Below are 139,711 nucleotides of genomic sequence, written 5' to 3'. Positions count from 1 at the left end.
ATTCAGCGCTCTCCCCGGAGATCCCGTGATCTGATGGCGGGATGTGCGGTTCGGGAGTGTGGATGAGGACGACTGGCTTGAGACCCATGCTGCCCCTGAGTCTCTTCTAGCTTTGAAACCCAGTGAGCCCCTGGTCCTGAGCAGCCGGGAAGCACCACAGCAGGCCAATGCCCCCTTTATAACCAACATGGTGGATTACCCTCCATGGGCAGCTGTAGCTCACCCCTAAAGTCCTGCAGACTGGACAGGATCCTGGCAGCGGAGAGCCCCACCTGTGGTTGGCTTTGCCTCCGATCTCTCATGTGACTTCAGGCCCGTTGATTCTACCCTGCCTTAGTCTGCTCACCTGTAACAGAAAGGGGCTGGCCCATGACACTCCAGAGGTCCCTTCCACTCCAAGTATGCGTCTTTTGTAAGGACGGAGAATTGATGCTGCAGTTGATGCCCATCAGAGATGATTTTTGTTCTTTTTCAGGGTGAGCCAGGCCCGTGGCGTTACAACCCGGAAGAGGTCCGCAAGGTCCTGGAAAAGCTAAGGCGATAAAACTCAGGAAAGTCTGGATGGCCAATGGCAGAGACGCGAAGGCTTCTTGCTTCCCCAAGACACAGATCATTCCCACCCGGCTGGAAGCCACTAGGACCGTTGGCTCCAAATATTCTCATCTGCCTCGGTTCCGCTTCTTGTTCAGTTACACCTAAGTTCATTTCAGAAAATCGGCTTTTCAGATATCTTTGAAAGTCTCCTAATGACCACATGCAGTGGATGCCGACCAGCCACAACAGGATCCATTAAGCAGGTTCCTGTGTGAATCAATCCTGCTTCTGCAAATATTTATTTGTGACAGTCACAGCCTAAAGCTCAGGCCAGCTGGGACTTGATGTGAGAAAACGTTTGTGAGAGGCAGGGAATACACATGGAAGTGATTAAAAAGTAGCTAATGATCCCCCAGTCTTTTCTTTTCTTTTTCACAGATGGTGAATGAGAGAATGAGTGAACAAATGATTGACTGATTGGGAAAAAAAGCATTTATTAAGCGCTTAATATATTCCAGACATTGTACTAAGTATTGAGGATATAAGTAAAAGAGCGAAGATAGTCTCTGCCCTCCGAGAGCTTACATTCTAACAGAGGCACTTAATCTGTGCAGGGGAAGAGTGGATAGAGAAAGGTGCTTTGGAACGGGAAGTCAGTCACAAGAATAGTGGGTAGAACAATTATGGAGATTATTGGCACAGATATACAGAAATAATGGTGGTGATGGCGCCAGTAATAAAGGGGCTGGTTGGAGATACTGGGTTCTCAGACTCTGGGCCAGCCAGGAAAAGAATTCTAGAGGCGAGTGACTTTGTTTCCCCAAGGTGTGCGCTCAGTCTCCCAACCTGGTCCCTACGCTCTCCTCTCTCACCAGTCCTGCCTTCACTCAAGTCTCAAAAGCTTCTTAATGCATGGGTCGCACCCCATTACTGCACTGCTCAAACACCTCAGGTGGCTCCCTGTGGCCCACAAGATAATAAAAGAACTACTGCAGTTCCAACCTTATTTAACTCTGTTTTCCTTCTTGTATGTCCCAGCCAAACCAGACAGCTAGTCAGCACATAGCTCGCCTCATGAGGAACCCTCTTGGCCATTGGTCACTTCTCTGCTCACTGAAATGCTCCTCTTCCTTCAAAGTCCTGTCCAGGTGCCATCTTCCTTCTGACACTTTCCTCCCCACCCCAATAATAGTGAGCTCTCTGCCTAGAAAGCATTTTTCCCTGACAATCCATCTTTTATCAAGTTGATTTGCGTGTCTCTTATAAGATTATGAGCTCGTTGAGGTCAGAAATTGTAGGTTTTTATGGTTCCCAGGACCACTTATAGGGTCTTGCAAAGGGGAGACACTTAAAAGTTTGAGAAATTTAAACTGAATGAAGATAAAGCATCAGGACCTTGGGACATCCTCCCTAGATCTGGAGAGCCCACCAGGGTGAGGATGTGGAACTCCAGCCAGAAGTCCTTCAGCCCTCCAGGGCATATGGCTAGAACGTGGTTATTTATTATCAATACATATTGCTGTATGACTCATGTAGGGAGAAAAATCAGATCAAAAGGGAAAAACTGTGGGAGAGAAAATAAAAACAGACATATGACGTGAACATAGCAGCTGTTGCTTTACATTTGGTCTTCTCAGTTCTTTCTCTGGATGCAGCTGTGTAGAGGGCCGGAGCTCTGGAGAGGTCTCCTTGAAACAAGGATACTTACAACAAGGTGTTAACTCGGTGGGATTGATGAGATGATGGTTCTCTAGTTCCAATATACTTAGTGCTTAGCATGATGATGTCATGGTTCTCTAGTGTGCACATGCTCAGTTTGCTGTAATGATGTCATTGTACTAAGGTATATAAGGCCTGAGAAGGACTGGAAATGAGACACTCCCTCTTTGACCATCCTCCTGATGGCTCTCCTGCCTCCTGCTTCCTGCACTAAGATCAAGACTGGGCCAGACTATGACAGACAGACTGTGAAGGAGACTTTAAAGACTCTAGACTCTGTTCCTGACCATCCTCGTGGTGTTTTTCCTGCTGAAACCACGGCCCATCCCAAGGACCTCCAGAAAGCTCCCCCGGACATTATACAGATGGCGTTTTCTGTCCACAGTCTCTTGGGAGCACTGAACGCTGAGAAGAACCAAGCCTTTCATAGCTGACCGTCACACACAGGATGTGTTAATACCAGTGCGCTGATGTGAATATTAGTAGGCAAATGATTGTGTTCTGGAGTGGATTCTGGAAGCTCTAGGCTAGAAAAGCATCTTTTCACACTGGGCGTGGTCCCTGAACACTAGGGAGCAATCTTCAGGGGCTGAGCCATGCAAAGGTTTAGTGATGGAGCCGGATTGGGGATTTCTTTGGTACAGAGAACTCAATGAGGATACATGTGCTAGCCATGCTGGACAGCTCCTTCTCTTCACCTTACAGTCTTAGGGAGTGAACCCTGGAAGGTAAGGGACTTGGCCAGGATGATACAACCAGGGTATGTCAAACGCCAGAGGCCTCCTGGGGCCTGCGACGGCTGCCCAGCAGCTGTGGCCAACTTCTAACCAGTGCACATCTTGAGTAACGCCCTCCAACCCCCACCTCGCCCCTTTCTTTTCCCCAGTATCTACTCAAATGGACTTGCCTCATCCCCAGATGGCAGGTGACTCCTCCTCCTCTCAGATTTCTAGGGGAAATCATCGTCCCCAATCCTGGACCAGCGTGCTCCCTGTTGCTTACTAACCAGATTCAATTAGCTGTTAGAAAGGCATTTATTAAATTAATGTAGGCAGGACAATTGTTATAGATACATCCCTCACCCCAAGCTGAAGGTTCAATCTCCCCTTAAATCACAAGGTCCCTGGGAAAGGGGACTCAAACTTTGTATTATCAATGTAGGGAAGGATGAGAGACGGAGATTAGAGGAGGAGAGAGAGACAGAGACAGAGATAGAGAGAGACAGATTCAGAGGCAGAGAGAGACAGAGACAGAGATAGGGAGAGGCAGAGAGACAGAGACAGAGAGAGAGAGAGATTCTTTCCTCTCCCCACCCTCCAACCCCAGGTAAATCCTCTGGAATCCTCTACTGCTAGTTCCCAGCCCCACTCCAAAGTGGCTCAAAAGTTGCTTGCTTTTGTTATACATGGGACAAAGGCCTGTCTAATGGTTATGCAGTTGAGCTGCTTGGGCTTTCTGTGACTAATTAGGGATGAAGGGAGAGATTATGCTTTTAAAACTTTGTTCCAAAGAGCATTTCCGACTCCTTGGGTTGTAACAGCTGAATAGAGTGCTGGGTCTGGAGTTAAGAAAACCTGAGTTCAAATCCAGCCTCTGACACTTACTAGCTCCGTGACTCCACACAACTCACTTCTCTTCTGTCTGCCTACAGAAGTTGTCAATAAACATTCTATCTCAAGGGGCCCGGAGCATGAGAGGCGGCCCAGGGAGGGCACAGGTAGCAACAGCAGGTATGGCGGCTCCTCTTACATCATAACCGTCCGTCCCGTGCCGGTCACCGACCACCTTTGGGTGGGCTGGTCACTTCCATGGTTCTCTGACTCAGTTTCCTCATCAATAAAATGACCAAGTTGGAGAAGAAGGCTACACTTACAGCTTACAGTTGAAACTCGGTCCTATTGCTTCCGTCCTAGATCTCTGGACCACCCAGGCCTTGGACACGGCGCAGACACAAACAAGTAGCTGCTAAAGGTGAATCTGGCGGGTGATGGGGATAAAATGCAGAGACCCCCATGTGAATCCAAACACTTTTAATAAACTTATCGAGATTACCGAGTATTTACACAAATGGTACAAAACCCCCCACAAGCCGGTTTCAGGAATCCTTAGGTGAGGGACGAGACGCTGATTCCTTCTATGTTAACTTTGTGCACAGACACAAAGTGGTCGAAGCCGGATTTGATGATGAACCGCAAGTGGGTCGCGTAGCCGTCCCGGAACTGTGGGAGAGAAGCAAGCTCTGGGAATCCCTGGCGCGGGGTGTCCCTTTAATTTAAAGGCCCTGCTGGGGAGGCAGGGGCCAGGGGTGCCCTCTCAGCGCCAGCCTGGTGACAGGGGCAGCCCCTCCCACAGACCCAATGCTATGGCACAGTGCCACGCCAGGACTCCATTACAAGGAGAGCCCCTGGAGTCTCTGGGAGAAAAGCCCCACAGAAGTAGGAATGATCTCCACCAGGAAACCACGATGTCCCGGGACACACCAGCACCTTTTCTGATCATGGTCCTGACATGGGCAGTGATGCCCCAAACACGCTACCCTCCCCTCTCCCGGCTCTAGGTGGGCTTCCCAGGGCTGGGATGGGCGACTTCCAAAGGGCCCGGGCCCCGCTCACACTTACCATAAACTCTTCCATCTGCAGCTGGCCCTCTGTGAGCACCAGGTCTACAAGAGAAATGCAACAGCAGACTTAACGAGCTGGCCCCTTGGTGATGGAGGTCATCCTAGGTCACAAGGAGTCCGCCGCCTGGAGCCCAGAACTGAAGCCCGCCTCCCTCTGTCTCCTTCATTTCTGTAACGTTTCCGTGAGCTAAGGACCCAGGGGCCTGTCACCACAAAGTGACTTCTATGGCCAAATGATGAACCCAGATGAAAAGTCTCCCCCCAGCGAGGGGGGCCCCGAGGGTCCAGAGCTGCTCCCACAGGTCCCTTGTCCTGCTGACCACGCCTGCTTTGGGCATCCCGCTGCCTGCAACCTTTTCTGATCTCTCTTCCTTAGGACTTATTAAAACTTCACTTGGATAATTTTAAAAGCATAATTTGGAGGTGATAATTCAACATAGCAAATAGACGGATTCCTGCATAAAAACCAGCCCCTTAAACATGCTACTCAAGGAACTTCTGGGCATTTCTAGAACAGGGGAGGTCAGGACTGGGGCAGCCTCAGAACAGGTGATGTCAGAGCTGGGAGTGAGTGTTGGAGTGGGGAATCGTCTCAGAACAGAATGTCAGAACCGGGGCAGAGGTGAGGGGGAGCTTAGAACCTAAATGCCAGAACTGCCCAGAAGGACAGAAGGACAGAGAGCATCCTTGGAGTCCAATGGGCCGTTATCGGCTCCCTCATTGTCCAGCTGAGGAAGAAACTAGCAGCAGGCCCGCTAATTCTGGCTCCTGCTTCCCTTGCCTCATCCTCGGTGGAGGTCCGAACCCCCCCAGCCTGGGGGTGCAGGGGCATTTCGCTCTTACCTCTTTCCACCCATCGCTCAAAGTCCACGGGCTCTTTGGCGTTGCTCTTCTCGATCCGAATGCCCCGCACTGTATAAAGAGAGAGGGAGGCGCTATCAGCGCTCTGGGGCTTCACGCCCAATTGGGACAACCCCCAGGTTCGAAGGTCCAGCCCTGAGCCCCAGCAGACCCCACGCTGGCCCTCTGCGCTCTGACTGACAGCCTGGGCGGCCTCCCTCCTGCGGGCCACTCTGAGGGGGGATGCGGCCAGGGCATAGCCCTCCCCACGCGCTTCTCTAAGTCTCGGCAACAGAGAGATCAGGGAAGCAGGCCCGGGGTGCAGAGGTTCACTGGTTAGTGCTACTCCCTGGGCCACCTTTGGTGGAAGGTAAAGCTGGCCAGTGGAGGGGCAGACCCTGCTTCCGGTCCTCCGAGGGGGCGGCTAGCACCCTGTGGGGGCCCAGCCCGGGGCAGAGGCGTGTGCCAGCTTTGGGGCCAAAGGAGGTTCTGAGCCCCTCGAATTAGGAGTTCCGGGCTCTGGGAAATAAATACTAGGGAAGCATTTCTTGCCATCGAGGGGAGGGGGAAGGGAGGGGAAAATCTGGAACATGAGGTTTGGCAGGGTGAATGTGGAACATTATCTGTGCAGATGTTTTGAAAATAAAAAGCTTTAATGAAAAAAACCCATTTCTGAAAAACCCAAACTCAACTTGGGAGGAAGTGAAGACAACAGAAATCCTGCCTTGGAGGGGCAGGGTGGTGCTGGAGCAGGATCCCCATAACCCTGGAGGTGTCCCGCAAAGCTAGGCCGGGGATGGAGATGGAAGAGGCCCCTCAAGGGAGTTCTCACCTCACAGGACCCCTCGATAATCTCCCTGACTCCACATAGGGGGACAGCTCTCTAGACACCCACTTTCTGATGTCTCTGGGCTCTGCCCCTGGAAGCCGACTTCACGGCTTCCAAACTGAGCTTAGGGACGTTCCCCCACGTCCAGCCGTCCTCCAGAAGGCACCTTCCTGCCCCCTAGGGGACTTCTGTGAGGCGCCCTTTGGCCCAGAGGGACTCCTTGCCTCCACCCCCAGGGCAGAGACAGCTGGAACAAGGGACGACATGGGATCCCAGCCTTTCCCTTCCACCCAATGGCAACAGCCCAAGGGAACCCTATTGACCCTGTTCCTTTTGGGCTCGAAGGGGCCCCCAGGAGAACAAAGGGTGGCCGTAGAGGCCGGAACAATCCAGAGTAAATGAGGGGGCCTCTCGACTTTAACCCGGAATTTGGTGCTGACGGCAGGTGAATCCACAGTAAAAAGCTCTGAAATTCAGCGCTCGGGTGGATGGGCTCCCAGGTTCTAGTCATGTTCTTTGCCATCCCTGCGCCTCCACAGAGTGAGGGTGCTCGGCGTTCCCGGACAGAGGCCCCATTCAGCCTGGGTCCCCTCCATGGAGCTCCCCCTGCCCCACGGCAGACAGGGCCCTGGTCCCTCACCAAAATAGCACTGGAGGAAGAGCCTTTCAATCTTCACATGTTTGTGAAAACAAATGATGAACTCCTGAGGGAACATCCCCGTGGTGGTCCAGAACGTGGTAGCGTTCCTGTGGAGAGAGAGCTGGCTGGGTTTGAGGCCGAACAAGGCCTGAAAGAGCCACTTACCCATCTATGGTTCAGTTCCAAGTAACAAAAGATGAACACTTGTGAGTGAGTAAGTGCCGGCCTGGGGCCACGGGCCTCCCCAACTGTGGTGAGGCCCCTAGTGGGGGCTTCTAGGGAGGAAGCCCCCTCCACCCACAGAGATCACCGCCTCCACCTTCTCTGCCACTTCTGGGGCAGCTGCGTGCCTGACCTCAAGGGGGCCTGGGAGAGCCCGGACCCCCAGAGCTCTCCGTGGGCAGACGCCTCAGAGTGATTTGGGGGGTGTCTCCCCCAAGCCCGAGAAGACATCCCCGTGGAATGGGTGGGGGGAGCAATTTCAGTGGCCACAAAGGTGCTGAAGCAGGCGCTGCACCAGAGCTGGGTCGGGCACCCAGGCGATGCCAAAGTTACCCGGTGCACCCTGACTGCAACGACTGCAAGAAAGAGGGAGGTGCGCTTTGTGTAGTTCCACAGCCCCTGATGATACCATGAGCACCTTAGGAGAGCAAGGGGTAGCTTTGGGTCAGGCAGCTGCTAAGAGTCACAGGTGGCTTCTGATCCGGGGTCCCGCTGACCTCTCGTTGCCTCTGGAAATGTTGCTTTATGTTGTTGTTCAGCCATTTCTGAGTTGCCTCCAACTCTCCCTGCCCCCATTGGGGGTCTGCTTGGCAGAGACACGGGAGGGCTTTGCCCTTTCCTTCTCTAGCTCATTTTACAGATGAGGAAACTGAGGCAGACTGAGTGAAGTTTGTGACCTACCCAGAGTCACCCAGCGGGGGTGTCTGAGGCTGGATTTGAACTCAGGGAGACGGATGCTTCTGATTCCAGGCCTGGCATTCTGGGCACTGTGGTGTCCCCGGCTGCTTCTTCCTTCCTTCTTTAACAAATGGCAAGGCTGTATGAACCAGAAGCTGCAGTACTTTTAAGCTCCTCCAATAAGCTGTTTTCAGGGAGAATATCCTCATTATGGCCTATGTGCTCTCTTTTTTTTCTTTTACTTTGTCCAATAGAAATTTACCAAGTAAAAAAAGAGGGACTCGCTCGTGATGCATTCAATTCACCAGACCCAGAAGCACAGGGATGGATTTGTGGACGGGAGGGTGAGCCCCCATCAGTGGTCTCAGAAGGGGTGACGGGAGGAGGCAAGAGGCCGCAGGAGCACCAATGTCGCAGTCCTCCCAAGGAAGGGGAAGAGAACGGAGTCCATCAACCAGTCCAAGGAGCTGGCTGTGGCTCAGAGGAGATTAGCAAGCTGCTTTGTGACTCTGGAAAAGGGAGCCCTTGCTTTGTAGACTGCAGCTACTCCTTTGGAAGTCGCTATTTCCTCCCAGAGGACTGCAAGCTCCCTGAGGACAGGAGCTATTTCCCTTTTGTCTTTGCGTTCCCAACACCCAGCATAGTGCCTGGCATACAGCAGGAATTTAATAAATGTTTGCTGAATGAATAAGTGAATAAATGAGCAGTGATTTCAAAAGAGCCATCTGGCTTCAACAGGAACAGGGTCCTCCCTTCCCCCCTTCCGTGTGCTGGCCCAGGCTCCCCACAAGGGCTTCTGGAAGTGTGGGGAGCAGAGGGCTGGTCCCGGGCGAGGTTCCCTTGCTAAAATTGGCTGCCATGGTCCTAGCCCAGCGGGTCGGGGGGAGGGAGCCCTCAGAGTATCCCTTCTCTTCCGCAGAATACTCCCATTCCCTTTTTTAACTAAACTGCTGGGTTAGAAGAATATTAAGGATTATACAGGTCTCAGATTTTGGCAGAGTCTGACAAAGTCTCTTCCAATATTCTTGAGGATGAAGAGAAAAGATGTGAGCTAACAGAGAAACTCTGAGTACGGATTAAGCAGTCCTTTTCTAACTTAAATTTTTTTTTTGTTTCCATGTTTTCTTTTGCATCCCAGCTAATACAGAAATGTGTTGCACGAGTTCACATGTATAACTGATGTCAGATTGCTTTCCGAATCAAGGAATGGAAGAGGGGCTGGAAGGAGGGAAAGAATTTGGAACTTAAAAGTCTAAAAATGAATGTGAAATTCAAAAAAATAATTGGGAAATACTAAACAAAATAAAAATTTATTTTCCAAAAGAATGAGAGGAACATATGAAGTAACTGAGATGATGAGCAAGTGGCCAGCAGTCCCAAGAATCGATGCTTTCCACAGGCTGGGACATCATTTTTGGGCCTGGGCCCGAGGACGAGGTCCTTTCCATCTGCCTCTTTTTCTTGGTGCTCTCAGCTGCCGTAGCTCAGCGTACAGCCCCATTCCCTTCATTGCTTCCTCTGTCTTTCAGCGAGGCAAACCAAGACAGTATCGGTTGCTCTTCTTTTGGCCAAATTAAAAGCTCTGGGGCCCAGAACGGAAACCCTCCATCCTTACCATCTCAAGCGTCTGCTGGGCTTGTGCTCTATTATCGCTTCACAACTGGGCGGTTATGTCCTTGAGGTCGGGGGCTGCAGTAATTCTCCTCTCCACCAGCCAGGTTTCGTTCTCTAGGGGGACAAGCGTCGGTGGGCCATCTGGGTCTCAGTTTCATTATCTGTGAAATGGGAAGGTGAATCCCAGCCTGGCTCCTTTGTGCCCTGGGGCTCAAGCCCTCCCATCTGTCTCACACACAAGAGCTGACACTCCTGCAGGGCTTTGTTGATGACAGGGCTCCCCCAAGAAGGCACAAAGCCCTCTCAGGCTTAAAACGCCGTATTCAGCTCCCTTATTACCCTTAATTGCACAAGAGGCATCTGCTGGCCTCGGTTTCTCTTTCTGTAAAATGGCCTCATCAAGAATGGAATGGAGCCCAGCATAGAGAGAGACAGAGACAAAGAGTGAGAGATAGAGAGACAGAGAGAGACAGAGAGACAGAGGAGAGACAGAGAGGGGGGAGAGAGAGAGAGAGAGAGAGACAGAGAGACAGAGAGAGACAGACAGACAGAGACACAGAGAGAGAGAGACAGAGAGGGGAGACAGAGAGACAGAGAGAGAGAGAGAGAGAGAGAGAGAGAGAGAGAGAGAGAGAGAGAGAGTCAGAGAGAGACTGAGAGACAGAGGAGAGACAGAGAGGGGGGAGAGAGAGAGAGAGACAGAGAGACAGAGAGACAGAGAGAGACAGACAGACAGAGACACAGAGAGAGAGAGACAGAGAGGGGAGACAGAGAGAGAGAGAGAGAGAGAGAGAGAGAGAGAGAGAGAGAGAGACAGAGAGAGAGAGACAGAGACAGAGACACAGAGAGAGACAGAGACACAGAGAGAGACAGAGACAGAAAGAGACAGAGAGGGGAGAGAGACAGAGAGGGGAGAGAGAGAGACAGAGACAGAGAGAGACAGAGAGAGAGACAGAGACAGAGAGAGACAGAGACAAGAGACAGAGAGGGGAGAGAGACAGAGAGACAGAGAGAGAGACAGAGACAGAGAGAGAGAGAGAGACAGAGAGAGACAGACAGACAGAGACACAGAGAGAGACAGAGAGACAGAGAGGGGAGAGAGAGAGACAGAGACAGAGAGAGAGACAGAGAGACAGAGAGAGAGACAGAGACAAGAGACAGAGAGGGGAGAGAGACAGAGAGACAGAGAGAGAGAGACAGAGACAAGAGACAGAGAGGGGAGAGAGACAGAGAGACAGAGACAGAGAGAGAGACAGAGAGGGGAGAGAGAGACAGAGAGAGACAGAGGCAGAGACACAGAGAGAGAGACAGAGACACAGAGAGAGACAGAGACAAGAGAGAGACAGAGAGACAGAGAGGGGAGAGAGAGAGAGAGAGACAGAGACAGAGAGACAGAGACTGAGAGAGGGAAAGAGAGACAGAGAGAGGGAGAGAGAGAGAGAGAGAGAGAGAGACAGAGAGAGAGAGAGGCAGAGAGAGAGAGAGACAGAGAGAGACAGAGAGAGACAGAGAGACAGAGACAGAGACAGAGAGAGGGAGAGAGAGACTGAGAGAGGGAGAGAGAGACAGAGAGAGGGAGAGAGAGAGAGAGAGAGCTCCCAGACTGATGGGGGAGGGAAGGGCCTCAAAGGGCGGGGAGCAAGAGAGCGATCCGGGCTGCTCCCCCAGGAAGGACCCTGGCTCCCCAGGGGATGGAGGCGCGAGGCAGGGGGTCTGAGCGCCAGATATACAAGGGGCGGCGGGCTCCGGATTCGAGTCCTGCTTCTGGCCTCGCCTGGGGGACCCGGGTCAGAATCCTCACCTCCGGGACCTCAGCTTCCCGCCTGGCCCAGGAAGCCCGACCTCCCCCCCCTCCCCCCCGCCCCCAGGCCTCGTTCAGCCCTCCCGGCCGTCCCCGGGGCCTCACCCATCAATCATGTTCTCGGGAGGGTACTTTTCATCGCTGCTCGTGGCCAAAATGACCTCAGTGCCTTCGGAGGCCAGGCACAGATCTACAACACGCATGGCGGCTGCGGGGCTCGGCGAGCTGAAGATGAGGGAGGGGGAGAGTCGCTTGGCAACCAGGGGGCGGCGCCAGAGAGTAGCCAGCGTCAGAGAGAGGCCAGCGGGAAAGGAGGGCGGTGCCGGAGGTCTGAAGGCGAGGCCGGGAGTGTTGCCCAGCAACCGGAGGAGGCGTTACCCAGCGACAGCGGTAAAGTTTCCGGGGCTGTAGTCTCAGCGAAGGGATTCCGTCGGTGCCCGACCAGTCCGCGGCAGCGTTCCGCTTCCTACCTGGGCCAAGGGACGGAACAGGGATCTGGGCCTGAGCCGGTGCTGCTCTCGAAGCTCCACGTGACCAGATTGTCCCTGTAGATTGTTGTTCCCCCTCGCCAGCGCTTCACTCGCGGATCTCCTCGGATCCCCGGCATTGAAGCTCCATCCGCGCCAATAATCATCCTATCTACCTGCTTTCCCGCCCTCTCTGCTGCCTCCGATCTCCCATCTTCAACCGCCTTTCACACCCAAAGAACCGGATGTCCAGCGCACATCTTCAACTAAGCTGAGCTCCTTGTTTCCCCTCCCAAATCCCCCATTACTCACAGTCCCTCGGGCTCCCACCGGGGAGTCCTCCAGGACGCTTCACTCTTCCCTCCCTTCCGCCCCGCCCCCTCTCTCCCTTAGGTATTGGTAAGGCTGGTCGATTTCCCCTGGGCAGCATCTCTGGTCGATTTCACCTCGTCCGCATCTCTGGTCGATTTCCCCTGGGCAGCATCTCCGAATGTCAGAGATGGAAGCGAGAGCAGTTTATGTTGGAAGTTTGTTCACAATGGAGCAGGAATTGCAGAGGGCACGGCGGAAGCAGCGGGCGGATCTGGAATGGGCCTTTGAGGTTCAGAATCGTTGTAATGGAAAGAGTATGGGGGCGGGGTGCCTACTGAGGAATGAGTATGGAGGGAAGGGTTGGGGAAAGTTATATGGGGGGAAGCAGGTTGTGAGAAACGAAGTATCTTACCAGGCCCTCCACCGACTCGCTGCTGAAAGCAGGAAAGATTCATTTCACATTCTCGCAAGAATGGGGCCTAGGTGAGTAGACCCAGCTTTGAAACTCCAAGAGCAGCGTTTTATTTCCTTCCCAGAAGCCCAAGTCCCTCCCCTGATTCCTCATTAACTAGATGTTACAGAAGTTACATGAATCTCCACTCCTCATCAATCCCTGCTCCAAAGGAGTTTCCATTCTAGAAGGGGAAAGGTAGCCGAGGAGGGCTAAGGGCAAAGAATAAAAGATTGTTTTCAAATCAAAAGGCACCAAAAGGTGCCACTCCAGAACAGTCCCTGCGCCCAAGGAGCGTACATTCTTTTGGAGGGAGATAACTAATCTCCACCCCCTTGATTATTCCTTGATGTCCTCATGGGTCTCAGCCTTCCAATTTAAGCTTCATTTCACCAACTTTCATAACTGTGGATGCGTGTCCATCCATTTCTCACAAGGTGATTAGACTGTTCCAAGTCAGCCTCTGGCAGGTGGCGGTGTTGCATCCTTGGAGCCCTTCCAGGACCTACCTCATGGCTGGACTGCCCCAGAGTTTGGGCAGGAGGCAGAGGTGGTTGGAGGATGAGAGGTGGAAAGAGTCTCATTACTGGCCTGACCACCTGGATCTGGCTGGAGATGGCCCTGAAGCATTTTCTTTTGTGTGCAGGAATAAATGACCAGTTCCCTGCCAGATTCATGGAATACAACCTTTTTTCTTTTTAAACAGCTTCCTTTTGGGGAAACCCTAGAAGTGAACCACAACCTAATTTTTCTCTGGGGTGCAAGGGTGGAAAGTTTGATGAGTCACTGAGGATGAGAAAAGAAGCCTTTTCATTAGGGGCCAAGTTTCCCCAGGATTGACTTGGCCCAGACAGGAAGAAGGGCCCCTTAGTCATAAGGATGTAGTGCAGCATCACCTTAGAATCCTTGGGACCATCACTAGTTCCACAAGGCTAGACATATATGTGAATGGGTTGCTTCCCCTGATAGAATGATATGAGCTACATAAGTTGCTATATCCATCTTAGCTATTATTACTAATATTATCTAGCTCATATCTCTTCATCTTTTCCACAAAAAAATGGTATGAGACACTTTGTCAATTGTTTTGCTAAAATCTAAGTAAATGTACTTGAGGCAACTAGCTGCCTCAGGGGATTGAGCACAGGATCTGGAGTCAGGATAACTTGAGTTCAAAGGCTACCTAACCTGTGTGACCTTGGGCAAGTCAATTAACTCTGCTTGCCTCAGTTGCCTCATCTGTGAAAGGAAGAAAATGGCAAACTACTCCTTTGCCAAGAAAACCCCAAATTGGGTCAGAAAAATTAGGGCACAATTGAACAAGTAATCTACAGAATTCCCTATTACAGCAGTTAATTTTTTAAGATATTTTTATTATTTACAAGCATTTCAATATACAAAGAACAAAAAAAAAAAGGATTATATAGAAAACTTTGAATTTCTGTTAAGAATTTTTAAAAGTGGGGCAGCTAGGTGGCACAGTGGATAGTGCACCAGCCTTGAATTCAGGAGGACCCCAGTTCAAATCTGGTCTCAGACACTTAACACTTCCTACCTGTGTGACCCTGAGCAAGTCACTTAATAACCCCAGCCTCAGGAAAAAAAAAAATTTAAAAAGTGTACATAAAGTAGTTAAGTTTATCACCTTGTCCAGAAATAAAATGAGGTTAATAAGGTATAATCTGTTCTTGATGAAGTCTAACTTTGTAACCACCATTTTCTCTTTAGATAATTATTAATATTTTAAACTTTTCTCCCTTCCTTTGACCTCCTAATACATCATTAGTGGGATTCAATGGCCTATCTCTTCAGCATGAGGCTGACTGGTGCTTTGGTGAAATTGATCCCATTCAAGGCCCTCCTTCCTCTGGCCCCAGCTTTGCCAATTTCCCTTAATTCTCCTTCATGCACTCTGTAGGGTTTCAGGTGAATGAGTTGACTTCAGTGTGTCAAATAATCAATCGCCAAGCACGTAAGCATCTAGATGTAGAGGCAGTTAGAGTGCTGGGCCCAAAGTCAGACCTGAGTTCAAATTCAGCCTGGATGTAAGTTGTGAGATTTAAGGGATGTCGCTGTGCTGAGCACTCTGGGTACGATGAAAAAGACAGACAATTCCTGCCTTCTAGGAGCTTACAATCGAATAAGGGAAGACAGCACATAAAAGGAGTCAGAAAGAGGGAAGAGTGAAAAGGTGGGGTCATCCCTAGGCAGACCATAGCCAACTCTTCTCTTTCTCTTGAGTTCCAGCATCATGTCACCAACTGTCTAATTATAAATTCCAAACCGGGTGAGCCATCTCAAAAGTCGAGATACAAAACAGAGATCATCATTGCTTGCTTCCTCCCCCTGCCCAGTCCCCTGAGTTGTCAGTAGCAGTCACCAAGCCTTAATTAGCACACCTCCCCAGTGCATTATTCTCAGACTTTATTCTCACCCCTTGGGCTCTGCTCTGGGTGGTCTCCCATCTCCAATCAGTTGCCAAATCTTGATTCTGCATCTTTCATATATGGCTCCTTTTTACTCACAACTCCCTTGGGCCAGGCCCTCATCACCTCTTGTTGAACTATTGCAAGATCCTTCACTTTAGATCTCCCTTCTCCTATCCTATTTTAAAGATAGAACCAGGTCATTGCTCCCCTCAGGGAGCACCGCTAGTGCCTCTAAAATAAGACAACCTTCTCTGGGAAGCACTACAAGCCTTTCACAATCTGATCCAGCTTTTTTTTCTGGGTCCATTACACAGTTCTCCCCTTCACGTACTCTACAAGCCAATCAAACACACACACACACATACACACGCATGTGTGCGCACACACAATCTGACTTTTGAATAAAGCTTAGGGATTCTAAGAGGTGGATGTGACGACGGAGTTCATTCTAGGCATGGACACTGCCTGTACAAAGACACAGAGATGGGAAAGGGAAAGTTGTGTGCATCAGTGTACACAAACTAGGCCGAGTGTTTTGTCGCACTGTTGGGTGTTACCACTGGCTCCTCATGGGAAAGATGGGTGGAAATGCTGCTGGTCCCCAGGTGTGCCAGTTTGTCCATCCCATTCCATGCAATCATCACCACAAACTCCCATCTCCGTGCCTTTATACAATCTGTGCCCCTTCCTGGAATGAACTCCTTCCTCAGCTCTACCCCTTAGAAATCCTAGCTTTATTTAAAGTTTTGTGCATATGCCTTCTCTTATGGAAGCTTTTTCTTGTTACTCATTCCCCAGTTAATAGCAGCTCTCCCCCCACCAAATTACCCTCTATGTGTTTTGTTCCTATTTCAATGCCTACGTATTGTTCTCTAGGATCAAACATAATCTCCTGGAGGATACAGATCAGCTCACTTTTTATTAATAACTGCTGGTTTTATTAATAAACTGATTACATCACCCAGAAAACTATGTCTCTTGAACCTTTTTGTCACAGGTGGTTGGTGACATTGCTGGTCAATGTCACCATCAGTGACTGGTGGTGGCCAACAGTGCTTTGCACTTAAATAATGAATGCAAATAGCATTTACAGAGCAGTACACTATGCTGGGACTCTTGAATACTTGGTTAAGGATAAGGAAGCTCATCCTAAGACAATGGAGAGCCATAAGAGGCTTCCAGACCTGAGGGGTAAAGTGTGCAAACCTAATCTGGCTGTGTTGGGTGTAGGTTCAGTCAGAGGCAGAGCCCAGAAGTTGGAAGAACCTTAGGTCGGATCCACTGCAATAAACCAGGTCAGAATGATGAGGACCTGGATCTGATGGGAGAAGGATATCAGAAATGAGAAGGAAAGGGAGAAGACACCGTGAATGTGTTCATCGTGGAATGCTTCATACTGCTGTGGTAAGGGTTCCCACTAGACTTTGACCTCTGTAGGAGGTCACCCTCCCCTCCGTGCTTAGCACAGTGCCCCCCCCCCCACAGTAGTTGATGTAGACACCTGATGATGGCAGGCACCAAAAATTGGGGTTTGTTCACGTGAAGGATTCACAAAGGCCATTCTTTTTGGCAAAAGATAGATTTATTCAGGGAAGAGGTCACAGACAAAATGGATACTATAGACGCTGGGAGAATATATGAAGACAAGTTCCTCAGTGGAACTCAGGATTACCTAGGAGAAAGGGAGCCCCACGTGAGAATGGAGCATGTCCTTGGCTGGCAGGCTCAGTCCTGAAAGGGACTTAGCACCCCTAAGAGAGTGAGCTGTAAGGAGAAGTAGAGTTGGGAAGCGGAGTGGAGTCAGGGGAGATACCATGTGGCCTGAGGGAAGGGCAAGGGGAAAGACACCATGAGGTAGAGGGCCTGATGCGGCAGATAGATGGAAAGGAAGGCAGCAGCTATGGGATGGCTCACAAGTAGGTTTTTATAGGGAAAATTTAACCTCAGGGACAGGACTAGAATTTGACTGGGGACTCCTACAGAGGGTGGACCTCAGGGGTTTGAGAAGGTGGGACCAGGAAGCTAAACTGATGCCGCTCAGCGCCTTTTTTCTCTCTGCCACTCTCAGGGATATTTTTTTTAAATCACTTCTTCAATTTTTTCTCTGCTACCCACACCCAACCCTGAAGACCTCATCAGTAGGATGTTTGTAAAATAAAGGAGTGGATAATGTTAAATGAAGGTAAGTCTGATATAATGGGTCCACTCTTGCCTCAGCTTTGAATTTTAAATTTTTTCCTACGTTAATTATCTCTGTGCCCTTGTATTTCTTTGTTTTTACACCTTCTTGCCCACCCAAAACTCAGTATTTTGGAGAGTATTTTGAATTCATGAACTTGAAAATTAAATCAAATTAAATTCAAGGTGACTCAGGCAAGTCACTCCTGATTCTCTGGTTCCAGTGCAGGTCCATGAGGATTGCCTTGAGGGAGACAGGGTGGAGTTTCTCTCCTCTCCCTTCCCACTGACTAACTGATGTTCTCCAGAACCTCAAAAGATCTGGGTTCTCATCAGAGATGATTGTAGTGGGCCTAAAGCAGGGGTTCTCAAATGGGCTGAGGGGCGGAGCCAGAGTGGGAGCTTTTGTTTTTACTATAGTCCGGCCTCCCACAGTCTGAGGGACGGGGAACTGGCCCCTGTTTAAAAAGTTCCAGGACCACAGGATAGAGCAACCACCTCGGGAGCTAAGATGTGTCACCTGGCTGACTTCTCAATGACGACTTCTCTGTGATCCCATTCATTGGGACGGGAGAGTGACAAGGGTCAGTGTAGAGCCCGTAAAGATTTTCCCACCCGCCCCCTCGTAGTTTTACGGACGAGGCACTGAGGTCCAGGCAGGCTGGAAGCAGCAGAGTCAGCATTTCTATGTCCGGTCCTTAAAATCAGACTCTTTTTTGTATATTTCCAATATATATAACATGACTTTCTAATAAAGATGCGTTCCAATGTGCCAGGGTACCTCTGGGTAATAAGAAGATGTTTATTAAGTGCGGGCTGTGTGCCAGACCTGGCGCTGAGGGTGGGGGACACCAAGAACTGTTAAGGCAGCGGGGCTCTCGAGGTCCCCTTTGTAAGGGCAGCAGCCGGAAGTCTGGCTGCAGAGGCCGGGAGATCTCCCCTTACTCTCCGCGTCCGCCAGGGCCAGTTATTTAAACCTCCGGGCCTCAGTTTCCCAAGAGAGACTTTGAGTCACTGTGGAAGTCAACAGCGCCCGGGGCTGCAGCTAAGTCTCCTTAGAGAATGGAGTCTGTCCTCGGACGCTCCCCAGCTGGGGATCCTCGGTTTCCCCACCTGTAAAAAGAGCCCGAGAAGGGAGCGGCAGCGCCCCCCTGAGTCTTAGCCAAGAAACCCCAATGAGGAGTCGGGGGAGAGGGGCGGGGCTACGGAATTTGCATCAACGGCAGCCTGGGCCCAGTTTAGGACCGCGTGCCAGGACCCCCAGCCCCGCTCCGGACAGGAGTGCCCAGGACCCCCATCAAGGTCCCATAGGTGACCCCTTCAGGTGGCCAGACTTGCAGCTTCGCCCCTCACCCGGAGGAACCGGGGTCCCCTCAGACCGAGAACTCATCCGTTCTCCCCACTCCCAGCCCTGTGGCCTTCCTCCTCTCCACGCTCCGGCCCTCCCCTTCCGCCCTGCCCCTCCCACTACGCGCACCTCTCTTCCCTTCGCCACGCCCCCTTCGCCTTCACCAATCCCTGCCCTCCGTTTGGCCCCGCCCCCTGGCCCCTTCCGGCCCTTTCCGGCCCAGGGCTTCTGCCTCGGTCTCCGGCCCTCCCGGCCTCCGGGCCCTCCTCCCATGCCCGGGCACCCACTGTTCCCGCCCAGATCTTCCCTCCCCGTCCTCGGTGGGTCCAACCTGCCCCCCCTGACGCTCGCTCCCAGCCAAGCCCCGGTCTTCCTCTCGTCCCGACCCCGGCCGCGGATCCTAAACGCGGCCCGCCCGGCGCCCTGCCCGTCCCCGCCCCCTCCCAGCCTCGCCCCTTCCCCCGCCCTCAGCCCCGCTCCCCCTCCCGCGCCCAGTCTCGCTAAGCCCCGAGGAAAGCTCGCCCTCAAGCCCGGCCCCCCGGGCGCGCGCCCGCCGGAGAAGAGAGGGGGCAGGAGGGAGCGCTTCTGGTCTCGCTCACGCGCCCCCCGCTGGGGCCCGTCCCCGCTGCCGCGCCCGTACCTACCCCTGCCCTCAATCCTCGGCTCCTCGCCCCGGACCCTGCCGCGCCTGCGCGGCTGCCGCGCCCTGCCGTGCGCGCGCCCGTGTTCCTGGACCCGCGCCTGCGCGCCCGCGCTCCCGGGCTCGCGCCCCCCCTGCTTCCCGCTGCCTTCCCCCCATTCCTTCACCCTCGGCCGGGTCCCGGGGCCCGACGGACGGACGGGCCGGGCGAGTACCAGGAGGGAGGCCGGGGCCCGGATCTGGCTGGGCCCGCGCGGCGGGGCGAAGGCGGCCGGAGCCGGGGAGCCGGAGGAGCGGCGGGGCGCAGCCGCCGGGGGCCCAGCAGCCGCCGCCGAGGCGGCCGGGCGCAGGTAAGGGGGGTCCGGGCTGAGAGCCCCGCCTCCAGCGGGAGCCAACCGCCTCGGGGACGGACGGGAGACCGGGGCCGGCGGGTTCAATGACTGGGCCACGGCCACTCCGAGGGAGGCTGGGGCGGGAGCTGAGCCCGGGCCGGCGGCTCCGGCGGCGGCGGCGCTTCTGGCTGAGCCCGGAGCCGGGGGGAAGGAGGGTCCCGGAGTGTTCGTTGGGAGAGGCCTTGGGGGAGGGGACGGGTGCGGCGATTTGGAAAGGGGCCCCTTGGGCGGAGGTTGGGGTCCGCTCCTTGCGCCCCTTCACTAAGCGCCGCCTGGGGGATAGGCCCAGACCCGGGCGGGCCCTGCCTCAGCCCTGAGGGGGACAGCGGCCTGGGCCAGGCCGGGCCGGGGAGGACAGGCGGGAGCCGCCTGCAAGGGCAGGGAGCCGGGCCGAGTTACCCAGGAGGGGGCGCTGACCCCGAAGGGCAGGAGGAGACCCGCCCCGCCCAGCGACGGGCGCCCCCCCCCTGGGCCGGCCCCGGGACAAGAACCCAGGACCCCCGGTGGGGCCGACCCCGGACATTCTCCCTGGAACTCCCTGCCCGCAGCTCCGGCCTGCCGCGGCCGCCGTGCCCACCCATGGGGCAGGGGGTGCCAACGTGGACCACTTTTGGCCTGGGGGAGGGAGCTGAAGCAGAGGCCCAGCAGGCGGGGGCCGAGGGTCCCCGGCCGCCTGCCCCCCCAGCCCCCCACTCCTGATTTTGGCCGCGGGGGAGTCGTGGGGCCGGCAGGGCCGGAGGTGCCCCTTGGCCACCTTCTCTTCAGGGGGAGCGGTGGAGGAGGGTAGGGAGCACCGCTGGCCCTTGGAGGCTCTATCCTGGGGCTGGGGGACGGAGAGAGCGCCGCCATGTCGGAGGGGGCCCGGGCTCCAGACCTGGGTGTGTGTCCGGCAGCTGGTCCTGGGCACCGCGGCCCCCTCCTCTGGCCTGCTGGGCACGGCCTGCGAAGGCTGGGAGCCAGGCTCACCAGAGAGCTCCGGGGGGGGGCAGAGAGGAATAGAGGACGCGGTCAGCAACATTTGGACAGAGGAGGCGGCCGGCGCAGGCTCCATCGGGCCCCGGGGGGGGGGGGGGGGGGCTCGGTCAGCCCCTGGAAGACAAGCGGCCGAGCGGCACGCCGAGACCACGACGACCGGCAGCCTCTCTGGCGCTGTGCCCGGATCTCCTTGGAGGCCCAGCTTGGGAGAGAGGCGCTGCGGGGGACAGGCTGAGGCGGCTGCCCTTGGAGAGCTCGGCCCTTGTGGAGCCGTTGGAGGAGGCGGAGAGAGTGCCAGCAGCCGGAGACCGAGGGAGGCTGCGGCCTCCGCCCCTGCGCAACCCTCAGCTTCTCTCCTCGCCTGGACGTGCCCGGGTGCCAGCGTGTCTGCGCGTGCCCCCCCAGCCCGGCAGCTCCCCGAGAGCCCCCTCGCGTCCCCAGGGATCGGGACCGCGCCTGGCCGTGGGTCAGTGCTTGTGGATGGGTCGGAAGGCAGGCCCGGGCTAGAGTGAGAGCGGGGCGCCTGCGTGGGGGTGCCGGCTGCGCGGCGGCCTCCCCGGCACGGGCCTCTCGGCCTTCTGCCTTCTGGAGCCCTTGGCGGGCGGGCCGGCCGGAGGCCGCCAATAACAAGCGGCATCACAAAGGAAACCAACTGAAACGCAGCTCGGAAAAGTCGGCCTGATGATTCTTTTTGAGAAAGGCCCCGTGCCTGGGGACAGGCCGAAGCTGCGCCCCGGAGGGTGGGCGGCCCCGGACTTCAGAAAGTGGCGGACTTCAGAAAGTGACGAACCTGGAGCAGATGGGGGGAGACTGGGGAGGAGGCGGATTCAGGACAGCCAGCCGGAGGAAAGAGCAGCCAGAGAGGCAGCTGCTGGCCTTGTAGATAGAGCAGTGGGGCCAGGGACAGCTGGAAGGCCCTGGGCGGAGCCCCTGCCTCTGCCTGCCTCAGTTTCTATCTTGCAAATCAAATGTCTGAGAAAAAACCAAGTCACCAGAGTGGCAGGTACAGAGAAGCGTGTGCTCGTTTCTTTACATATTTCCCCATGAATCATGTTGTGAGAGAAAAATCAGGACAAAAGGGAAAAACTGCAAAAGAACAAAACACAAAAGGACAAGTGAACGTAGTGTATGTTGCTTTACGTTCAGTCTCCTTAGTTCTTTTTCTGTCCAAAGTCTATTGGGATCGCTTTGGCTCACTGGACTGTGGAGAGGAACCAGTCCTGCCTTAGATGTGTACAGTGCTCACTTCCCTCAGCATCAGTTCCTGTCAGTCTCCAGGCCTCTCTGTATTCCTCCTGCTGGTCTTTTCTTACAGAATGATAATATTCCAACATTCATTTACCACAATTCATTCAGCCATTCTCCACCTGATGGGCAGGTTTCTAGTTTCTGGCCACCACAAAGAGGGCTGCCAGAAACATTCTCGCACACACAGGTCCCTTTCCCTCCTTTATGATCTCTTTGGGATACAAGCCCAGTAGTAAAGCTGCTGGATCAAAGGGTAACCCAGTTTGATGGCCCTTTGGGCATAGTAAAAGTTGTTCTTCAGAATGGTTGGATCCGTTCACAGCTCCACCAACAATGTATCAGTGTCCCAGGTTTCCCACATCCTCTCCTACATTTATCGTTATCTTTTCCAGTCTGAGATGTATAAATTGGCACCTTAGAGTTGTTTTAATTTGCATTTTTATAATCAATAGTGATTTAGAGGACTTTTTCATGTGACTGTTTATTGCTTTAATTTCTTAATCCAATTGTCTGCTCGTATCCTTTGACCCTTTATCAATTGGGGAATGGCTTATAATCTTATAAATCACACTCCATCCCTTATATATTTTAGAAATAAGCCCTTTATCAGAAGCATTGGCTGTAAAAATTGTTTTCCAGTTTTCTGCTTCCCCTCTCATCTTTGCTACATTCATTTTATTTGTTAGTTTTTAATTTAGTGAAATCAAAGGTGTCCATTTTGCCTTTCATGACATTCTCTAATTCTTTGGCCATAAAGTCCTCTCTTGAAAGACCTGATAGGTCAATCATTTACTTATAACATCACCCTTTATGCCTAAACCATGTCCCCTATTTTGGAGTGCCAGGTATATAGTAGGCACTACATAAATGCTTATTACTTTGAGGAGGCAGGAAAAGGTGTCATCTGATGTCTCCAGCTTTGTAACCAATGCCAAGTGGCCCCTCCCCCCAGGCAGCAGCGGAGAGGACTCAAGGCTGTGGGGTGAGGGCTTGGCAGGATCCACGGAGGTTTTTTTAAATGCTGGCAATGGGCAGAGGGGGTTTGAGTGCCCAGCAATCAGGGTGTGACCTTTCGGGTCACTTTGTGGGGAGGAAGGCGGGTCTGATTTTTACAGTTGGCCACTGCTGGTGAAGTGCCACGGATGGGGATGTGGCCTGGCCCCCTGTGGAGCTTTGGAGCTCATGGCACGGGCGGGTAGTGCCTGCCTCTGGTTGGCAAGGAGACCATGGGCCTGAGAGTGCAAGGGGACGTCCCGGAGTCCAGCTCCCGGTCTTAGAGCGAGGGCTGTCTGTGCCGTGCTGAAGGGCCTTGTGTGGAAATGCGGGTGGAGCATGCTAAAACATACCCAGAAAAGAACAGGAGGAGGCTCAGCCAGACCCAAGGATTGAATTGTGTCCTTGGGTGAAAGCACAAGCCATAGGTCATAGGTCAGCAGTATGAGCTCGGTAACGTGTTCCTTTGTTGTCCGGCTGCTTCAGACCCTTAACTGGCCAGTGGCCCTGTTCACCCCACGTCATCAGGGGTTAATCCCAGAGCCCCCTTGGGCTGTTGCGGGTCAGGCTCTGGGCACCCCGCCAGCTTGGCGGTCTCTGGGCCACCAGGACCCCAGCATTCCTTGCAGGCCCGAGACGCATTCCTGTACCTTCCCATGGTGGCTTCCCCCCTCCAGCCATGGGGGAGGGAAGGGAAGTGGTGGGACCCTGAAGGCCCAGGCCCAGAGGGAGCCACGTCATGACAGGGCGTCCCCAAAACCAAGGACCCTGTTACCCCTCCAGAGTCTCTGCTCCCTAAGTCTGGAGTCTGCTTGTCCCTGCCACGCCCCCCGGTGCCCTTGTGGGCACTCCGGGTCAGTCAGCAAGTGCTGATTAGGTGCTGGTTTTGTACCAAGTGCTGGGGATGCCAGAAGGCAGTTGGGAGTAGGAGGAGCAGGGAAACAGCAGGCAGCAACTGTGTGCCCACAGGATTTATGCAGAGTGGGGGAAATCTCAGGGCAGGAGGGAGACTCCTGTGGGAAAAAGAGGAGACAGGAGAGTCAGAGCAACAGGGACAATCGATCAATCAGCAGGCATTTGTTAAGCGCCTGCTGTATGCCAGACCCTGGGCTAAGTGCTACAAAGCCCTCAAGTTGGGGGGAGGCAGGCTGTCGAGAAGGCAGATCACGGATGTGTTTTGAGTGACACGGCATTCTCCTGGAACACCGGGCTGGCCCATCTTCACCCTTGTGTTCCTAGAACTACCCATAGTTCCTTGTCCCTCATTTGACAGGCAGAGAACCTCCTGCTGTGAAGAAGCCCTCCTCTCTCTGTCCCCCTTAAGGATCAAGCCCCCAGACGCAGAGGGTGGAGGCGGCCGGGAGAGGGGGTGCTGCTGCTGGGAGCCGGGGCTGTCCTGGGCAGCACCCCCACTCTCGGTGCTTCCCTTCTGGCCCTGCATGATCCCGTGGGCAGCAAGCACAAGCAGCAGGCACAGGGAAGGAAGAGGCGAGCCCTCTGGAGCAAAAATGAGTCTTATCTGTTACTAAAAGTTCCTGGGCTAAGGCTTCCCAATGGTTCTGAGCTGCCTGCCTCCCCCACAAACTGGAAGGGCGCTGTTCTGGCCCAAGGTCAGAGTCCTGTTCTTTGAGGCCTTGGGGGCCAGGCGGTGGCGAGGTGCTCCCTCTTCCCACACTCAGACTGCCTCAGATAGGTACTGACTGCGAGACTCCGGGCAAGCCCCTCCTCCCTCTCTGCCTCAGTTTCCTCATCTGTAAAATGAGCTGGAGAGGGAAATGGCCGACTGCCCTGGGATCTCTGCCCAGAACACACCAAGTGGGGTTGCCAAGAGTCAGGCACAGTCGGACCATGTGTGGTCTCCATCTCCCCATAGGAGGGACTGAGCTCGTTTTTGTCTTTGGATCAGCATTGCCCAGCACGCTTTAGGGACACGGAAAATACTCTTTTCCCCCAGGTACCTAGCACAGGGCCTGGCACGCCAGTGGCGCTTAATGAGTGTCTGCTCCTGAGGGTCAGGGGTGCCTCTTCAAGCGCCCGGCAGGTGTCTGGCGCTTAGTGAACACTAGTGGGAGTTCTTGGACCAGTTCCTGATTGGAGCTGACTGCTACTGTGAGAGCGCGGCAGAAATGCTTCAGACACTGGGCCATGCTCCCAGCAGCGGGAGCAGTTTTTCAGAGGCTCTAGGGAGAGGCAGGCCCCAGGACTCCAAGCTTCGGTTCACCTTGGCTACACAGGACATACTTCCTGGACCCTGCTGCCAGAGGGCCAGCCTCCTCGGGTCAGCCTTGGCTCTTGGGTCCAGCCTCCTCCCTTGGGTCTAGCCTTGGCTCTCGGGTCCAGCCTCCTCCCTTGGGGCTAGCCTTGGCTCTCAGGTCCAGCCTCCTCCCTTGGGTCTATCCTTGGCTCTCGGGTCCAGCCTCCCTTGGGGCCAGCCTTGGCTCTCGGGTCCAGCCTCCTCCCTTGGGGCCAGCCTTGGCTCTCAGGTCCAGCCTCCTCCCTTGGGTCTATCCTTAGCTCTCGGGTCCAGTCTCCCTTGGGGCCAGCCTTGGCTCTCGGATCCAGCCTCCTCCCTTGGGTCTATCCTTAGCTCTCGGGTCCAGCCTCCTCCCTTGGGGCCAGCCTTGGCTCTCAGGTCCAACCTCCTCCCTTGGGGTTAGCCTTGGCTCTCAGGTCCAACCTCTTCCCTTGGGGCCAGCCTTGGCTCTCAGGTCCAGCCTCCTCCCTTGGGTCTATCCTTAGCTCTCGGGTCCAGTCTCCCTTGGGGCCAGCCTTGGCTCTCAGGTCCAGCCTCCTCCCTTGGGTCTATCCTTAGCTCTCGGGTCCAGCCTCCTCCCTTGGGGCCAGCCTTGGCTCTCAGGTCCAACCTCTTCCCTTGGGGCTAGCCTTGGCTCTCAGGTCCAGCCTCTTCCCTTGGGGCCAGCCTTGTATCTCGGGTCTAACATCCTCTCTTGGGTCTATCCTTGGCTCTCGGGTCCAGCCTCCTCCCTTGGGTCTAGCCTTGGCTCTCGGGTCCAGCCTCTTCCCTTGGGGCCAGCCTTGTATCTCGGGTCTAACCTCCTCTCTTGGGTCCAACCTCTTCCCTTTGGTTCTTGCTTTTTTGTAGGTGCAGCCAGGGGAATGTCTTGCTACCTCAAATCACAAAGTTGCCCGGATCCGGGTCCTATCTATGTCAGGGAAAATGGGCGCCTCCACATGGTAAGCCTGGCCCTGGATGGTGTCACGAGCAGCTTACGAGAGCCAAGGCCTTTGAGGCTGTTTCCCAAAGGTTTCTCGGTGGAGCTATGCATGAACCGGGAAGATGATGCGGCCAGGAAGGAGAAGACGGACCACTTCATCTTCACCTACACCCGGGAGGGCAACCTCCGCTACTCCGCCAAGTCCCTCTTCAGCCTCGTGCTGGGCTTCATCTCCGACAACGTGGACCACATCGACTCGCTCATCGGCTTCCCCGAGCAGATCGCCGAGAAGCTCTTCTCGGCCGCGGAGGCGCGCCACAAGTTTGCGGAGCCTGGCGCAGGGCTGCGCGCCCTGCAGAAGTTCACGGAGGCCTACGGGCGCCTGGTGCTCTGCTCACTCTGCCTTCGGAACAGGTGAGGGGGGGTCCGCAAGCTTAGAGAATCCATTAGGAATGGATTCTAAAGACCAGGAGGCAGTGAGCCCCCCATCGGGGCAGGGGCAGCCTTGCTCAGGTGCAGGCCAGACTCACCCCCCAGGACCCTGAGCTTCTCGGATAGTGTGCCGCCTTAGTCCAGCCCCCCTTTTGCAGATGAGAGACTGAGGCCTAGAAAGATAAAGTGACCGGGGAACTCGGGTTTCCTGAGATGGAGCTGAGAGGGACTCGGTGGCTGTGTCCGGAAGGAGGGGCCCGAGGGGTCTGGTTTTATTTTCAAACGTCATGTTTGGGTATCTGCTCTGAGATGACAACAGGAAAGGGCCAGACTGAAGGGAGGAGGGTTTTTGTTCTTGTTTTTTCCCAGATTGGGAAGGGAATGGGAAGGCCGGGGGCTTTGTGGTGCGGGGATCAGCTGCCCAGCAGGAGGAGCCTGAACTCTCCGGCCTGTCCAGTGTCCCCTTCCCTGGGCCTGCAGGCGGTCAGCCGGCACGCAGAGCGCCCCCTGGGGCTGGGCCAGCACTTCTGCTTCCTGGCCTTGCCTTTGCTGTACCCTCAATCACGGGAGCCCGCTCTCACGCCCTCCACTGACGCCCTGGTCCCGGAGCCCCCAAAACCTGCGGGTGAATTTCTCGGAGGCTGCACATTTCTTCCTCTGATTGCTCTGGGATCCTCCAAATCCCCGCGAATTCTGATTGGGAGGTAGAGAACGACGGCTTTATGTGCCGTCCAATTAAAAATGACAAAGTTTCTTTGTGTACCCAGCTGAGCCGGATAGCAGGCATCAGAGCCAGCAGTTTGAAAAGGGCATCGGACCCTGAGGCGGCGGCCTGGCTCCCACCCCCTCCCCCGTCCCATCCTGTGGGCAGCTGCTCAGAGGGGCCTAGACCCTTCCCCTCTGTCCTGCTGGTCTTAGCCCGTCAGGGAGGCTGTCTCGCGGCCGTCCTCGCACACACTGGAAGCCCCCTTGCTTTCTCTCCGACTTCCCATGTAACCACGTCACTGGGGAGGGGCTGCCCCTTTTAACAATTGTGGCAGAGACCTCTCAGTGGCTTTCTCTGTGGGAGAGCTGCTGCTGTTGCCGCCCAGTCATGTCAGGATACAGAGGCAGCCAGGAGGGGCTTCAAATCTGGCCTCTGACACTTAACACTTCTTGGCTGGGTGACCCCACAAGTCACTTAACCCCGATTGCCTCAGGGGGGAAAAAAAGGGCCGCTGAGCATCCTTGGCTCACCTGGGCCCCTAACGTCTCCTTTGCCACCTGGCTCTACGAGCAGACCACGTGCAGGGTTGTGAGGGTGAAGGGCCAAGGGCAGGCCCATTGCAGCCGTGGCCAGAGGGCAGGTGGTGGGGCCTGGTGATCCTTCACTCCTCAGGCCTGGCGTCGGGGCCCGGAGGAATCCTTGCCACAGGAGCTCGGGAGGTATGCCCGCTCTTCTCCGTGCTCGGCAGGTACCTGGTGATTTCGGAAAAGCTCGAAGAGATCAAGTCTTTCCGGGAGCTGACCTGCCTGGACCTTTCTTGCTGTAAGCTCGGAGATGAGCATGAGCTCCTGGAGCACCTCACCAACGAGGCCCTGTCCAGGTAGGGCCGGCCGTGCCGCCCGGAGGTCGTGGGGCCCCTTTACAGTGGAGACCTCAGGCACACGGGGAGAGGAGGGAGCAGGGCCCTCGCCATTGTCCCATGCCATTTATGGAGGACCGCCTGCTCGCTAACAGCTCTGGCCGGGCCCATTTTTCTCATGCCCCTGCTGGCACCTTGGGTGGGTGCTGTCATGGGCCCTGTTTGCTGACCATTTCACAGCTACAGCTGGTCTTCCAGCACGGGCACGGGCTCCCACTCAGCCCCTTGGGAGGAGCCCTGCAGCCAGCACGTGCTGCTTGGGGCAGCGTCCCTTGGCACTGGCTTGGGCCTCTCTGGTCTGCATTGACTGGCCATGGCCGGCAGAGCTTTCGAAAGCTAGTGTGGTGGCGGCCCGCGGGGGCAGGGCTCAAGGAATGGGGTGCTGAGCTCTTGGCGATAACCAAAGAAATCACTTTTGAGAATCCTAATGAGACGATTCTCCTGGATCTCCATGCCTGCTGAGTGCCAGACGGGACGGGCGGGTGGGCGGGTATAAAGACCAGTGCACGGGGCGGCCGGGAGGGCAACACCGTGGGAACCCCCAGGGAGTCTGACCTGGGAGGTCTCGCCCCGCAGTGTGACGCAGCTCCGTCTGAAGGACAACTGCCTCTCCGATGCCGGGCTCCGGAGAATGACGGCTCCTGTTCGGGTCATGAGAAGAGGGCTGGAGAACCTCGCCTTGCTCGACTTATCCTGTAAGTTGGGGGGGGTCCTTCTCCCCCAGAGCGGAGACGTGCCCACACCCGACGTCGTGGCCGGGTTCCCTGGGGCTGGTCCCCCCTGCCATCTTCGTATAAGCAGTTCGGACTTTGTTCCGAACCCCACCGAAAAGAGCATTCCTGGCTGCTCAGTAGGACGAGGCGAGGAGGGTCTGGGTGATTCGTGAGTCTCTTTCCTCCCGGGTCACAGTCAAGGCCGTCCTGCACCTCCCCCGCTCCTTACCCCCTCCTCCATCCTCACAATCCCTCCTTCCTTTTGCAGTCCTTGTGGACACTCACCTGGGCCGTGACCCCTTCCCCGTTCCCATTCAGACTAGCCCTTGAGGGAATGGCTGTCCGGCAAAGGTGCACGGGCGATTCTTTTTGTCTCCATGGTTCCCAGCTAGATATTGTCACTAAACATCAGCCATTCGGCAGCTGTTATGAGGCACCTACTGTCTGCTTAGCCTAGGCAGGGTCCTGGAGACCCAGTGCAAGACATGAAATAGCCCTTCTCGGGGGCTACCAGGACGTGGGCATGGACAGGCAGGAGCCGCTGGGGAGCCCGGCAGGCCTGGGGCCTGTGGGCCGTTCCACGCAGCAAAGTAGTTTGGCAGTCTCGGGCACCGGCCACCTGTTTGTGCCAAGAGCTTCCATATTGTCGCCCCACAAGGCCAGGGGCTTCTGGAGGGGGGAGGGGAAGCCTGGCACACAGAAGGTGCTTAATAAATGTGCCTTTAGTAGTTTTATTTCATAGACACAGCTCCCTGTGGTTCCTGTTCCAGGTAATCCGGAGATCACCGACGCGGGAATCGGGTACCTCTTGTCCTTCAGGAAGCTGAACTGTCTGGACATCTCGGGGACAGGCCTGCAGGTGAGAGCGCGGCCCCGCGCCGGGCCCGGGCCGGGCGGCCGCACTCTGGACCTCACCCACCTGTCTCCCTTGCACAGGACGTGAAGGCCGTCATGCACAAGCTGCAGACCCACATCGGCCTCGTTCACTCCAAAGTGCCTCTGAAAGAGTTTGACCACAGCAGCTGCAAGACGGAGGGCTGGGCAGACCAGGTACCTGGGCACGGCGCCACGCCCATTCCACAGATGAGGAAACTGAGGCAGGCAGAGGCCTCCCCGAGTCCCACCTCGTGCTCTTCCCGCTGAGTCACTCGCCTGCCGGCACCTCCTGTATATGCCAGGCTTTACGGGCGGCTCTCCAGCCCGGAGCCCCCTCGCACGACTCCCGGCACCGGCTCCGGAGGCCCAGGGGCCTGGTCAGTGCCTGCGGATGGACTGAGCTTCGGCCTCCCTGCAGCGGGGTCGGGTCCCCGCAGGCTTCGTCCAGCAGGGGGCGGGGTTTTTACCTCCCCTGCGTTTCCAGGGAGATGGTCACTTGTGACATGGCAGACTGTCCCTCACCCCCAGGCCCCCACCTCTGCCAACAAGCTCGGGAGAGCCTGTCCCCAGATGTTTTCTTTGAGGTTCTCCACTCTAGTGGGGGTGATGAGAGCAAACGGTCCCTGAAGGGCCAGGCGGGCCATGTTGGAGGCCCGAAGGGACTCCTTGTCTCTGGGCAGGGTCTCCAGCCCGGCAGGGGGTGTCCTGAGCCAGCTCCAGCTCACAAAGACCCACTTTGGTTCCTTAACAAAGCTGTTGTCCCAAAGGGAACGCTCTGCCCTTTTTAGGTAGTGAGCTCCCCATCACGGGAGCTCTGGAAGTTGGGTGGCCACTCATTGGGGTTTTGGGAGAGGGGAGTTGTTGCTTCAGCAGTTTCTCCATCTACAAAATGGGAAGAGCAGCCCCTGCTCCAGCGGCATCCCAGGTGTTGTGAGGGTCCGCGGGGTGAGCCGGCGTGGCCGTCTGGGCTGCTTGCCCTCGAACTGGACGGGAGACACTGGGCCCGGGGCACCCTCTAGGAGCCTAGATTTTACTGGGCAAGAAAATGCCCCCTGCCCCCTCCTGGAGACCCCCGCCCGGAGCGACTCCCACTGACCCCTGGGGCTGCCCTGGCCCCAGAGCTGGGGGCGGGAGGGGGCCACGGGCTGGGCCGTCGGTGGCGCGGTGCTGGAGTCCGGCCACTCTCTGTTCCAGATTGTCCTGCAGTGGGAGCGCGTGATCTCTGGAGCCGTCGCAGGCCAGGACAAGCCCCGGACGGCGGCGTCGCGCTTCTGTACGTACCTGCGGCCGCAGCCGGCCTCTCTGTGCTGACCGAGCAGCTCGCGCTGCAGGTCACTGTCGCTCGGCAGGAAGGCCAGAGAACAGAGTGTCAGAGCGGTGGTCATCTTGAGATGACCGCCAGGCTAAGTGGGGGCCAGGGGCGCTCCACGGCTAGTAAGTAGCCGCTAGGACTTGGACCCCAGGGAGCAGCCCGGTCTGGGAGACGTGGGCCCGGGTAGCCAGAGGGGCAGGCCCTGGGACCTCCCAGGGAGCGGGTGGCTGCTTGGTGGTGTTTGAACCCCCCCCTGCTGTGGCAGGTAGTGAGCTCCCTGTCAGTGGAGGCTGGGAAGGGGGGGCGCCTTACGGCTCTGGTCTGAAGTTGGGGAGGACCCCACCTGGAGTCTGCTTCTGCCCTAGATGGAAAGCGGCCACGGGCAGAAGCCCCCACCAAGTGTCCCTTAGCAGACCCCCACCTGAACTCTGGCGAGAAACTCCAGTTCTATAAAGAGAAGACGACGGAAGGCCACGGGCCATCGCTAAAGCGGGAGGCGGCCGCGAGCCAGGAGCCCAGGAGCGCCAAGAAGAGAGCGCTGGAGGAGCCCGAGACGGCCGTGCCGAGCTCCTCGCCGCCGTCCCGGCAGAAGTACGTCTGCCTCAGCGTGGAGGACTGGGACTTGCTGAATTCCTACTGAGGGAGGGTCGTGGGGCACCGGGGGACTGGCCATGTTGGCCTTTGGGGGTGGGATGGGCCATGGCCCGCTCGGGGGAGCCGCGATGGTGGGGCGCTCACGTCCGGGCCGTGAGGAGGCCAGCCTTTCTACAGTATATTTTCAATACATAGTAATTTTTCCAATAAACTTTTTTGCTGTTGTTAGCTGGTGGTGTTGGATTGGAGGTGGGGGACAGTGGTCACTCTCAGGCCACCGTGGCGATAGCCGGCATGTAAGCGGTGCGTTAAGCATCGGCATGAATTCTCACTTGTCTCACAGACCTGGCACTGTGGGTGCTGTTAGCAGTCCATTTTATAGATGAAAAAACTGAGACTGAGGGAAGATTGAGCCCAGAGTAACACAGCTAGGGAGTGTCTGAGGTCAAATCTGAACTCAGGTCTTCACTGCAGATGCCCTTCAGTGCACCACGTAGCATTTATAAATACCGGGCATCAAGCCAAGCACCGTCTACAAAAGGGGCAAAAGCCGGTCCCTGCCCTCTAGGAGCTTCTGGTCTCATGGGAGAGACCACGTGCAGACAGCTGGGGACAGACCAGAAGGCTGTGTAGGCGTGCTTTGGGCATGGGGCACTGCCAGGGGAACAGGGAGCTGGAGGAACTTGTCCCTGGACTGCCTCGTCCGGGTCAGGAGTGAGGTGGGCAGAGGGCGCTCCATGCCAGGCAGCGCCTTGGGCTTAGAGGCCACGGGAGCCACCGAGGGTCACAGAGCAGGGAGTGCCGTTGTCAGAACGGGGAGACTCGGGGCCAGCAGCCACCGCTGCGGTCCTGGAGGCCAGCCCGTCCCTCTGGCAGAGTTAACTCACTGGGGACTCCGGTGACGATGCTCCTGGCCAGAGCTCTGAGGGAGGCCCAATGTCCCTGCAGGGAAGGAAGCAGCATTTGAACACGAGCCTTGTGGGCTGAGCCCCCCCAGCTGCCCTTGGACACACCCGAAATCCGAGTCATGGAGCGGAGCCCCAGAGCCAGAAGTGCTCCCTGGGATCATCTGCCCAGAGGTCGAGGGACGGGTTCGAAGCGGGCCTGACTTGGCCCTGCTGCGTTTCCTGGAGCTTTGAGTGAAAAGCATGAGTGACGTTCCCGTCCCGTCTGGGCCCCGCTCCTTCCGTCATACGCGGGCAGCTGCCTACGGGCAGGTGGGCATATGTCTGCAGCCTCGGCTGCAGAGCTGGGAGGGTTCTGGGGGCCTCCGGCTCGGGCGCCTTCTCCCGAGAACAGCCATCTCTCCAGAGACGCCCTTCCTGCTTCTCCCGGAACCCTTTCCCAGCTTAGTCCTGGGGACAAAAAGCATTAGCTTTGTGGTCAGAGCCCCCGGATGCCGCAGGTGGGTGGCGCTCTGCCAAGAGGAGGCGCTTCCTTCTCTATTCTTGGGGACCCAGATTGTTCATCGCAGGCCGCTTTCGTCGCATTCCTGCCTTCGCTGTGTGGCCGGCAGCTCTCCTTGACCAGCCCCTTCTCAGAATCATGTTTGTAAATGCTTAGAATTAAAAATTAATAATCAAAATACTCAGAATTACAAAGAAAATCAGAATGAACTAAGTGTTTTCTCCATCCCAGATCTCTATGCAGGAAAGCTTGACACTGGAGGGAAGGTTCTGGGGCTTCAGGCCCGGAGCCCCCCGTGCGCCAGGTTCCCGATCCACCATCCCCTCCCCAGAGTCACTGATTAGCTCCTGACAACCGAACGGCACGTTCGCCAAAGTTCAGCAAGATTTGCGCCTCCCTTGGGCGCGCGCTTTGTCCAGATGAAAGAGGGTGGTCTGGGAGCATTTACCACCCATCTTCAGAGCAGGATAAGCTGTTGACTACTGGTGAATAGATTTTCTACACAACAAATGAGAACTTCCAGGCTGGTTTTCCTAAGTTTGCTTCTGGCAGATTGTCGGACGCCCTGACATTGTTCTGTGCCTCAGTTTACCTAGGATTACCCTGTCTCTCCTACTTCACTGAAGCCCACGACCAGCATTTTCTTATGCTACGGCGAGAACCCGGGGATCTTTGAACATGGCTGTGGGATGCAAACTTTGGCAGTGACTCCCAAGCGTCTGCCCAGAGTCCCCTAGCGGGTCTTGCTGACTAACATATAGTTGATAATGAATCTTGTGGGACAGCCAGCCTGGCTAGGTGGGGGCGCGTCCGGTCAAGTCTGGCCATCACAACTCACTGGCTAGTCTTCCAAAATGAGGAGGGGTCTCTGAGAGCTGACAGTGAAAAAATACTCCCCCTGCTACGTCCTCACCATCACACTCTCCCTCCCCCAAGTCCCAGCCATCACACAGACTCAGCAAGGAAACCCGAGAGCCCCGATGGGATTTCAGGGAAGGTGCCCTCTCCTGAGCAGCCCTGCCCACCTGGGAGTGTCCTCAGAAGCATCCAGGAGACCATCGATCTAAAGCAAAGAGTTTTTGGTTTTTTATTTTATTTTGTTTTATTATTTTTATCAAACCTTTTTTATCTTCAAAACACATGCAAGGATAATTCTTGAACATTAACCCTTGCAAAACCTTTTGTTCCACTTTCCCCCCCTTCTCCCCACCCCATCCCCTAGATGGCAAGTAATCCAATATAGGTTAAATATGGTAAAAATAAACGTAAACCCAATACAGGCAAATGTGTTTATATAATTCTCTTGCTGCACAAGAAAAATCAGATCAAAAAGGAAAAAGAAATGAGAAAGAAAATAAAATTCAAGCAAACAACAAAAAGAGTGAAAATGCTGGGTTGTGTCCACACTCAGTTCCCACAGTCCTCTCTCTGGGTGAAGACGGCTCTCTCCATCACAAGATCATTGGATTATTTTACTGTTGAAGAGAGCCACGTCCATCAGAATTGATCGTCGCATAATTTTGTTGTTGCCATATACAGTGATCACTTCACTCGGCATCAGTTCCCGTCTCTCCAGGCGTCTCTGAAATCGTCCTGCTGGTCGTTTCATATTAAAGGAGGTTTCTTTTACAAGGAGAAGCATTAACCAGAGGACCTGGTCTCCAGCACCCCCTTTCTTTTTTTTTTTTTTTAATTTTATAATTATAAAATTTTTTGACAGTACATATGCATGAGTAATTTTTTTTATTACATTATCCCTTGTATTCATTTTTCCAAATTACCCCCCCTCCCTTCACTCCCTCCCCCCGATGACAGGCAATCCCATACATTTTACATGTGTTACAATATAGTCTAGGTACAATACATGTGTGTAAATACCATTTTCTTGTTGCACATTAAGTATTAGATTCTGAAGGTACATGCAACCTGGGCAGACAGATATTAGTGCTAATAAGTTACAGTCACTTCCCCGTGTTCCTTCTCTGGGTATAGTTATTTCTGTCCATCATTGATCAACTGGAAGTGAGTTGGATCTTCTTTATGTTGAAGATTTCCACTTCCATCAGGATACATCCTCATACAGTATTGTTGTTGAAGTGTATAGTGATCTTCTGGTTCTGCTCATTTCACTCAGCATCAGTTGATTTAAGTCTCTCCAACCCTCTCTGTATTCCTCCTGCTGGTCATTTCTTACAGAGCAATAATATTCCATAACCTTCATATACCACAATTTATTCAGCCATTACCCAGCTGATGGGCATCCATTCAACTTCCAGTTTCTAGCCACCACAAAAAGAGCTGCCACAAACATTTTGGCACATACAGGCCCCTTTCACCTCTTTAGTATTTCCTTGGGATATAAGCCCAGTAGTAGCACTGCTGGATCAAAGGGTGTGCACAGTTTGATAACTTTTTGGGCATAGTTCCAGATTGCTCTCCAGAATGGCCGGATTCTTTCGCAACTCCACCAACAATGCATCAGTGTCCCAGTTTTCCCACATCCCCTCCAACATTCATTGTTATTTGTTCCTGTCATCTTAGCCAATCTGACAGGTGTGTAGTGATATCTCAGAGTTGTCTTAATTCAGCACCCCCTTTCTTAAGACATCAGCTGGTGGAAACGGACCTGAAGGCTCCTAGCTCCCAGGCCCTGTGACTAGTGGAAAAGACAGGTGTCTGTCACCAGTGGCCTTAGTTTTGGATTTTTATTTTTGGCTAAGGTCTTATTTAAAACTTGTAAAATTATGCCTTTTGTTTTTACATCATCTCCAGCCCCCAGGGCTTCGAGGACAGATGTCCCCCAGACATTTTGTACCCATACTCCATCCTGCCCCTCCACCTCTGTACCTGGAGCAGGAGAGGGGTACCGTTATCTGGCCTGCAGAACCAACAGTGATCATTGCCTTCAATCAGAGCTCAACTAGTGATTTCCTTTTTTTTCCCTTCAATAGTATTTTATTTTTCCAATTACATACAGAGTTTTCAACCTTCATTTTTGTAAGATTCTGAGTTCCAGATTTTCCTCCCTCCTTTTCTCCCTTCTCTCCAAGACAGCGAGCAATCTGATACAGGTTATACGTAGTCAATCATTTCTTTACACACATTTCCATATTAGTCACGCTGTGAAAGAAAAATCAGAATGAATGAAAGAGAAAAAACACAAGGAAGAAAAAGCAAACAGCCACAAAGGGTGAAAAGTGTAGGTTCTGGCCACGTTCAGCCTCCAGGCTCGTTCTTTGGAGGCAGATGGCATTTTCCATCCCAAGCTCGCTGTGTCGCTGAGAAGCGCCAGGTCCGCCCCAGCCGGTCGCCACATAATCTCGTGGCCGGGCACGGCGTTCTCCAGGGTCTGCTCGTCTCGCTCGGCGCCAGTTCGCGTCCATCATTTCTTAGAGAACAAGTCTTCATCCCATCCACCAGCTAGTGGTCCTGCAGTTGGAGTGTAGAGTGTTCCCCCGGGGGCTTCCTTCACCTCAGTTCACACAAGGGATGGGAACTTTTTGACCACTGGCACTTCCCAGGGCTGCGCATCCATCTTTGGCGTCCTCCTTCACCCCCTCGCCGGTGGCTCGGGAAGCTGCAGCCTGTGCAGCCATGTCCCGGCAAAGCTTCTCAGCAGATGGACCGACCCGGGGCCATCTGCCCCCAAGCCCACGAAGACTGCCCCCATGGGACCGATGGAGGAGAAGAATTTACTCCAGTGGCCGAATCCACCACGTCCTGAGCCGTTGCTGCTGTCCTGCCTTGTCCAGCCATGGGAAGGGGCGGTCACGTTGATGACCTTGCACAGCCTGAATTCATGCATGAATCGAGACATCACCAGTGATGTCATTGGATCCGCCTGCCATGTCACTGACATCATCCCTGGGGTCCCAGATGCACAACGGGCTCCTCAAGTCTCTCGCTGTGCTTCCCTGGCTTCCGGCCGTCTCCTACGGTCCCGGGGACCCTTCCGCTCCCTCCCTAGGCCACCATCGTTCGGCCGAGCCAGTCCGCTGCGGTTCCAAATGCTGCTGGGAATGTTGGGGTTTGGCTTTGACCCCCCAGTCACCCCACTAACAAACGTGAGCCGCAGAAGGAAGTGGCGAACCCCTGCCAAGTGGGCTCCCAGACATTGGGAGATGATGGAGAACGAGGGAGCAATACCAACACATGCAGGAGCCCACACTGCAGTGTCCGTCTCTGCTAGCAGAGGCTCTCGGGATCCTTTCAGCTCCGGGCCCAGGACCCCCTTCCCAGAACTCCCATCTGCAGAAGGTGAGGGCTGGGCTTGAGAGTCCCTGAGCCCCCATCTGGCTCTCCATGATCCTTGCCCAAGTCCAAAGTGTGGGGGGGGATGGGAGGCAAGAGTCCAAGGGAGACGCCAGAGCCAGGAGTTAAAAGGGGAAATGTTTCAGGCTGAAACCACAGCAGGACCAGAGCCCACCTTGAGCGCTCTTGGTCTTCTGTCTCCTGTTTGAATAGCACGGGGCCTGTGTATATAACACCCTGATCCTGGCCCTGCTAGGGGGTGGTAAATATTGACAGAGGGCGCCCGGGGTCCCATTTGTTCTCCTGGCACCTGAGCCCCGGGTGGTATTGAATGAGTGGAGGGAAGGAGGAGGAGGAAGGAGCTGTCACCCCGGGGGAGCCGTGGGCTCATGGAGACGCTGCTGGGCAAGTTGCCACAGCAGCTCCTTAGTGACGTAAATCCTCCCCCAACACCAAGGGAACAGGAGGCTCTCCGCGCCCCAGGCGGCTCCAGGGGGGCAGCGGCAGCTGAGCAATCAAAGTGCCATGGAGATGGCCCTGGGCTGCCCTCCCCCAGAGCTTCCTGAGAGGCCGAGGGAAATGGCGGCTCCCGTGTCCCCGTCCTGGGAGAGGTGCAACCTTCACGCCCCTCCAGGCCAACCTTGAAACGGAAGCTCAGGTTGTCTCAGCCAAGATCACGGCACAAACCTTGGTGCACTGCCCGCCAGGCCGCAGACCGCGCCAGGCCGGAGACCGCGCCAGGCCCGAGACCGCACCAGGCCCGAGACCGCACCAGGCCGGAGACCGCACCAGGCCGGAGACTGCACTGGAGACCACACCAGGCCGGAGATTGCACCAGGCCGGAGACTGCGCCAGGCAGGAGACCGCGCCAGGCCGGAGACGCACCAGGCCGCAGACCGCACCAGGCCAGAGACTGCACTGGAGACCGCACCAGGCCTGAGATTGCGCCAGGCAGGAGACCGCACCAGGCCGGAGACCGCGCCAGGCCCGAGACCGCACCAGGCCCGAGACCGCACCAGGCCCGAGACCGCGCCAGGCCGGAGACTGCACTGGAGACCACACCAGGCCGGAGACTGCACTGGAGACCACACCAGGCCGGAGATTGCACTGGAGACCGCACCAGGCCGGAGACTGCACTGGAGACCACACCAGGCCGGAGATTGCACCAGGCCGGAGACTGCGCCAGGCAGGAGACCGCGCCAGGCCGGAGACGCACCAGGCCGCAGACCGCACCAGGCCAGAGACTGCACTGGAGACCGCACCAGGCCTGAGATTGCGCCAGGCAGGAGACCGCACCAGGCCGGAGACCGCGCCAGGCCCGAGACCGCACCAGGCCCGAGACCGCACCAGGCCCGAGACCGCGCCAGGCCGGAGACTGCACTGGAGACCACACCAGGCCGGAGATTGCACCAGGCCGGAGACTGCGCCAGGCAGGAGACCGCGCCAGGCCGGAGACGCACCAGGCCGCAGACCGCACCAGGCCAGAGACTGCACTGGAGACCGCACCAGGCCTGAGATTGCGCCAGGCAGGAGACCGCACCAGGCCGGAGACCGCGCCAGGCCCGAGACCGCGCCAGGCCCGAGACCGCGCCAGGCCGGAGACTGCACTGGAGACCGCACCAGGCCGGAGATTGCGCCAGGCCGGAGATTGCGACAGGCCGCAGACCGCGCCAGGCCAGAGACCGCGCCAGGCCCGAGACTGCACCAGGCCGGAGACGCACTAGGCCGCAGACCACACCAGGCCGCAGACCGCGCCAGGCCCACTGGGAAGGGGCCTTTCGGTATCTGATCCTCAGAGCTGTCCAGTCCAAATGTAACCCTTGGCCTTCCCTGGCCCTACCCCCATGGCTCTCTCCATTGCCCATCAGATCCATAATGGTCAGGTTTCACATCTGGAAAACTGAAGGCCGCAGTCGGTGCCCCGCCCCATTCCCTCCTCTGCTGGTGGGTTGGGAGGAACTCTCAGACGAGGCTGGAAGAGGCCGCTCAGCCCCACATTGGGCCGACGGCAGGGAGGCTCCCGGCTGGTGACTCGGCCATATCATAGTGAGTAGGAAAAGTGGGACCCGAAAGCCAGTCTTCTGCCCCCCCCCCTCCCCCCCCCCGCAAGGGAGAAGGGCGGGTGGGTCTGGCCTTCGGAAGGAGTCGGGGGAGCCCGGGACGGCGGGGAGGGCTCTCCACCTCTGCCTTCCGCTCCCTGCGGACGCCGGCCGGGCCTCCTCAGGGCCTGGAGCAGCGGTACTCATCTGACCAGTCCGAGCAGTGCTGAACCCCGTCCCGGCAGAGGCGTCGAGGGACGCAGCTGCAGTACTGGTAGAAGGTGGAGGAGCAGCTCCACCAGGAGGGGCCGCAGGGCGGGCAGCCGGCCGCTGGGGAGAGAGAGGAACAACGTGAGAATCCCCGGCCTCCGCCACAGGGCGGACTGGCCCTCCAAGGGCCCCACTGCTTCCTCTGGCCCTGCCCAAGCCCCTCCGCAGCCCCTCCCACAATCCCCTGGGCCTAGGGAAGCACGCTCTCATTTCTGTAGCTCTGGCCACAGTATCTCCCTTCTGTGAAGTGACTCTTTCTCACCCAAAACCAAGAGTTCCAGGGTGAGCCCCTTGAATAACCCTCCAAATGGTCAACAATCAACAAAAACCCCGCCCACTCAGAGAGGGCTTAGGAGTATGAGCTCATCAGAGATTTTTAACTCTGCAAGCAAGATATGGACCCTGAAGTTGGGTCACTTGGCCCAAAGCGGGCACAGGGCAGGGCCTGCTCAAGTGCCAGCCTCCCCTCCCCCAGCGGGCCTCGGCCCTGCCCTGGGAGCTCACTCTCTATCAGAGCGGGGCCCGGGGAGACAGCACTAGCCGGCAGAGCCCCTTTCACAAAGGGGGCAGGCTTGGCCGGCTGGCACTACTCGTAAGTGGGGAGTAAAAAGGACATGAGGCTGGGAGTCTTGCTCTGCTTTACGGCACGATCTTGGGCAAGTCACTTCACAGGGCCTCAGTTTCCTGATCTGTAAAATTAGGAGGCTGCAGCAGACCAGATGATTTCTAAGGCCTTTGCTGCCAGGAAATTCTCTGGGCTCTTCTAAGTACGGAGCCAGAGGCCGTCCTGTCCCGAGCCTGTGGCATTGTGGGAGAAAGGGGGCAGCCTTAGGCTAGTCCGGGTGCCAGGTCTCAGCTGGCCCTGACTGCAGCTCACCCTCTGTGCCAGGGACAGACTGAGGAGGGGAAGGGTCTCACCCGGGCCCCAGACCCTTCCAACGGGGTGTCCCATGGGACTCTGCAAAACACTCCCAGCTCAGTGCCTCAGTTTCCTCCTCTCTAAAATGGGGATCATAAACCTACTTTCTCTACCTCAGAGGTTGGGGGGGCTCCGTAAACTTTTGTTGAATTGAATTCAATTCTCTGAGTTTGTAAGACGCCGGTGCGGCTGTGGCCCGCTCTGCCTTCTCTCAGTCGATAATAAGCACCTACTGTGTGCTTGGGCTGGGGAAGGTCTGGGTCCCCATGGGGCTCGGGGCCCGGCATTGACACCCAGTGGTGTCTCCGGCCGAGGAGGGGGTGAGATGCTTGGCCAAGGGCCACGGGGCCTCAGGGGCCCCGGAGCGTTCGGCAGCGCAGGCCGGGGAGAATCTGCGCAGAGGGGCGGCTCACTGCCCAGACTGGGGGGACTCACAGGAGCCTTCATCAGAGCAGTCTCCACAGTCATTGAAGCCGTTGCATTTCTGATCCTCGAAGGTCCAGGAGCTGAGGTCGCCGCATCGGAACACCAAGAAACTGGGGAGGCTGTGGGGGACGTTCCCTGGGGGGGCGACACAGAAGGAGATGAGCGGCCTCTGCGTCCAGCGAGTGACCAAGTGACTCGGGAGAGCCCGTGCTCCGTTATCTGGGGGCTGAGCCTCCTCTGACGGCTTTGCGGACGCCTGGCCGTCCCACCAGCCCCGGGACTCAGGATGGGCGAGAGCTTCGCCAGCGTTAGGCTTGGCCTCATTTCCCAGGATGTAATATGGGGCTAAGAGGCTTTGTGACCTAACGAGGGGCGTGGGTAAGAGCATCGGCCTTGGGGTCAGAAGATTTGGGTTTAAGGCCTGTCTCAGACACAGTAGCTGGGTGACCACCGAGACCAGAGGGCACAGCGCAGGGGCCGACCGGACCGTCTCCCCCCCCCCAAGGCCTCCCCAGAGCTCACGGGTCTGGCCAAAGAAACCACAAAAGTCTGGCGGGAGACCGCCCCGAGCGCTGGGGCTCTCTGGATTCCCATAATCCTCCAGGCCCACCCTTACCACACAAAGCCTCTTCTTCGTCCTCTCCGTGGGCGCAGGCCCGGACACGGTCACACAGGAGGCTGGCGGGCAGGCAAGTCTTCCGGTCATCACACAGGAACCCTGTCTGATTGGACGCGGTCGCACAGGCCCTGGTCACTGAGCAAAGAGAACCACAGAAAGTGGCTTTCTTAAACCTGCTTCCTGTACCTCCGAGGCTGTAGGGGGCTATTACACAATGGAGGAATTCCAGTCCCTATTTTTTTTTTTTTTTTGGCTCAGGGCACAAGCTTCTTTGCCCTTCCCCCCAAGCCCTGTAACTGGCACTGCCATAGGGCATCAGGGCACTCTGTGAACACCCAGTTTCCCTTCACTAAAAGCAGCGACCTCTGACACATTATGAAGGTAGTGCACGTGTAGAATGGGCAAGTTTTTTTTCCTTTAAAAATACTACGCACTGAGTAAGTACGATGTCTGTTAAACACAAATATTTATAAATTTCATTTTATCTGCAAAAACTTGGCTGCCCATCTAGGGAAACTCGGGGCACGCACACACAACCTCTGGCAGCCACTGCCCTAGGCACTTTAGCTTAAAAGGGCCACGTTCTCCCCCCGTTTCCGGGCCGTCTCCAATCGTCCTGATCTCTCTGACCAGTGACGGCTTCGGAGGGGAAAGTGAGGCCGGTGACCTCGCCCAGCCTCCCTCCCTCCAATCCAATTCTGTCGGTGTCCTTGTGCCATCTCCCCGAGGTCCTCTTGGAGAAAGAAGGGAAAACAGCAGCCACGAGGGAGGAAGCAGGGAAAAGGATCCAAGAAAGGGGGCTGTAAGAGAACCTGGGACGCCAGGGCCCAAACACAAGTGCCCCACGGGGGCGACAAGAATAAGCACGTGGAGGCTCGGGCCCAGAGTCCCTTCACAGTGTCCCTGACATGTGGCCTCCATGGGAAGAGGCTTGGTGACGGGGTTCTGTCCCTGAGATTACCCCACACTTCTCAGTGGGCACGATGCAGCCCGTCAGGAGGCTTACTGGGGGGGGGAGGCGGGAGTCCAAAGCTGCTGACCAGCCAGAGGATGAGCGTCAGAGACACAAGGAGGGTCAAGGTCCAGGCGGAGATCCAGAAGCCTCGGCGGGTGCAGCAGGAGAAGGGGCTGCAGCAATCTGGGCAGGAACAAGGGAAAAGGGTGACTTTCACAGGCCCAGGGCAACCTGGGAAGCCCCGCCTGACCGCTGGGCACCATGGCTGCCCTGTTTACGCAACAAGCTCCGTCTCCTCCCCCGCAGCATTCAGTGAAAATCCCATGACATTAATCCACGGGGGGTAAAAGCTGCTCCTCCCCCCATCTCGCCAAAGACGGGATCTCCTCTGCTGGGAATCCCAGCGACCCAAGGCTCCTGGTGCTGAAACAATTCAGTCCCTGGGCGCCAATCTGAGCTTTCCCACACTTAGCCTTTCCAGGACCTGGCCTCAAGAGCCTCGCGAGCAGCGATGCTTTCAGCTCCCGGCCCCAGCCGATCTGGGAAGCAGCCCTTGGAGATGCAGCCCCAGCCCTCTGACCTGCTTGGCGGCTGCACCCCGAGGACTATGGGACCTTTCCAGCTCCCCATCAGCCCGGGACTTCCTGGAGTTGAGGGCGCCTGGCTTGTCTATTTGTATCCCCAAAGCTATGCACATATGAGGGGCTTAAAAAAGGCTGCAGTAATTCATTGGGACCCACATACATAGAACTGCACACGCGTACACATATTTATATTCACGCAGGCACACCTACACACACACTCACACACATACACACTCACACATACACACACACGCACTCACACACACATTAACACACACACATACACACACACACTCACATACACACACACTCACACACATACACACTCACACACATACACACACTCACACTCACATACACACACATACACACACACACAACACACATACATACACACACTCACATACACACACACACTCACACACATACACACTCACACACATACACACACTCACACACATACACACTCACACACACACATACACACACTCACACACACACACTCACACATACACACACTCACACATACACACACACTCACACACACACATACACACACACTCACACATACACACACTCACACATACACACACTCACACACATATACACACTCACACATACACACACTCACACACATTAACACACACACTCACACATACACACACTCACACACATTAACACACACACTCACACACATTAACACACACACACTCACACTCACATACACACACATACACACACTCACACACACACACATACACACACACTCACACACATTAACACACACACACACACACACACACACACACACACTCACACATACACATACACACACATACACACACCCTCACACACATTAACACACACACACTCACACCCTCACACACACATACACACATACACACACTCACACACACACTCACACACACACTCACACATACACACTCACACACATTAACACACACACACTCACACACACACACACACTCACACATACACATACACACACCCTCACACACATTAACACACACACACTCACACACACACACACTCACACATACACATACACACACCCTCACACACATTAACACACACACACACACACTCACACATACACATACACACACCCTCACACACATTAACACACACACACACACACTCACACACACACACACACACTCACACATACACATACACACACCCTCACACACATTAACACACACTCACACACACACTCACACATACACATACACACACCCTCACACACATTAACACACACACACTCACACACACACACACTCACACATACACATACACACACCCTCACACACATTAACACACACACACTCACACCCTCACACTCTCACTCACACACACACACACACACATACATACACACACTCACACACACTCACACACCTACACACACACTCACACACATACACACACTCACACTCACATACACTCACACACACACACTCACACATACACACACACACATACACACTCACACACACACACACTCACACACACACACTCACACATACACATACACACACCCTCACACACACATACACACACACACTCACACCCTCACACTCTCACTCACACACACACTCACACCCCCCTTTGTGAGCCTGGCTTTTCCAGTTTGCTCAGGGCTGCCTGACCTTCGGCGATGGGCCCAGCCTGGGAGAACCCGGTGCCAGGCCTGCCATGTTCTCTTGCCTTATCTCCATCTCTAAGAATCTCTGGCTGCCCTCAAGACTCAGCTTGAATGCCCCCTTTTGGATGTAAAATTTTTCTCCCAGTTTTCTTCTAATCTTGGTTTTGTTTGTACAAAACTTTAAAAATTTAATAAAATCAAAACCATCCATTTTGCATTTCAGAACGCTCTCCAGTTCTTTGTCCATAGCCCCCTTTCTTCTGCACAGATCTGAGGGGCGGACTACCTTTGTTCTCCTGATTAGCTGCTTATAGACCACCCTTTATGCCTGAAACATTTCAGTCTTCTCTTGACCGGCTGTCAGGGGTGGTCCAGGCCAGTTTCTGCCACACCACTTTCCAATCTCCCGATCCCAGAAGCCGCCTTTGGTTTTGTCACACCAGATGGCTTTAGTCACTGACCACTGTGTCCCGTGAACCTGGCCCACCCTGCTGACCGACCCCGCTACGTCTCAGCCAGTCGGCTCTGTGGCCGCTGCTTTACAGGAGAGTTTAGGCCCGGGACTGCTAGGCCGCCTTCTGCAAGGCGAGTGTCGGGCACCGCAGGGAGAAGGGCGCGGGAGCTCAGCCGGGCTGTGTGGAGGTGCTCAAGCAGCGCCGTGGGGTCGGACTTTCAGTCCGGCGGGGAAAGGAGTTTGGTTGGCTTGGGCCACTCTCCTTTCCCGGTTTCCCTTCAGACCCTAAAGCTTCAAGGACATTCCGAAACTTGAATAAAAAAGGGCCTCGGATCACAGGATGCGCGAAGACCCAGTTTTGGGGGCGCAGGAACCCAGGGCAGACCCCATGCCGCCGGAGCGCTCCGAGCAGGGGGGGCAGTGAGGGAGGCCGGAGGGCAGCTGGGATGGGGGCTCGGTCACGGGCCAGCACCGATCCCTTGGGGGAATCCTCCTTCTCGGACTGTTCTCTCTCTGCAGAAAAGGACTAAGTCCTACCTCCTGCCTCCCAGGACTGCGGGGGACTCGGGGACAGGACTACGGGAAATGCTTGGTGAATTTCAAAGGGCCGGGCCCTGTCGGGCACCTCCCGCGCTTGGCCTCCCCCAGAGGCGCTGCCCAGCCCCGGCAGGCCAGCGGGAAGGTGAGCCTGAGGGACAGCTGATTAATCTTCAAGGGCCTGGGCTGCCCGCTGTGATAACTGAAATCCCAGCGGATTTGCGGACGCTTAAGACAATGAGGCCAGATGCGCTTACCTTCTTCACTTTCAAAGGCCTTGTTTTCCTCCGCTGCGTTTCCATCCAAAGTCCTGGGCTAAGGGCAAGAGAGTGGAGGGAGGCTGAGAAGCCCCGTTTGCAGGCAGGAAAGCTCACAGTTGCTCTCGGGTCCTGAGGCCCACATGGGGCCTCCCATGGCCCCGGGCTCCTCCCGGTGCGGACATCCCGTGCCCTACACGCTTCTTTCCTTCGGGCATTCCCGGTTCCCAGTCCCTCCCTGCTGCTTAGGTCAGTGCACACGGCTCCTCCCCAGGATGGAAAGCGGGGGTAAGTGGGGCCCCGCTCTCCCTCCCCCTTCCTAGCCCGTGGCCAGTGCTAGTTTCACTAATTTCCTGGGCCCAAGTGGCGGCTCCCCTCGGGCCTCCTCGGTCCCAGGATCCTCCCTCCCACTGACAGGCTGCCCCCTACCTCGCCCGGCTTGAAGAGATGTCGGTTACCTGGGGAAAGATCCTGTTCATGGCTGCCTGGGCGTCCACCGGAGCCGGGGCAGCGGCGGGCCGAGGGGAAGGCCGCGTCCAGGTCTGTCCGGCGTCGCCTCCTTGGGTCCCGTGGGCTGAGACCAGGACAGGTGGCCAGGACCTGCGTTGTTAGCTGGTCTCTAAGGGAGAGGACAATAAGGAAGGAGGCTCTTTCATTCCCTGGCACATACTGGCCCGCCACCCTCTCCCCTGCCCTTCCCTCCTCCCCCCTCCTTTCCCAACCCTGATTAGCTCAGATCCATCTCCTGGGTCACAGGGGAGGGTGACATCTGTGGAGATGCCCTAACCCCTAGTGGACAGTCGCAGGATGACACCGTCCAGCCCTTCCCCGGGGACTCCCGAGAGCCAGAGCAAGGTGGAGGCTCAGCTGTGGGAGGCTAGAGGCCGTCTCCTTTTGGTCAGAGCCCGGCACGTAACAAATGCCGGACAACTGGAAGTCTGGACCGCCAGAGGAAATGCCAGGAAGCCTTCCCCGCCCCGACTCCCTCTGTGATGGCTGGAATTCCAGTTCATTTCCTAGAGGGAGAAGCAGATGTCCCTGAGAGGGGAAGACGCTGCTTTGAGAAGGGCAAACGTCTCACGAGACCGAGCCCCCGCTTCTGGTACCAAACCCCACATCCTCATCACTCCTCGCAGTTCTCCCCCCAGATTCTCCCCAGCCCCCCACCCCAATCCTGGTTAAGTGCGCCAGATCGTGGTTCAGAGTTTGAAAGGATTCCAGGAGATTCTCGCTGAAAAATCGATCGACGCCGCAGCGGATGGATGCGTCTCTGGGAGAGTCGGGAAATCAGAGTTTGGGAGCACTTTAGCTATGAAATGTGGGGCTTCATGTGGAGCTAAGTGTGGAGAGCAAGGTGCAGAAAGGAGGGATCAGGATGTCCTTCCATTCAGGGAAGGAGATGGGATGTCTTTTTTTTTTTATTAAAGTTTTGATTTACAAAACACACACATGGATAATTTTTCAACGTTGCCCCGGCATAGCCTCGTGTTTCAGATTTTCCCCTCCTTCCCCCACCCCCTCCCCTAGATGACAAGCCATCCAATAGATGTTAGACATGGTAAAATATATGTTAAATCCAACATATGCATACAGGGTTATACAGTTATCTTGCTGCACAAGCAAAATCAGCTCAAGAAGGAAAAAAAATGAGAGAAAACAAACCGTAAGTGAACGAGAACAGAAAGGGTGAAAATGCTGGGTTCTTGTGGTCCTCACTCAGTCGATGGGATGTCTTTTAACAAGGTGTTGTCATTTAGGGAAGGACTCAGGTAAGAAGTCGGGACGTAGCTTTTACAAAAAGCCAAAGAAGAAGTCCGGATCCGCTTTTGCAGGAGACACAAGGGGGGGGTTATTGCTCCACATCCCTTTAAGGCTAGAGCCCAGGGTCTCTGCCCCTTCAGTAGGGGCCCTCTGCTGCTGCTTCCCACTTTATTCTGCAGAGGGATCTTCCATCCACAGCTGTTTGCATCAGACTGGGAGCTCCAGGAGGGCAGGGACTGCCTTTTGCCTTTCTTTGTATTTCAAGTGCTTAGCTCCCAGTCTGGCACACAGTCGGTGCTTAATAAATGTTGATTGACTGCTCTGACTTATTTTCCCGTTGTTTTTTGCTTTTCTAAATCTCATCAGGGAAGGCTTATTTATTTCTTTTTGTCTTCTTGGTACAGACTTTCTGGACTGTGAATCTGTTGATGAACATTGCTTGGACTCTTCCAGTGATTTTGAGATGTAGTATCTGTTGAAGAATAAATACTAATCTTGTGCCAATCACCGTCTTATTAAATTTATCATTCATCTTTATTCAAGACATTTCTGCCTGGGAGAGAGAGAAGCAGGGAGAGACACAGAGAGATGTCTGAACCGTGGACAGCACAGGAGTAGTTCCCCGTGCCCGTCAGCAAAGTGACCACCTCCGATCCAGCTCGGTTCTGCACGCTCTTCTCTTCTCCCATCACTCGGGCCTTCTGCTCTTCTCTTCTCTTCCCTTCCTCCCTCCTTCACTCTCTCCTCCTCCCTCCCTCCCTCCCCTTCTCTCTCCTTCTTTTCTTCCCTTCCTCCCTCCTTCACTCTCTCTCCTCCTCCCTCCCTCCCTCCCCTTCTCTCTCCTTCTTTTCTTCCCTTACTCCCTCTTTCCTTCTCCCCTCTCTCCCTTCCTCCTTCTCTGTCACCCTAAGTCTCTCCTCCCTCCCCCCTCTCTCTTTCTCCACTGCCTACAAACAAGTCCTTGGGGCTCCCATCCTCAAACTCCCCTCACTTGACCCTTTGATAACTCTTCTCCTCCACCTCTTCTGCCCTTGTAGAGGGGCATCTACAACAGGTGCCTCCTCCCTCCCTCTGGCTCCCTTACAATCTGGTTTCTGACCTCATCATTCCACCAAAACTTGTCTCCCCAACATTACCCATGACCTGTTAGTCCCACTTGGCGGACTTACCTCCAGGTGCCAATCCAAAGGTCTCTCCTGGGTCCTCCTTCTCCACCTTTGTACAACCTCTGACACCATTAGTCACGCTCTTCTCCTTGATCCTCTCTTCTCTCCAGGTTCCAGGACAGCCCCCTCTAACCTTTCCAGTCTTACGCTCCCCACCTGGACCCTTGGACCAGTGACCCTGGCCTCTGACTCTTCCTCTCATGACTCTGCGCATTATCCCTGACTGTCCACCATCCCTGGAAGGCAGTCCCCTCTCTGTCCCACCTGGTGGAGGAAGCCTTCCCCAACCCCACTTAATTCCCTCAGTTAATTATTTTCTATTTTTTCTGTAGCTAGTTTGTGCATATGCTTAGTGTGTCCCAGATTAGATGGTGAGCTTCTGGAGGGAAGGCCCATCCTTGCCTCCTCTTGTGTCAGGTGCCTGTGATCTCGCAGACCTTAGCAACTGTTCAGTGACCGGTCAGTGTCTGACCCTTCACCTTGCGGGGGCCAGCTCCTCGAGGGACGCCCTTAGCCCCATTCCCTCCTCTCTATGAGACGCCTGGATTTCACCAGCTCTCCCCCCGAGAATTACTGTCTTAGGCTGTCTCCTAGATCTCCTCCCTTTCACAATTTCCCACAGAAAGCTCTCTATACTCCTTGCCTCCACTTCTCTCCTCACCGCTGGCCCAGCCCTTTGCAGTCATTTGCGGGTGCTCGCTTTGAGCCGGGCTCTGGGCTACAACTAGAAGTTCCGTCCCTGTCCTCAAGGAGCTTCCATTTTTATTGGAAGATACCACATAAAAGAGGGCTGAAAAGTTTGGACTTCAGCCTAGAGAAGGGTGAGACATGACTCCTTAAATGGAGGTTCTGGAATCCATCCAAAGGGAGAGCCAGAGGGAACTTCCCCTGTGAATTTTGGGGCTGGAAGGAGGCTGAAGATCGGGGACACGGTGGGCTGAGTCTGGAGTGCAGCTTGGGGGAGGGGGAATGCGCAATGGGGCGTTCAACTTCCTCATTCAATAGAAGCTGCTCTTTTCAAAGAGACCAACCATCTCTATATTCTGTTTTTTTGTTCAGTCGTTCTCCAGTTGTCTGCCACTTTTGAGAGTTTTCTTGGCAGAGAAACTGGAGGGCTTGGCCATTTCCTTATCCAGCTCATTTTACAAATGAGGAAACTGAGGCAGACAGGGGGAAGTGACCCGTCACATTTGCACGACTAGTACACATCTGAGGGCAGATTTGAACTTGGGAAGCTGCCTTCCTGCCTGGCACGCACGATGGCGCTACCTAGCTGCCTAATGATGTGTTCATCATGGCTGACTCTAACCCTGTCTCTTCTGGAAACCCTCCTTCCTGGACTTCTATGACACTGGCTCTCCTCTCGCCTCTCTGATCGCCCCTTCTCAGTCTCCTTGGCTGGAGGCTCATTTGGATCACATCCTGACTGTGGGAGTTCCCCGAGGCTCAATCTGGATCTTCTTCTGTTGGAACTTTCTCCCTCTCTCCTTAACTCCTGAAAAAATGGATTTAAAAAATCTCTATGCAGATGACTCACCATCTGACCGCTTGGATAGTCCACCTGGAAATCCAGTATCTTCAAACTACTCTTCTTCCCTACTGACCTACCCACCCGAATTCCCTTGCATTTACTTTGGAATCTATTTTTGTCATACGCACATGTGACGTCTTCTGGTGGAGTGTAATCATTTTGAGGGTAAAGGCTATTCAGTTGTTCAATCATATCTGATCTTACATGTCCAGGGAGTTTTCTTGGCAAAGTACTGGGGTTTGCCTTTTCCTTTTTCAGTGGATTAAGGCAAACTGGGTAAACTGACTTGCCCAAGGTCACCCAGCTGGCGAATACCTGAGGCTGGATTTGAACTCAGATTGTCCTGACTCCAGAGCCATCTGGCTGCTCCAAGCAGCTACTCAATAAATGTATGGATTAACTGACCCTTGGTGGGATCTGCTGGAAGACATGTAATCTTATTTAGTTCCTACAAAGTGGGGGCACAGGCCTCCCCAGGAGCCTGTAGAGTGATATCAAAGAGGTATGTGGTCAACCAACCGTAAAGTAGGAAGATGAGTAGCTACAGTTAAGCAAAACAAATGTCCACGTTGGCCACGTGCAAAAAGATCTCTTGTCTTTGGGGACTTGTTTTATCATTGTGGTTTAAAGTTCTGAATTTTTTCAAAATTGTGTTTCCTAAAGTTATTATTGTGTTAATTGTTCTCCTAGTCCTATTCATTTTATTTTATAGCAGTTTATCGAAATCTTCCAGGTTTCCATTGAAACTTCATGGATATAATTTTATTGGATTGTAAATTTCTTGAGGATTGGGATTGTCTTTTTTCAGACTTGTACCTCCAGTGGTTATTACAGTGTCTGGCAAAAAACAGGAACTTAATAGATGCTTGTGGACTGATTGCAAGAAGTTGACAAATCAGTGAGAAAAGAGAAAGTTGATGCAAGTAATTTTTTTTTATTTTAATTTTTTAAAAGCTTTTTATTTTAAAAGCATATAAACAGATAATTTTTCAACATTGACCCTTGCATAGCCTTGTGTTTCAGATTTTCCTCTCCTTCCCCCCACCCTCTCCCCTAGATGGCAAGCAATTCAATACATGTTATACATGTTAAAATATATGTTAAATCCAATACATGTAAACATATTTATACAATTCTCTTGCTGCACAAGAAAAATCAGATCAAAAAGGAAAGAAAATAAAATGCAAGTGAACAACAATAGAAAGAGTGAGACTGCTATGTTGGGATCCACACTCAGTTCCCACAGTCCTCTCTCTGGGTGCAGACGGCTCTCTTCATCATAACATCATTGGAACCACCTCATTGCTGAAGAGAGCCACGCCCATCAGAATTGAGCATCATCTAGTCTTGCTGTTGCCGTGTACAATAATCTCCTGGTTCTGCTCACTTCCCTCCGCATCAGTTCATGTGAGTGTCTCAGGCCTTTCTAAAACCATCCTGCTGGTCATTTCTTACAGGACAATAATATTCCATAATATTCAGCTATTCTCTAATTGATGGGCATCCACTCAGTCTCCAGTTTCTTGAGGCAAGTAGTTTATGAACAGGATCAGAGATGGTTATTGTCCTTCACTCTCAGAGGATAAAAATGACATCATTACGTTTGTTGCAATGTGTCTCGTTATGGCAGCTCAGACCAATATGAGCTTGGAATGTTCTGCCACAGGTCAGACACCAATAATCCACGTGAACATCTGGGATGCATTCTCTAAATTTGTGCATTTCTTTTGAACTACTTTAGTTGTGTTTTGCTCATAGAGCATTGTGCCATCTTTAAAGCGGGTGTGCCATATTGGGCAGTCCTTTGCCAGTATCTCCCATGCCAGGCAATCAATCCCAAAGTTCTTCAGAGATACACTAGGAGCATCCTTGTATCGCCTCTTCTGACAACCATGAGGGCACTTGCCTTGTGTGAGTTCTGAGTGAAAACCTGCTTTTGGGCAAGCCTTTATTTGACATGCATTAGAATTACAATGCTTGTCAATTTACTTCGAGGAAGGAACCCAGTTTCTAGTACCTTATCCTGTCAGGTGATCTGAATCTTCCTAAGACAATTCAGATGGAAGAGATTATGAGTGTCAGCCATATTACTAATTTATAATCCCCTGGAAAGTATAATGTCAAAGTAAATGAACTTATCCACAGTATGTAAAACTACTCCTTCTGCTGTCACCAATGGCTCCGTGTGTGGTGTTGGCTGGTGGAGAACTTGTTTTCCTGGTGTTGTTGGGTCAAAATTAGCACAAGCAGCAGAGTTAATCCATATTCTGTTGAATCTCAGCTTCAGAGGCTGCGGTGGGTCATACACCAATTCCCCTCTGCTTGTGGTCTTTTCAAGTGAAGTGTGGGGGCTGACCTCAGTGCCATATTTGTCTTCGTCGAAGGCGTCTGACGACATTGCCGGGATCATCATGCTAAAATGACGTCCGTTATCTAGAACCCAAGCAAGCATTCAGTCATGAAGCTGATGTGCCATATTGATAGTGAACTTCTCTGGGCAACCAAAATTTGACATAATTTTCCATAAGCCCTCATGACTGATAGTATCAAAGGCCTTGGTCAGATTGATAAACATTTTACACAGAACTCTGTACTCCTGCTGAGTATTGGCGAATAAATACCATATTAACTATTTCTTGGTCCTTTCTGAAGTCACAGTGGTTCTCAGGTAGACAGCCATCTTCTAGGTGAAGAATCACTCTATTAATGAGGACTCTGGCCAGAATCTTGCCAGTCTGGATGACTTTAGTCAGACTGCAGATATGTATGGCAGGGAGTCCTTGGAAGGAATGGAGTTGGAAACAGCAACAGCAATGGTCCCTTACTATTGAAGACTTGTGTATCTCATGACTTCTTCATCCTTGAACTCCTGGAGGATAACCTCTTCTTGCCCTATAATTTGGGAAATTTCAGTCAGCTTTTATTTTTTTCTTTTGCTGAGGCAATTGGGGTTAAGTAACTTGCCCAGGGTCACACAACTAGGAAGTGTTAGCGTCTGAGAGCAGATTTGAACTCAGGTCCTCCTGTCAGTCAGCTTTTGTATGAGCAATGGACTCTTATCTTGTAAATCTCAGCTGGTATAGTGTAAGCAGCAGGTGTTTCTAATGACACTCAAAACCTATTCTTTGGGTGGAACTTTGGCTAGAGAGGACTAAATTCAACTCAGTCAATGGACTTACATTCATTGATGGTCTAGAGGGAACACTGGAAGTGTTCAGCCCACCCCTCCAGGATTGTGTTTTTGAAACTAATCAATGTGGTTCCATCAGCACTGAGTAGTTCAGATGCATTATATGTCTTCAGTCCACAAATAATCAAAAAAGTACTTTGGATTACTGCAATCTATGTAAAACTGAATTTCATCTGCCTTCTTTTGAGCTCAAGAATCTTGCATCTGTCTAAACTTTGCTTGTACTTTACTTTTGATGGAGTTAAATGCTGCCTTCTTAGAGATGGATGAACTATCCTGCTGGTGCACCCTGTGGGGTTCTCGTTTTCATTTAACAACTTCTGAATTTTCCCATCATTTTCCTCAAACCACTCGATGTTTGTGAGTGATTGATTCAGAAGAGTAAATGCAGTGTCGTACAACAGATCTCTTAAAGTTGCCCACTCCTTTCCTGTTCCATTGTTGTGTCGATTCAGTTTTCTCTCCAAGTTAGCAATGAACTGTTCCTGCTCAAAGAAATATTATCATCTATTGACATTAAATCTTCTGGCAGTCCCTTTGCCTTCGAGCCACCTCTTTTGTTAAATGTGAATATTTAGCACGGAGAGGATAAATCTATGATCAGTCCAGCACTTTGCACCACACGCTGCCTTGTCGCTCTCACAATCTGTCTCTTCTTACAGTGACATAGTCTATTGAACGATAATGTTTGTTGCAAGGATGCATCCACAAAGTTTTATTGCATTTGGTAAACAGAAGACAGTGTTGGTGATGAGATATCCAAGTCTTCAACAGTAAATGACCATTGCTGTTGCTGTTTCCAATTCCATTCCTTCCAAGGACTCCCTGCCACATTTGGTAGTCTGTGCCTACTCTCATATTAAAGTTACCCAGAATTATAAACGTTTCCTCTTTTGGTATATTGATGAGATGATGAAGGGCTCCCGTCTTCAAATTCTTTTTCTTTCTCTTTATCAGGGTTTGTACTAGTGGAAGCATATGTACTGATGATGTGACTGCTTTCTTGCAAGTGACAATAGCACTGTCATGAGTCAACTGTATGCTCCTTTTGGCAGGCAAACAAGCTTGTTGACTAGATTAGTTTTGATTGCAAAACCTTTGCCAGCTTCGTGGCCCACTCCTTCACTGTAGCCACTCCAGAAAAACATCCAGCTCTGACTAAGGAAGCTGGCCTTTATTTGCCCACCTTGTTTCGCTCAGGGCTGTGATCTGGATGGGATTCTTGCTGAGTTCTCTCACAAGAATATGAACTATTCTCTCAGGTCTACCAGATTTTGTGTTGTCCGTAACATTCCATGTACTGATGATAAATAGAATTCCCTTTGGAGAAGTTTCTGTACAGTTTGTGTGTGTTTTTAACTGCAAGGTGGGATCCCTGCCCATTGTGACAAACAGCTCAGGGTTGGGTAAAGAAGACAACTTTTAGGGGATCATGCATCTCTAGCCACTTCCTTACACCAGGAGGTGAAAAGTGTGGTTTGTAAAAGATTGCCCCAACGCCCAGGAGGCTGCCCAATCCCGTTGCTGCTCCCAATAAGAAAATGGCTCTGTGGCTTTGGCGACCTGGACACAGGATTGTGACTAAAGCTCCCAGTGAATCTGCACCCGTGGCTTCATCACTTGCCTGTCATCAAAGGACTCTGGGATAGGTATTGCCATCTTATTTAATTTACATGCAGAGTCCATAATGTGAAGTACCAGACTGGATGAATGTAAAGCTTTTTGTTTGTTCCCATTGTTTCCATGACACTATCTATCCATTTCAATTGTCAAACCCTTTTTCTTTTGCCTTCAATCTTTCCCAACATCAGGGTCTTTTCCAATAAGTCCCTTAAGCTTCAGCTTCAGTATTTGACCTTCCAATGAATAGCCTGAATTAATTTCTTTAAGTCCTGACAGATTTGCTCCAAGGGACTCCCAGAAGTATTCTCCATGGCACTCAGCTTTACTAATAGTCCAACTCTCATAGTCATACGTTGCTACGGGATAAACCATTGCTTTGACTATGTGGATCTTTTTTTTTGGCAAGGTGATCTTCTGCTTTACAGCAATGCTGTGCAGATGTGCCCCAGCTTTCCTTCATGGCTGTAGTCCACATCTGCAGCAATCTTTGAGCCCAGGAGTATAAAATTCAAAATTTCTTCTTCCTCTGTCAGAAAGTGATGGTACCAATTGTCACCATTTTATTTTGATGTCAAGCTTCAAAACGGACTTTACACACTTGTTCGCCCTCATCAAGAGGGTTTTTTTTTAAATTCCTCTTCACTTCTTCATCAGAGTTATTACCCATAACCATTTCAGAGTTATTCATCTATATATCTGAGATTGTTATTTCTCCTGGCAACATTAATTCCAGCTTTTGATTCATCCAATCTGGCACTTCACATTATGTACTCTGTATGTAATTTTTTTCCCCCCTGAGGCTGGGGTTAAGTGACTTGCCCAGGGTCATACAGCCAGGAAGTGTTAAGTGTCTGAGACCAGATTTGAACTCGGGTCCTCCTGACTTCAGGCCTGGTGCTCTATCCACTGCGCCCCCTAGCTGCCCCTCTGTATGTAAATTAAATAAATGACAATATACAACTGGGTTGCACGCCTTTTCCAGTCTTAAACCAATCCATTGTACCCCATTTGGTTCTGTTGCTTCTTAGCCCACATACAGGTTTCTCAGGAGACAAGACAGACTATTTGGTGCTCACATTTCTGAGAACTTGCCACATTTTGTTGTGATCCACACAAAGACTTCAGTGTAGTCAGTGAAGCAGCAGTAAATGTTTTCCTGAACTCCCCTGCTTTCTCCATAAATCAGCAAAAATCGGCAATTTGGTGTCTAAATTGTTCTGCTTCATTGAAAACCAGACTGCTCTTCTGATAATTCTTGGTTCATGTATTGCTGAGCCCAGCTTGCAGACTTTTAAGCATAACCTTGCTGGCCTGTCAAGTGAGTGCAATTGTTCGGTAATTTGACCATTCCCACTTGACTTCATACTCCAAGATATCTGCCTCTAGATTAGTAACCACTAATTCTTGGTGATGTGAAGATCTTTTGTAGTTTTGTGTATTTTTGCTCTCTCTTCTTAATTTCTTCTGCTTCTGTTAAATACCTACCATTTTTGTCTTTTATTATGCTCATTTTTTTTCATGTAAAATCCCTTGATATCTCTAATTTTTTTGAAGAGATTGCTCATCTCTTCCATTCTTTGTTTTCTTCTGTTTCTCTGCATTGCTCGGGTAGGAAGCTATTCTCTGAAATTCTGCATTCAGTTGGGTATATTTTCTTCTTTCCCAGTTATTTGCATGATCATCAGATAGCCATTTTGCTTTCTTGCTTCCCGCCCCCCCCTTTGGAATGCTTTTTGTTGCCACCTCTTGTAGATATTGTGAATCTCTGGCCATAGTTTTTTAGGTACTTTATCTAATAGAAATAATCTCGCTTCACATTCATAAGGAATGTTATTTAGGTTATACCTATATGATTTATTTAGGCTTGAATTTTGCATTAAGCTTAGGATCTGAGACCCAGTCAGCTCTAGGTTTTTTTTTTGTGTGTATGTATGTTTTTTGGTGAGGCACCTGGGATTAAGTGACTTGCCCTGGGTCATATAGCTAGGAAATGTTAAGTGTCAGGGTCTCCAAGGCTGGTACTCTATCCGTGACACTATCTCGATGCCCCAAAGTCTTGCTTTAGCTGATGGTGTAGACCTTCTCCATTTTTGACTTCTAAGTCCATAATCAATCTGATTTCTACACTGATCAGCTGGAGACGTCCATTGCAGAGTTGCCTTCTGGGTTGTTGAAAGAGTTATAACCTTCAAGTTATTTTGACCACACTCTATCAGTCTCTGCCTTGCTTTCTTTGGTCTTAGAACCAAACTCAATAATCACTGAATGTTATTAGTTTGGTCAACATCACGGTAATTCTAACCCGAAAAGAAGCCAAGTTGATCAGGTCTAGTTAGACCGACTATATTTTCTAGGAACAATGACAGCCCTCCCTCCACCCCAAATGTCACATTCATCATAGGAGACTGGAATGCTAAAGGTGGAGATCAAAAGGTAATTGGATACACTAACTGAAATGGAACTGTGATTTCACCAGATGGGGAGTTTACTCTCAGGATGCAGATTGCAACCCATCCACCCATCTTTCCATTCCCCCCCCACCCCAGGCTGGGGTTAAGTGACTTGACCAGGATCACACAGCTAGGAAGTGTTAAGTGTCTGAGACCAGATTCACCTTTCCATTCTTTGACTCTTCCACATCCTCCCAAAAGTTTGCCATAGGATTGATAAGGGATGAGAGTAGCCAGGAAGAGGTTAGGCAGGAATGGATGGGATTCTTTTTCTCCAAAACTCAAGTTCTGAGTGCAGGAATTCGCTTTAAACCCAGAGACTATAGTAAAAAAAAAAAAAAAAAAAAAGCTTTATCGTTAAACACTAAGAGGGATTCTTGGCGGACAAATCATTCTTAAGGGAGAAGTGATCTGCAAAAGGTCATTTTTTGAAGACTCATTTTATGTATGAGTCTAAGGGAAGTCTCTGGTAAATGTGAAATCTTGCCTGGGGTTGTGACTCCCCCCAAGAAAGCTTGTCTTGCTCTGAGAGCATGCCAGACCATTTGGGTTTGTAGATCAAAGCAAACATCGTTTTTTGTGATTTTACATAACTTTACAAGGCTCACTCAGCTCATACAGAGTTCACTCTCGTCAGGATCAGAGGGCCCTTCTGGACTTAAGGAGACTACCAGTAGAGAACACGCTAGTGGTCTTGATGAGGAGTAAACTGAGGTCTAAACCGAGATGGGTCAGTTGCTTTCTCTCTCTCCTTCCTTCCCCAAAGTAACCAAGGGCAGGTTCGGCAGCAAAGGAATTTGCTCCTTAATGCTGTATGGAAACATAGTCTTTACTGATTAGAATGGAAACACCGGAGCCGGTGGGCAAAATGGCTGCATGGTACAAGGCCCATTTTGCAAAGAATAGATTTTTGAGGACTCTGTTTTATACCAGAGCACAATCATTCAGATGCAGTGATGTAGGGAGGTTCCGGAGAGCGATGTAAATAAGATAAGGATTCTCTTGTTATCTTTTGGGGACAGACGAAGTCTCTTCTCAAAAAGGAATTTCCTGCTGGCATTTGGTCTGAGTAGATTAGAATGGGGGCTGTAAAACCCCAGCCAGCTCAGATGGCCCAAACTAGTTTGACCAGATCTTGTATCAAAGGTCCAAGTCCCAAAGGAAGTTGGAGATCAAACAAGGAATATCAAGGGACTACCGCCCTCAACAGTCTAGCTGGCATTCTACCAGGTCTCAATTCTGCCCATTTTTTCTTCATTCCTCACCTTTCCATTATGTTTTTTTTCTTGCAGTTCTTTGGAGTTCCTCCTGGTTCTATGTCACATCCACATTTTCCCCAAGGCCCTTCTCCTAATTCTTCCGAGACAGCTATGTTCCATGCCTTGATGACATATGGCAATGATGAGACAGTATATAATGTGCACATGTTCCAAGTATTTGTGCCGATAACTAGGTTGTGAGGGTCCAAACTTTCTATGCCTGGCAGTGTGCCCTAAACCAAGCAATCATTCAATCAGCAAGTGCCCACTAGCTGTACACGGCAGGTGTTAAATATTTCTTTAATGAATGAAAAAGTGAATGGATGACGGAGAAAACCCGAGTAGAGGCAGAAGAAAAGGAGGTAACAACAGTCAAAGGTAGTTTTCCCTATGGCCATTCACTTCTTGGGTTCAGAGCAAGGAGTCCCTGATTTCCTGATGAGATCTTGATTGAGATCTTAAGTGACTTTACCTTAGATGTAAACTGAGGCCTTTTGTGGGGGGGAGGGGCACACCTTTCCCAGACACCCCCCTTCCCAGATAAGTAATCTCATTCCGTTGGAAATCTCTGCCTGAGGCATAGCCATCAAACTGCTCCCCAGCTCCAGACCAAAGTCCTAACAGGATTTTGGCCACTGATAGAGATGTTTTCTTTTCAGTGTAAACCCATCTTTGCAAAACCATCCTAACTGGATTCTTTGCCCACTAAGAAAGTTGTCTTCTTAGTGGAAAGGAATCCCCTTTGCCACAAACTTTGGGTTTTTTCTTTCGCAAGACATCTGCGCCATCGACGAGAGGGGATCCCTTGCCCTCAATTCTCGCACCTCATCATCTTCAACCAAACACCATTTTCTGAGGGCGACTATCATGGCGGGTGCAATCTTCCATTTATTCTGGAGCAAGTGCTTGTTTTGCACTGCCAGGAGTAAAGTTAAGTCAAGAACCAGCAAATGACATATCCCCTTGAAAATGTATTTTGCTAGTTAATGTTTGCTGCATGGAAAGCTAATGTGAGGATATAGTAAAAAATATGAACTTCATTTTTCAAAGGCCAATATAGAAAATGATTGACTCTTTCCTTAAGGTTCTTTGTTCCAGCCGGAAGGAGTAGATATGAGGGACTAAAGGGAAGTGGGTGTGGCGCTTGGGGACAAATTACTATCTAGATTCTAACTCAACCTTCTGGCTGATTGGTTTTTCATTTGTAAAACAGGTAACTCTTGCCATGCCTATAAAATGAACATCTGCAGTCCTAGGCAAGGCCATATACCTAAGATATGAGAGAATGGGAGAGGTACTTGTACTTGGGATGAGGAAGCTGGGAGTTCTAAGTGGTGAAAAAGAGTGTGTGGGCACTCCAGACTTGAAAGACAGCAAACACAAAGGGGCAGAGATGGAGGGAAAAATTGGATCAAAGTGTGTATGAAAGGGAGTAGGGTTGGGGCCAGATTGTGTGACAGTGTGGTTGGAGGGGGGTCAAAGAACCTCAGAGGGGTAAATTAAAATTTTATTTTAATTCCATCTTGCTAAGATTTAATCAAATTAGATTTAAAATTCCCTTTTCAAGGAAGTTCCTATCTCCTGTAAACTTCCCTCATTATACCCACAAATTTTTATCTTGTAATTGCCTCCCACTTTGCAGAGAAATCTCATCTGCAGTCATCCTGATCACATCTTGCTACTAGACCCAGATGGCTCCAGAGGAGAAAGTGAGGCTGGTGACTTCACACTGTCTTCCCTCACTTAAATCCAACTGGCTTGTATGTCATTGTTGGAGGCGGTAGCCCCCTCTGATATTCCTTGTTTAATCTCCAACTTCCTTTGGGCTAGTTTCAGTTTTCAGCCCCCATTCTTTTTTTTTTTAATTAATTTTATAATTATAATATTTTCTTTGACAGTACATATGCATAGGTAATTTTGTTTTTTACAACATTATCCTTTGTTCCGAATTTTTCCCCTCCTTCCCTCCACCCCCTCCCCTAGATGGCAGGCATTCCCATACATAGTAAATATCTTATAGTATATGCTTGGTACAATATATATGTGCAGAACCGAATTTTGTTGTTGTTGCAAAGGAAGAATTGTATTCGGAAGGTAAAAATAATCTGGGAAGAAAAACAAAACAAAACAAAACAAAAAATTTCAGCCCCCATTCTAATGATCTGAAATTCCTTTCTGGGGAGAGACTGAAGGAGATAACAGAAAATTCCTTCTTATTTACAACAGAGAATTCTTGTATTATTGACAAATATCTCCGGAACCTCTTGGGTAACATCTCTGTGCAAACATTATTTTGATGACTCTAGTTATGTATATAAGGAAGATTAAAAAATGAAATCTTTGCATTTGGTGTATACCAGCCAATGCCCGTCAATTGACGTACCCCTTGCAGGCAGATCTTCCTGAAGGCCAAATGCCTGTCTATCCCTTTACTAACAATAAAGACTTTGCTTCCATACAGCATTAAGTAGCAAATTCATTTGCTGTAGACCCGGCCCTTGGTTACTTTGGGGAAGGAAGGAGAGAAAAGGAACTGACCCATCTCAGTTTAGTACCTCAGTTTACTTATCATCATGAAATCACTCCCTGATATCACAGTCCCCTTCAAGAACAAGGATAACAACGAATCTCATCAATTTAAACCTGAATCAAGTGTCTTGGCTGTGGTTAAAGGGATTTCAGAAGGAGGGGTCCAAATGATGCAGTCTCAATTTTGACTATGGCACTGAGAGCAGTAGCCGCTTATCGGGAGAACCTCGTATGTTCCAGAGGTTGCTTGATTTGCTTAGTGCCATAAAAGATCCCGTCAACCCTTACTTGACATCTTTGATCTTTGAGAGAGGCCATTCACCCCATAATTACTAATCAATTGATCATGCTTGGAGCTTTGCTTTCAAATAGGAGAGGCCATGGGATTCAACCGCAAAAGGAAGCTCTAATACGCGCTATCCAACAAGTGGCCACTCAGACTTTACTTGAAGATCTCCAATGAGGGACAGGGACATTCTCTTATAGGGCCATTCTTCCTTCCTTTAGCATTACATTTACTTTTTAACTCAGCCAAAGGGAATGAATCACTCTGCTTCTATTTCTTCCTGCCAATGATCTGAGATGCCAAGATTGATGTTCCTGACACAGGAGCTAACATCACATAGAAAAATCATCAGCCAATTTCCCTATTGCTTTTAGAATAAAGTATAAAATCTCCTCAGTGTTACCCTCAGGTCAGACTTTCACCTACCTCCCTAGCTGGCTTATATTGCTTCCCCTTTCTGCACTCCCACCCATATGTCTGAACAAGTGGCCTCCCACTTCTGGCAGCCCTTCCTTCCTCTTAATCGGAGTCAGGATCACCTAAGGTCTTTTCTGGTTCCATTCCCCATCCCCAAAACTCTCCCAGTCCTTAGCACTCTTGTAATTACTTGTGCATGTGTTGTATTCCTCTAGCAGAATGTGCTCCTGGCATATAGGCAGGGACTTGCAATGAGGAGACATGGAACAAGTGTTTAGTTTAAACCTAATCCTTTCACATGATTTGTAAATACTTGGAAGACAACATTCACTCTCCAAACTTTCTCTTCTCCAGGAACGATATTCTCAACTCCTTCCATGTAATTTTCATGTGTTAAGAATCAAACGAGGATTCCTGATAATTCTGGTTATTCCCCTCTGGTCAAGAGATCTAACATCGGGTCAATTATATTAAAGGTAGATCTGAACACAGAACTTCACACACAGTCTGACCAGGGCCCCAGGAAGACTGAATCACTTCTCTGGGTCCCGGCAATGTCCACAGCTGTATGGAGGTTGTAGCCTCCAAGATTCCCTCATTTTAAAAAAATTGTGTGCTTGTCTTAAAACTGATCCTTGAACCTGTTTGAAATTTATTTTTCAAATTTATCCTATTTCTAATAAAATCTTGATTCATTCAGTAGATGAGCTACCAGCTTTATCATCTGCAAAGAGTGGATGTGAAAATGTTCAGAAAACTGGTGTCCAAATGAAGCCCAGGGCCCCACACTCCAGCCAGTCCCCAAATCCGACTTTGAACTCTGAAGACTTGGGAGTTCAAATCCTTAAAAATTTGTGTTGTGGCCTTCAGGGCGCTTGCTCTCTTCGGGTAGATGAATGAGATGCCCTTGAAACCCCTTTACAGCTCCAGAGGAGGATCTCGTGCTTTATCAAAGCTAGAAGTTTTCCTAACTTGACCTCTTTAACTTCAGCTATTTCTGCTTGTTCCTCCCTTGGGGGCCTAGTTCAACAAGTCTATTCCTTCTTCCACACACTCGCCCTTCCACAGGCCATCATGAGCCACATATCCTGTACCTCCCTGTCTTGCTGCCACTTATAATTCCTTCAGCTTGCAAGAGATAGATGGTTTAGCTTCCACAGAATGGTTTCATTTAGATAAATGAAAATTTGGAAAAAATGAAACCAACTTAAATGGGATCTAAAGATTACAAACAAGGGGAAACAAAAACTTATGGAGGGAAGCCATAGATATTCTAGAATAGGAAAATGTAAGATGGAATCAAGACTCAAAACTCACAAGTTGAGGGAAAAATTTTTTTTTTTGGGGGGATAGAGAATCATGGGAGAATTAGCCCTCCAAGTAAAGGACTGTAACCTTTGTATTTCCCAACCAATGAGCAAACAGGGGAGGGGCTTGCATTTGGTAGGGGACTAGGGAATAAATGGTGGTGCTTTTTCTGCTTCAAGGGTGTGTCTAATAAAATGCACTTTTTAAGTTCAAGTTATTTCTCATAAGCCTTTCACTGTCCTGGCTGATGGCCCCTAGAATTCATCAGGAAATCCTCCTGATGGCCTGGCCAGGACCAAGGATGGAGGAAAGCCACCTCCCTTAGTCTATATTCCTTTTTTAATTGTCCTAATAATCATCTTGGATGCTGTCTCACATTCCTGACACACAATTAATCTCATAATGAACTAAAATCTTATGTTTGTTGAATAAAAGAAACAAGAGTTTGAAGGAAATCATGTGGTCCAATTCTTTCATTTGAGAGAAGACTGGGAACCGGATTCCAGAAAGTTTAGAGAATCCCTTTTAGAGTTAACTTCACAATATTAACAAGGCTGATGCAGGCAATCTGAATTTTATTTAGGTCCACCATATTTAAGAATTGGGAAATTAACATTTCTTGGCCTCTAACAGAGACTGCAGGTGATTTAAACTCAAGGTAACAATCTTTAAGGTCTTTTGTTGAAGCATCTTACTTCCCTCCCACTTAAACCTTCCAATTTTTCCATTCCAGCATTTCAAAACAATTTAAGCACTAGAAACACAGAGCAAAGAGGCAATAAAAATGAATCCAAATCGTTCAGAATAGAGCAATTGAACAAAAATGTTATTTAACATGATAATACAAGGAAACCAGCAACTCTAGAATCACAGACTCTCAGGAACCGAAAGGGACTTCAGAATGTTTAAGGAACCCAGAACAAAGTGGACCATCCAGCCTCCCTCACAACATCCCAGCTTTCCACTTTGGGAGAGATAGAATGGAGAGTAAGTTTTTGCCACCATGGAGAGTCTTTTAAAAAGTAGTATTGATGTGGTTTTTACAGACAAGGCTTATTCCTATCAGTCCTTTCCCCCTCCCACTTCTACCCCCTTTCTAAAGTACGTTCCCTTGCAGGTAAGCAGGGCTGCTAAATCTGCAAATTTCACCCACTAGTTTTGGCCTCTGGAGCCCAGGGGAACAAGTCTTCTTGTTCACAACCCTGCCCTTCTAACATTTAAAGGTATCAAAGTTTTTCTCCTTTCCAGGTTAAACAGGCCTTGCTTGTTCCTTCAATCAAGCCTTATCCCCGGGTGAAACCATTACCGCCATAGGGAGCAAAAGAAAAACAAAGACAAAATACAGGGACCCAGAGCTGGATGCTTTGGCATCAATACCTACAGAGTTCCAGCTTAAAGTTAAGCCTTGATACAAAATATGGTGATAAGAACTAAACAGAAATCTGCATTTATTCTTTCAAATCCAAGTTTTTCACATTGTATTTTGTGAACTTCTTCAATTTTACCCCTAAGCCCTTTATTCCTTGAGTTTAGACTAGTTTCTGGGTACAAAGCAAATACCCTCAAGGGAAGGGTTGACTTTTAAAACCTTCTTAGTCCAACCCAGAACAGAAGGGAAAGGACGCTATTAAACACGAGAAGATTGGTTGGAATCCCAGTTTTGCTTCCCGTTGTAGCAGGCAGCAAGGCCATTTTTCTCCATCAGGTCTGTTTTCTCCATAAACCTATGTAACATGGTGGGGTGGACTAGATTATCCACTCTGGTCCTTTCCAGCTTCACAGCCTCTGAGAAATTGGAGTTTAATACAAATATACCTCCACACAAAAAAATATAAATACATAATGAATCATTATGGCAACAGTACCACGGATTCTCAGCATTCAATGATTTATATAGTTATACGATCCCAGCATTAAATTATGTTATTGAACAACATGTGTCAGAGCCTCCAAACTTTTCAAAGTTCTTTGCAGTTACCAGAATCCAAGCAGACCCGGATCCATTCAACCAGACTTGGGACTAACACCAAACTTTATTTTAACAGAGGAGGTACAAATGTACATATCCAGGAGGTACTGGGAGACCTCTTGTCCAAAGAAACCATTTAAAAAAAAATCACTGTAGTAACCAAAAGGTGGAATACCTAATTTAAAATGAAGATTTGTACTGGGAGGGAGCAGCTGAAGTCCCTTTCTTCCCCTGTGCCTCACAACCATGGGCCATCTCCTAAATTCTACCCTTAGAGATCCAATGTGTTAGCTTAAAGCCGCCTCTGCTGAAAATCAAATATTCTCCCCAGAGGGGACACTCTTTTAATGTCTCTTTAGCTACTTACACTTTAGCTGAGAGAGAGTTCCAGATTTTCCTGATAATCTGCTTTGTAAAAAGGTGTAGGCTAGGGGGAAGCTCTAAGCTTCTTGGGAATCTCTCTTAAGATGGGCAGAAGAAAACAGAATTTAAGAGTGCTATAGAATCCTAAGCTATGCCTACAGTCTACTATCCTAGATTTGTGTCCAAAAGAGATCATCTGTTCTCTGCAAGGACCCTTAAGAAATATCCTAAAGTAAAAAATGGACGAGTACCAAGTCTGAATATTAACTTGATGACTTCTAGGGGTTTTCAAGTGGTCTTTGGATACGGAAGTAATGAAGTGTTTGCTAAATTCAGGATTCTCTTCCATACTAGTTGTGTGTTTCCATGTCACCATGGACAAGTGACAATTACTCAAGCTATATTCATAGCTATAAAATGGGGATGTTAACATCTGTACTGCCCCCACTAGAGAAAGCATTCTGTATGGTAGGCTGGGCCTTCGTCTTTACTATAGAAACTTGTCATAGTTGAATGAGCCTGGAGGACAGATATAAAAGACTTCTCCAATGAAGATTTAAGTTTCAAATACTGTCCTAATCAGTAAGAGATGAACTCGTGTGGCCAAAAGAATGACATTTTCTGGAAGAATAGCATTGGATAGGCTACTTGGTAAGCCCATGAACTTGCTCCCAAGGTGGGAAGCTGGGCAGAGGGGTCAGAGCAGGGAGGCTGCTGAGGGCACCGACACCTGTGACAGCTATATTTTGTGAGGAAAGCTTCAACAATGCTGCTCGGCTTGGAATAAAATTTCGCTTCGGCTGACAACAATGACCAGGGTTCTAGGAGGAGGAATACAGAGAGAGAGAGAAACGGAGAACAAGATACACTGATGTCATCTGAATGCAAAAGTCTGGAAAACAAATTAACTGGTATCCTTGAAAGCCAGAGTAAAAACGACCAGGTGGGAATGAAAGAATAGAAAGTGACTCAGCCAGCACCCTGGACAAGAGCCCTGCCAGTTGCTTACCTCTCTGGGTTAGTTTAGCTATGAAACTGTCTGTGGATTATACATAAGTTTTGCCTACAAGAATACTAAAATTTTATGAGTTTCAGGAGGAATTCATGACACACTATATACCTCTGCATTGAAAAAGAATGGCCTCGGATAAGGAACCCCGGCCATTAGTTTTGAATCACAAAAGCTTTTTCAATTAGCTTGGTGCATGACTTAGGGCTGAGGAGCTACAATGAATCTGTGCAAACAAGAACCACAACTGGATCTGGAGCCAGTCCCCAAGCCCAGGGTGATGATGCTTCTCTTAGGGATTCTTATTCTTTCTCCCCCAAGCAGGAGAGGGAAGAGGGACAGATTGAAGCTTTCAAGTCTCTCTCTGCTAACCACTTCTAGGACGAAGCAGTTTATTCTAAATTGCTAGCCTCTAATTTGGAACTGCCTGAAAGCCAGGCTACAAAATGGAAGGATGCTGGGATCTTAGGCATCAAGGCAAAGTCAGTCCACATGGCGAGTGGTGTTGGAGTTGCCTTTCCCTGCCAAGAGTTTCGGCCAATTCCCAAGGAAGAGAGCCTGAAGCAAGTCCCAGTCCGCCTCTCCCATGGGGTCCCTCCCAGCACAAACTCTAGATAATGGTTCTTTGGAAAGCTCCCTTCTCCAAATGAAGTGGGCAGGGTTATTAAAACACTGCCTGGTTATCCCAGACTTGTGGCAGCCTACTTTCATGTTATTCATATACAACTGTGACAGAGACAGGCAAAATATTTAACTCTAGAAAACACCGGGTGTCTATAATGCATTAACACAACATTTATGCACAGAAAGATACAAATTAAACTTTAATGACATCAGCTCACTACAACTGAAAATTAAGGGCCTCAGAAAGGCTCTTCATGCTCTCTTTTAATTTCCAATCACAAGTTATGGAGCCATTTCTGAGCATTGACATTATATCTATCTATCACATACCTTCTATTAATTAGGGTGATTGCCATGGTAGAAGGTTTGGGGGCAAGAGGACATGCTTACAGAATTTAGTCAAGGAAGAAAATAAAAGCACATTGCAAACATCAGTGAAAAGCAGTTACAGATAATAAGACATGAGATCCCAGATGTCTGTCTCTCTCTCTTCAAATACTAGAGAAGATACAGTGAAGTGACAAACAATACCACTGTCCCAGATTGGTAACTTTTATTTGCATTTTATAGCTAATTTCCTAAAGCCCCATATCCAAAGAAACCAATAATAATAATAATAATAAAAAGCCACATCAGGAACGGAAAGTTAAGAGTGTCTATTAAATTAATTTTTCTTTAAAAAACAATGTTAAATTTCTGAATGAGCAAGATTCACTTTGGCAGGGAGAGGCCCAGCTTCTTCAGGTTCCTCAGCCTGGCATCTAAGCGCCACGAGGGAAGAAGGTGGGCACTTGGGCAGCTTCTGTCCATTCATGAACTCCAAGTCTCCATAGATGCTCAGCTTCTGAAACGAACCAAGGCAGTTTAGAGACTGCTGGCTGGGTGAGCGGACCCACAGCCAGTTGTGCAGAGCAGCGGGAATCCCACTTAGGGGGGCTGGTCCTTCTAAGCAGCAGAGGGAGCTCCCCACGGGGCCTAGGCAGTGAAGTACGGCTACAAAGCCTCGGCTTTTAGAAAGATAGTTTGCAGATTTCTAGGTATCGGAATTCAGGACCCACTTAGGTCTCTAGGGATCCGAAGGCCCTAGTGCCATTCTATGGCCACCGGTGAAATGAGGGTGGAGAAACCCCTTCTCTCACTAGGCTGGAAACAATTCCAATTGCATGTGTTCAAATTCTCACTAATGAAGTGATGATGATGTAAAATAAGTTAATGGGAACTACTCGGTGTGATTATTTGCACTCATCAAGACCTAAGCTGTGTTCTAGCAGAGTAGAAGACCATAGAAAGCACCCCAAAAGCTCTGTCATTATCTGTGGTGGCCATCCCCAAACCTGTTCTCTGTCACAAAGGGGTCCTGGGGAGGGCATTAAGAGCAGCTCAAAGTTAGGAAATCTACATTCTAGTTTTGGTTCAAACACTTTAAAAAGATTAACTGTCAAAAACAACACAAACACAGAGAACAGCCGGCAGGATTCCCAAGCCCTTCAGGAGGCACCGAATCAAAGTCCACAACCTACAGGAAATCATTCTGCTGCCGCCACCTGTCCATGTCCTCATAACCCATTCACACCTGGAGCCATTTCCCAGGTTCTTTCTAGTGTTACCGGCTTCTCTCTTTGGCTCTAAGGCTGCAGACCTGGGCTGCGCCTGCCTGAATCCTCATGCTGTCCAGAGTTGAGCACAGAAGCAGCATCCTGCCTTCCAATCCCAGGCTTTGGGGGTGGGTATCCATGCTGCTCCTGGAGGCTGCCCCCTGGCCTGGCCAAGCCAGAAGTCCTGCCATGGTAAACTCCGAGGTGGCACTTTGGGCCTGAGGAGGGCCAGAGTACACCAAACCAAGGAGGAAGCATGCCCTGGATTACATTGGGCCCTGGATGATGAGGTGTGGGATACAGAGAGAGCAGGAGCCCCAGGGTCAGGAGACCTTGGCCACAGCTTGCTGGGACAAAGGAGCTCCAATCTCCAGGATGCTCTGACTGATGTAAGAACATGAAAGCACCCCGCACGGTCAGACATATTACCCCCGTGAAGCATCTCATCGCCTCATGTTTACCCTTAATGTCTCTTTTGGCTGCTCTGCCAAAGACAAATGGAAGAGTAAAAAGAAATCCCTGCACTAAAAAGCTCCCTACGACCCTTTGGAATCTCCAGAAGGATTAAGTATGGCACCCTGCTCTTCCTTCAATGAGCTTCCAGCATGCTCATTCTCATCCTCCACTCCTTCCATGCCTCCCCACAATCCCACTCCCACACCTCCACTTCTCCCTAAGCCTCGCTTTCATTCTTCCCCAATTCCCCACCTTATCCCCCTCATGCCCCCACCTGACCCCCCCCCCCCCACTGCTCAGGACTCCCAGTCTCTGCCCCAAAGGAGGCTTTTCTCCTAACTATGGGCTCCCTCCAGACATCCTCAAACCGAGTCCTCCCTCCACACTTTTCTAATCCTCCCAGCCTCCGAATTCACTTCAAACTGCCCTCTCCAAAGTTGCCTGTCCCCTCGAATGAGCACTCCTCCCCCCCGCTCATCCCTCCTCCTCAGGTTCCGGGGCTGGCTTGCCATCCACACCAGGTCTCCAACACTGGGGACTCCTCGAGGGAGAGATGGAACAGAATGAGATTAGGTTTGAAGCAGACAGAACACTGGCAAGACTTTTTTAAACTTGGGAAATGAAAAATGCTAGGGTGAAGCTCGCATTTCACACAGTTCTGGGCACACAGCAGGCACTACATAAATGCCTCTCTTCCCTACTCTGATGGAGGTGGGGGAAGAGCCAGGTGGGTCAACATGAGGAGGGATTCGCAGCTTAGGGAGGTACGGGCACCCTCTCCCCATTTCCGGGCTATGCTGCCAGCTGTGCCCATGGCCTCTTCCTTACTGACCTGCCTCATTACCTCCCCCTGAGGTTATTGCCTCAAATCCCCCCACTTCAGTCTGTCTTCTGCCCAGCCAGACATGGACTTGATGGGCCATGAGCTGCTCCCTACCCAGCCCCAGTCTTGCCTTTGAGCTTCCCCACACCTGCTCTCTCCCCCTGCCCTGCCAGCAGGCCCTTCTGCAGCGTGTTTCTCAGGCCTGAGAACCCTAACCATCTTGGGATTTATTATCTTTTCTCTGGATACTCTGCTACATCCCTGTGGGAATGCCACTTTCGCAGGAAGGGGGAATTCTCCCATTTATTGTACTGACCAACAGCAGGCCTCCTCATAGCTCTCACTGCGGTTAGAGGACTAACCAAGCACTTTATTTTATCTCAGTTCTGCCCTGGGCAGTGCCACTCTGCCATGCCCCCTCAGCATAGGCGGATGTTTCGTGCACTTAGTAAGTGCTTGCTGATTTCCTGACAAACCTGGATTCCGGTCTCCCACAATCTTTGACCATGTGGTGTGTTTCTGCCCCAGGACAAATGTGCCATTCCACCACCTACTGTCCACACTGTCCGTCCCTCAGAAGCTGGGGAAAGTGGGGGCCTCTAGGCTTCATGGGCTTCCTGCAAAGAGGCTGCACTCTCACAGAACAGGAAGGAGTCTCAGCAAACAAGGCCCACGCCAATTCCTCGTGCTCCATGCTTCCTCCCAGCCTCCTAGCTGACAGACGAGGAGCCGTCTCAGAGTCTCTAGTCACGGCACGCTTCCCCCAAACCCAAGGTTCTCTGAATGACTCCATGACAGCTCAAGCTCCTCCAAGATCCCTACACCTGTTAAGGACCCTTCTCAGACACCTTCTCCCAGCAGCTAGGACCACCGTGGAAAAATCAGGACTCTCTCAGGCTCCAAGAATAAAACAGGAGAGTGGATTTTAGGGAACAGCAGCACTTGAGAAGAATGTCTCTGGCCAAAAAAACTTGAAAGTGGTTTCCGTATTCAGCCTTAGATGCTTTTATGGTTGACGAAGTGAGAACCCTCCCCTGTGGCTGCCCTTGCTAGACCTGCATCACTTGTTCTTGTGAGACACACAGAGGCCGGCTGGTGGGTCCCGGGCACTGCCCGCGGCTTTGTCCACACAACAGCTGAAGGCTGCTGATCTGAGTAGCCTGCATCCAGCTTGCCTTTGGGTTGAGCGCTTTTCCTCCGGCCTGTGCCTATTCTCAGACATTCCTTCTTCCTGGATTCCAGCCTTGGAGAGGTTTCCTTTCCATGATGGCCCATCCCATCTGCCTCTTGCGTCTGGCTCCTCCTCGTTGCTCCCCTGGCTCACACCATTCTCACTGTCCAGCCCTTCTGCTGGCTGCCCAAGAGCTGTTTCCACAGTACAGGTTGAAAAGGACCTTGCCAAAAGGGGCTGGTAGCCCCCCATCGCTGCTAGGACCTACCCTCATCCCCATTGCCTTTACATTTACAGCCCTCCCCAGCCTGGCTCCAGTCAACTTTCCATTCCATGCTGCCCGTACAGCTTTGCACTTCCCAAGTCCTAGCTTCCAGCCCAACTGTTGCTCCTCCATGTGACAATCCATCTCCTACCTCCTTTGCACATAGGCTCTGCCCACCCCATTCCCCAATTTAAAACTGGCATTCCCTCTTGTCCCTTCTCTTGTGCTCTGCACTCCAGCCAAAATGGACTGCCCGCTCTCTGAACACAGCCTAGTGGAGCAGCTGTGCTTCCACTGTGTGTCAAGTTATGGAGGACCCAGACGCAGGCCCCTTGCCCTCTGCTTGGCACTAGAACCTTAGAGCTGGCGGCTCCCTCACCCACAACAATGTCCACTGTCCCCTCAGAGGGACAAAAAACACCCATCAGCCGGGACCTGGGTGGAGGCTTTGGATTACACATCTGCTCAGATTTTCTTCCCTCGCTTGGCCAGACGTGATCTTTGAGCATTGAGGCCAGAGCCAGCCCTTGCTTCTAAATGTTCCTACCAAGAAGCTGGTCATTTTCCCTCCTTACCAACCCAGAGGATGGGACAGGGAGCAGACTGCTCTAGCCCTGGGCCTTCAGGAGTAAGTCCCATTCCATGGGCCTCCCACTCACCTCAGGTGGGACATACTGCTCCATCGCCGTGGCAACAGTGGCGCAGCAGATCCAGAGTAACACCAGCACTGAGAGCACGAGAGTGATGGTCACGATCCAGCCGGAATTCCTGACAAACAGCAGGGGAGGCACATGAACACCCCAGAGTCAGGAGGACTTCTGCTAGTTGAGGCAGTCCACACTCAGCACAGCTGGACTGGAGGCTCAGGAAGGAGCATAGGGAATTCTCCAGGCCCCTCATGTGCTGAGAGAATCTAAGGGCCTTTTGGGAAGAAGGGGGGGAGAGGGGGCGGCGGCAAATGCAGTCCAAAGACCTCCAGCTTGGGTGTACACCCCATAAGCTATGCTGCTCACTACCTGCTGACCGACAGCTCGGCAGACGGTGTCTTACAATGAATAAAGCTGTGGCAAAAGCCACATTAACTGGAGCCTGAGAAGGAAGGGAAAGGGTGAGGTGGGGGCCTGTTTAGTGGGTGGGCGTTCGGCTATTTCCAAGCAAAGTAAAGAAGTTCCTATTATGCTACTGGCATACAGGAGCACTCAATGAGGAAAGCAGCGAGGCAGCAGAAGAGCTCCGGGACAAACTGTGTCTTAAAAGTGGAAAGCATTACTATTGGGCAATGTGGAAATACTTTTCTTGGCCTCTGAGTATATTAGCTTTTCAAGAAACCAAAACAGCCCTAAAAATAAGGGGAAATATAGGAAAACACAGGGGGAACAGCTTGACTGTTAAAATAATGGAATATTAACACCCCTCAGACCAAAAGCAGAAGAGTGTGTCTTAAGATAAATAAATGAGAAATACATACAGAGAGAGACATTTAAAAAAGCTGTCGCTTTCTCCATCTTCAAAGTAGCCTCTGTGGGTTTGGGAGCCTGCAGGCTGTGGATTTGCTGAAACATAAGGTATGATAGATCATATCAGAAGCCATAACGTACCAATACTGACAAGTCGGGGAAATTGTATTTGAAGCCAGAGGATCTGGGTTTGAATTCCAGCTGTCACTGACTCAATGTGTGACCTTGAGCAAGGTCTTTCCCCTTTTCTGCTTCTTCCTCACTTGTAAAATAAAGACCTCACAAGGAACCCATGTATTTCCAGCAAATAAGATCCCAAATGCAGTTGCCAGTTATACAGAGGCCCCTGGGCATACTTCGTCTGCAGTGGGATGGGGAGTCTGGGGCCCTTGTACCTATGAGAACTTGAGGAAAACATCACCCCTGCCCCTCCTCCCAGGTTCCCCATTCCAAGAGTAAATGTAAAGCTAAGAGATTGTCTTTTTGCTCCAGAGTAATTAAAAACCAATATATGTGGATAAAAATGAAGTGAACTCTGGCAATTCAGACATGCAGCAAAGAAGGAGCTTTGCTCTAAGGCTCTGAGTCACAATTTACCTTCAGACTTCTTTGGAAACTTGGGAAAGCCCAGCTTAGATACAAATGGATAAGACACAAATGGGGCAGATAATCTACAATAGGCTCTGCCAATGCTTTTATGCCAATCTTGAAATAAAACTTACAGGCCATTTTCTTTAAAGGTACATTTTTCCCTTGTGAAGAATGATCCCGATCCGCCTGGGCTGGATACTGAATTTCTGGTTTAGACTGAAAAAGAATCAAAGGGAGCCATAAGCAGCCTGCTGACCAAAGCCCATCCAGGAACAAGTGCTGTCATTGGCACAAAAGGAACTGTCAACAAAGAAATTTTAACACTCCAGCCATGACCCTTGAGTCCCCTGGAGCCCCCATCTGGCTGCCTCCCAGAGATTGAGACAGAACCCCTACTAATCTAGGTTAAAACATGATGAGCCACGTTCAGTTTCACATGGTAAGAGCACCACCGGGATGGCCACATTAGCCCATGATCACGACTGAGTAAGTGTTGAGCAAGCTTACTGCTTCTTGGGGCCTTGCCACCCCCTTATTGATGGCTCCCTGGGCATGGAGCCAGAGGACAGACCTGCATTCCAATCCTGCCCCCCGCCTGACGAGATCCTGGCCTTCTTTTAGCTATAAAACCCCAGAATGACTAGACAGTCTCTCCTAGGTTTTGGTGCCTCTCTGTCAGATGCTGGGTCAACTAATCGACACCACAAACAATGACCCGGGCTGCTAAGACTTTACCCAAACAGGCGATGGGAACAGCTACAGGAAAGTGACTCTAGCTGCTACTTGACACCTTACATTCAAGCCCCTTTACTAAAACTCTAAGGATGTCTTCTATCACCAATCTACATTTTCCAAATTAAAAGAAGGAACAAGGCCTAGATCAGAACAAAATGCTCCTACTCATCCTACAATGAACGTTACCTATCCTATTACTTACAGTTAGTTACAGAAGTTGGTGATCAGGTAATGGTGGTTACTGTCTACAAGATTGCCCGAAATAATGAAAGAAAAGTCAAGCCCTTTCACAGAATTTCTTATTCAAACCTAAATCAAAGAATTATGCACCTTAAGATTTCTTTTGTTTTAGAGTCCTATTTTTAGACAAAATAAGAATTAAACTTTATATTGACAGCATTGAATCAGCTAGGATTTCATTTGATCGAAATAATCATCACGGTATTCATAGGAAGAAGCTTAAAACTCTTTGGGGGTATTCATTAAGAATAGCAGCTTCGAGATCATTTCAGGCAACATCCCAAGGGAAGGGGCACAAAGGGATTCTTCCAGAGAATCTGCTGACTTCAAAGGCCCCTTCCTGCACTAAGCACTTACAGTTCTTCAATAGGCATAACAGGGTCAGTCTACAAACACACACTCACCTGGAAAATGACAATTTTTCCATCATCAGCCTGAAGGTAGAAAGTCCATGAAGAGGTTATGAAGCTCTGTGCTGAGTCCATCATGTCACTCCAGAATGATCTCACCAGTGTCAAAGGGAAAAGCAGGTGCATTTTGGGCATCAGGGACATGAGCTGAAGGAGATGCCAATTTTGAAGCACTGGTTACTTTTTGTATGTGTGTGTGTACACACACACACACACACGGACACAAAAACACTAAACCTTTGTCATTATGGTCAAGTCTCAGATCTATGTGTGGGTGAAACAACATCATAAAGCTTGAATTCCAGGCTGACATTCTTTGCCAACTGGAAAGTTATGGGCTGCGTCCCTCACCATCAGTTGATGCTATAGTTGGAAATAAAAATTATATTTTAAACCTGATAATTGCTAAGTCTACCATGATTTGTACAATAAATACATCTTATTTATTATTTTTAAAACCGAATTCAAAATAGAGTGGGCTTACATGAGAAAATTTCAAAATAAGTATTATCTCTCTTTCCCTCACTGCCCTACCCTCCCAGACAGGATAATTAAAAAAAAATGTATGACTCATTCTGCATTTTAAGTGCATCACTTCTCCGGCAGGATGTGGTATAGCATGTTCTATCTTTAGTCCTCTGGAATCATCCATTATTTTTGCATTCCCACTGCCTTTCCAATGTTTTTCTTTAAAATGCTGTCATCATAAGTTTTCCTATTTCTACTTTTCTTTGCATCAGTTCACAGTTCAAAACTGACCAACTCATCACTTCTCATAGACAAGTATGTGTGTGTGTATACATATATCCCATTATATTCTATCATAAATTTTTGTTGTATCTAGGTGACACAGCGAACATGGACTCAACTTTCTGGGTTCAAATTTGGCCGATACTTCTTGGGTGATGCTGGGTAAGTCATTTAACTCTGTTTGCCTCTGTTTCCTCATCTATAAAATGAGCTAGAGAAGGAATTGCCAACCACTCCAGTATTTCTGCCAAGAAAAACACCAAATGAAGTTACAAAGAGATGGACATGACTGAAATGATTGGCCAACCAACATATTTGACTATTTTATGGGAATGGCTCTTGAGTCTTGTAAATGTGAATAAATTCCTCATATAATTTGGAAATGAAACTTGGCAAACTTGTTGCAAAGTTTTTTTGATAGGTACCTGTTCCTGTTAATTTTAACTGTATTAATTTGTCTGTGCAAAAATCTTAAAAATTTTATATTATCAAAATTGTCCATTTTATCTTCTGTAATTCTATTCCTTATTTGGTTATAAATTCTTTTTTTATCCATAAATACGAAAGGGACTTTCTCCCTCCCTTTATCTCACAAAATTAGCTTACGTGGCCTTTATGTCCAAGTCATGGATCCATATGGACTGAATATTGAAAGGGTTGATTTGTACCTAGTTTCTGCAGATAGCTTTCTAGTTTTCCCAGTGATTTTTGCATATGGCGAATGAGTTTTATTCTAGTGACTGAGGTCTTTAGATTTATTGAACACTTGTGTTTGCTTCTGTATGCTGTGTACCTGAACTGTTCCAATGACTGAGCTGTTTTTAACGAGTATCAGATTGCTTTAATGATTACTACTTTGCAATACAGTTTTTGCTTTACAAATGAACTGTTTCACAGATCTCTATGTAAAACAAATTTATCAAGAGATATAGAGAAGAGAGGCAGGCAGGAATGGAGTTAGTATACAGTATAAGGATATGTGGGGGCTGGAAATAGAGAAGTGATGCAAAAAGTGGGGGGGCCTGGCCAGGACCAAGAGGAAGAACATGTAAAAAGCAGCTATATAAGGACTGGACACAAAAAAGGAGGGTGACATGTTAAGGCTGGGGATGGACACGGCATCTAAGTATGGATGAGGGAAGATGTGGGTGAAGCAAGGAAAAAGTCTCCTCTCTTGGCACTGGAGGTCTCAAGCCAAGCTCTTGATCTGACAGGAGTGATCTCTTTGCACTTCCTTTATTTTGCATTCATTTAGAGGGTTCTTTTGGGGGGAGGGAAGGAAGAATTTTTGTTGGGATAATAGGAGGCTACAAAACTGAGAGGCAGCAGGAGGAGAGAAAGAGGAAGGGAAAGAGACAGAGCAAGCGCAAACATGATACCAAAGCAAATATAGATTTATTTATTAATTTTTTTTTTTTTGGAATGGGGATTTCACTTTTTTTTTTCTTTTCTTTTACTAAAGTTGAATTTGTACAATGCAAATTTATATAGAGAATCGTATTTTGAGATGTGGTACTGCTAGGCTCCTTTCCCCTTTTTTGTCCCATTATTTTTTCTGATACTCATATAGCTCCAGGGTTATCCAGTAGATACCTCTCAAATATTTTATATCTTCTGTATTTTGAATGAAACCTCTTTCTAGCTCTTATTGCTGGGTTTTGGTAATATGTAGGAATACTGATGACATATGTGGCTTTATTTTATATTCTGCAACTTTAGTAAACTAATTTCAATTAATTTTATAGCTGGCTCTTGAGGGTTTTCTAAGTAAACCATCAGATCTTCTGTATAAAGTAATAATTTTGCTTCCTCTTTGCCTATACTTATCCCCTTGATTTTCCTTTTCTTGTCGTACTGCTATAACTACCATTTCTAGATCTATGATAACATTGAGCAATGAAGATGGGCAATCTGGCTTTATAGGTGATCTGACTGGCCTCTAACTTTTCTCCACTACATATATTTGCTCTTGGTTTCATATAGTAAATATTTACTATGTTAAGAAAAAAATTCATTTCCATGCTTCCCAATGTTTAATATTTGTATTGTTGTTAACTTGGCTTTATGCTTATACTTTTCCTTTTATTGTTTTTTGAATGTTTGATAGAATTCACTTTTAAATCCATCAGTTATGGAATCTTTTTATTTGGGATTTCATTTGTGATTTGTTCATATTTTTGTGATAGTGTGTTATTTAAGTAGTGAACTTTTTTTTTTTTTGTCAACCTGGGTCATTTAAATTTTTCAATATCCATTTCCTGCAAGTTGTCAGTTTTACGATAAGAAAATTTTGATCCTCTTGTATTTTCTTCTCTAAAATGGTAGCTAGAAAGTTATGTCAAAAATATATATGATTTCATTGGTTCAGGATACTAATGTATCTTATCTGTGAGTCAGTGTGAGGTTCTCTCTGCAGCAATCTGGTGGCTGAATTCCTCTCTGAATTTAACAGTGATAGACACATAGCCTTGTCACTCAGAGCCCGTACTCAAGATTTTGTGTCAGCAGAGCTTGTGTTCCATGTATACAGAGGATCAACTCCATGACACAATGAAGCACCAGAATAGCACTGAACTGGAGAGCCAGCTGTTTTTGCATTGTCTTTCCCTTCCCAACAAAACAAAACACAAACCACGGGCAGCTGGGAATGAGCAACAACAAAAATGACACATGATTTCATTCTTATATACACTTTATGGTATACCAAATGTAATCCCTGGTATCTATACTTAGGATTATATTTAGGTAATCTTTAAATTCTGGATTATGTCTTCTTCCCCTCAAAGCTATTTAGCTTTGGGCAGTAAAGATGAAACAACTTTTCTAGGGAATAATACACCTGCCTTGTCTACCTCATTGGCTTCCAGGGAGCTGCCTTCGTCAAATTAAATGTAACTTCACACTTGGGTTTCAAATCTCCTGTTTAGTTTGTTCACCTCCCTCTGTACAAACACCAATCCATATTTCCCCTAAAATGGGAGTACTAAGAACTAGACGCAATTCCCTAGATGTGATCTGGCCAAAGCATGAAATGACAGGCTTTTATCCTGGCTAATTTTGGGCATTTCTATCAACATATTACTTTTTATTTCAAAACAACTAATTTATATTGAATTTTAATTGTTTCTGTTTCTATTAGTTAAGGACCATGCTAAGTGTGAAGGGGCAGGTCAATTCTCCAAAAGCCCCCAGAGCTGTGAACCATAACACCCCTGAAGGAATTGCAAACCAGCCTTTACTGATGGGCATGTGGCTTGTGGACTGGGAATGAAATAAATTAGAGGCAAGAGGGCAGGGGAGAGAGGTCAAAGGATGCACTTGTCTCTCTCAGTCTCTTGTATCGTTATCACCCTCTCAAATGAAGGGATCCATTCTTCGGGTCAGAACTGGATCCCCAGCAGTCACTAGCAGGTGGCCCCCATAACATCTATTAAGTTCAAATTATTGTTTCTTGAGTACCTATACCACAGAACTACTACACATACTACTAAAACCCATAGGCCTTTTTCCCATCTTGGAATTGATCTTTATATTTATCCCTATTAAGTGCCACCTCAGCAAAGATGGCCATTGTTTGGCCTATTAGGCTCTTTTTGGAACCTGAGACTCTGACCAAGACATTTGCTGATAAGTTAAATGTTTCATAACAACAACAACAACAACAACAACAATAATGATCTGCTGTAAAAAAGGAAGGGAGGGCAGATTGTGGACTTACTTGTTCTTGTCTCAACTCGGCAAACGGCAGCTGACTCTGGCAGCCCAGATGGCAAGCAAACTGCTCACCAGGCTGGGAGTACGCCTCTGTGCAAGCTGAGAGAGAAAGAGAGTGAGCTGACCTTCAGAGAAGGTGTGCAAGGCTCCTGACTGAAAACACATTATATCAGAAGGTGTTCCAGGATAACGCAGGTTCACTTGGTTATTCTTGTTAAGCGCCACATTTCAGTCAACAAGCACTGATTAAGTGGTTACTATGGAACAGCAAGAAAAGAAAGAGCTGGGCTGGAGGAAGTCAGGGATGATCCTGGGAAAATGGAGACGCAAAAACCTGTTTTGTCCATTAATAGCCATATAACTATGAGTATGACGTCCTCTCTAAAGCCTCAGTTGCTCCCCTGTAAAGCTGGGCTGACAGCAACTCTCTCGGGTTCTCCAATCAGAATGCACATCAAAGTGCTCTGAAAACTCACATGTGGATGTAAGCTGGTGATAGTCATCACCGAAAAGGTGCTCACACACAAAAGTGCTCCACAGCTCATGCATCAATAGCCCTTTATAATACACAGTGCTTTCTTTCCCTCAGGACAAACACATAAGCTAAGTGGAGTAAGCATTGTTTTATTAGAAGAAAGCCCTGAGCTCAGTCGGGAGAGGCGACCTAGAGAGCTGAACTATAACCATGACATTTAATTGGACCTGGCTTTTTTTTTCATTGTAAAAAATAAATAGCACTGGCAATAATCAGTGCAAAGTTTTCATGAAGAAAATGCTTTATAAGCTTTAAAAATGTTTTATGAATGCCATTACAGAGAAAAATCGATCCAATGAAAGTTTGCGGTGAAGTGGCTAAGGTTATTCATTTGGCCAATCTGTAGCAAATTCAGGACTCAAACCCAGGTTTATCTTGGACTCTAAGCCCAGGGTTGTTTCATCGCCCCACAAACACATCAATGTTTCTTTCAAATTTTCCCAAGTACACAGTGCCTCCAACCCTGACCTGGGAACAAAACATTAGAGATAGAGAACTAACAAAGAACAAAGAAAAACATTTTAAAAAAAAGACTCAAAATAAAATAATTAAGCAAGACATTAAACCGAGAAATTTAGGGCACACTGTAAAAGGCCTATAGATTATAATTTTTCTAAGCTGGTGATGAAAAGTTCAAATGAAAATTAAATAATAAAGTCTACTGGAGTGTGAGTGTGACACAATCCTTTTATTTTGTCCATTACACCAGTTCTTTTCCTGGTACTGGGCCCAGTGAGAATGATGGGAATAATACAACTTTAAGAAAATTAATCCACCAATACTGTTTCATATTACAGCTAGATCTTTTTCAACAAAATCTGAGATTAGTGATGTAACTGACAAAAGAATTCATGTTTGTCGTTTTCTTAGAATAAAGCACAAAATGCATTATTTAATTTTTAGTGGAAGCCCTGATTCAGCAAATTTCACCGGCCATGCCAACCAACCTAAGACTGAAAAAATCTCAGTGAGGATAATTATAGCCTCTCAGAAGATGTGGTGATGAATTGGGAGTGCAGTAATTACCACTTCATTTGTTTAAGCCAAATGGTTGGTAAAATAAAGGCCTCCCAACTCCAGCAGAAAGCCAACATTGTCCCAGATTTGAGGTGGAGTTACAGAAACCTCAGCAATCTGGCAGTTATGAAACTGTGACAACTGCAAAGTGTGTATGAAACTAAGAGAAGATACTTGGTATTCTTTAAGTAAACGCAACAAAGACCAAGGGCCCTTGAATGTCATCGGCATGCCGTCTTACCAGATTCACACTCCAACTTCGTCCGATTTAAGTCAATCCCATCGTCCACAAACTGACAAATTGAAAACAGCCTGCAGCCTCTCTGGCAGGCGTATAGCTCCTCCTCCTGTGGAGTTAGAAGACCAGAGGATATTACCAAACGGCCAATAGTATTCCAGAGGAGCAGGCTAAAAGAAAGCATAGTTAGTTAACATCTTCTAGAAAGTCTGTTTAAGTTAATTTATTAAAAGGAAAACCGATGGTGGGAGTTGGGGGTAGCGCCTCCATGCCCGGGCTGCCTGGAAAGGCTTTTGGTGCTTCCTTCTGAGGCCGATGCAGCAAGAGGGCCCATTACCCAAATAAATGGTCGGTTTTCCTTTCTACCTTCTTTGGCAAAGTGCGAAATCCTGCTATTTAAGACCCTCTCCCCCTGCCCTGATGGGTCCAGGCTGCTGCTGAACGGTGGCAGTGACCAGTCCAAGGGGGCCCCCGGCTGCACATCAGCCACAGCCCTAACACGGATGTTGGAAAGGTGGCCTGGTTGTGTCATTCCAAAATTACAGGCTAACACCTAGCTTTATTCAAATTAGACTCTTTGGAGAAAAACCTATGGCGTATGTTTAGACCAACATTCAGTGAAAAGAATTCCCCATTAAACAAAGCACTTCAATTGTCAGACACCTGCAGATGGGCCTCTGAAGATGGCTAGAAGCATGATTTTCCCATCCTGGATAAGGTGAGCTGCCGGCCTGGTCTACTACCTCTGTTCCCCTCTTTAACAAGAGAGTGGATCTGAGGCAGTGGATCGCCAAAGGTCTCAGGGAATTGGCCATAAAGCCCATACAACCTGGATAACTAATGTGAAAACCAAAGCCCTCAACTTACTGGGGGATCTGCTGAATGCAAACTGGCAGGCCTGGTAAGGATGCAAGAGGCACAGGCTCACACCAGTTACCAACAAGGCGGGGAGCGTCTCAGGCCCTCCTTCCCAGCAGGACTAGGAACTTCATGCAGCACAACAGCCAGGTAAGAGAAGGCTGCAGCCACAGCGCACAATTCTGAGGGAAAATTTTTTAGGCCCCAATTCTAATTCCATTCTGTCAAATAGATGACATTTGGAAAGCGCAGAGCATAGGACCCGGCACACAGTAAGCACTTTGATCCTTGCTCCTTCTTGAAGTAGGCCCATGGCATGACAGATGACCTCACCTCTCAGGCAATGCTGCCAACTCTGTAGCCCACCTGCTTCGAGGCAGCTCAACTGCATTGTTTTTGGAACACCGTGTCCCGCATCTTCAAAGGCAGGAGGAGCTTTACAGAATCTTTCAAAATGGATTTTCTTTTGAGAACAGGCTAACCTAATAAACTACTGCCCAGGGGGAGGTCCCTTTCAACTCTAAAACATTCATAATATTTTTTATGTTTGTCCTGAGAGAAAAAGACTATGTGAACAGAGATAAACAAAGGAATGGGGAAGAACCAGGAAAGCCCAAGAGGCTGAGCCTTGAAGGACAGTGATTTTGGAACTATAGGTAAGGAAGGAAGGAATTCTAAGCACAAGGGACCAAGATTTGGGAAATAGCTAATAGTCACAAATGGTAAAAAGCATAAGGGAAAATAAGGGGAGATAAAGCTGGGGATTCTGGCTGAAGGTCAGACTGGAGAGGGCCAAGAACACCAGGTTAAGTGTCAGAAAATATGCTCTAGAAAACCCACCCAATGGGCACTAACCCTGTGTATTATTCTTTTTTAAAAACTTTATTAAAGCTTTTTATTTATGAAACATACACATGGGTAATTTTTCAACATTGACACTTGTAAAACTTTCTGTTCCAGATTTTTCTCTTCTTCCCCCCACCCCCTCCATTAGGTGGCAGTTATCTAACACATGTTAAATACGTAAAAAAAGTATGTTAACTATATATATACATGGATTTATCTTGCTGAAAAAAAAAAAAAAAAAAAAAAAAAATTGGATCAAGAAGGAAAAAAACCCCAAGAAATAATATGCAAACAAATATCTACAGAAAGAGTGAAAATGCTATGTTGTGATCCACACTCAGCTCCCACAGTCCTCCTGTGTATTATTCTTGCCCGCTATACTTGATCAAATTATGTAACTATACATGAGGAAAGTTAAAAGGAAAAAAAAAAAAAATCAAAAAATCCTAGGCTCTGTATGTGCCAAAATGTTTGTGGCAGCTCTTTTTGTTGTAGCTAGAAACTGGAAGTTGAATGGATGTCCATCAATTGGAGAATGGTTGGGTAAATTGTGGTACATGAATGCTATGGAATATTATTGCTCTGTAAGAAATGACCAGCAGGAGGAATACAGAGAGGCCTGGAGAGACATATCAACTGATGCTGAGTGAAATGAGCAGAACCAGAAGATCTCTGTACACTTCAACAACAATGCTGTATGAAGATGTATTCTGATGGAAGTGGACATCTTCAACATAAAGAAGAGCCAACTCACTTCCAGTGGATCAATGATGGACAGAAACAACTACACCCAGAGAAGGAACACTGGGAAGCGAATGTAAATTGTTAGCACTACTGTCTATCTACCCAGGTTACTTATACCTTCAGAATCTAATACTTAATGTGCAACAAGAAAATGGTATTTACACACATATATTGTATCTAGGTTATATTGTAACATGTAAAATGTATGGGATTGCCTGTCATCGGGGGGAGGGAATGGAGGGAGGGGGGGATAATTTGGAAAAATGAATAAAAAAATTAAAAAAAAAAAATCCTAGGCTCTTCCCTTCTCAAATCCCTCCTCTTCACTCAGCTGCCAGAGGCATAGGGGTAATTATGTCAACCCATCCCTCCACTGCCACCCTCCCATCAGAGGATGTTTGGCGACTCTGAGCAGACCAAATACCTTCAGCTGAATAAAAGCCTTGCTCATGTGGCTCCAGTGACTTGGCCCACGATGCCAGTTTCTGGATTCGCTGCACACACGACTGCCCTTTTATTTGCTGTGTAGATTCAGATAATTCAGCCTCCTGCTGTTCCCTCAATGTCTCTGTACACTCACTCATCCCCTTGTAACTTCGATCTCCAGGACCTTTAGTGTCCTTCAAGGCTCGTTTGAAGTACTGCCACTAATTCCCTCAGTTGTTCCTGCTTTCCTCCTCACATCATCCTGTATTTATCTAGTCTCTCTTCCCCATTCAGAAGGCAAGCTCCTTGAGGGTAGGGATTTTTTCATGGGAAAATACATGCATACATATATGTACACACAGATATATAGATGCATGTACACATATATAGTGAGTGCTTAATATTTGTTGAATGGAAAAGAAAAAAGCAGAAATAGTTTAGATTCTTCCAACTAACAAAAATCCTTAGCCTTTCCCCACACATACATAACACTTAAAGACATGTCTGAATTACTGAAATTAGGAAGCAAACAGTGTTGTTAAAAGAACATGGATCTGACATGAAAAGAACAGGGTTGAATCCCATTTTGGGCCTGTGTGTCTCTCCACTAAAATGACCAGAGATGACGCCCAACCAAAGGCCCAGACCTCCCTCAACTCCAGAAGCACTAATTCGTGCCACTCTGACATCATGCTTCCTGCGCTGGCACTAGCCACCTTCTCCCCCACCGCCCACAAGCTGCCTGCGGGCAGGAGCTCCCTGAGTGCTCAGGAGCAGCGCCTGGAGGCCTTTTGGTAAGTGCCCTGCAGAGGCTCCCAAAGTGAGGCCCTTTGCTCAGCACAGACATCGCTTCCCAGTCCTTCTGGTCACCTCTGATCCCCCTCTGCTGAGAAAACTCCAATCTCAGCAAAGATAGGGGGGTAATTTGTCATTTCCTTTCCCAGCTCACTTTTCTGTTGAGGAACTGAAGCACACGGGATTAAGTGAATTGTCCAGGCTCAAGAAGCTGGTTAAGTGTTTGGAGCCAGATCTGAATTCAGGAAGATGACGTCCCTCTACCCGCTGTGCCACCAAGCCGCCCCTGCCTGGCCTTGGATAGCGAACTTTATTAGGTTTTGGATGCCCCCTTTCTAATCAATAAACATTTATTATGCACCTGACAGGAACTGCTAAGTGCTAGAAACACACACACGTGCACGCACACGCGCACACACACACACCACTGAAGGAGCTTACGACTTAAAGAGGAAGTAAACAAACATGTCTATGTCTCTGTAGACAGATACATATACACACACATATGAACTATTAGCAGGAAGTCATTAACCAGGGAGAAGGCTCTGGAATTAAGAGGGAGTGGAAAGGCTCATGCAAAAGGTAAAGCCAAGGAGAGCGGCAGTTGGAGCAGAGCGCTCCCGGCACAGGGCACACCCGGAGAACAGACCTAGAGCCGAGACCCTGGGAGGCCGCGGTCACGGAATAACTCGGCCCGTGTCACCGGGATGAAGAGCACTTGTCCGAGAGGGAGGTTTAGGGAGACAGACACGACAGGAGGGGACTCGAAGGCCAGAGGATTTTGTATCGGGTGCTTTAGAATCATGTCTTTGCTGCTGGAACCGAAGCGGAGAAAGACCAAGGCCAGAAGCAGCTCCTACAGATTGTACAGAGATGGATCAGAGGAGAGGAAGGGGGAGTGCTCGAGAGGTGAAATTGATAGGTCTTGGCAACAGCTTGGGAGGGGGTGCGTGGGGGGGTGTAGAAAGGCGTGCAGGATGATCTGGGCGTGAGCCTGAGGGTCTGAATGTGTGTCTTGGGAGGGAGTGACTGGCCACAACGCCAGGTGCCCCAATGCTCCTCCCTTTGTGGAATGGAGGGAAGAAAGGGGATGGGCACATTTCAATCCCCACTGCCCCCGGCCCAGGCATGCACTAAACACTTTTTATCCTGGGAAGGCAGGGGCCACTATTATCCTTAAAATCGGAGAAACTGAGACAGTGACTTGCCTTGGGTCAGCCGGCTATTCAAGGCCCAGTACTTTACCTCCTCCTCCACCCCCCATAGGACCTTGAATCAATCAACAAAGCTTTGTTAATCCCCTCCTTTGTAACAGGGGCCCCACAATAATAGTTGACTTTCTAGAAGGAAATAAAGCAGTGGATTCCCGGGAGGCTGGCACCTGCTGCCCGGGTAACCAGAGAACGTAGGGGAATCCAGGACGGAGGGCTCCAGCGCTCGGGGCCTGGGGGGGAGGGAAGTTGGGGTCGGTCTGTCCCACGGTCCAGGCCCCCCTCCGCACGGCCGATGCCGAGCTTCCAGGAGGCCGCCCCTCGTCCGCTCTCCCCTCCGATGCCTCCCGTCTATCTCGTGGTTAGCTTTGCAAACGCTGTTGGATCGTGATGTTTCTCACAAACCAGACCTCAGCCAGGCTCCCCGGGGACGGGAAACGTTCCCGCCTCTCCCCTGGCAGGAGGTGCTCGGCGGCATGGCACGGCCAAAGTTCCCAGCCGCTGAGGGTGCGGGCTGCACACCAGAGCCTTCCATTGGGAGCCCCCCATCCCTCGGAGTACCCGGAGGATTCTGGGATCCGTTCTGATTTGTGGTGACCCTTCCTTCTTTAAAAAAGAACCTCCGGCACCAGGCCCGAGGGCACCGCCATGCCCTGGGGTGGCGGCCCGAGGAGGATGCTGGCCCAGCGGGAGAGAAGGCCGGCGGGACGGGGAGGGTTAGGCCGCTGGGACCGGTCCCCGCCCCCCCCAAAGGCCCAGGGGCTCCCTGGGGAGCCCCGGCAGACGGGCAGCCCTGGGGGAGAGGCCAGGAGGGCTGCAGACAGGGAGGACTCCTCCCCATCCAGGCAGGAATCCAGGACAGAGAGCTGGGGGGCTCCTGAGCGTCTGGGGGGAAGGGAGCAGGCTAAGGGGAGGAGGGAGAGAAAAAAAGAAACAAAAGGGCCCAGGGAAGAGGGAAACAAACAAGGAGGCGGCGGAAGGGGGGGGAGGAGTCCGAGGGGCCAGGAGTCCGAGTGGGAGGAGCAGCAGGAAGGGGGAAGGGCAGCAGGTAAACAAAAGAGGGAGAGAAAAGCAGAAAAAACGACAAAGGAGAAGAGGATAAAAACCGGGGGGGGGGGGGGGGGGAGACGCGAGGGCGGGGCAGGGGGACAGGGAGGGGACGAGAAAGACGAGCCCCGAGATAGTCACGGGGAGGGGGGTATCCGGGCCTACCTTGGGGTACGTGTGCAGGGGGTAGGTCATCTGGCAGGCGCGGTGGCAGGACGCCGTGTCGCCCAGCACCGAGTCGAAGCCCTCGGCCGAGGCGGCCCCGGAGGCCCGGGGCAGGCCCAGCGCCGCAGTCAACAGCAGCGGGAGCAGCAGGGCCGGGGTCCGGGCCCGGGGCGCCCCCAGCGCCGCCATCTTGTCTCGTTCCTTCGGTTGCCTCGGTTGCCGCGGCCGCCGCCTCCTCCTCCTCCTCCTCCTCCTCCTCCTCTTCCCCTGAAGGTGGCTGTTTTCCTTCCTCCTTTTCCTTTTCCTCCTCCTCCTCGTCTTCCCGCCCCCTTCCGGTGCCTCGGCCACTTCCGCCTCCGCCGCCCCGCCTCCGGGTCCTCAGTATAACCAGGGCCACAGCTACCTCCTTTCTAACGAACTTCCCAGACGCTCTAGCCTCGCGAGATACACATCCCAGGTCGCCTCTGAAGGCTTTCAGGGAAATGTAGTTTGCTCCACCCTGGGAGGCCGGGAGGTGGTGGGGTCTCCGTCCCGAACGGAACTACACGATCCGACCGGAAGTGCGGCCATCTTGCTTCCGGAGTTAGCGCCGGCGCCGTCCGGGGAGAGCAAGGATTCCTGGAGGCGGTCCCTGCCCGCGCGCGCCACAGCAGTTTCCCTGGTGGGTCAGGCTGAGCTCGGGAAGCGGCACCGGCATTTTCAGGGAGGAAGAGTAGGAATGGGCGGACAGGCAGCTTTGAAAGACCAGAGGCTTCCGAATTCGGGGTGGGGGGGCAAGGGGAAGGAGGGTCTGAGGCGGGTCCGTGGTTTGAGGGCCTTCTGGATGGTGGATGATTGGCTATCCGTGGCTCAGAATCTACTTCCTCAGGTGATTGGTTGCCCGTTGTTAAGGCCCCTTGGCTTCCGTAGGGGATCGGCTCCCTGTTGTTAGCGTGATTGGTTGCTCGTTGCTAGGGCCCCGACTTCCAGAAGTGATTGGTTCCCAGTTGGGGGTGTTCCTTTCCTGGTCCTGACCCCTTAATACTCTGAATGGTAGCGTCCCATCACTTAGGGAGCCTCTGGAACAACTCTTTGACGCTTTACGGCTGGCAGAACACTACAGATATGTTGTAGCTTGGGGGGGTCGCGGTCCGGCCCCATCCACCCTGGCCTCTCGGGGCGCTCTGACGACCCGGCTTTGGAAGAGCCCAAGAGGAGGAGAAGGAGGAGCTGCTGAGCCCAGAGAAAGCTGGGAGTGTGCCACAAGGAGAAGATCTCCGTCCTCCATCCTGGGGACATCTCCTCGGGATGTGGTGGAGGAGCCGTGCAAGCGGAGACCCCGCTTCATGGAGAGGGAGGAGCGTGGGCAAAGTGGGAGCACCGACCCACGGAGGGCCCGCTGCCTTTGAGAGTCCGAGGGCTCCTGAGCCAAATTCAGGGCAATTGGCACAGCACCAGAGCAGCACATCCAGCCTCATCTTTTGTTTGATTATGATGGTAAAAAGGAGCAGTAGAATGTCCACTCTCCAACACATTTAAGTGTGGAAGGCTTTGCCAAAGCTTACACGGAAAGCTCAGAAGCTATAGGAAGAATCCGCCTCAAGAAACTTATGGAACAAGTGAATTCCCCACCTCACCCAATTCCCAGAGAGAAACGAAGCCGGGATGGATCACTATGCTGAGGTGCCAGGACAGGATTTTATCTAAAAGGTGAATTACAGTCTGGAATCAAGAGCTCTTGAATACGTTTCTACCTGCCACGATCCAAAAGATCCAGGGAGAGACTTCCTGTGCCAAGGCGGGAAAGCATCCCGATGAATTAGGTATGCGAGAGACTTCTCCGCTTCTTGAGCTGGAGATGGCATTTCAACGGCACAAGCGTTTGCCTGGCTTTTAGGACAGAGGGTTTGGATGAATCTTCAAGCAGATCCTACAAAACTGGTGGTGCTGCCTAAACGAGAAAAACACTTCAAAGAGGAGAGGGAAAGCATGAAGTAGGGAGGTCAGGAACACCTGGATGTAGCAAGCTCCGAGTTACTACCAGCTCACACAGAAGACTGGAATAAACAATCATTAAAGTACAAGAGTGAGCTATTGCCTGCCCCAAGTACCAGGACGACGCCAAGAGCAACAATCAGACACACATCTGGGGTTCCTATTGGAAAAAAAGTGGATGGTGGACGACTCCTTTGTCAACTTTTCCTCCTGTACCGGAGAAGCTGGGAAGGAAATCAGTAATGCTCATGAATCTATTCCTGATGCTGTAGTGGGAGAAGAGCAAATGAATAGACCCAAATGAGGAGGTTCATCAAGAGAAACAGGAGAAGAAACGAAGAGTAGTTCAGATAGTTAGGAAGAAAAGTAAATTTATGAAAAATTGAAAAGAATAAAAGCTAAGGAAGCCAGAGGCAAGGAGCTCATGTAACTCCAAGAGACGAAGAGGCCCTGTAACAACACACATGTGCCTATAGAAGAGGAAGTGGAAGCATAGATGATGAAATATCAGTGGCCACATGATCCTGTGGCTTCTTTCCTTGGACTTTGAATGAGATGCAGGATACCAACGTGTATATATTTTTAGTCTTGTGGCAAACATTGAAAAATTCTCATTTTTCTTAGTCTTTGAAATAAATTTCTGCAGCTCTTTCATAAAAAGAAGCAGACTTTGAATTTCACAAAAACCCTGAGAGGTAATTACTATTCTCATTTTAGATATGTATAAACTGAGGCCTAAAGGTAATCTTGCCCAGAAGTAACAACCCACAAACCTTTGTTGAATGTTTACTGTGTGCCAGGCACCAAGGGCAAAACATGACCTGCCCTCAAGGAGCTTATGTTAAATTATCGTAGCCAGCCTTTATGTGTAGTGCTTTAAGTTTTGCAAGATACTTTACAAATACAGTATCATATGATCCAACAACTTTTTGGGTGAGTACTGTTATCTCTGTTTTACAGACAAAGTCAGTGCGGACACAGATTAAGTGATTTTTCCACTTAGTAGTAGCCACATAGCTAGTAAGTGTCTGAGGTCAGATTTGAATTCAGATCTAACCTGATTTGCTCTGTGTATTATGAAATTGATTGGATGGGGAAGAGGAGGTGGGGTTTAGACTAAAAATCAAAAAGGTCAGCAAACAGATGAGGAAGAAGAGAATTCTAAGCTTGAGGGAAAGCCAATAAAAAGTCCCAGAGCATAGCTGAGAAGTATTTGTGGCGGGATTTGAACTCCAATCTTGCTGACTCCAAGCCCAGTCTGCATCCACTATGACCAGTTCTGGTGGAGATGAAGGGTTGTTGCCCAATGTCCTTTGTGGTCTGGTAGTGGAAACAGCAGCCTTTGTTCCACCTTTGCTGGAAGGTGTGCACTGGGCAAAAATATTTGTAGTGGCTCTTTTTATGGCTCTTAATTCAAAAAATTGGAATTAAATTATGGTCTATGAAGGAAATGGAATATTATTGTTCTAAAAAAATGCTGAACAGGCTGATTTTAGAAAGGCCTGGAAAGATTTACATGAACTGATGCTGAGCGAAACAAGCAGAACCAGGAATACAGTATACACAATAACAACGAGACTGTATGATGATCAACTATGACAGACTTGGTTCTTCTTGGTGGTTTGGGGCTCCAAAGCAATCCCAATACTCCTTGGACAGAAAATGCCATCCGCATCCGGAGAGAGAACTGTGGAGACTGAATGTAAATCTATGTTTACTTTTCTTCCTTTTTTTTTCTATTTCCCTTTTTGTTCTGATTTCTCTCCTAAAAACGATGTATAAATATGCTTTAAGAAATTAATGCATATATGTGACCAGATAAATAAACAAAAAAAGGAAACAAGAGGATGAGGAAGGTGTGCACTGGACATGGATGGATGGGTTCAGGGTAGGTCTGACTGTAAATTTTCTCCCTAGAGGCAGTTCCTTGGACTCACATACTGGAAGTGGCTTCAGATACTATCTAGATCACTTATCCCCTTTGCCTCAGTCATCTTAACTGTAAAATGGGGATAATAACAGCATCTACCTCCTAGGGTTATTGCGAGATTAAAAGAGATAAAAAGTACTGAGCATAGTTGTTGGCATATAGTAGGTACATAATGCTTATTTCCTTTTTTTGTGTAAAGGGAATATGGTACTTGTACTTCCTGGGTGAGTTAAGTGACCCCAGAATGCTGAAGCATTCTCTTGGACCCAGAGGTCTGAAGGAAGTGATCCCACCAGACATTCAGCCAGCATGTGACAGGGTGCTAGATCCCTCTACACATTACCTCAGTTGAGCCTTCGATAGGATGGAAAGAGCATTGGCCGGAGAGTTAGAGCTGCTTTTGCTTCTTATTGTCTCTTCTGGGCAAGTCTTCACCCCTTTGCTGATGGATATCCTCATGAAAGTGGGTGATGATATTTTTCTTTACACAGTGCCCTCAGATTTATATGATGCCTTGTCATGAGATCTGGGGTACAAGGACCATCTCTGTCTTACGGATGAGAGAACTGAGATTTAAGGGGTAAGGCGACATGTTTGTAGTTTGCTCTTAGTCACACATCTAGGAAGCATCAAGAGCCAGGACCATCCTCCCATGAACGCAGGCTGGACTGGTGGAGGTTAGCAGTAGCAGATCTGTAGGTCTTTATCGTACATATCTCTTTAGTTTGTACCTGCTGTAAAACCATCTCTCACCCACTGCTGTATTATTGTTTGATAGGTTTTCGAGGGCAGCCCCCTTCCTGACGGGCTCCCTGGAAATGGATAAATTTGTCATTCGAAAACCTCTGCCTCCCAGCAGCCCTCAGAAGAAAGCTTCTGCAGAAAAGGTTTACAAACAGGCCACTCTGGAGTCTCTGAAGGTGAGAAGCAGCCAGGGGAGGGGGGGAGGGGCTATCATGGTTTTCTTGGTCACAGCAGGGGGAGGATGGTCATCCTTGGCCCAATCACCCAAGGTCCAAGGAGGCCGGGCTGCTGGCTCTTTATCTGGATGGCCCTGCCCCACAGACTCAGCACGCAGGCCCTTCTTTCGGACTTCCTAGTTAGGCTGAGGGCAGCTCCTGGCTTAGCCACCTCAGGCTCTTCCTTGACTTGCTCTCAACTCTTGGGTCCAGTCAGTTGCTAAATTGTGTCGATTCTCCCTCAGCAACATCTCCTGGCCCCCTCTTCTCATCACCTCCTCTCTGCACTGTTGCAGTATCCTTTACTTAGTTTTCTTCTGCTCGTTTGTCAAAACACCGGACAGCTGTACTCGACAGCCTGCCACAGATAGAACACTTGATTCCCAGCCCATGGTCAGTACTCCGTCAATGATTGCTGACTCGGAGGTGCAGCACAGGTTGCAGGAATGCTCTCTCAGGTTCTGTAAAGCAGGTCGAGCAGGGACTTGTTCCCATCTGGTTTTTTGATTCAAGAACAGAGGCTCAGTGACTCAGGTCCCCCTTGGTAAGATAGGCAATATGGGAGCCAGGGATCCTGTGGGGAAAGAATATTGGATTCATGGCCCCTGGAGCTGGGTTGGGCCAGCTGCCCACGGGGTGGGACCGGAGCAGATCCCTCAGCTCTCTGGGGGTCCCGGTCCTTTGCCACCAGGGAGATCAGGAGGTCCTTAGATGGATGGTTCCGCACTTCTGGCTCTCTCTCTGCTCCAGTTCCTGGGGCCCCTTTGCTTCACATTCACAGCTTGTCTCTGATCCTTTGGGAAGAGAGCAGTGCCTGATGAATCCTGTCGCCTCCATTCTGGGCCCCGCCCATGTGCTGGCCTGCTTAGGGTTGTTTGGAGGCCGTGTGGCCAGGCAGGCAAGGAGAAGGCTAAATGGAGAGTCAGCAGACATCGGGCTTCTAGGGAGCGCCCTCAAGACCCATGAGCCTCAGTTTCCTTCTTTGTCACTCAGGCCCAATACTGGCTGTCGCATCTGCCCCTGAGGGCACCAAGGGGCCTCTCCTCTTCCCGCCGATCTTGGCCTTGGGAGCCCCCCCCGTCTTCCCTGAGGAAGGCGGCGTCCATGGACAGCATACATCGAGGGGTTTGGCGTGTGCTGTTCAGGGTCCCTGTCATCACCTGTTAGACGCCATGGGAACGCAGCATTCGTGTTTTGTTTTAGCGGGTTAACAGGCTGTGGTGGATCCTTGTCCCCCAGACAGGAACCAGGGCAGCAAGCATGTCTCCCTGGGCCATTCCACCCTCCACCCTGTTGGGCAGGAGGCATGGCCAGCAGAAGGCAGGTTAGACTTCCTGGCCCGGTCCTGGGCCACAGAAAATGCCCCCGACTCAGCCACCCAGGAGGAGAGAGCAGAGCCAGCCAGGGTTCCTATCGTTGGTCGGTTCACCCTCATTTACAAGCCTCGGGCTCTGCCAGGCAAGCAGTGAAGTGATCCCTCATTGGACCCATGGCACCGAGGTGGGAGATGGAAGGGGCAGAGAAGACCTTTGGGTTAGAATTGGCGAGGACAGGAGAAGAGAAGACTTTCTGCCTGAGTGCAAGTGGGGGCAAAGATCCTGCAGCTGCCCCTGGACTCCTGAAGACTACGGGGCCTCCCCAACAAGCTTCTTGGGTGCTAAAATGAGCACAGTGGCAAATGCTTCCTCACACCGGGTCAAAATAAAACCCCACTTGGGCAGAAAGTGCCTGGTGTAGGGGCCGAGGCTAGTGCTGGCAAGGGCAGGGCATCGTGCTGGTACATCAGTCCAAATAGTGGGCCCCAAATTGAAGAGGTGGGAGAGGGGGTGGGGTTGGACTGGGGAAGCTCTTCCAGGGCTGTGCCCCCAGGACAAAAGCCATTGGTAGCATCTGCTTCTCCTGCCGCCTCTGGGAGGTTTGCACATGAGGCGCCTCCTTGACTGACAAATGAAATTTGAACACGACCCCAGGTCGAGGGGGCTGAGTGGTGCGCCCAGCAGGCCCTAACTTCTCTGGTCTTGGTCTGTCTAAGAAGCATGGAAGAGAATGATGCTCGAAAGGGTGGTGAGGGACCCAGGAGCTTCCCCCAGGGCAGGAGAAGAGCCTCCCAGCACCGCCTGCTATCTTGGTACCCACATGCTGGAGAAGGGCCTGCGGGCGCTGGGTCCCTCAGAGAGGAGCCTCTCTGTGAGCCGGTGCCCAAGAACCATTTGGGGCAAGGGCTGAAGTAGAGGAAGGCTGGAGACGAGCCTGGGCCCGTGCATGGCTGAGTGCCTCCTCACTGTGTCAGGAAACGCCGCCAGGCCACTTGGTGCCTGCCAAGCAGCGCCAGCCCCCGGGGCAGAGCCGAGGCTGCCGAAAAGAGCCGCCTTCTTCCTCACCACCGCCAACTGCTGGCCAACTGCTGCTCATTGGCTGTTGGGTCCATGAGTTCTAAGAGCAGCAGCCAGCCCCGGAATGTTGGCCTGCAGCTGTCAATGGAGAAGCTCCCCTGGGAGAAGGGGCTTCCTCCATGACGAACTGCGGCCTAGCCAAGCTGGAAGGCGCCTGAGAAAGCCAGGGGCGGCACGTGCAGTGTCCCCGCTGCCCCCTGAAAATCACCTTACCTCAGACCTGGTCCACGAGCCTTAGGACTGGCCAGGACCTCCAGGTGGCAGTTCTTCCTACAGGAACTCTCTGGCTCGGGGGCCGCCCTCCCGACCCTCCATGGAGCCCTCGGGTCTGTGCAGATCGGCCCTGCTCTTGGGAGAACACTGCTTTCAGGTTATTGACAGGTGCCCTCAGGCGGATCCTCAGGGACTCTCCATGCCCAGGTGCCCGCTGCCCTGCTCCCACTTCCTCCTGTTTCCGGCTCCCTGCTCTGTAAGGTCTCCACCTTGGACGGCCTTTCAGCCTTCCGGGCCCAACGCCTCGAAGGCCAGTCCGAGATCCCGGGTGTTCAGTTCATTGCCACTTTGCGACGCTGCAGAAATGGCAGTCTGGCTGTGAGGGAGTGAGCAAACGGCTGCTACTGACAGAGTGCTTACCGGCCTGGACCGGCTGTGGTGAAATTCAAGGGGCAGAGAAGCAAAGTCTCAGCCTCGGGTGTAAGGAACTGACTGTACAAGTATAAGATGGGGAGGTGGGTCAGGTGGCACATTGTCTGAAAAAGATCTGGGGGCTTTAGTGGCCCTCATGCTCTAGGTGAGCCTACCAAGGGATCCCACAACTTAGAAAGTCAAGGAATTGGGAAGAGAGCCAGAGCCCCTGCAGGGAGGAGGTCACGCTCCTGCTGCTTCTGTTCGGGCCTTGTTCTGTTGGCAAAACCTAAAGAGGGGGTGCCCCAATAAGGGCCTTGGTGAATGGAATGGGGATGTCTGACTTGGAGAACCGAAGGCTTGGGGGCCTTTGAGAGCTCTCTGCAGGCACTTAGAGGGGGAGAACCTGCTTGGCTGGAATATAGCGGGGTTCTTTTGGGTCCAGGGTTTGGCCTCCAGATTGGAAAGCTTGTGGTTCTCTGAATCTTAGAAACCTCCTGGCTCAGTGGGGAGTCCTGCAGCCCAGAGGATGGCCTGGGGAAGATGCCCAGGGTCTTCCTTGGGGTTGACTTGCTCTGGTGACTTCATCCTCTCCTTCCCGACTCCCTGCACCCCCTGCTGTGTGCTTCCTGTAACCCCTGCTGAGTGCCCCCTCTTGCAGATCCGCCCTCTTCCTGCTGAGCGGTGATGAGGACCCGCCCGCTGTTAGGGGACCGACTCAGCTGAAGGCAGATGTCTTTCCACGGAAAATCTCGTTTTCACGATCGTTCTCTTTCCCAGAGAGTGGTGGTTGTCGAAGACATCAGAAGGTGGAAGGGAGTGTTAGAGCTTCCCGGGCAACCCCAAGAAAACCTGATGGAAGCCTTACGCGAGTTAAAGAAGAAACTGCCCTCCAAGGACGTGCTGAGGTCCACCAAGATAGGTAGGTGCACTTGACGGCTGCGCGGCTCCGTCTGTGTCAGCAGCCCAAAGCGGGGGGTCACGTGCTGATCCATCTGCAGTGATATGGCAGCCATGATGGTACCCTACGCGGAGCGGACCCTGACGCTCTCCCTGTGTGGCATCTAGAATGGCACCACAAAGGGAGCGTCAGCCCAGGGTGGGGGGGTCTGGTGCCGCTGCCCTTCACCCATCTGTCGGCAAAGCTGTCAGCCTCAATCCAGACACTTGAGGCCTTCCTGATCCTGTTCCAGCTTCACGTCAAACTTCCCTGCAGTTTATATTCCAATCAAACTGGGCAGCATTCTGCGGCTCTTCTCACTCCACTCTCTTCTGCCTCGGGGCCCCCCAAGCCCAGAGTGACCCCCTGACTTCCCCAGTGGCACCTCACTTATGGCCTAGCCCAGGGCCCTGCCAGTCTGCCTCCACTGCTCCCTCATTCCTCCTGCACGGGCCTTCTCCCCTGGTCACCCTTATCTTTCTAGAATGCAAGAGCAGGGCTGGGGCCACAGAATTTAGAGCAGCTGCATGACGCCTAGTGCACAGAGCGCAAGGCCTGTGACGTTAGCTGAGGGGCCCTCGCCAGGCCGCTCATCTTCCCTTTGCCTCAGTTTCCTTATCTGTAAAATAAGCACCTGCCTTCCAAGGGCTGTTGTGAGAGTAAGATGAGATAGGACTGTGCCTGGCACATAGCAGGAGCTTACTAAATCCTTCCTTCCTTCCTTCCTCCCTTCCTCTCTTCTTCTTTTCTTCCCTCCCTCCTTCCTCCCTTTCTTCTTCCCTCCCTTCCTGCTCCCTTCCTTCAACTTTAGTGATCAGTGCAGTCCAAAGCCACATTTTCCAGAGAAGGAGACTAGGCCCCAAACAGTCCAGGCCTTGGGAAGGCTCCATCAAAGCAGAAAAGCAGGCGATGGGGCCCAGTCCTGAGGCCCTGCTGCCCAACACAAAGCTTGTACTTGATGAACTGTAGAGTTTTCCAGCTTTAAATCTATTGATTCTTTGACTTGAAGACAGAGAGCATCAGTCAGTCAGTCAAGAAGCATTTGTGAAAAGCCTCCCACGTGCCCAGGACTGCTTCAGATACAAAGAAAGGTAAAAATAACTGCAGGCTATTTGCTCACCATCTAATGAGACAGAAAACACACAAATCTGCCGTCTGGACATATACCGGCTGAGTGGGGCGGCCCCAGGGTGAAGGCATTGACAGTGAGGAGCCTGGAGAAAGACTTCTCCTAGAACACGGGATTTGAGCTGGGGCTGGAAGCTGGGGAAGCTGCTGGGAGGCAGAGAGGAGGAGGGAGGCAGAGAGGAGGAGGGAGCCGTTCCCGGCAGGGGGCGGAGAAAATGCCTGGCGGCTGGAGATGTAGGCTCATGGCTAAGGACAGCCAGGGGCTGGTCAGTTGAAAGGGGCAGGGACCTAAGGCATAGGAAGCCTGGAAAGGTAGGAGGGGCCTGGGTTAGGAAGCATATCTGGTGTTTGTTCCTGGAGGTGATTGAGGGGATGTGGGCAAAGGAGGGGGTCAGGGCCATAGCTCATTGGGGGTGACCTGGAATGGGCAGACTTGAGGCCCCTTCCCCCATTATTACAGTAGTCCCAGTATGGGGGGGGAGGCCTGCTGGGGAGGGGGAACAGCGTCAGGAGAGAAGGGGGCCTTGGCAAGAGCTTAGTTGTTGGGGGTGACATAGAAAAGAGTCCAGGAGGAACCCTAGTTTGGGAACCCCAGGGACTGGGAGAGCGGTACCTTTGGCAGTAAGGGAGAGGTTTGGAGGAGAAGAGGGGCTGGGGGAAAACTCTGAGTTCAGTTTGGAAATTTCCCCCTTTGGTGTCTAGGGGACATCGGGTTTGAGGTGGGGAGGGGGCTGGGGTAGGAGAGAGTTCAGGACCGGAGAAGTCAAGTTTGAAAAATCAGCGTAGAAATGATGGTGAATCCATGGGAGCTGCCGAGATCCAGGCCAGAGCCCCAGGGGATGCCCGTGCTCACCTGTGAGACAGTGGGAGGAGACCCACGAGAAAGGGGTCTGAAAACCTCCAGGGAAGGGAAAAGGAGCCCAGAGTGGAGGCCTCGGGTTGGGTGGCCGCGAGGCCGTCGGTAACTTTGGAGAGAGCCGTTGTGGTCAAATGAGGAAACTGGAACCCGGCCTGCAGAGAGGAAGGAGAGAGAGGAAGGAACCGAGGCACCAATTACAGCCGGCCTCTGGGAGTCTGGTCAGGAAAAGTGTGGTAGAAAAAATAACGAGAATGGTAACTGACATTTATATAGCACCTACTGTGTGCCAGGAACAAAGGTTCCCTCATTGACCCTTGCTACTCTGCAAGAGGCAGTGCAGTTATTATCCCTATTTTACAGTTGAGGAAACTGAGGCAGCCAGAGGTTATGTAACTAGCCTCAAGTCCCACAGGTTGAGAGAATATGAGGCCAGAAACAAACAGGGACCTCCTAACCCTAGGCCTGGCTCTTTGTCCAGCTGCCCACAGGGATTTGGGGGCACCTTGTGGGGCGATGGACCCAGAGAGCACATATTGGGAGTTAACAGGGAAGCAGGCAGAGAACAGGGATGGGGGAAGGGGTGACCTGCAGGAGAAGCTGGGGTGGACCGGGGCCCCGTGCATGAGGGCTGTGGAGGGGGAGGTGGTCAGGACAGCGTCATATGATGGCTCGGTGAATGGCCTCCGGGATTTGGTGAATCAGGACTGCCGTGCTGCAGCGAGGGCCCAGCGGCGAGAAGATTTTCTCCAGCTTCCTCCCCGCAGGGGGCGCTTAGTGGCAGGACAGTGGTGATGGGAGTCATCTGGGTCAGGGCCTGGCAGGAATCATGAGGTGGGAGAAAGCCGGAAGAGCGAGGGGTGAAGATGCAGGGCAGCCGGGTGGGCTGGAGGAAACCTCCCTGGGAGCTGCGGGCCATCGGTCTCCAAGCCCTCGGGAAGCGTGGTGGTTCTGGGCCTGTCGGGGCCAGCCTTGGCGGAGGTGTGAGAGCTGCTGGGAGTCCCCGCCAGGGGCCTGGGAGACGCCGTCCCGCTGGCTTTTCTCCAGCGGCCTTCTCTCAGTCCTCAGCCTCCACCACCTCCCTGCGGTTCCATCGTGGCTGGCCCACCACCCTTGAGGCGCAGTTTCCTGCCTTCTTGTCTGAGGTATGAGGAAGACTCTGGGGAATGAACCACCTGCTCCTTCCCAGCTGAGCAAGGACCACCCCCCGTGTCCCAGACCAATAGGGCTTCTCCTAGAAGACATGGAGCAGTGTGGAGGCAGTGCGGTCCCGGGGAGCGAAGGCAGGAGGATCCGAACTCAGATCCTGCTTCCGGCACTTCCTTGCCATGTCACTGACTGTTTATATTCTCTCTCAATTTCCCCCCCCCCCTGAGGCTGGGGTTAAGTGACTTGCCCAGGGTCACACAGCTAGGAAGTGTTAAGTGTCTGAGACAAGATTTGAACTTGGGTCCTCCTGAATTCTGGGCTGGTGCTCTCTCCACTGCGCCACCTAGCTGCCCCTTTTTTTGATATTCTCTCCTTTTTTTTTTTTTTGTCACTGACTGTTTAAATTGTGTCAGGATTTTCCAATGCCCTTTAACCTGGGAATGGCTGGAGCCAGCAGAGCGGGCCGGAGGCGGGGGCGTCGGGACCCCGAGAAGTTGCCTGATTTATTTCAGAGTGAGGAAGACGAGCTGCAGGCAGGGAAGCCCTGTAAGGGAGGGCTTACAGTAGGGAGAGCTTGGAGCCTAAGTGGGCTGGACCATGACATCATCCTGGCTAGGCCGGGAGGAGCCCCTGGGCCCGGCTCGCTTGGGCCAGTGCAGGCGTTCCGGGGTCCTGTGGGAGTCTCGGGCTGAGTTAGCGGTGGGTGCAGGAGAGCCGTTCCCACCTGGGGTCCGTTAGCTGAAGCGGAGCAGAGATGGTGAGCGAGGCAGGAGAAGTGATTAATGACTGTGGCTGCAAACACTGGCTCTCGGGTCCCTGGGCACTAGAGGGCACCGAGCACCTGGTGCTGGTCCAAGCGACGCCTCTGCCAGGGGCTGAGATCATCCAGACCGCAAAGGCTTGTTGTTCTGCCAAGCCCAGGGCACGGCCGCTTGTGGGGCCTTCGCCCTGACCCCCCAGAGCACTCTGACATCCGTAAAATGAGGACGATGGGCTTTAAGCGTGAGCTGTCTGAGCCCCTGGAGAGAATCCAGTCTGCCTTCCATTGGCTTATTGTCCGAGGTCTCCCTTTCCCTCAAGCCCGAATCTGACGCCGCAACTTCTGCCCCTTTGAGGCTGCCGCCCTTGGGCCCTCCCTCATCTCTCGTCTCGCCCAGCCCCCTTCCTCTTGCCCTGCCCCTTCTCCTCCCCCTCCCAGGCTCGGTGGGCCACCCTAAGCCTCTCGGCCCCCTCGGCTTTCCCAGCGTGGCGCTGGCTCCCAGCTGAAGGGCCTGTTTCCTCCTGAGCCAAGCGGAGGCGGCCTGGGCCCTGGGCCGAGCTTCCCTGGCTGCCCCTGGGCCTGCTGGATCCTCCACGGCCTCCCCGGGACGACCCTTGGGCCTCATGGGTGGGGGGGCTCAGAACTGGTTGTGCTGGGTTGGCACGGGGAAAAGTGTCCGCAGTTAGGAGTTCGGAGCGCCGGGGCCGCCCTGCCACTCACATGCTGTGGGTCTGGGGCCGGTCCCTTTCTCTGGCCTCGATTTCCCCTTCTGTGAAGTGGGGCAGGGCTAACCCAGGCTCCCCAGTGTCGCCCCCTCCCCACATCTCCCCCAGGGATGCTTGTCTTTTGGTCTTCCATCCCCAGGGCCTGGCTGCCTCTCATTTTGATACCCAGACTTCCTGCCTTCTCCGGGCCTCTTGTTTGAGGAGGTCCGATCAGGGGGCTGCCGTCACCTTCCCTCCCCCCTCCCAGTCCCACGACTATTCAAGGATGGCTCCTGGACCTGGGCTGGAGGCAGCCTGGCTCTGCAGCTGTCCCGGACTGTGGCCACCAGGGGGCGCTCGGCCTCCATAGGTGAAGGCAGGGGCCGGCCTGGTCCAGACAGGGGGGATCTGGGAGGGTGCACAGAGCCCTATTGATGGAGATGGATGGCTCTGCTGTCGGCCGCCTTGTGCATCTCTGTAAAAGCATCTGGATTAGCTCCGGAATGGAGTCCAGCCTGCCTCCGATGGGCCGGGAATTCCAAGGAAAGGAGGTGCACGAGCTCAGGCCGGACTCCGGCCTCTTGGAAAGCTGCTGGGCTGGCCAAGGCCTTGCCCTCGGTCCCTCCCCACCCCGGCCTGGCTGGGGCTGGCTCGCCGCTGAGTCCGAGGACTCGGAGGAATCGGGGTTCCTGAGGTCTGGGTGGGGGCTGGGTAACTGCAGCAAGGAGCCTCCCCCACCTCCTGCCCCCTGCCTCGCCCATGGGCTCCAGGAAAGAGCAGCCTCCCAGGCTTGGTCCAGGAGGACAGTGAGACCTTTGACCCAGAGAGGGCCACCCAGTCCATAGATAGGAACAGCCAGAGATTCTGACCTTGCTGGCAACTCGGTCTCTGCACCCGGGGCCCGCCTTTCTCTGGGCCTGTGCTGGGTCCCTGTGCCTCCCCCCCTCTGCTGCTGGCCCCTCACTCCGGCTCCTTGTGCCTGGGACCCCTTGGACGGGATGACCAGAGGTTCCTCACCCTGCTTGGCTGCTCAGAAGCCCCGAACCCACTCTTCGGGGGCTCCCAGATGGACAGCCCAGCCCACGGATCTCATTTTCTTAGTCCACATCCCGGTCTGGTCTTGGCCAATCAGAAAGCCTCTTGGTTATGTGATAGGTTTGGATGATGCGGCCAAGGGTAGGATTACAGAGAAGCAGGTTTCCACCCGTGGGCTAGAGGTCTCCCCCACTTCAGGGAGTCTTGTCTGGGGGTGGGCAGACCTGGAGGCACCCCTTTGCTGACCTTGTTCCCTACGCGCCCTTGCCCACATCATGGGAGGGCAGCAGCTACCTTGGAATGACACAATTATGTGTTGCCATTCAAGGGCGGTTTGAAAGGCGAGCCCCTTCTCTGGAACAGCACGCTTTCTTCAGCTTCTGACCCTTAGTAGTCTGCCCCACAGGCCGGGCCCTCAGCCTGCCTGAGCTGTGAAATGGGCACAGCGCTGTCTGCCTGCCTGCGTAGCAGGTTTGGGGAAGACTCGGGGGAATCAGCCACAGCCTCTCCTCCTCCCTGCTGGGTCCTGGAAGACGGATGGACTCCCAGAGCCCCAGAAAAGACCACTCCTAATGGCCTCCAGATGCCCACAGTTGAGGGACGATTGGGTCATAGAGGGGCGGGTGGCGATTCCATGGCATTCTCTGGGAGGCCGGGGCCTGGAGGCCGCATCCCATTTGTCCCGTGTCCCGCTGCCATAACTTCAGGCCTGTTTTTCTTCTTGTTTGGCTGCTCTCCAGTGACCCCGGCCTTAGTCTTCTCCCCTCCTTCTGAGGCCAGTCCATGTACTTTTTAAAGAAAATCCTGTAGAAATTGAACAAGGTGCCAGGTGTACGTGGGGAGGCATTTTGGGCTTGGCTCATCTACTTCCTGGTGGTCCTGCTCCCGCTCACCCCCGCTCACCCAGCGCCGAGCCCCCAAAGGAAACCGACCCCCTGGGGAGGGGGATCGGGGCAGGCGCAGCCCTCAGTGGAGTGGCCAGGGCTCCAGGAGGTCATGCCCACATCTGAGCGAGCTGGGCCCTCACCGCATGGTTCTGGGCCTCTGTTTCCCCAGGGTGCTTGTTTTTGGCTTTTCTGAAGTCAACCCGCCCACCATTTCTTCTGGGACAGCCGTCTTCCCTTGCATGCATGTCCCCCATCTGATGCGGCCGCTCCCCAGCACATGGGCAACAGCTGCCTCTTGTCTCCTCTGCTGGAACGTTCTCTTCTGCGAGCTGGGTTGTTTCTGCCCCTGTGGGCGTTTCTCTAGTGCTGGCACAAGGCCTGGCCCAGAGCAGGTGCTTAATAATTGTGGATGGATGGACATTATTCAGTTCGAACACTTGTTAAGCACCCACTAAGTTCTAGACCCTGAAGGTTGCAAAGAGAGACCTGGGGCATTCCACCCTCCTCTTTACTACCTAATAGGCATGCCTCCACCCAGCCATGCAGTCACTGGGGGCTCTCAGCTGGCGCTCAGGAGTCCTGAGGTCCCAGAGCCCCAGGCCCCGGTTGCTGCCTCTCTTTGGGGTGCTTCCAGCTTCCTGCATTATCCTTTAGTCCCCTAAGTCCTTCATAGATGCTCCTGCTTTGTTGGGCGGGGAAAGCCCCAAGCCTGCTCTTCTCCAAAGCCGAGGTCCATTGTTCCTTCATGTACCAGAGGCAGAGAAAAGCTGGCTCGAGGATTGGGGCCCAGATTCGAACCTTACTCCTTGAGGGACATTGGGTGCCTGTGGTCACATTGCTCAGCCTCAGCTCATTTGTAAGGGGAGGGTGGGGCGAGGATCTCCGAGGCCTGGGCCAGCCCCGCTTCTGTGATCCTGCTCGGCTGCTCGTGTGTGTGGGGCATGCTGCCATCTCTACCCATCAGGGAGCAGAACGAGTGACATCTCCTGTCCTTCCTGTCCGTGGCATCCGGAGCCAAGCCCAGGGCAGAGCCGACACGGGCCATGCCCTCCGCTCTGGAGCCTGCTCTGGGCCTCTCAGTGCTCCCACCCCTCCTGAGGCTGCTCCCTGGTGCTTGGGCTTCCTCCATTGTCGCTCATTCTGCTCCCTGATGGGTGGAGGACAGGAAAATCCCAGAGGGAAGCCCGGCTGTCGGCAGAGAGAGCCAGGGGCACCCCCTCCTGTCTCCGGCCGATGCGTCTCCTCCCTGCTTCCTGAGACGCCGGACATCAGTTCTCCTGGATCCCAGTGTTCCAGGTTTCTCAGAAAGGCAGCATTCCTGGCAGACACTGGCTCAGCCACTGTTAGGTCATGTACAGTTTGATGTTGACCCCTGAACTCTGGACACAGTTCTTGAAGTCCGGAATGGGGATCACTGAGGATATGAAATGTCCGGATTCTCTCCCCCTTTCCCAAGGATTGGTACCTGGAAAAAGGTCTGCTCAGGTTCACCCAGATAGGAAGCAATGAAGCCCCCGCTTTGTGAAAAGCTTTTACGAAGGAGAATGTATTTTTTTGAAGCTGTAGCACCTGTGGGCAACAGTCTCTGCGAGCTGCTTCCCTCTCTGGGGAGGGCAGGGGCATCAGGCTCACAGTTGAGCTCAGTTCCTGTAGCATCATTTTCACTGCATTCTGGGCACCCTGGCTTCCCAGGACTTCCCTGCTGAATTAGCATCATCTGGCCTGGGATCCTGGCTCCAGGGTCTCCAGCACTTGAACTCCTGGGTCATGGCACTCCCTCACCTGCACCTGAATTCCTGAGTCATGGCACTCCCTCACCTGCAACTGGAAAGGACCCTGAAGCCGACTAAAAGCTCTGAGCCCCAGGGCTGATTTTCCGGGCTGCAGAACCTCAAGGGGACCCTCCTCTGGCCCAGTGCAGTGCCTGGGACCCCTGGTGGGGGGAAACAAGACCTTCACTCCAGGAGGCAACTGGGAAAAGGGCCCCTGGTTCTCAGCTTTCAGATCTCATGCTTCTCTTGGGTAAATTAAGATATTACTCAATGGTGTAAAAATGTGTCATAGAATTGTCTGAGAAACGTTAAGCCCACTGAACGTCTCTGTTGCTGTTGCCTGACTCTCTAGAAGGGTGACTGCTCTTTGTAAACTGGTACAGGGCGATCTGCGCCAATGAGACTGGACATTTGGCCGCTCTCCGCGCTTCCAGAATGGCGGCCTCGATGATGTCTGAATGGCTTCTTCTCTGAGGTTGACCTGACATTGACTTTGATGCAGAAGAGCAGCCTGACAGGTGTCCGTCCTTCTCTTCCAGGTCATACCGTGAACAAGATGCGCAGGCATTCAGATGACGAGGTGGCCAGGCTTGCCCATGAAGTTTACACCGAGTGGAGGACGTTCATCGAGCAGCATTCGGACAAGCCCTCCATCGAAGTCCGCAGCGACCCCCAAACTGAGGCGTTCAGGAGAAATGCCCAGAAGTTACTGTCGGAGGCTTTGGAACTGGAGGTAAGGTCCCTGCCAGGCCTGGGCCCCCGCGAGGCTGCTTCACTGGGAGCTGGTCCTGGCACTTGGTGGCTAAATCTACAGCCAGAATCCGGAAACAGGCCTTCAAGAAAGGCTTCATTGCCAACGTCAGAATCGTTCAGGTGGCCTGTACAGTGTGGATTGGAGTTTGCAGAGAGTTTCCCCAGGAGAATCACATTTGTGACTTCAAATGTGAAATAGGAAGCTTGTTATCACTAAGTGGCAGCAATTTGGGTACAAAAATAGATGTAACAGCCTGTAAATTTTACCTTGGTCCCAAGGAGGTTCCATCCTGCTGCCCAAGACTTCCCTACTTTAATCAACAATTAGGGGTCCCTTTCCCACAAGTGTCCGTGGCCCAATTCTGGAAATGCTGGACTAGACATGAGTTGTGTAATAGGGAGGGAGACCATGTCCAAGAGTAGGCCACCTGGGCCAAACTGAGTCCTGTCCCTAGATTTGTAAGGTGTACTGAGGACCAGTAGCCAATAACTAACCTGGTGTCCCATGATACAGTTGTGCTGAGGATGGTCTGGGGCACAGGTGGTCCAGGAAGGCCTTGAGCCTAGCGGGGACTTGAGGGCTTGGCCATCCACACTCTTCAAGGAAGGTTCTGTGGTCCTCTGGAGTACTCATTATAGGCTAAGTGCTCCGCAAAAGATCTTTTTAAACAGGGACACATGCAGAAGGAAGATAAAATAACTTCGAACTTCGGTGTCTGTCTAATTTTCCAGGATATCGATTAGCTGACAAGACTTGTTTGGTATTTTAAACCAAGTGTATTTTTGTAATAAATCAAAATTGATTAGAGAAATGTACAGTAGAGGTGAATAATATATAGTTAATGTGGTGGTAAATATCAGCTCCCTGTGGTATCTTTTTAAGTAAATGATTATAACGAAGCCTTGCTGTAAGGATTAATGAGCAGTTTGCCTGCTGTATTAAACTCCATAATAATTATCCTTTTAGTTTATCCATTAATTATCCTTTAAATGGCACATCAAGTACTCGGCACTCAAGTGTTACAAAGCAAAGTTAAAAAAGTGATACAGTCGTTCACACTTTCCCGTTTAATCAGGGAAAAAGATCATATTCAGTAGAACTGAACGGGTTAGTTTCCAAAGCCCAAGTTAAAAAAAAAAAAAAAAAAATTAAAAGGCTGAATCTTAGGCTGATCCTTGGTGAGGAGAAAACAGACTCAAGCTGTTTCTTTAGGCACTAAAGAACATTTGATCGTATTTTCATTGCTATCATATGTCATGGAATACAGGCCCAACACTTGAGTGTGACGCTAACCGGCTTAGACAGTCTAGTCTCATGTGCGGTGTTTCTACATTGGCGGGAATCTGTGATCCTTCCAGTTCTGCATCCGGCTCTGTAACCGGTGTGGAATCCATTTAGATCAGAGCCAGATCTCTGTAACAGTCATTAATCAGGCAGGAGCACCCCCTGGGATCAGTTGTCAGCCCAAGGACCGCAAAGCTTTGCTCCTTTGGTTGGTCTAGTATCCTCGCTGCCGCCTCTCTGCATTGCTCATCCCGGCAGCGTCCTGTTGCTGGGATTGCCACAGGTTAATATACATGTGCCCAAAAAAGTACGCCCCTTATTAATAAATTTGTTCCTCTTCCATGTGAGGGACTGCTTCCTTGTTCTCAGGATTGTGGAAGAGATGAAATAGAAGGCCCATCTTCTGGCCCTGGCTTTCTCTTCCTTTATTTTTGCTTCTTTATTCTCTTGTATCTAATAGATCTTTCCTCATGTGAAAGTCTCCTGCTGGGTCATTCTCTTATCATTCTTCTACTTCCCCTTCCTCATTATCCACTCGCCTTCCCACCTCTCTCCTGTGATCATTTAAAAAAAAAAAAAAAAAAAAAAAAAAGACGTGGTTCTAAAAGCAAGCCTGTGTCGTCAGCGTTAAGAAACAGCGTGGCTGGTTAGCGAATGGTGCTAATGAGACCAGGGTCAGAGGGACAGTCTCCCCATGGGCCTGCCAGCTCTGCTTTGTTCCAGAGCCACACGCGGCACCCTTAACTTGACTGGCCTCATAAGCAGGTTCCACAGGTCGTGAGTGATGGGAAATCTGCTTTGGGAGAAGTCAGAATTAGAGCCTGTTGGAGCTGGACCACCAGCTGGACTAACAGGAGGGAAGGTCCCATCGAGGAGGGGGTGTCAGAAGAACAGGATTATTAGCTGGAAGCTCAAAGCCTCTGCTGCGGTCTCTGCCTCTCCTATGAATTTTTGTGGCCAGGTTCTGGGGGCCAGAGGCTCTTTTGTCTTTTGGGGCCCAGCAACAAATGGTTGCTGAATGACATTGAGTTGAATGAGGACCTGCACCTCACCTAGCCGAGGCCTACTGTGAGTGTGGGCGTCTGCTGCTCTGGCCATTGTGCTTTTCCTCCTGCCTGTTGGGTCTGCTTGCTGTAAGGTGTCCCCAAGCTGACACACCGCCTGGCTGGAGCAGAGGGCATTGTTGAGGCCTGCTGGTGCATCTGTGCCCTCGCGGCCTTGTTCGGGACTCTTGTCCTTGGTTCCTGGGCGGCCTCCCACGGGTGTTCTCCAGGCCAGTCTGGCTTCTCCTTGGGAATCACGGCCCCGGTGCCCTTCCGGAGGGCTCCTTTGGACTTGCTGCCTTATGATTCTTGGCTGACATTGGGATTAAAAAAGATGACCTTTGTTTCACAGAACTGCAGTGATGAGGTCTTCAGTGTTCAGTGTGGTCAGTGGAGGAATTGATTTCTGGGGCAAGCAGGCAGGCCAAAGGCTCGGAGAGAGATCAGTTTAGCTCCATGGTTCCACCCTTTAGCCTTGAATAGATAGTTCAGCTAAACTCTTTTGGCTGGATTTGGTTGGATTTGGGATGTGGAATTGATGAACTTGATTCAGTAGCACAGTGCTAGCCATAAATAGACATAACTCCTGGCTTATAACTGTCATATTTTATTTTCATATTTTAGCCAAGTTTTTGTGTATTAGTTGTTCCATATTTCATAGACTTATAGTTTTCAAGCAAAAAAGGAAACCTAGAGGTTAGAGGTCATCCCGTCTAACTACCTTATTTTATATATTAGGTAACTTCCCGCCAAGGAGTTAATGGTTAAGCAAAGAATCAAAACCCAGATCGCTTGCTTATTATATCACTGAACTACATACATACACATAGACACATGTTTTTATTTTCAACATGTATATATTTTCATAATATTCATATTATATACATAGGATGTATATATTTTCATCTTTATAACCCGAATTCTCATACTTAATATATCTTAAAAAACAGCTTCTGCAATTCTTTCTCCTTGTGACATGGAGGTGATCTTGAGTTCTAAAAGCTCTATCAGCTTCTACCTCCTTGATGAAGAGCTCAATAGGAGTCTTCAGATTCAATCAATGTGAAGTGACTTCAGTGCAAAGTTGATGATGGCACCAAAAATATATGTGAAATCAGGAAGAAGGAATTAGAAAAGTCAGACTTAGGGACCTAAAGAAGTGTTCCTCTTTTATATCATGAATACTTTTGTCAAGAAAAGAATGGTGATCAAAAATAGAAAATTACAAAAAAAGTGAAATTGGTTATACTTTATTTATTTTATTTACTTTTTAATGAATCATGTTGGGAGAGAAAAATCAGAACAAGGGAAAAAAAAACCAGAAAAGGAAGTGAGCATAGTGTGTGTTCAATCTCCATAATTTTTTTTTTTTTTTTTTTTTGGATGTAGATGGCGGTTTCTTCCCAAAGTTTATTGGAATTGCCTTGGAGGTTATATTTAATAAACAAGAAAAGACTCACTTTTGGTATAGGAGTCATCTTGTAGTCAGATATCTCTATGTTCAGATCTTTGGCCTATCAGAAGAGCAATTTAGAATTAGTAACTAGGAAGAAAAAGAATAAGAAAAACACAGCATACAATTCCAAACTATTTAATGAAGCCATTGACAATGAAAATTGGGTAATGGACAGCAGAAATGAAGTCGATCAAGTGATTTTACAGAAAAATTTAACTGACAAAAATCAGTTAATTAAGGGATTTAAAAGCTTCTAAGTCTGCAAACCCTTGACTTCATCACCAAGGGAAGAGAGATGGCCACCAAAGATAATGCTGGCTTAGGATATAAACTTATTTATAAAAAATTGTTTTGAAAGTGACACCAGATGATTATTAGTAGCAATTGCTTCATAAATGAGAGAGAATCTGCAAAGGATAAAATCGACTTAAAGAAAGAAAAATCATCCTAAGGGCATTTAAAGATAAAAAATGAAAGGATGACTACAAACAGAAGAAAGATGGAAAAGATCTTCAAAGATTTTTTTTTTTAATAACAAGCTGGTTTTGCCACCAAAGACAGATTGTTGAAATATTTTATTAAGTGTTAATTATATGCCAGGCATGTACTAAGTGCTGGAAATACACACACACACACACACACACACACACACACACACACAAACTTTATGAAATTTATATTCTAATGGGAGAAGACAATATGTAAAGGAAGCTGAAAAGTGCAAGTGAGAGTGTCAAGGGAGGGAGGGTAAAAGTCCAAGGAATCAGAAGTAAAGCCATGATAGAAGTAGTAGAGAATTATTATTCTTGGACTCCATCACAGTCCAATCAAAAGAGCAGGAGAAAAGGAGTTGGCTTGTTATTATTTAGTTGTTTAAATTGTGTACAACTATTTGTAACCTCCTTGTGGTTTTCTTAGTAAAGGTCCTGGAGCGGTTTACCATTTCCTTCTCCAGCCCATTTTACAGATGAAGAAACTGAGGCAAGCAGGTGAACTACTTGCTCAGAGTCAGTAAATGTCTGAGGCCGGAGTTGAACTCAGGAAAATGAGTCTTCCCAACTCCAGGCCCAGCTCTCTAGCTACTGCTCCACCTAACTACACTTGGCAAGGGTATCTAGAGGAGATCCGTGCTGGAGATACATTTATGAGAATGTTGGCAGGAGAAAGGGGAAAGGCACCAAAAGTCAGGGGGAAAGTTGAGATATTATTAATGCTAAAAGCATTAAGGACCAAGACAATGTTGGTACTACTTGCCCCCATCCCTCCTCTCCCAGCTACACAAAGTCTCTATGAGACTCTCCTCTCAAGAGTCATTAGACAAGAATCGAGACCATCCGAGAGGATCTTGGTGTAGGGAGCAAGCATGTTCTACCATGAGCATGTCTTTGCCATTGTACAATTGATTGAAGATAAAGACTTGAAGAGATCCCATCGTACTTTTGTTAATTTTGCAGAAGTCTTTATTTGAAAGCAAATATAGCCATAAAGACATAAAAACAAGTAGTTTTGCACACGTGAGAATCGTCTGAAATGCCCTGGAAGGCAGAACAGAAACAAGTGACCCTCCAATCGTAAGCATTAAAAACGATAAAACAGCTGTTATATCTATCAAAGGTGTCTGCCTCTTGGAGGGAGGGCTGGCATCCTGACTGACAGAAAGTCTCCTCAAATGGGGAGATTCTCCTGATGCTCCTATTTGTGCTAGTTGACTACATCAAGCTCCAAAACTTTTTCAGATCCTCCTGGGAAAAAGCCATAACTACACAGAAGTATTTAGTCTGATTCTCCACACTGCAAAGACCAGATGGATGAAAGCTTGCTATTGCCCAGTTTGTGACATGCAATTAGATGTATAACCTATAAAGCTTGCCCATTAGTAAATGTATTTGTGGCAGATTGAATAAATGGACAATGAGTCAGGCTAGAGATTAAACAGGAGAAAGAAAAGTGAGATTGGGGCAGCTAGGTGGCATAGTGGACAGAGCATTGGCCCTGAAGTCAGGAGGACCTGAGTTCAAATCTGGTCTCAGACACTTAATATTTCCTGGCTGTGTGACCCTGGGCAAGTCGCTTAACCCCAATTGCCTCAGGAAAAGAAAAGTGGACTTGAAGTTTTCAGTAAATGAACAAGGATTTACTAAGCACTGATTGTATGCCAGATATTGGCTAAGTGCTGGGAAATTGCAAAGCCCTTTTAGAGATCCAAATGAGGAAGACGGAAATGTTGACATGCGAAGTGTAAAGGAGAAGGACTGGAAGAGTGGGCTGAGCATTGAGCACTTGGAGGAGGGAGGGGGCATAAGATCGGTGGGGAACATTTTTATGCATCTAGATTTTGTTGTTTACAAAGCTCAGCCTATTTTTTCTAATTCATTTATGTGATGAGTTTCCAGATGTTTCCTATACGTTTTTGTTTAACTCTCGGTTGACACTGAATAGAGGTCAGGTCGGAGCCTGTCAGAGTGAGCTCCTGTCTCAGGAGAGTCACATTTATGTAACGCCAGCATGGGTGCACACACTGGCATCTGGCTCGCCTACTTGGCTCATTAGTCCCTGGGGCCAGAGGTCGTGCTAGGACACCTAAGTGTCCACCAGGACTTGAGCTCAGGCCTTTTGGATGGTCACTGAATTTCTTTCTGGTCCTCGAACCTGTGAATATGAACTTCTGGTGACTGCTGCTGCATGAGTGACGGGCCCTGCGCTGCCCTTCCCCTGCCCTCTTATAAGACTGGGACTGCCCTTGGCGATGTCACAACAGGGGGGTTGGGGACAGTCTGGTCTGGCCTAGGTCTGCATTATCCTCATCATCTCTGGAGAATTGTTTGTCCAGACCTAACGAGACTCACAGGCAAGGAGCGTGCTCCCAGAAGCCAGCTCTGGGGTGGCCACAGAGCCCCTGAGGTCAGACCATCCAGGGGCCATGCTGGCTTGTGCCAGACAGGCCATATCCGAGCCCTCAGCCTTCTCCGCCCCAGTTACGCCAGCTTCTGGAGGGGTTGGGAAGAGATGGGGCATTGACTGAGCAGTGCTTGGCGTGTTGGGATTCTGCCCTGCGCTGGTAACAAATAGACCCAATGTTTCCAAAGCAGACTGAGTTTTAGGACCAGAAACTTCTTATTTGTATAAACTTGCAGAGCAGAATCTTCCAAAACTCAGGTGTTCCTTGCAGTGGGAATACAGCTGATTTCCTCCATAAAATATTAACTAGTAAATCATGTTTATCTAAAAAAAATTAACATCCCAGCAGTTTATTTCGGTGTACAAAATAGGCTCCATTCCCTGTTCTGCCTGAATATCTTCTAGGGGGGCAAAGTGGGGGGTGCTCCCACCCTGAGGGCAGAACTCGAGGCAATGGGGAGACTGGATAGGAAGACAGATTGTGGCCTGACAGAATGAAAAGCAGCTCTGCTTGTCCCCCACCCCCAAACAAAATAGAGGGGAAAGTCTGCATGAAGTCCTGGAAGGACTGCTGAGGTCAGGAGCGATTGGTTCAGTTCAACAGATGGATGGATGGATGGATGGATGGATGGATGGATGGATGGATAGATCAATGAAAGAAAAAGGGAGAGGAAGAGTACAAGAGGGGGCACAGAGAGACAGAAAAGAGGGAGGGGGGAGAGAAAGAGAGAGAGAGATGGAGGGACAGAGGGAGGGAGAAGATAGGAGGGGCCGTGACGCCCTACCTCCTGACTCCGGTGTTTTCACAGACTGTCTCCAGTATCTGGGATTCATCCCAGCCTTCTGGCTTCCTCCAGATCAGATCCCATCCCAACCTCCCTCCTCCCTAATGTCTTCCCTCTATCGAGTTCAGGCTGCATACATGTCACCTCCCCCATTTGATTATATGTATTATAACACAGACATATATTTCTCTAGGCTAAGTACTGTCTTTGTTTGTTTGGTATCCTAGGGATTAGACAGACAGACAGCTGGCTGGATGATAGAGCTTGCAGATAAAAGCTTAGTATGAGCCAGGCCCTGTGCTGAGCCCCGGGATACAGAATGAAGCAAGAAAGCCAGGCCCTGCCCTCCACAGGTTTACCTTCTAACAAAGGGAGGCCTGGAGGGAGGGAGGGAGAGAATCCGTGCAGGGGAGCCAGCCTGGAGGCTGCCCAGTCGGAAGAGAAGGCCGCACTGAGAAGTGACCAAATTCTGGCCCCTTGGCAGGTTACTCTTGATCTTCACTTTCCTCACCTGAAATGTCGCAGTGATACCCCTGCAGTATCTCCCACTCAGGCTTCTTGTGAGGAATCACTTGGCAAATTTGAGAACACTAGAGACGTGATTATTGTTAGGGTCCTCCTGGAGGTCATTCGGCAAAGACTGGCCGACCCCTTGGGGCTGTTGGGGAGGGGATTCTCAGTTGGGGCCTAGTTAGACTGGGTGAGCTCTGAGATTTTTTTTGGGGGGGGGGGTCTGCACCCCCCAAGCCTCCCAGATCAACCGTGATGTATTTCACTTCATCCCCTCCCTCCCCCCAGGTCCTGTGGCCCAATTCCCCCTTATATCCTGATTAGAATCCAGGGTGCTCTCCCAATTTCATCTTCTCCTTTGTAGTTTCCGGAGCTGCAGAGTAACAGGCCTCAGGACCAGTTACTTAGTTCAGGCAAGTTTCCTGTTATAATGGCAAATATTACCACCCAGCTGGGGTTGTGAATGAGGTCTCTGTCACATAGCACATGGCCTTGTTCCTTAATTGCCAGGGTGGAATTAATTTGCTCTACCTGTTTCTCTTGTGACAGGAAGTAGATTTCCTTGAATTTAACTTGATTAATGAAGGCCTCTGAGCCCCGGAGCTCTAGTCTCTACCGCTTTTAATCCTTATGAAACGGAAGGTCCTCATTTGATAATTTTGCTATGTTTTTTTTAGATGGATCACCCACTGGTTGAAAATATTGAGCGTGAAGCTTTTCATCTCTGCTCCCGTCTCATTAATGGCCCGTATCGGCGGACAGTGAGAGCCCTGGTCTTTACATTAAAGCACCGAGCTGAAATCCGCGCTCAGGTCAAGAGCTGCTCGCTCCCGGTCAACACGCTGGTGCAGACTTACAAAAAGTGACCTTCGGAGTCGTCCGGCCCCGGGGAGTGGCCCCGGGCCCACCAAACGCTGGCCGCCTTCCCCTTTTCAAAGGCCTCTTTGAATTTGGGTGAGGGGGAGACCCAGCCGCCATCAGCCTTCTCCAAGTGCCGTTCCATTCAGAAGGAGGGCACGGAGAACAACAGGGGATGGGCCCCAGCATCATTATCCGTAACAAGTGCCACTGTCTAAAAGCATCAATGGCGCGCCGGGGCCCTCGAAGCGCCATGTTTATGATCACAAAAGTAGGCCAGGAGGCTGATGGGCTTATTGTGGGCTTGCCAAGGAGGCCTCTGGACTCCTTTCTGCCGTTGGGCCAATAGTGCCTCTCCCTCGGCCCGCCACCCCGCAGGTAACTGAAACTCAATTACTGCCAGGGCTTGGTGACGGCCCCCAGCGTTTAGATAGCCCTGGCGCTCTCAGAACTTGCCCGTCCATCTCCCCTTCACTGTACCCCGGGGGTAAGCCCCTCTTCCCTGATCACACTTATCTGAACGTCTCAGCTCTCCCTCCAAGAGGCCCCCATGCTGGGGCCTCTAATGAGCGTGTGGCCGTAAGCGGCCAAACCTCCCGCTTTATTTGAATGACTGGCTATTAGACTTCAGAGACATAGAGGAGACGGATAATGAAATTTCTTCCTAAACAAGTTGGTTGAGAACAAAATCTATTTCAGCAAATGATGACTGGACTACAGGGCTCCTCCAGTGATTATGTAAATGCAGTTTGCCTTTTTGAAGCATATGACAATAAACCAGGTGGTTTAAAAACACATTGACTTGTTTCTTGGAAAGCCCATTGGGCCTGAAACGTGTACCGGTGTCTCGGCTTCAGATTTGAATCTTTCCATGCTGCTGACGCTTTTCAGAATGACCGCCCGAAGCATTATGCACAGTAGTGCCACGCGTGCATGAATAGAGTCCCTGGGATGTGCCTTTAGTCTGGGATTGGGTCGGGATTGGAAGGACTTTCCGGGATCTCTTGCAACCTTTTCTTCTCCAGATTTAGTGAGGTTGAGGTCCTCTCACCCAGAGGAGCTGCTTAATGACTGCTCTTCGAGCTACATCAAGTGTTTTTGCTCGTTCTGCCCGCCTTAGGAGGGCACCTTCCTGAGGGCAGGACCGATGCCTTAGATGGGCGGTGCCCAGGTTCCCTTACTGACCCTTCCGCCGCCCCCTCCTTTCAGATGGGAGGGTGCTGTCACTATTTAAAGGGAGGTCCCAGACCTGTGCTCCCGTTGGGCTGGGGAACTCTCAAGGGGAGCCTTTCCTCTTACCTCTGTTACTTGAGTCTGAGAGAGCTGCCTAGATCTAGCCCCAGAAGGGAAGGGCGTTTCTGAGGGTCTCCAGTCTACGACAGAGGCAAGACCCAAACCCAGCTCTTCCTCTCTGGCCACTGTGTCAGGCTGTTAGTAGCACGCATTTATCTACAACTCTGGGGTTCTTATTATCCCCATTTTACAGATGACTAAACTGAGGCAGTTGGTGGCTAAGCCGCCTAAGTCACCTTTTTTTACATAGTCCCAGGCCTTTGGTCTGTAGCTTACAAATCTTCTAATCCTCATTTTAGTGATGAAGAGCCTGAGTCAGAGTTGCAGTGACCCGTCCACCTTTAGCATCTGAGCCGGTGTTGAGTTCCAGGTCTCCCCAGCTCCAGCCCTGCTGCTGTTGCCTGCGCCTTCTGCGCTTTCCGATTGTCTTTTGTATCTTAACTTTAGCCCTTCCTGCTATAGTCTGTCGGCTTCCTCTTGGCTCCCGAGATGGCTCTGGTCACTGCCCACGGACACACGTGCACGCACACACACGCTCGGAAGTGCATTATCAAGTGACCCTTTTGTGAAGAGATTGAAACTGCAGCGGGGAGAGCCCCTGGTGAAGGGTGACTCACAGCCCTCTGTTGATCATGGATCTGGGCCAATAATTGACTTTCCTTCTGGGTTGTCAATACCAAACAGCCACCATATGGTTGAGACGTTTCGGAAAGAGCCCCTGTGATAACATCTGCTGTGGAAGGCAGCCGGGCCAAATGGGTCATGTGGAGTAGCATGGGTTGGGGGCTGTCCAGGCCTATCTCACCAGAGACCACCCATGACCTTGGCTCAGAACTCCAAGAATCTAAGGAATAAGCTGTTTTATGTAAACGGGAAAACAATTGTGGGATTTGTACAGGGGCAACTTGGAGCAATCGAGGCAGCTGCTGGTGAATAGTTATTGAGGGAGGGGAAGAGCACTGGGCTTGCACCCACCAGGGGACGTGGCCTTTATGCTCAGCTCTGCCCCTACTGCCTGGGTGATTCTGGCCAGTTTCCTCCCTTGTAAAATAAGTATGTCTGACTAGAGCCACAGACATCTTCGAAGGGACCCCAGAGGCCGTAGAGTCCAGGCCGTGGCCCAGTGGGCCCGTGCCCGTTAAAGCAAGCCAGACAAATGGCAGCCATTTTTGAGAGACTTAACCTCCAGGTAGGGGAGTTCCTACCAAATCCCATGACAGCTCAATCCACCTTAGTTATGGGTGGGAATTTTGCTCTAAATTTCCCTTTTTTGCAACTTCTACCCATTTGTTCTGAGTTCCAGTCCTTGGGGTGAAACCGGACAAAGTTTGTCTACTTCCCATGTTTCAGCTACTCAGAGACCCCTCTCGTGGCTCGTGGAGACGTCTCCTTGTTGTTTCTGTGTCCTGATCTTGAAGCCCTCCACCATCTTGGTCACCCTCATTGGATGCATCAGTCCTTTCTAGCCCCATCAATGAGCCTTATCACTGAATAGGTAAAAGTGAAACCTACTGGAGACCTTAGCTTAAGGCCAGGGTCTCCCACTGCAGCTGGGGCCATCTCCAGGCGTTCTGATGCCTGGGCCCAGGGCTCTGGAGGAGATAGCAAGGCTGGTGACCTTGCACGGCCCTCCCTCCCTTCCTCCAATCCAGTTCACTTGCCTGTCGTGGCTCCTGCGCTCTGATTATCATGATTATCTTTGAGAATGACGGACAACCAACCACCTTCCTAAAGTGTGATGCTGCAAGCGCAAGCCTCCAGATGCAGTCCGACCGGGAAGAAGGACATTACAAAACACCCGGGTGACCTTGGGCCGGCCACTTAACCTTCAATTTCTCATTGCGCCGCTATCTCTTCCACGGGAAGAATATGAGAGACTTTATTGAATATACATCATCATTCCCCTGATCTGGCAGGTTAATAATCCTGTGAGAAGGAAAATTAGGTTAATTTGTTCTGGCCTGTTCCTGATGTAACCACATATTGACAATTTCTTCTTCAGGACGTCACCTAACCATCTTTGCCTTTAGGTCCCACCTCCTGCGAGAAGCCTTTCCTCATCCCCCCTAATGCAGGTGCCTTTTTTCTGTTATTATATGTCTTTTTCCTAGTCATTTGCATAGTTTCCCCCAATGGGCAGCAACTTCTGAGACTGGGGGCTATTTTTTGCTTTTCTTTCTATCCCTGGTACCCAGACCGTTGCCCGGCGCATAGTCAGTGCTTAACAAATGCTTGCTGACTTGACTTCAGATGATTTATTCTTTAGTTTCCCCTGAAATCAAGGGCAAGATTTTTGTTTTTCTTCTCAGGTTATTTTTACCTTCTTTCTAAATCTGATTTTTCTAGTGTAGCAAGATAACTGTGTAAATATGTACACATATATTGTATTTAACATATACTTTAACATGTTTAACATGCATGGGACTATCTGCCATCTAGGAGAGGGGTGGGGGGAAGGAGGGGAAAATTTGGAACAGAAGGTTTTGCAAGGGTCAGTGTTGAAAAATTACCCATGCATACGCTTTGTCAATAAAAAGCAATAATAATAATTTAAAAAAAAAGAAATCAAGGACAAGTTCAATGCTCTGTTTTGAGCAATACATCTCCCCTTTTTTTTTTTTAATCAGGACATTTCTTTAGTCCTAGGGTAATTCTTCCCACAATCACACCTGCTGCTTGTTTGAGAATGTCATGCATTTGGGCCAGATGACTTCATTCCTCCCTATGGGCTTTCACCATCAACTTGTCTTGAGTTTCAGTTCCCTGGATGTCACTTTTGTTGGGTCAATTCCAGTTCAAAGGTCATACTCCTCCACAGAATAGGCAAGATAAAGATTGAATGGCTCTGCCTTCTCGTGTTGTCTGTTGTCACTATCTGTATACCGCCAGCCACAGTCCTACCCCTATTCCCCACAGTTTGTTTCTTTAATATCCTTTCTGACCTTAATTATCCTTTCCAGCCTTAATTCATTCTGACCATTATCCATTACGACATTTCCCAAGACTTCTTCATATATCCCATAATGTCAGTCCAGTCTTGGGTCTTCCCGAAGCTAGAGTGGCCCAGTGAATAGAGGATCATACCTGTAGTCAGGGAGATCTGAGTTCAAATCCAGCATCCGGCATGTAATAGTTGTGACCTCAGTTTCCTCATCTATAAAAATGGGGATAATAATAGCCCTTACCTCCTAAAGTGGTTATGAGGATCAAGGGAGGTAATTGGGAAAGCACTGTGCAAACCTTCAAGTGATACATAAATCTGAACTGGTCGGCGAGTTCACTTGGCATCCCTAACGATTCCTTCACAAACCCCTGTTTGTCCCCGTCGGATTTGTTTTCTCACCTTTGTAACTGCAGCTGTGACGGCTCCCACTGTCCTTCCTTCATTGCGCCATTCTCTCTGGTACCTGGCTTTATGGGGCAACTGGCCAACCTCTACCCCGCGGGTGATTGGACAGAGCAGGCCGGAGAAAGGAGTGTCAGACACAAATGAAAGATTAGTTTTAAAGTGAGGGAAACACTTGCCAGCAAGGACACGGGTGCCAGGGCCCACCCCTAGTGAGGGAACCCACCTTAGCGCAGGCAGGTCCCGACACTTACGTGGGCAGCGAGGCAGTGAGCGGTGACTCTGGCAACAGCAGCAACAAGGAGGCAAGTCCGAGCTCAGAGAAATTTTGGTCAAAGGAGCATCAGGAACAGGCTGGAAGAAATTAACCTGATTTCCTTTCTTGGAGGATTATTAACCTGCCCGATCCGGAAATGAGCACGTATGTTCGTTAAGTCTCTTATACTTTTCTCTGAGTCAAATTTTTGTCAGAGCAGTGCAACAGTTATATGTTTTTGCCAGAGACCGAGATCACCCAGAGGGTGAGCGCAGAGGATTGTTGTTAAGTAAAACTCAGGACCTGGAAAACAGAGCGTCTCGTAATGTCATGACAGTGGATGCCACTAAGCAATTTGCTCTATCCCTTGTTCTTTTTACCTTAAGCCTTTTTTTGATCAGACAACTCTTGAATACATTTGCCAGCCCTTGTTAGATGCACTCCATCCTTGCCTATGAGTTTGTGTTTGCTTATTTTAAGCCATCGTCCAGAAATCCAAATCTCATTCCCTGATGGCATCTTCCCTTCCCAAATCAGTTTTTTTCCTTGCATCCCTTATCTTCAGTACCAACAGGGGAAAAAATAACCCGTCCCGCTAGATTTCATAATCTTTAGCCATACTTAAAGTTTCTAGTTTTCAGGTTCCTTTCAGAGTATCAGGCGAACCAGTGAAATTCAGTGGGATTCATTTACGTCTACAGATTATCTCTTGGGTACATGCTCCAGGAAGACAATGGATCACTTCCTTACGATGTCAGGGTGATAAAATGCTCCCTCAGTTTCCCTAACGGGACGTCACCAACCACCCCGATTCTTCTTCCAATCCCACTGATCACGTCGAAGGCTTTACAAGATCCTCCTCTGGAGAACAAACACCCGCTTCCTCCTCAAAGGACCCCCCTCTCTTCTCTTTAGGAAGAGCCTGAGATCTGTTTTTTAGGTCCAAGGGTACACCTGTCCTTTCCCTTCACCCCCTCCTCTATGAGACATTTCTCCTGCCCTCCAATTTGCCTCTGCCATATCAGGTCCCTTTTCCCCATTGAAATGCCCACGAGTTCAAATCCAGCTTCCGACACTTCCCAACTGGGTGTCCCTGGGCAAACCATTCCACTTCTCGATGCCTCTGTTTCCTTATTAATGGGGATGATAATGGCATCTATCTCCTGGGACTGTTGTGGGACCAAATGAGATAAAGTGTGTTCAACACTACAAATCTTAAAGCATTATAGGAATGCTAGCTATTTTTATTAGTGTGAAATATTCAGGAAACATCAAATCCTTTAATTAAATACTGTTCTTATCTTACAAGGCCCTCTTGTTCCCTATTCCCCCAAAATTGAAAGTATCATATCCCCAACCAGTATTTCCTGTGAAAATATCTTTCAATTATAGTATGTATGTATCTGTGTATATGAATGCACATGTGCATATGTGTGCTTATCCTTGGTATCAGATTATTTGATGTTTTATTCAAATGTGGGCTCCTTGGGGGTAGGGACTGGTCAATATTTGTCTGTTTATCCCCAGTGCTTAGCACAGTGCCTGGCACATAACCCAATGACAATAATTGCATTCCAGGGTCTATAATGAGTAAATAAAGGCTGATTGGCTGACTGCCCGAGACAGTGCCCCGTGGCATTTATTGGGCAGTGCCAGGCTGTGCTGTTTTCCCTGAGAGAATGTAAGCTGCTTGAGGGCGGGAGCCGTCTGATTTGTAGCTTTATTTATAGCACGTGGCACCTAGTACTTAATAAATGCTTGTTGACTGGTGTGTTGTACCTGGTTTTGGGGAAGGCCTTTAAAGTCCCGGGGGACAGCTTTAGGGCCCAGATGTAGAGAGAGCGTTGGAATATGAGCTGGAGTTGGCTGGATCTGGGACTTGGTCGAGTGCCCGGACCCGAAGTGAGGCAATGTCACAGGGTTCTGCCCTGGAGCCGGTTCTGCTCAATGTTTCTACAGTGACGCGAATGTCACAGATGTCCTCGATGGCACAGAAGTAGGAGCCCAAACCCTAAAGTTATGGGCTAAAAGTTGATAGTAGAGCTCTCAAGCACGTGGAATTGAGAACTCCATTCTCGTCCTCCTCGGTAGAAAACAGGAAGATGAAGAGCTCCCCTTTCCGCTTTCCTTTCTTCCTTGGCTTATTTTGGCTTCCTGGAGAAGAGAGCCAAGCTCCGGAGAAGCCCGGGAGGGGGGACTTCTGTCGAGAGCTTGGAAGCCTCAAGTATGTCGGAGACAAATGGCTCTTTGGCCGAGATCCTTCAGGGGTGGTGGTTAGGACGGGAATCGGTTGCCAAGATGGGCTCTGGAGATTTGGAAAGCGAGATGCCTGTTATTTGCGGCTCTTTCCCCCTTGATGCATGGGGGGAATGGCTGCCTTTCAGGGCATCCCGGGGAAGGGAGAGGGCCCGCCCGCTGAAAGGTGCGTTTGATGGCAAGAGCAGCTTTCAGCTGCGGTCTGGCTTCAGGGATGGGGATCGGAAGCCCCCAAATCCTTACCCTTGCTGAAAACCTCAGTCTCCCGCTGGCTTGCTTGTTCAGAATAAAGCTGCTTTTCACGGGGCCCTTGGAAACTTGGGAAATAGTACCATGGAGAGAGCTCTGGACATGGAGTCCAGTTTCAGGTCAAAAGACCTGAGTTCATATCCTGCCTCGGATAACTTAGTAACTGTGTGATTTCCTCATTTGTAAAATGGGGAAAAATAACACATGGGGCTGTCGTAAGGGTCAAATGAGACCATATTATGTACAGTGATTTGTAAACCTTAAAATACTATATAAATACCAGCAGCTATAATTATGAAACAAAATAGACGCTCCCCATTTGCCAATTTTATCAAATGTTTTCTTCAGAAAGGTGGATAGTACCACCCGCACAAACAGTGGAAAAGGTTCCCATAAAGAGACAAAATCGAATTTGAACCCAAATTCCCTAATTCTCTCCCTCTGAAATGAACTTTAATTTTTTTAATAGAAAGGCTCTAATGACAGGGTATTGTGCCCTGGAGTTTTTACAAAGTGCTTTTTTCCCCAACCTCTCTCGGAGGGAGTTAGTCTTATTATCTTCACAGGGCAGCCTGGGATGGGGAAGGGAACTGGTTACTCTGTAAGTCAATGAAAGAGCTGGAGCTGGCATCCAGATCCCTCTGTTCCCAAGAGGCTCTTTGCCCTACGGCTTATCATTTCATAGATCAGGAAACAGAGGCCCGGAGGTGTCTAAAACCACACAGGTCATTCTTTCTTGTGTTCTGTAGACAGTAGGTCTCCTAAGATCTGGCTAAGAACTGAGGAACTCTATTTTCTGGGTAGATTAGCTGTTTAAGCATTAAACACACACACACATACACACACACACACACACACACACACACACACACACACACACACACCTTTGAATTGCAATAAATAGGGGAGACGAGTTTTTGTTGTGGTTGTTTAACAAATGATGGTTAGAGTTGAACAGATAAATATTGTTACAGAGACCCAGATCTGAAAAATGCCAAGAGTCACTGATAATGCATTTCCCCTGCTCAGCGGTGAAAGATGGGGCAGCTGGATTTTTTCATTTATAGAAAATCAAGTTTTTAAACTTGTTCCTGTCCACCCCATTTGTCTTCCATTGTAGCTTTAGCCTTTAGGAGCCTCGCTTTGAGATTTGTAACTTGTTTTGCACAAGAGTTTATCACCATCAGACCAGGGTGAGGGCTCAGTTTGTTACTGCCGGTTATTGAGATGAGAAGCAGTTGATCTATAAAATGAGGTTCTGGAAATCCCATTTATTTTAGTCACAGCGACATGGAGAGTTCAGGGGGGCTGACTAGTTGGAAATTTCTCCAGGTTAATTCTACCTTGCACAGCTCACACCCAAAAGCAAAGAAGGGAACGCAGAGTGACTTGGGGGCTCTGGAATAAAGGGGAAAGCAGACTAAGCATATTTATAAATGACATCCCACTGAGAAAGGATGGATCACACAAGGAATGAGTGAACTGGGATCACTGAGTCCTCAATGGGTGAGTGAGTGAAGTGGTAACTCAAGGGCAGGATCAGAAGCCCCACTGCAAAGTCTTGGAGTGAGCGGGTGGCTTGATTGGTGGTGCCCTTCCTGCTCAAAAAGGAAAAGCATCACATCACCATGTTGGGAGCAAGGACAAGGACCTGACCAACGTGAGCTTTAAAGGCTCTACCGCGTCAGGCACAAATGGTCCCTCTGAACGTTTGGAGCGGAGACGGCTCTATCTTTGCATCTCATGCTTCTTTTTTTAAAATTTATTTTTATTACACATTGCTTTATGAATCATGTTGGGAGAGAAAAATTAGGACAAAAGGGAAAAACCATGGCAGAGAGAAAAAAAAAAAAACAGAAAAGAGAAGTGAACATAACATGTGCTGATTTGCATTCACTCTCCATAGTTCTTTTTCTGGATGCAGATGGTGTTTTCTGTCCAAAGTCTGTCGGGATTGCCTTGGACTGAGAACCAGGTCTTTCATGGTGGGTCATCGCACATTCCTGCTGTTACTGTGTACAATGTATTCCTGGTTCTGCTCGCTTTTCTCAGACCTTCCGCTTCTAATTCTGCTTTGTTCACAGAGCATGGCGCCTTCTCTGACGTGGGCACCCCGTATTGGGTGGTCCTGTGCCAGTGTCTCCCATGTCCCCCATCAATTCAGAAACCTGAGAGTGTTCTTGTGTTGCTTCTTCCGACCTCCACGAGGGCACTTGCTTTGTGGGGTTCATAAAATAGTCTTTCAGGCAAACGTCCATTTGGCAATCAAACCCGGGCAGCCTATGGGAGTTTGTGATAGTTTCTATGTCTGGTAGTTCAGCTCTAGAAGGAACCTCCGTGTTGGATACTTTATCTTGCCAGGGGGTCTTCAGAGTCCTCCTGAGACAATCCAGATGGAGGTGATTCCGTTTCCTGGAAGGTTGGACTCCCAGGTTGCACAGACAGGGCTGCTCCCTTCACCCTCACTTTAGTGGTCAGCCGGATCCTTCTCTCCCACGTTTGGAGCCTCCCAGTCTAGCTCTGTCAATGCACGCGTCCACCTCATCACCTGTGTGTTCCTGTCTGGGAAATACTATGCCAACGTAAGGGAACTTAGCCGAGCATTCAGAACTTCTCCTTTTGCTGCATCAAGTGCGTGGGGAAGGCAGTAGAGGCAACTAGAAGGGAGAGCCCCTTTCCAGGAGCTTGACGAGGAACAGGAAGAGCAACATAGACTGCAAACCAGAGGGATGGCAGGCGTGAATGCATTTTCTCATTGTGTGTTTTTAGGGATGGAGATCTGGTGATGTTAGAAAGAAGAAGGAAGAAACCTGTCAAAAGGGAGGGATTGAAGTCCAGAGGGACACACACACACACACACACACACACACACACACACACACACGAGGGGAAGAAGGGAAGGGAGAGGGGATGAACAGTCCTGGAAGAGACGATAAAGGTGGGAGCAAGGCCCAAGCAAGGAGACTGACTGGGATTAGGAGAAAACACAGCAAAAAAGAGGGAAGGTGCAGGTGTGAGAGGGTTTCTTTTTTGGGGCGTGAGGGAGGAGAGAGAGTTTTCTCAGAAGAAATAGGAAAGTTGGCAGGAAGGATGAGTTAATAATTAGGAAAGATAATGATTTCCATTTTGGAGCTGGTGAAGTTGAGATACCAGTGGGACTTCCAAGTAGAAATATTCATCAGCTTTCTATTTGGAGTTTATTGTGAAATCTGCTAGAAGATGTTGCTTCTAAATCTAATTTCTGCCACATGGGTTTTCAATTTTCCCAATAGTTTTTGAGAAATATGGTCTTTATCCCAATAACTGATGTCCTTAGGTTTGTTGGCCACTATCCTGCTGTGTTATATTGCTTCGGGATCTTGTTTCCCGATCTATTCCATTGATCACTTTTCTATTTTTTAATCATTATCATTTGACAAGTAATTTTCATAAACAGTTTTACTCATCCAACCTCTTAAACATGTCAGAGAAATGATTGCTTAAATAAAGTTTGATTTAACTTGAAAAAAAGAAATATTTATCAGGCAGGGACTGAGGTGGAACTGGCATTCAGGAGCATAATTAGGGCTAGATACTTACTAGCTATGTGATCCTAAGTCATTTAACACTTCTTTGACTCAGTTTTCTCATCTGTAAAAGGGGGATAATAGCTTTTAGGATGGTTGTGAGGGTCAAATGAGATAATGTAAGCAAAATGTTTTATAAAAGGGCTATATAGATGGCAGTTATTATTATCATTAATATTAATTATTATCTCTGCAGTTTGACTTTCCACTAGCCCTTACTTGGGTTGGGGAAGGAGAGTACATTTGTGTGTTGATCAGCGCCCAGGTATTTTGTTGTCTCTGAATAGAACATAAGCCCTTAATGGCGGGGGCTGTCTTCTCTTATTTATGTAGGGAAATGTACCCAGAGGCTAATAGCAGGCACATCTAGTAAACATAATAAATATTTATATCCCCGCGAACAACCTAAAATAGTCCTTCCATGCGGTTTATACTCTTCCAGTTCCTCTGAGTCGGGTTTATGCTCCTTTCCACCCTGCTCTTCAGTCCTTGATGATTTGGGATTTTTCTGCTTTGGAAAGCCAAGCCGGGGGACGTTTCTTGGCTATTTCAGGGACACATTTGCCAGTGCAGAACAAGATACCGGGCTTGAAGAATGGCAAAGGTTTGTCCAAGGTCACAGACGGACATTGCTGAGACAGCGAAAACAGCACGGGAGGATTGGAAGGGCCCTGTAATCATCAATGTTGGGTGTTAGTGATGAGAAGGGGCTCAGAACGTGGAATATTAAGAACACAGACCTTTGATGTTTAGTGATGGAAGGAACTTTAGAACGTAGGATGTCAGGCCTGGACGGGAATTTGGTAAATATGACTACCACGGCCAAAATAGCAAATATTAAGTACCTACTGTGTGCCACACACCGTGCTTAATGCTGGAGATACAAAGAAAGGCAAAAACAGTACCTACTCTCAAGATGCTTAAGGTCTAATTAGGAAGACTTTATTATTATTTTTTTTTCTTACAGAGAGGGAAACTGACAGTAGGTAAGATGTCAACTTGACCTCCTTCTTGGCCCAAATTCAGCCTTGGAGGAGTCTAGGGTCTGATGCTGGCGTAATAAAAAAAGACAACTCCCCCTACTTTATGCTTCTTCAGGGGCCTCTCGTCTACCTCTAGTTTCCAATTATTAGAAACAATTATGAAGGATTACAAAGATGCCTATGGTCCTGCATCTGTAAAATGGGTCCAAAATAGCTATTCTACCTGCCTCCTAGGGTTGTTGTGGGATTTAAATGAGACATTAAGTCAAAGAGCTTTGTCTTCTTTAAAATGGCTTCATACTACTGCTTTCAGGCACTAGGCACTCCAGCTAAACTGCGAATTGTATTGCTCTCTCTTCCTCCACTTCTGGAGCACAGAGTCCCAGGTCTCCTTAGGGAGAAATGGGCTGTACTTAGAATCTGAATTCTTGAATCTTGAGCCTACTTGTTACTGTATGATCTTGAGCAAATTACTTAACCAATTTGCCTCAGTTTCCTCATTTTTTAAAATGAAGGAGTTGGTTATATCTTGTATATTTCTACTTAGGGAAATGTTTCCCCTATCAGGATGTAAGGTCCCCGAGAACAGGAACTGTCTTTACTTTTTATTTGCATCTTCACTGATTAGCAATGTCTGTCACACAGTCAGCATTTGCTCGGTTTTTAAATTAAATTTTATTTTTTCAGCAAACAAAAATCAGTTTTCTTTCCCTTCTACTCCTCTTGCCTCCTTATTGAGGAGAATAAAAAAAATGAAACTCTTATAAAAAAAAAAAGAATTGTAAAATGAAACAAATTCTTGCTTAAACTATGTTTGAGTCTTATTCTTCATGCTGAATCTATCCTCCCCCCACCAGAAGGTAGATTTGCTAGATAAATAAACAGGATGACCTCTGAGTTCCTTTCTAACAAAGATTAGGAAGCACTGGGGAGCCATTGAATGTTTTTGAGCAAAGTGTGGTAGAGCTGTGCATTATTGTTATTGTTTAGCTGTTCAGTTGTATACTTCTCTTTATAATCTCACGGACTACAACCCACCCTGGCCTTCTGTCCTCCACTGTATCCTGAAGTCTGTCCAAGTTCATGTTTACTGTTCCCATCTCACTCCCTATCCATCTCATTCTCTGCCAGATCATTTTCCTTTTGCCTTCAATCTTTTCCAAAATCAGGGTCTTTTTTTCCCCCAGCGATTTCTGTCTCCTTTTTAGTGACCAAAAAATTTCCACTTCAGCTTCAGTATTTCATCTTCTAGTGAATATCCTGAATTAATTTATGTATATTGACTAATTTGATCTCCTTGCTGTCCAAGGGACTCGATCGTCACAATTCAAAAGTGTGAATTCTACGACACTCAGCTTTCCTTACAGTCCTACCCTCACAGCCGTATATTGCTACTGGAAAAACTAGAGCTTCGACTCTCTGGGCCTTTGCCAGCAAGGTGGTGTCTCTGCGTTTTAGTCCGCCGTCCAGATCTGCCACAGCTTCCCTTCCAGGGAGTGAGCTTCTTCTAATTTCATGGCTGTTGTCACTGTCAGCAGTGATCTTTGAATCCAAGAATATAAAATCTGCTATTGCTTCCATTTCTTCTTCTTCTCTTTGCCAGAAAGTGATGGAACCACTTGCCAAGATCTTATTTTTTTGATGTTAAACTCCAAGCCAGCTTTTACACTTTCCTCTCACCCTCATCAAGAGACTTCTTAATTTCTCTTTACTTTCTGCCATCAGAGTGCTACATTCTGCACATCTGAGATTGTTGATATATTTCCTGGCAACTTTAACTCTGGTTTTTGCTCCATCCCTCCTGGAGAATTTTACGTGATATACTCTGCATATAAATTAAATAAATAAGGTGACAGCGTGTCGCCTTGCCATCCTCCTTTTCCAAACTTAAACCAATGGGTTGTTGCATGTTTGGTTCTAACTGTTGCTTCTTGGCTCGAAGCCAGGCTCCTGGGGAGACAAGGAAGACGATCTCATATTGCATCTCTTTGAGGACTTGCCCCATTTTGTTGTGATCCAAAACAAAGGCTTTATTTAGTGGAGCCAATGAAACAGGAATAGAGCTTTTTCTGAAATTCCCCTGCTTTCTCCAAAATCCAGTAAATGTTGGCAATTTGGTCTCGAGTTCCTCTTGCCTCCTCGAAAACAAGTCTGCCCTTCTGTTTACTCTTGATCCCCATATTGCTGAAACCCGGATTGCGGAATCTGAAGCATAACTCACATGGCACGTGCAACGAGTGCCATTGCTCAATAGCTTGAACATTCTTTGGCATTTGCCCTTCTTTAGCAGAGGAACATAAGCTGATTTTCTCCAATCCAATGACCTCTTGGGTTTTCCAAGTTTGCTGGCATATTGAGTGCAGCACTTTAAAAACATTATTTAGGGGAGCAGCTAGGGGGCGCAGTGGATAGAGCACCAGCCTCGAATTCAGGAGGACCTGAGTTCAAATGTGGCCTCAGACACTTAACACTACCTGGCTGTGTGACCTTGGGCAAGTCCCTTAACCCCAATTGCCTCAGCAAAACCAAAAACATTATTTAGGGATTTAAATAGCTCAGCTGGAATTCCATCACCTCCACTAGCCAATTGTTTGCAATGCTTCCTAAGGCCCACCTGACTTAATTCTCCAGGATGTCTGGTTTTAGATCAGTTACTACAATCCCGGGTTTATCTAGGGATATTGAGGTCTTTCTTGTATGTTTTTTTGCATATTCTTGCCACAGCTTCTTAGTTAGGTAGCTTAATGTGTCAGTTGAATGAAGAATGGAGGGCAGATCAGAAAGATTTTAGGAAATTACGTCGAGTATAGGTTGTGGGCAACAAGGGTCCATTGAGCACAGAATCAAAAAGACTAGAAAGGAAGGATTGGGGAGAAGTTATAGAGGTGGAATCCATAGAGCCCACAGGGAGTCAGGACTTTCCCAGATTTTCTACTGAACAAATTATTCTTTTGGTAGATATGTAACTAGAGAAAAAGCTAGGATGTGTCCAATTCACATGAACCACTGACTGTAAAACAGGCTTAGGGGAGGAAGAACTGATTGAAATCTAAGCCCCCTCCCAGCCCTGACATCCCCTGTTCTAAGCTCCATCCAGCTCTGACATCCCCTGTTCTAAGCTCCCTCCCAGCTCTGACATCCCCTGTTCTAAGGCCCCTCCCAGCTCTGATACCCCCTGTTCTAAGCTCCATCCAGCTCTGACATCCCCTGTTCTAAGCCCCCTCCCAGCTCTGACATCCCCTGTTCTAAGCTCCCTCCCAGCTCTGACATCCCCTGTTCTAAGCTCCCTCCCAGCTCTGACATCCCCTGTTCTAAGCTCCCTCCCAGCTCTGACATCCCCTGTTCTAAGCTCCCTCCCAGCTCTGACATCCCCTGTTCTAAGCTCCATCCAGCTCTGACATCCCCTGTTCTAAGCCCCCTCCCAGACCTGACATCCTCTGTTCTAAGCTCCATCCAGCTCTGACATCCCCTGTTCTAAGCTCCCTCCCAGCTCTGACACCCCCTGTTCTAAGCTCCCTCTCCCAGCCCTGACACCCCCTGTTCTAAGCTCCCTCCCAGCCCTGATATCCCCTGTTCTAAGCTCCCTCTCCCAGCCCTGACATCCCCTGTTCTAAGCTCCCTCCCAGCTCTGACATCCCCTGTTCTAAGCTCCCTCCCAGCTCTGACAACCCCTGTTCTAAGCTCCATCCCAGCTCTGACATCCCCTGTTCTAAGCTCCCTCCCAGCTCTGACATCCCCTGTTCTAAGCTCCATCTAGCTCTGACATCCCCTGTTCTAAGCTCCCTCCCAGCTCTGACACCCCCTGTTCTAAGCTCCCTCTCCCAGCCCTGACATCCCCTGTTCTAAGCTCCCTCCCAGCCCTGACATCCCCTGTTCTAAGCCCTCTCAGCTCTGACATCCCCTGTTCTAAGCTCCCTCCCAGCTCTGACACCCCCTGTTCTAAGCTCCCTCTCCCAGCCCTGACACCCCCTGTTCTAAGCTCCCTCCCAGCCCTGACATCCCCTGTTCTAAGCTCCCTCCCAGCCCTGACATCCCCTGTTCTAAGCCCTCTCAGCTCTGACATCCCCTGTTCTAAGCTCCCTCCCAGCTCTGACACCCCCTGTTCTAAGCTCCCTCCCAGCTCTGACACCCCCTGTTCTAAGCCCCCTCCCAGCCCTGACATCCCCTGTTCTAAGCTCCCTCCCAGCTCTGACATCCCCTGTTCTAAGCTCCCTCCCAGCCCTGACCTCCCCTGTTCTAAGCTCCCTCCCAGCTCTGACCTCCCCTGTTCTAAGCTCCCTCCCAGCTCTGACACCCCCTGTTCTAAGCCCCCTCCCAGCCCTGACATCCCCTGTTCTAAGCTCCCTCCCAGCTCTGACACCCCCTGTTTTAAGCCCCTCCCAGCTCTGACATCCCCTGTTCTAAGCCCTCTCCCAGCCCTGACATCCCCTGTTCTAAGCTCCCTCCCAGCTCTGACATCCCCTGTTCTAAGCCCCCTCCCAGCTTTGAAGGTCCTTCCCAATTTGCATTCTATTCTGAGACCTCTCCTAGGGCTCTGGCCATCCTAAAACTATGCCATTTCTTCCTGCCACACTGAGGTGCACAAAATATTTATAGCTTATGAGACGCTGGGTCACTTCAGGACGCGGGTTCTGTCTGCGGGGCCGCCATGAGTGTTTTCAGGACCATCCTCCCCTGGGTCCCTCCGCTCAGCTGCTTCCCCAGCATTGGTGCTGAAGGAGTCTGGGCTGGGAGATCTCCCTGCCTCTGTGCCTGGGGCCCCCTTTGCCCCAAGAGCCAGCAGGAAAGCCGCTCCCCCTTAAGCCCTGTGTCCGCAGCAGACCCTGGCCCTCCCCGGGGTAGATATCCATGAGAAGAACCATTTCTTCTGGCCACTCAGCTCTTCACCGTTCCAGGTCCCACAGTGACAATGTTTCTTGGTGAGATTAGGAGCTGAGATGGACCACAAGATGCCCCAGCTATTGCGCAACTTCCCAGAGGTCCCTGAGCCAGGATGGAGATCGGGCTCTTTGACTCCCAGGCCATGACCTCGATGCCCTGCTTCTGACGGCTGCCATGACTGTGTGCATGGCTCTTAGTGGGAGCTTAGGAAATTATTGCATTGAATTGAATCAAATGGAATCGAATTGAGGAGACTCTAGAAGGGAGGGAACATCCAGGTGAGGGTCACGGCACTAAATGGGACTTTGGGGACTGCGTTTAATGCTGCCATCACTCTCTGAGTGATTGGGAGTAAACCATATTACTTCCCTTGGCTCTTTTGTCGGATGCTGATGGTGAGGGGCAGCGAGGTGGGGCAGTGGAGAGACTGGCTCTCGAAGCAGAGGAGCGGAACTCAAACCTGTCCTCAGTAACTGTGAGACTCTGGCCGCACTTAGCTCCAAATGCCTCCGAAAATGCTGAAGATAACACACAGCCTCCTGGGAAGGGAGCTGACCTTGCCCTCAAAGCTCTTGAAGCCTGGCTGCGCCCCCTCCTCTGTGCCCCTTCCCTGGGCAAATCGACTCCTTTGCCCAGAGTCACAAAAATGGCTGGCCGTTTGTTTGTCCCAGTTTTGAGATGGCATAAAAGGAATTATTCCAAGAAGGGTCCATAGATGTCACAGACTGCTGGGGAGGTCCACACCACACAAAAATATTAAGGACCCCAGTCTCCAATCCTAAGAGTGACCCCCTTTTCTCCCTCCTGCCCTTGGTTACCCAGGCGCAGTGGGAAGCGGCCCCTCAATACCAGTTGTTGCTCTCATTCTTACCATTATCGGAATTTGCGGGGGGAGAACGCCGTAGCTGGCACCTAAGCCCCGCAGCGCTCGCCTTCAGACTCTCGGCCATCGCTCTGGAGCCATGGCCTGCCCCCGCCTCATTGTGTGTCCTGAGGCCCTTCTACAGCACAGACCACTCGGTTGGCTCTTGGGAAAAGGGATGTAAAATTTGGCTCAGCGGCCCGCTTCGGGAGCTTGGACGTGAAGCGCTCCTCACTCGCAGGGAGGGCTTCCCCAAGAACCTTCTCTTTAATTTGATTTTTTCCCTCACCTCAGGGCTTTGCCTCTTTGGATCAGTGTTTCACATTACTGTCCGGTTAATCTTATGAGGAACCGTGCTCAGTGCTGGGTGCACAAATATGAAGAATCTCTGCCCTCCGGGAGCTTACCATCCAATGGGGGAAGGCAGAGTACAGAGGGATAGAAAAGGGGGGAGGTGGGCCAGAGGGGACAGGGGGGGAAGGTGACAGACATGCAGCTGGTGACAAACTCTCCACAATGCCCACATGCTAGCTGTTACTGTGCTCTCATTATTATAAAATCCCTTTGAATTCAGGAACTCTGCATCCCTTCCACAACCTCCATTTTACTTTCTAGCAGTCCCTGTTCTCAGGTTCATTCCAGCTCCGCCATGTTTTGTTCTAACGTCCCTCCCATTATCATCTCATCAGCTCATCAGCCATGCTCGTTCTAGCTCACCCATGCTGTTCTAACATCCCTCCCAGCTCAGCCATGCTCCGTTCCAGCTCAGCCACCTTCTGTTCCACCTTTCTCTGTCCCAGGTCTCCCTATCCCTGACATTCTAGATTCTATCCCCTCGGTTCCGCCCCCAGGTCCTGGAAGGAGCTCACAAGGGTTAACTCTCCAGCTCAGCTACACAAGTTATATATGGAAAATACTGAATAAGGCAGCTTTAAGAAAGAACAGATGGTGGAGCACCCCAGCGCTGGGCCCCTTTTCCCTCGGTGCCCCGTGGCCGGGGTATCACAAGGGGCTCCATCTCAGAGCTCTCCGCCGGCCGGAGCAGAGGTCAGCTGCTGGCCCCCGCCAGGGTGGGCAGCTACCGTTCGCTCTGCCGATGGTTTCCCTGGCTCGGGCCCAATCCATCCCCTCCGTCACTCAGCCTGATTTACGGCCCCACGCTGGCTGTTTCTGGCTGGCCCCGTGGTAGTGAGGGGCTCGGTTTAATCAGCATTCGTCTTTTTTTCTCCTTATTACAAGGACATGCTTTATGCAGTACGCAGCCTAGAGAAGGACAGAAAGTTCCTCCCAGGGAAATGATCTCGTTAGAAGGTCTGGCCTTCCTGGGAGATCCATCTTCCAGGCATTTCCATCCATCAAGACCTTCTCCTCCCCTCCCAGCCCCCTCACCCAATCCTGCTCATCAGACAAAGGAGGATGAGATAGAGCCCTCAGTGTCGCTTCCAAACATTGCTAAAAAGGCAATTTCTCGCTCTCTTGGGAACAGAACTCCCAGCTTCTACTCCCAACCCTTCCTGAAGCTCACCCAGGGGACTCCTTTCTGGAAGCTGGGGATCACCGCTCTAACCAGGATCCACCCCGCTCTCATTTGATCCTCATATAGTCCTGGGAGTGGGGGCTTGGATGGGGGCTCTTATTATTTTTGTTTATCTTATTATCTTGTTGTTGAGTTATTTCAATCATGTCCGACTCTTTGTGACCCTTTAGGGATTTCTTGGCGAAGATACTGGGCTAATTTGCCATTTCCTTCTCTGGTTTTACAGATGAGAAAACTGAGACAAACACGGGGAAGTGACTTTCCCGGGGTCACGTAGCGAGTAAACGTCTGAGTGTATTTGAACCCAGACGGAATGCTTTTCCCTCCACGTAATGCTGCTTCTCCACTTAGCTTGTGACTCCATCGGAGCTCGAAACAAGTCCGTCTGCCTCCTAGACCTACAATGGTTTGTCATAATGAACATTAGCTTGTCTGAGCACGGCTTTCTGTTTGCCTTCTTAGATCATTATGGGAACCATGGCCCTTTTCACAGAAAGGTGTCCCCCTTTTAGCTGCCCCCAGCCATCTCCATGCATAGCCCCATTGGGGCAGGGATGGGAATCCAACAGAATCACTGGGTGAGGTTGAGACAAGAGGAAGATAATAAACTCAAGAGTCAGACTGGGTGTCCTACAAAAATCCCCCCATCCTCCCATCTGGAAAGGTCGTCCCTTGGATCCAAACTTCAGAAGGGGTGGCTTATGGAAAGGATTGCTCTGGGACAGGGGCCGGTTCTTAAACCTCTTAATGCATGCTTTGTTTTATTAATCTGGAGAGACCCAGGGCAGGAGGGAGAAAAGAAGGTAGAGTTTAGTAGGATTGGAGACTGGGGTTCTTAATGTTTTTGTGTGTTGTGGATCTCCCTGGCAGTCTGTGACATCTACGGACCCCTTCTCAAAATAATTCTTTTATATGAATTAAGACAACTCTGAGGTACCACCTTCCACCTCTCAGACTGGTTAAGGTAACAGAAAAGATAATAACAAATGTTGGAGGGATATGGAAAAAAATGGAACACTGATACATTATTGGTGGAGTTGTGAAATGATCCAGCCATTCTGGAGAGCAATTTGGAACTATGCCCAAAGGACTATCAAAGTATCTACACCCTTTGACTCAATAGTGTTTCTACTGGGTTTATATTGCAAAGAGATCTTAAAGGAGGGAAAGGGACCCACATGTGCAAGAATGTTTGTGGCAGAAACTGGAAACTGAGTGGATGCCCATCAGTGGGGGAATGGCTGAGTAAGTTTGGTATATGAATGTTACGGAATATTATTGTTCCATGAGAAATGACCAGCAGGATTTTCAGGCCTGGAGAGACTTACAGGAACTGATGCTGAGAGAAGTGAGCAGAACCAGGAGATCAGTGTGCACAACAAGACTATATGATGATCAATTCTGATGGATGTGGCTCTTTTCAACAATTAAATGATTCAGATCAGTTCCAATGATCTTGTGATGGAGAGAGCCATCTGCACCCAGAGGGAGGGATGTGGGGACTGAATGTGGATCACAACATGGTATTTTTATCTTATTGTTGTTTGCTTGTTTTTTTCCTTTCTCGTGTTTTCCCTTTTGATCTGATTTTTTGCACAGCATGAAGAATATGGAAATATGTTTAGAAGACTTGCACATGTTTAACCTAGATTGGCTTGCTTGCTGTCTAAGGGAGGGGAGAGAGAGAAGAGGGAAGGAGAAAAAAATTGTTTTGCAAAGATGAATGCTGAAAACTATATTTGCATATATTTGTGAAAATAAAAAAAAACTAAAAAAGAATAATGCCTTTTAAATGCATCAAATAAAATACATAGGATTACAAAGGAAGCCAATTATATCAAAATATAATTATTACCATATTTATAAATCCAGACTTAAAGGTTAAGAAATAATACTAAAGGGTGAAGGGAGCCCAGAGTGTCTATAAGGGATACGAACTCCCATCATTGGTCATCTTTTTCTTTTTTCCTTATCTTCCCCCCTCCACCCCGCCGAGGCAATTGGGGTTAAGTGACTTGCCCAGGGTCACACAGCTAGGAAGTGTTAAATGTCTGAGACCAGATTTGAACTCAGGTCCTCCTGGCTTCAAGGCTGGAGCTCTATCTACCACGCCACCTAGCTGTCCCACTGGTCTTCTTTGAACATAGGGAAAATGATCAATTTTTACCATTTTACCAGGCAGCTAGGTAGTGCCATAACTTACACAGCAGTGAGGCAGACCTTAGTTCATATTCTGCCTCACACATTAACTATGTGACCCTAGGCAAGTCACTTAACTTTGCCTCAGTTTCCTCATCTGTAAAATGGGCTGGAGAAGAAAATGGCCAAACCCCTTCAGGGTCTTTGCCAAGAAAACTCCAAATGGGGTCACAAAGAGTCAGAAATGATTGAAATAATTAAACAATAACAACAAGCATAAAATGGCCATTTGTGTGCATTTGTAGGGGGAATTGTTCTTCTGGGTCATGGCTGACTCAAGTTCTTCCTCCTCTTTTTAACTATTTCTTGTCTTCATTCTGATGAAAGCTTGTGAAGAGATCCACTAAGTCAATCAAAGGATGACTGTCCGAGGGTACGTTCATTCAAGGATAAAAATGGAAGAAAAAGGTCACACTGAAGAAAGGAATAAAGAGCTGCAAAAAAAAAAAAAAAAAAAAAAAAAAAACCGCTGGAACAAACTGGTTTCTTTCTCCGCCAAGGACCGTGGAGCTGCCATATGGGGACTCTAACCTCACAGGCCCAGCTGGGCTTAGAGAGGGAGAGAGAGGACAAAGGCAGGAAAAACAGCTGGATTGAATCAAATGTGTACAGTGAATAGAGGGAAGATCCGGTGATTTAATCGTGAAAACCCCCAGAGCCCGATATACAGGAGAAGGGACTGGAAGGAAGAGAAGGTTCCACAAGCATGGAAAAAGCCCCCTCAGAACCTCAGATTTTATTAATGTCCCAAAAGGAAGCATCGTCTGCACGTGTGTGCAGAGCATGGTCCGCTCACTGGAGATGGCCGGGCTTTCACTCCCCAATGGCTGCATCTTTATCGGTTAATAGAAACAGAGCACGTTTATATATAGGATAGCATTTATATAGTTCTTTAAGATATCAGAGCACCTTAATATTGGAAATTATTGTTTTGAAATTATCTAACAGCCCTGGGACATGAGTACTATTATTATTCCCATTTTACAGAGGGGGAAACTGAGACTTTTCCGGGGTCACATAGCAAGCAGGTGTTTGAATGGAGGTTTTCCCCACTCCCCGGCTGACACCGAATCCCCTCATTTGCAATTAACGGAAAAGTTACGACTGGAAGGTTCCACTGGCTCATTCTTGGCTTGGAGGGACAGAATTGCGCCTCCCAGCCTCCCGTGGGATGTCCTGTTGATATGGCAACAGCCTTGGCAGGGACAGCAGCAGAAATGGCCCGAGTGATGATGATGGGCTCCAGGTGAGGGCTGAGCAGGACCGGAACCTCTCTGGGGGATGGGGACTTCCTGCAGACGCTCCTGCTTGAGGATGACCGCATGGCTCCACTTCCACTCTGAGAAACATCCCTTACAGCAAGGACTCATGCAGGGGACCCCCCCAGTCCGACTCCCCCCCACAGGCCCTCACTCTGCAGAGAAGAGGGGGAGGTGCTTGTTTCTTCAGGCTGGGCCATGACAATTTCACCTCGGTCACTTTCAACTTCTCCATGACATCATTTATCTGTGGTTTTCTTTGCATCAGTTTCCTAAAATTCTTCCCAGGCTTCTCTGAATTCTTCACTTTCCTTGTTTCTCACGTTCCTTATATTTATGGATCACAGTTTGCTTAGTTGGGCCTGGAATTCTGCAGACCCTTCTAAGGGAGCTTGGGCCCCTATGTTCCCCCGGACATCCCTAGGCTTCTTGTCCTATTCCTCTGGCCCCCTCCTCACTAATTCTGGGCCCGGTCTGCTCTCTGGACATCCCTGACCCTCACCCTGGAGCAGTCCTGGGGACCCCCATGAGAGGCGTGCTCTTCCCTCCCCCAACCCTTGGCCTGCTCCATGGCCACCTCTGGGTCTTAACCTCGGGACAGTCCATCCTCCCACACCCTGGGGGCAGCCGGAGAAGTTCCCTGAATTTTAAGCCAGAAAAATGAGGCCGGGCCAGCGCTGCCGAGAGGATTTATTTCCCCCCAGCGCCACCTCCATGGTGTCCAACTGAAATGAGCATCCCCAGCCCGGGCAGTGCCAGGCGCAGTTACAGAGCTGCTGTGGGGCGAAGTGCACAGGTGCCCTGCTGCCTGGAGGAGACTGACGGCTGGCAGGGTCACCCCCAAAACTCTGAGAGCCAAGGGGAGCTCCTTGGGAGGCGAGCTCGGGCTCAGTGCCCGGAGTCAGACCTGGAAAAAAAGGATGCATGGCACTCTCTAAAGATGAGACCCGGGCCCGGGGGTGGGGGGTCAGCAGTGGGAGTAGGAGGGAGTTCCTGTGAGGCTGGGACCTGGATCTGAAGGCCTATCCTTCTGCTTAGTGCTCCAGCATGGCCGGCATCTGCTGCCTTCACTCCTTCTACATTCTAGCCCCACCGGCCAGCGTCCTAATCTGAGACATTGCAGAGTCCTCCATCTCCCTCCCAGAATTCCCTCTTCTCCTCCCCTCCCCCTCTCTCCCAGAACTCCCTCTTCTCCTCCCCTCCCCCCTCCCTTCCAGAGGTAACTTAATGACACATTATCTGGATTTCACTGTATTTTTATTTATTTTGTTCAATATTTCCCAACTATGTTTTAATTGTGGAGTGTTGCGGACCACCCGAAGCCCAGGAGTCCGAGGCTGTGGGCAGGATGAATGAAGTGGGAAAGACAGTGCGGAAAACTCCCTACCTGGATCTAGACAAGTGACCTAAGCCCTCCAGCCAGGGTTTCTTCCTCTAGAAAATGGGGACAATAACACCAAAGTTGTTATAAGGATCACATTAGTTAATCTATGTAAAGGGCTTTGTGAACCTAAAAGTGATATCGAAATGTTATTATGAGGTAATCTTTGAAAAACACTTAGTTTAATACCTTATACATAATAGGGGTTTAATAAATGCTTTTTTCTTCCAATTATAGTGTCTGGCACACAGTAGGTACTAATAGATGTCTATTCCTCCCAGTTTCAGAGACCTGGAACACAGTAGGTGCTTAATAGATGCCTATTCCTCCCTCTCTTCCAAGTACAAGTACCTGGCAAATAGTAGGTATTTAATAGATGCCTATTCCTCCTAATTACAGGGACCTGGCACACAGTAAGTGCCTTTTTCTTTCCTTCCAATCCAACTGTAGGTACGGAATAATGCTGTTTCCTCTTTTATAAAGTGATGGTGTCGCAGTCCTCATTCATCAAGGGTCATTCTCACACACCCTCCATTCTGTGCCCCTTCCAGATCTCAGTCTCCTCTGACTCCGTCAGCCTCTCCTCTCTGTTATTTTATTTTTTTAATTTAAATTTTTATATTTTTATATGTTTTTATTATTATAGCCTTTTATTTACAAGACATATGTATGGGTAATTTTTCAACATCCACTCTTGCAAAATACTTCTGTTCCAACTTTTCCCCTTCTTCCCCCACCCCCTCCCTAGATGGCAGGTAGACCAATACATGTTACCTATGTTAAAATATATGTTAAATCCAATATATGTATACACATTTATACAGTTCTCTTGCTGCACAAGGAAAATCAGATCTAGAAAGAAAGAAAAAATCCTGGGAAAACAAAATGCAAGCAAATAATAACAGAAAGAGTGGAAATGCTATGTTGTGGTCCACACTCAGTTCCCAAAGTTCTCTCTCTGGGTGTAGCAGGTTCTCTTCATTACCAAACAATTGAAACTGTTTTAATCATCTCATTGTTGGGGAGAGCCACATCTATCAGAATCGATTGTTGTATAATCTTGCTGTTGTGTACAATGATCTGGTTCTGCTCACTTCACTCAGCATCAGTTCCTGTCAGTCTCTCCAAGCCTCTCTGTATTCATCCTGTTGGTCATTTCCCACAGAACAATAATATTCCATAATATTCATATACTACAGTTTATTCGGTCATTCTCCAACTGATGAGCATCCACTCAGTTTCCAGTTTCTGGACACTACAAAAAGGGCTGCCACAAACATTTTGGCACACACAGGTCCCTTTCCCTTCTTTAGTTTTTCCTTGGGATA

At 50.1% G+C, this 139,711-nt stretch overlaps 6 protein-coding genes across 15 annotated transcripts in view; 3 read left to right on the top strand and 3 right to left on the bottom strand.

The window, feature by feature from the left end:
* DIO1 (iodothyronine deiodinase 1) overlaps window positions 1–944 on the top strand; it is a 14,331-nt gene extending 13,387 nt beyond the window's left edge. The window contains exon 4 of the mRNA XM_074265877.1: window positions 476–944. Within this exon, the coding sequence (XP_074121978.1) occupies window positions 476–544 (69 nt within the window). The 3' untranslated portion in view covers window positions 545–944. The remainder of the gene's footprint in view (window positions 1–475) is intronic.
* Window positions 945–4,268: 3,324 nt separating this feature from the next.
* IFT25 (intraflagellar transport 25) lies at window positions 4,269–11,882 on the bottom strand. Of its 3 annotated transcripts, none has more exons than XM_074265887.1 (6): window positions 11,603–11,882; window positions 9,698–9,857; window positions 7,183–7,289; window positions 5,717–5,785; window positions 4,872–4,915; window positions 4,269–4,472 (listed from the first exon to the last, which is right to left on the bottom strand). In XM_074265887.1, exons 3-6 carry the CDS (start codon window positions 7,256–7,258, stop codon window positions 4,359–4,361), a joined length of 303 nt encoding a protein of 100 aa, XP_074121988.1. In that variant the 5' UTR covers window positions 7,259–7,289; window positions 9,698–9,857; window positions 11,603–11,882; the 3' UTR covers window positions 4,269–4,358. The 3 variants fall into 3 exon arrangements, with proteins under 3 accessions (XP_074121988.1, XP_074121989.1, XP_074121987.1); XM_074265888.1 differs by having other exon boundaries at window positions 9,698–9,810; XM_074265886.1 differs by lacking the exon at window positions 9,698–9,857.
* A 6,992-nt stretch (window positions 11,883–18,874) lies between these two features.
* Window positions 18,875–31,886, top strand: LRRC42 (leucine rich repeat containing 42). Of its 2 annotated transcripts, none has more exons than XM_074265861.1 (8): window positions 18,875–19,002; window positions 26,034–26,520; window positions 27,993–28,124; window positions 28,740–28,858; window positions 29,647–29,735; window positions 29,813–29,926; window positions 30,947–31,025; window positions 31,430–31,886. In XM_074265861.1, exons 1-8 carry the CDS (start codon window positions 18,954–18,956, stop codon window positions 31,702–31,704), a joined length of 1,344 nt encoding a protein of 447 aa, XP_074121962.1. In that variant the 5' UTR covers window positions 18,875–18,953; the 3' UTR covers window positions 31,705–31,886. The 2 variants fall into 2 exon arrangements, with proteins under 2 accessions (XP_074121962.1, XP_074121963.1); XM_074265862.1 differs by lacking the exon at window positions 18,875–19,002 and adding an exon at window positions 19,038–19,672.
* Window positions 31,887–39,407: 7,521 nt separating this feature from the next.
* Window positions 39,408–46,879, bottom strand: LDLRAD1 (low density lipoprotein receptor class A domain containing 1). The gene is made up of 6 exons (XM_074265884.1): window positions 46,501–46,879; window positions 46,043–46,100; window positions 42,596–42,727; window positions 41,587–41,724; window positions 40,980–41,105; window positions 39,408–39,685 (listed from the first exon to the last, which is right to left on the bottom strand). Exons 1-6 carry the CDS (start codon window positions 46,519–46,521, stop codon window positions 39,537–39,539), a joined length of 624 nt encoding a protein of 207 aa, XP_074121985.1. The 5' UTR covers window positions 46,522–46,879; the 3' UTR covers window positions 39,408–39,536.
* Window positions 46,880–67,698: 20,819 nt separating this feature from the next.
* On the bottom strand, window positions 67,699–87,968 carry TMEM59 (transmembrane protein 59). 2 transcript variants are annotated; one of them, XM_074265870.1, is made up of 8 exons: window positions 87,617–87,968; window positions 81,528–81,633; window positions 79,739–79,833; window positions 75,265–75,417; window positions 74,017–74,101; window positions 73,306–73,390; window positions 72,497–72,605; window positions 67,699–68,371 (listed from the first exon to the last, which is right to left on the bottom strand). In XM_074265870.1, the coding sequence occupies exons 1-8, from the start codon at window positions 87,803–87,805 to the stop codon at window positions 68,216–68,218; spliced, it is 978 nt and encodes a 325-aa protein (XP_074121971.1). In that variant the 5' UTR covers window positions 87,806–87,968; the 3' UTR covers window positions 67,699–68,215. The 2 variants fall into 2 exon arrangements, with proteins under 2 accessions (XP_074121971.1, XP_074121973.1); XM_074265872.1 differs by having other exon boundaries at window positions 67,699–68,368; window positions 87,617–87,805.
* On the top strand, window positions 87,396–115,110 carry TCEANC2 (transcription elongation factor A N-terminal and central domain containing 2). Of its 6 annotated transcripts, XR_012481853.1 has the most exons (6): window positions 91,320–92,100; window positions 92,299–92,440; window positions 96,277–96,418; window positions 97,248–97,527; window positions 105,267–105,460; window positions 114,135–115,110. XR_012481853.1 is itself a non-coding variant. In XM_074265882.1 (5 exons), the coding sequence occupies exons 2-5, from the start codon at window positions 92,339–92,341 to the stop codon at window positions 114,321–114,323; spliced, it is 627 nt and encodes a 208-aa protein (XP_074121983.1). In that variant the 5' UTR covers window positions 87,396–87,452; window positions 92,299–92,338; the 3' UTR covers window positions 114,324–115,110. The 6 variants fall into 6 exon arrangements, 5 of the variants coding, with proteins under 5 accessions (XP_074121983.1, XP_074121981.1, XP_074121984.1 ...); XM_074265882.1 differs by lacking the exons at window positions 91,320–92,100; window positions 97,248–97,527 and adding an exon at window positions 87,396–87,452; XM_074265880.1 differs by lacking the exons at window positions 91,320–92,100; window positions 97,248–97,527 and adding an exon at window positions 88,153–88,277.
* The last annotated feature ends 24,601 nt before the right edge of the window (window positions 115,111–139,711 follow it).

Source organism: Sminthopsis crassicaudata, chromosome 4, assembly GCF_048593235.1.
Source record: "Sminthopsis crassicaudata isolate SCR6 chromosome 4, ASM4859323v1, whole genome shotgun sequence".
Lineage (NCBI taxonomy): Eukaryota > Metazoa > Chordata > Mammalia > Dasyuromorphia > Dasyuridae > Sminthopsis > Sminthopsis crassicaudata.
This window is presented reverse-complemented; position numbering and strand designations above follow the sequence as displayed.

Coding starts and splice junctions, on each gene's coding strand:
- IFT25 (XM_074265886.1), bottom strand. CDS start 11,700: ATGCGTGTTGTAGATCTGTGCCTGGCCTCCGAAGGCACTGAGGTCATT. Junction 4,916..5,716: donor TGAGCGATGGGTGGAAAGAG/GTAAGAGCGAAA, acceptor TTTCTCTTGTAG/ACCTGGTGCTCACAGAGGGC. Junction 4,473..4,871: donor TGCAGATGGAAGAGTTTATG/GTAAGTGTGAGC, acceptor TCTCTCCCACAG/TTCCGGGACGGCTACGCGAC.
- LRRC42 (XM_074265861.1), top strand. CDS start 18,954: ATGCCCGGGCACCCACTGTTCCCGCCCAGATCTTCCCTCCCCGTCCTC. Junction 28,125..28,739: donor ACCAACGAGGCCCTGTCCAG/GTAGGGCCGGCC, acceptor CTCGCCCCGCAG/TGTGACGCAGCTCCGTCTGA. Junction 29,927..30,946: donor CGGAGGGCTGGGCAGACCAG/GTACCTGGGCAC, acceptor TCTCTGTTCCAG/ATTGTCCTGCAGTGGGAGCG.
- LDLRAD1 (XM_074265884.1), bottom strand. CDS start 46,521: ATGAACAGGATCTTTCCCCAG. Junction 42,728..46,042: donor GGCCTTTGAAAGTGAAGAAG/GTAAGCGCATCT, acceptor GTTCCTGCCCAG/ATTGCTGCAGCCCCTTCTCC. Junction 39,686..40,979: donor CTGCTCTGATGAAGGCTCCT/GTGAGTCCCCCC, acceptor CTCTCTCCCCAG/CGGCCGGCTGCCCGCCCTGC.
- TMEM59 (XM_074265870.1), bottom strand. CDS start 87,805: ATGGCGGCGCTGGGGGCGCCCCGGGCCCGGACCCCGGCCCTGCTGCTC. Junction 81,634..87,616: donor CCCTGCACACGTACCCCAAG/GTAGGCCCGGAT, acceptor CTAACTCCACAG/GAGGAGGAGCTATACGCCTG. Junction 74,102..75,264: donor GAAAAATTGTCATTTTCCAG/GTGAGTGTGTGT, acceptor ATTCTTTTTCAG/TCTAAACCAGAAATTCAGTA.
- TCEANC2 (XM_074265878.1), top strand. CDS start 91,991: ATGATATTTTTCTTTACACAGTGCCCTCAGATTTATATGATGCCTTGT. Junction 92,441..96,276: donor CCACTCTGGAGTCTCTGAAG/GTGAGAAGCAGC, acceptor TCTCTTTCCCAG/AGAGTGGTGGTTGTCGAAGA. Junction 96,419..105,266: donor GCTGAGGTCCACCAAGATAG/GTAGGTGCACTT, acceptor CTTCTCTTCCAG/GTCATACCGTGAACAAGATG.